The sequence below is a fragment of the Lampris incognitus genome, chromosome 4 (assembly GCF_029633865.1).
Source record: "Lampris incognitus isolate fLamInc1 chromosome 4, fLamInc1.hap2, whole genome shotgun sequence".
NCBI lineage: Eukaryota > Metazoa > Chordata > Actinopteri > Lampriformes > Lampridae > Lampris > Lampris incognitus.
Genome location: NC_079214.1, coordinates 28,725,586 through 28,834,367, shown reverse-complemented (window position 1 = coordinate 28,834,367; position 108,782 = coordinate 28,725,586). Strand labels below are relative to the sequence as shown.

At 41.9% G+C, this 108,782-nt stretch overlaps 2 protein-coding genes across 2 annotated transcripts; both read right to left on the bottom strand.

Annotated features, from left to right (window-relative positions):
• Nucleotides 1-14,569: 14,569 nt before the first annotated feature.
• smyd2a (SET and MYND domain containing 2a) lies at nucleotides 14,570-35,057 on the bottom strand. The gene is made up of 12 exons (XM_056278656.1): nucleotides 34,775-35,057; nucleotides 32,775-32,838; nucleotides 30,030-30,140; nucleotides 28,951-29,011; nucleotides 26,934-27,061; nucleotides 22,550-22,617; nucleotides 21,917-22,019; nucleotides 21,535-21,645; nucleotides 17,656-17,779; nucleotides 17,219-17,393; nucleotides 16,495-16,603; nucleotides 14,570-16,060 (listed from the first exon to the last, which is right to left on the bottom strand). Exons 1-12 carry the CDS (start codon nucleotides 34,945-34,947, stop codon nucleotides 15,977-15,979), a joined length of 1,311 nt encoding a protein of 436 aa, XP_056134631.1. The 5' UTR covers nucleotides 34,948-35,057; the 3' UTR covers nucleotides 14,570-15,976.
• A 7,408-nt stretch (nucleotides 35,058-42,465) lies between these two features.
• Nucleotides 42,466-104,675, bottom strand: galnt2 (UDP-N-acetyl-alpha-D-galactosamine:polypeptide N-acetylgalactosaminyltransferase 2). Its single transcript, XM_056278803.1, has 16 exons — nucleotides 104,448-104,675; nucleotides 59,325-59,409; nucleotides 52,586-52,739; nucleotides 51,712-51,810; nucleotides 51,446-51,513; nucleotides 50,790-50,855; nucleotides 50,182-50,303; nucleotides 47,393-47,480; nucleotides 47,123-47,210; nucleotides 46,878-46,981; nucleotides 45,653-45,779; nucleotides 44,753-44,845; nucleotides 44,312-44,395; nucleotides 43,988-44,114; nucleotides 43,073-43,192; nucleotides 42,466-42,878 (listed from the first exon to the last, which is right to left on the bottom strand). Exons 1-16 carry the CDS (start codon nucleotides 104,541-104,543, stop codon nucleotides 42,726-42,728), a joined length of 1,674 nt encoding a protein of 557 aa, XP_056134778.1. The 5' UTR covers nucleotides 104,544-104,675; the 3' UTR covers nucleotides 42,466-42,725.
• Between the last annotated feature and the right edge of the window lie 4,107 nt (nucleotides 104,676-108,782).

Genomic DNA, 108,782 nt, shown 5'->3' with positions numbered 1-108,782 from the left:
AATCACCACGCCAAATTAATCTCCAGTCTTTTGTGCAACAGCTCCAGGCATGTTTCCTCTGTTTTCATTCCACTTGTCAGCTTTCCTAAAATAAATCTTCCAATTTATTTTGAAATGTTTTGAAATGTGACTATTATCGTGAACCCTTATGATCTGGGTAAACAAAAAACATTGCAACTGAAAATAAATGGAGTAATGTGTCCGTAAGACTTCCAGTACAGAAATCATATCCCTGAATTTAACATGTGATAGAGCAATGAAACAACACATCAGGGATGATCATGTAATGTTTATTATATGAGCCTTTTAAACTTTTAATTTAAAAAAAAAACAACACAGAAGCAACACAGTAGTGAACACACAACATTCGTGTAAGGTGGGAACAAATCAGTGATGGGCAGTATTTCAATTAAATGTATTTAAAATACATATTCAATTACTTAATATGTCATTTTATCCTCAAATAAGACCATTTTTATCCCCAGGTTTAAGCTGTAAAAAAAAAACAAAAAAAACAAAACTGTACAACGATTAGCCTAATCACAGTCTCTGGCTAAATGCAAGTGAATTACGTGACATGTCCTTTCGGGTCCAGCAACACACTCACTGTGAACTACTGCATTTTATTTGCGTACCTTGTTACCAGTAGCTTGAGGAAAGAAGCTGCTTTGGTGTTTGGTGCAAATTTCCCTAAGGCAAGCTTTCTGAATGACTCTAAAATGCAACAGAAGAAAAGAGCGATTGGCAAACACGTGCCCTATACATAGCCGCGGGGAAGTAGGGGTGCTGATGGTGCTGCAGCACCCCCTGGCGTGGAGCCCAAGAAAAATTGGGGGGGGGGGGGTCAAAAATAAATAAATAAAAATGTGAATATTGTATTTGAATTGTATCGAAATCGTTTCTGCCTTGGATTGATGCAGGCATGTATGACTGCAATCGTGAATATGTATGTACACATGGCTAAATGTGACTTCTTTCACATGTAAATGTATCCATTATTTATCTTATTATGCATGTGTTATTGTGGGTGGCTGGGGTGTTTGTGTAAAAGAAGAAAAATGGAAATAGTCTAAGTACATGCCTATTGTATTTTGCGCTTGTTAACATCTCCAAATAAAAAGATTATCCAAAAAAAAAAAAAAAAAAAAAAACATTCATTGGAAACATTAATGACTTGACTGTAAAAAGTAAGTGACCTAAGCCACAATGACAACAAGCAACAATTGTCTCATGACGGCATCTGTCAGTGTGACTCAGTCAGGTCAAGTGTCTGAACACCAGTCCAAATGGTGCAAAAATGCATTTCTGAATTTTTTTGGGAAGCCCAAAAAAGACAAAAAGAGATTGAGCCTCGAGGTAGTGGATCAAGCGGAGGAGGAAGCAGACTTGGAGCCTAAGCCGAGTAGGCCTACCAGCAGCAGCTGCAGCACCCCCGACGCGACCGCCACACCTGCCCCGTGCCCAGGAGCCATACTAATTCAAGCTAATGTCACGGCAGTACCAAGACAAAATGCTAGCGTTAACATGGTTTCAGTCGAGGCAATCACTCCACACCAAGCAATCAACTTCAGTTTTCCTGGAAGGCAGTTTGGAAAAGAGACGTTTTCTCATTCATTCAATGCAAACTGGTTCAACAAATGGAGGTGGCTGCATTATATTGAGGAAGGTGATTGCGTTGTCTGTTTTAGCTGTGTGAAAGCAGTGAAGAAATGTTTCATCAATGAAGATAGTGTAAGGTTTGACAGCAGTTTTGTCAAGGGAGGCTTCACAAACTGGCAGAAAACCATAGAAAAATTCAACGAGCTTGAAAAGTCTAAACTTCACAGTGATGCCATTCAAAAAAAAAATCACTGCTCTGCAAAACACCCCTTTTATCTGACGCTGTCTGCCGAACTCAAGACTCAACAAGGCATGTTTTGAAGCTGATGTTCAGGTCAGTGCTCTTCCTGGGAAAGAAGGGGGTGGCTTTTCGGGGTGATAGCACCCGTGATGGCATTTTGTATGAACTAATGCTTGAACGTACCTCCAACCTCCCAGGTGAGAGACATTGGATTGAGAGGAGAGATAACTAGCTCTCAGACACAATCCAGAATGAAGTCATTCAACAGTATACCTGCGCTATTCAACGTGAGATTGTATCCCGTGCCCGAAATAGTCCGTACTATGGACTCACAGCTGATGGTACCACCGACTCCAGTACAATAGAGCAGTTCTCATTGACGCTGCAGTATGTGGATGAGAAATTGGAGATTAACTCTGAATTCATTGGATTTTACAATGCCCCCGACAGCAGCGGAGAGACCCTGTTCAAGTGCATCAAAGATGTATTTCTCAGGCTGAACATCCCAATTGAGCGTCTCCATGGATATTGTTTTGATGGAGCTTCTAACATGTCAGGACTGTTTTCAGGTGTTCAGGCATGGCTAAAAGAAACATGCCCTGAGTCCCTCTTCGTCCACTGTGCCAAACATTCACTTGACCTAGTTCTTCAGGAGGCTGCGCGTGGGGTGGGTCTCATTGCTGATTCAATTAACTTTGTTCAGGGCATAGCTGTGGTAATCCGTGAATCAGCAAAAGCCAAGGAGCTCTATGAGTCCACGTTTGGCTGCAATGAGATAGTTACCATACTGGCCATATGTCCCACAAGATGGTGCATACAAACAGTAGCTATCAAACCTGTGTAGTGTCTACAGAGAAATCATCAAAACACTGGAGCAGCTTAAAAATGACAGAAGTGTGAGGGGAGAGACCAGAGCTAAGATCGGCAGTCTGCTCACGCATTGTAGGCTAAAATCTACAATGGCCTCCTCTGTTGTGAAGCAATATTCGAGCCGTGCGAGTCGGTGGCCAGGAGTTTGCAGCATACCAAAGCCAGCGCACTGGACACCCTTTGAGTGTGCCGAACTGCTTGGAAGGCGCATTGAGGCCCTTCGGGATGATACAGTGGTGGATAACATGCTAAAACAAACTGTAACCAACACAGGACTTAAAATGCCAGGTGAGCACAGGGTGACAAAAACCCCCGCCCGTTATCGACACACAGCAGAGCCAGAGGCAGACGCACAAGTTGCGCAATACTCATGGAGACGAGAGTTCTATGAAGCTGTGGACTTGGTCACAGCAGAAGTAAAGAGGAGATTTAATCAAGATGGTATGAAAACAGCAGCTCTCAGAGAAAAGGTGCTTATTAGGGCAGCCAACAAGGAACAAATCGTGGATATAGATTCCCTTCACCTTCCCTTGCACTTTGACAAAGCATGACTGGAGATCCAGCTGAAAATGATGGGAGATCTCTGCAGTGATTCTCCCAAGACAGTAAAAGACATCGCAACAACCAAGTCTAAACTCCATCCACAAACAAGGGCTCTTTTCAACGAAGTTGAAAACCTCATCAAACTCTGCCTAAGTCTCCCCATCTCGGCTGCTTCATCAGAGAGGACATTTTCCACTCTCTGCCGTCTGAAGACATGATTACGCATGCATGTTCATGGAGATATATTGGACAGTTTGGACATTGATGCCCTCATGAGGGACTTTATCAGCACCAACCAAGAAAGAAAAGCCATGTTTGGAGATCTGCATGCAGGCCGTCAGTAAGGCAAGACAATTATATATTTCTTGATTGGAGATTGTGGCTGATAGGTCTATGTGTATGGGTTAATTTTTATATGCTGTCGCGGTGCAGCCTGCAGTTGTGTTTGGAGATTGCATGTGGCTGATAGGCCCATGTGTTATTATATGTTGCCCGTGGAATTAGATACCACACAGGACACAATTACTTCCGGGGTTCTTGTAGCTTTAATTTTATTGTTTGAACCTTCGAATGCAGATCGTTTTACTGAGTGCATAAATTCCTGTGTCTTTCGAGCAAACAGCTCATAAATGTTCACAGATGTGGCAACTTTAACAGAAAAGATTTTAAAAGGAAAATGATAAATACAAAATACAAAATACGGTGCAAAATACGGCAGTGGACTATGTATGTTAAACAGGGTTTAACAAAGACATGTGGAACTTCCTGAAGATTGCGCAACTTCTCACTCTGTCAGTTACCTTTAAACAGAATTAAAATGCATATAAAACCTTTACATTTCCCTTACTACCCAAATACAATGGCATGGTGTGGCTTTATGCACGCCAACATTACCTTGTCATGCCTGCAATGGCGAACAGTGGTCGACGGCTCACGCCCAAAATCACCGAACATCCAGTAGCGTCTAAATCAAACCATCGTGTCAAATTACCAACATACAATATTGTTTGGAATAATGTTACAGGTATATTTCACAAGATATTTACACCTACTTACTACGGAGTCAGAGCACCGTCACACCGCAATCTTCAGGTGGTTCACGGAAGAAAAAAGAAAGAATACCCAAGATGCACTTGGATAACTTGCAGAAAGAGTACCCAAGATGCGCTTGGATAACTTGCACGGAGTTACAATAAAAGTCCGCAAAACTGCCACTTACTGGTCAAAACATGCATGACAACCAAAACTATAAAAATACACTCACAATCTGCTTCACAATTTAAATACATCAAATGACATTTTACATGGCTTGACAGTGTAACAATTACATATATTAACAGGTAAACTATACTAAATTTAAGAGGAAAATCATTTAACATATTTAACAGATTTACCACCCAGCCACAATAGGTTAATTTTTAAGCTATATGCAGCCGCGGCGCAGCCTGCAGTTGGAGATTGTGCTTTGGCAATAGACATACATATTGCGTGTGTTTATATGTTTGTTTTTTTATGCTGCCGCCGAGCAGTCTGCATTTGTGTAGTGATGTGCTTTTATGTGTCATGCATAAATAAGTGTTGATGTTCAGCATCACAGTCGGTGTACAAGCACTCCGTATAGAAAAGCAGCGCCCATAACAATAGGCCTGGTACCACCGTGTGTCTGTGTGTGAGAGAGAGAGTCTATTTGTCCCTCAGCAGTAACTAATCTCGCAGTCTAGTCATTTATCAACGTTTTACTTAAGTGTCTAGGCTATGCACAGTCATAACGTCAATCCTGACAAAATGCGACCACCCCCCTCTTTTTTTTCTCAGCCCCCCTACTCAAAATACATTCCCACAGCTATGGCTCTGTAACTTGCAAATATACTTACTAGCTAGTAATGTTAGCATACCAGTTAACGTCACAGACATTATTAGTCATCATATGGGATGCTTCATTGGCGAGATTAATTGTTAGCAACTTCTGTAACTCGGGAAAAAATTAATTTCTAGCATAGCTACAGGGAAATAGCTCACGCGACCCTCTATTATGTGAGTTGTTAGTGTTTTTTGAATACTGTTGGTTTTAAGTTGCAACTGGTAGGCCTAATCAATTTAATGGTATCTTTTTTTTTTTGGTGAAAAACAAGCTAACAACAAACAATACTGGGATTTCAGGTCACCATTTTTCATATTTTCTTTTCCCCACCCACCCCCTGCACCTCAACAAAAGCATACAATACAAAGAAAAAAATATATATATAAAAAGGGGAAGACACCGATAACCATTGTCTCCCCCCAACAGCTAACATGAAAATATCCTTCTCGTTCATACGAGGATATTGCGCTTTTAAAGAGGCTTGGAGTTAATGTCGGGACGACGGGGGGGGGGGGCACATCATGCAGAGCATCGCACAGACAATCAGTTTAGAATTGAGAAAAATTGAAGGCAGCTGAATTTTGGGGCGTGATGTTTGATGGATCAGAAGACATAACACAGGTGGAACAGGAAATTGTGTCTGTGTCTAGCTACGGAGAGTTTACGTCAGATTTCCTTGGATTAATTAATTTGGGTGTGAACCGAGCGGCATAGGACATAGCGAACGGACTGGAGCAACACTTCCATACTTGTGGTTTAGGGGAAGACGAAGTTGGTCTCGGTGGGTACAGACAGAGCAGATGTCAATGTTGAAGTTTACAATGGGGTCGTTCCCAAATAGCATCAGATGGTGGCGATCGGGGATTCCCTTATGTATATTCTGTGTACTGTCCACACCCTCGAGAACTGCACAAAGTCAGCTGATCACATTGTACCATACTGTGAGACATGTAATCGCTCTGTTGTCATGTTGCTGAGCTTTGATTTACAGAAAGGGGGCGCAAAAAGAACAGAACAGCTAAAGAAGATATGTGATGAGAATGGCATTGCCTTTGTGAAACTAGGAAAGATTCACAACATCAGATGGTCTTTATGGGGGCAAGAGACTCTGTTTAAAATATGGAGGCTATTACCTGCCATTCAGATTCAAGTGGCCACAAGTGATGACAGTGACCTAAAAAACATCTGCACAGAGCGTTTTCAGTGTTTCCTATCCAACATGCTTGACACTGGAAACATTTTACAGTTTATCTGCTTCAGGTTCCAGCAAGATAAATTGACTATTGGTGAATGCAAAGATGTGCTCATGGTAGCTGCTAGACAGCTGACATTATTGCTTGTCAGTGAAGGCAAGTACAGGAAAGAGACGGTTTCAAATGCTGATGCTGACAGGGACATGGCTGATGTATTGAGAGGTCTAATTCATGAGTTTGAAAGCAGATATGAATCCCTTAAGTCATGTGATTGATCCTTCAACTCGGCCTAAAGAAATGCAAGACCTCCACAGTTGTAGCAACACAACACTAACTAACATTCTCCAGCAATATGAGGCCAGCTTTTGACGGAGACTCCACTGTAAGAGAATGGATGTGTTTAAAGCAAGCAGGAAAATGTTTGGTAGCCTGCCTCCTCTGTGTATGACTTGGTCAACACAGTAAAGATAAGTAATCCAGATAGTTACTCCAACATTCATAAAGTCCTTCTGTTGTCCCTTACACTGCCTTTGAGCAGTGCTGCATGTGAGGGGATTTTTCGCATCTCAATATAGTAATAAAAAGCAAGTACAGATCCCGCCTGCCAGACTCTTGCCTCTCATCCCTGATGCACATCCACTTGTCTAAGATAACAGAGGCTTTCGACCCGAAGTCAGCTGTGGACTTATGGATGCAAACAGCTAATCACAGACTCAACCAGGGAGAAGGGAGTATGCCTACATCTTCACCTGCCATGTTTGAAAGAGGGGAAGACAGTGAAGAGAGCAGTCAGGAGGATAGTGATGACAACAGCTTGTAGGATAACTGTGTTTTATATATGTATGTACGTATTATATATATGTAATTTTTGTATGTTTTTTCTATTGTTTTTGTATTGTTTGTATTATCTTGCGTTGGGAAAAAAGTAGATGACTAATAAAAACAATTGATCACAAAGAGACACCAATCATAATACATAAAATACATAATAAATATACAGAATTGTCATTGGTAGAGCCTAAATGTGGTCTAAAATGAACATTTTCCTGCAACAAATTAATTCTAGCGTAATTTTGGAATGTCTACAGTTTTGTGACTTCAAAGTGGGGTCACGAGCCAAAAAAGGTTGGGAACCCCTGAGGTAGAGTTTGATTTCCTTAAGGAGTACTGCAGAGTCCTCAAGCCCATTCCTATTAACCACCTTCAAGGTCAGACCTCATGCTACTATGGTCAGCTCATACCTACCCTCTTTGTTGTTCAGGCATTACCTACATTACCTGCAAGCTTCAAACCTGCAGAACTGCTCGCATATCTTGCAAGCCACCATAGCTGGCTTTAAGAAAAAATTCAGTAGCTTCTTACAGCTGAAGACTGATGTCAATGAAGCCTTCCTGGCTACAGCAACCCACCCGTTGTTCAAGATAAGGTGGTTGCCTCCCAAACTAGCTGCAGAGAAGAAGAGGATACATCACCTCTTTCTGCACTCAGCTGAAGAGCTTAGCCTTGTGTCAGCAAGTGAGACTGCCTCATCAAACATCACTGAAGAGAATGAAGACGATTTCTTCATCTTCTCTGACCAGGGTACAGGTAAACTGCTCTCACTTCAGTGTCTTAATGTTAAACTGCAATTTCATGATTTAATAATCAAAAATTAATATTCATCAATTAAAAAATAAATGAGTATCTAGTTTCATGTCACGTTTTTAAATATTTTTGTGATATTAAAAAAATCATTGAATTTAATGTAAATTCATAACAACCTTGTTTCCCTGTTTGCCTCAACTGTTTCCAGTCCCAACAAAAGGAACTGAGAGGCAGTTGGGCAGAAAGATGTTGCCCAGCCACAGCAAAGCAGAGTTGGAGTCACTTCACTTTCTGAAGAACCCCAGAAAGGACCTGTCCTTGCTGGATTCATATCAACTGATCAAGCTACTCTTTGTGAGATTCAGCACCACTTAGCCATCATCGGCATCAGTTGAGCATCTCTTCTCCTTTGCAGGCATGGTTTACCACCCTCATAGAAGGCGACTAATAGCTGAACTAATGGAGAAATTAGTTATGCTGAAAAACAACTAAAACGGAAATGTAAAAAATAAATTGTCAGATATTAGTTGTGCTTTAAAACAACTAAAACAGAGATGGAAGGACTGCAGTGTTAGGGGGTATACAAAGGAGTATACTATTTTTAGGTTGTTGCTGGCATTGGGGGGAAGGGGGTGCTTCTCTTTCTCTTCTACTATTTTGTACTGTCTCATACTCTGCTGTATTGGTACTGATATATCTTTTGAACTCGTTCAATTGGTTGCTTGTAAAGTTGGGAGATCTCAGAAATTTACTTACTCCACTGCACTTATATTTATTGCTCTTGAAAAAGACATGTGCTAAATGCCCAGTCTTATTGTCTTCTGAAAGAACTAGTGCATCACTGTGACCTAATTGTTCAGTTCCCCCAGTTGCATTCTAATTGGTTGTTCACTCAGTCAGTCAATGGTCGCTTTGACTGACAAAAACCACCCAGGAAGCACCCCTCATGCCTCTTGCCTCCAAGATATCCTGATTAGCCACTTCAAATCTATGATATGGGGAAATTAGCAGAGCTCATCTTTTCAATGAAGACAGGAAGAAATGGAAATGGATGATCCGCTGTGGCGACCCCTAATGGGAGCAGCTAAAAGTAGTAGTAGATCTTTTCAATGTAAGGGGGTGAAGGTCAGACCCATATTGATGCTATTAAATGCCTAAAATGTGATACCAGTTTGTATAGAATGTATTTTTGCATTTTAAAATTACTTGTATTTTAATTAAATACATTTTCTCATACGAGTATTTTGTATTTTATTTTGATACATTTGATGAGCAAGTATTTGTAATAATATACTTTTGACGTATTTGTGCCCATCTCTGGAACCAACAAATGTGAGCCAGTGTAGTTAAATCGAAATCTCCAGTTTTAAAAATGACTTTTTTAAAGAAAAAAAAAGTAAACAGGTCCATGCAACTTTTTATCTATACGTTTCTCTATTGCAGCCAGATTCTAGGGTATAGTGCTTATACATAGAATATCATTTGCCATGAAACAATGGTGCAATTTTTCATGTTAATATGCAAGACATGAAGTATCACTTGTATGTATTCATTGTTTTATTTACTGATTGTTGCACTTTTGCAGGTTACTGGCAAATAGTCTTGTAAGAATTTGATGGCACATTGGCCCATCTTAGATGTGTCGGCCTACAACGCGTTTGTGGTATGGATAGAGGTAAATCCAGGCTGGAAGCAAGGAAAATCCTTCAAGAGGAGACTATTCCTAGAAGAGTTGGGGAAAGCCTTGGTGGCGCCAACACCTTCCTCAAACACCATCCTCTGCTGGATTGGTGAGAGATATACAAGGGCCAGAAAAGTCGAAAGGAAGAGGTGCAATCTGTATGCACCAAGGGATGTCAAAACGAGCTTTATGTGCCATAAATGCAGTGCATATATTTATTTGCAAGGCACATGCAACAACCACCACGTATTGTCCAACATGTGCATGAGAACACAAAAAATTTAACGACCATTGATTGATAGATTGTGAACATTTTAATGTTTTGTTATTGTTAGTAATGCTGTTATTGTTACTGTTCTTTAATGTGTTCAGACATTTATTTTGTAATATGGGTAAGTTTTCATGTGTAGTTTTGGGCCTATGTCAGTTCTTTGCTAATAAAATCACACCAGTCAATCTTGACCAAGAACACAACAGATTTTATTTTGTGCCACTATTTTCAAAACAAACGTCCTTGTTAAAATTTGATACAAAGTAGTCTGTGATAAATTACACAAAATGTTTCATCTAAGTATTTGTTATAGTCAAAATAATCCATACATTATGTTTTGTTTTTTTTTTATTCAAAAACGAGTTGTATCAGGGCAGGTCAATGAGGTCTACAGACCATAAATAGCAAATTGAAGTTCAAAACGTGTAATGTTCACAAGAACGTAAGTTGATAAATACTAAAACAACATTAGGTTTTATCATATGTACTATTATAGATTATAATCAGCTATAATGGGGCGGTCATTTTGGACCGGGAACACAAAATTAATTTAAATGAAACGAACACAACAGGAGGGCTAGATGAACTAATCAAGGTTAGCTGTGCCGCTGTTAACTGTTGGAATGCCGCTTTGCTATAAGGCACGGTTGAAATTTTCAAAACGTTACTTATTAAAATGTTAATGTAATATTATATAATGTTAGTATACTCGCTTTCTTAAGATAGCTGAAATCAAATGATGCTAGGAGGTTAATGCTAGCTTGGTTCTGCAGGCTACTTTAAAATTAAAACGGACAGGCTAAAGACGAGCCTTGACACTAAACGGTTATTAAATTGCAAGTCAGGCAGACATTGATTTCAGCCACAAACTTTGATGTGAGACGACACACAACACTAACATTCGGACATACACTTACTTTGGGCGCGACGACTCTCATACAATCACAAGCTGGTACGTCCGAATTGAAACTGAAAAATTCAAACTGAGCGGAATGAAAAAGAGGGCAATCCCATTGGTTTGCTGTCGTGACGTCACCATAATGCACCTGATTGGACAACTCATTTGGAGACTGGTTCATATCGTCCCGCGGGCTTCCGGAGGGAGTGTTGAAGGAAGGCGTGGATGTGTACATAGATACTCCGCAATGGCAAACTGAAAAAAAAACCTCTTTTGAGGCAACGGCTGAAAAAAATGGAGAACTTCAGATTTGAAATAATTATACAACTGTTTTAATCCAAATGGTTGTTTTATTTGCAATGAAATTGGGTAATGTTTTAAAAGTTGTATGACTGGGTGAAGAATCTGTCCGACAGATATCTCACCCAGGCGGAGAGGGAAAGACATCCTTGCTTAGGGGCTGAATTTTGCTGTCACGGCCGAGGCAGATCCCACTAGCGAAACTGATCACAGCCACGGAATCGGCGATCTGTAAAAACAACATCGCGGACCCGATTCACAGAGGATTTGGAAATGTTTGCAATCACATCATGTGTGACGAGGGAACGATCATGCCTGAACTGAGGCGCGTGGGGGGTGGTTACAAACATTCCCAAATCCTCTGTGAATAGTACACATGGCCATTGTAACTCTAGTTAATGGTCACGGCCATATATGAAACTGATAGTTGGTTTCGGGCAACACAGTACCGAAAGGCAACAATTTGTACACTCTTGAGTAAAATTAACACTCAGGAAGTTAAATGAACACTCAGGATTTTACTGTTGTTTATAAGGGTGGGGATACTTGCAATCAGTTGAGACTGAAGATGTCACTTAGATAAGTGATGAAACGTTTTGCTCAGTAAATGTTGTGTCCAGATGAACTAATTCAATTGTCTGTGATTTTCTTACCTGTATTATTGAGAATGCATAGACATATTTGCACACAGGTCTTATTGCCACTGTTTGTTTTATAAAAAAGAAAAATCAGTAGGGATGGTGTGAACATCCCACCTTCAAAAATACAAACAACTGTGGCCATAGGCCTATTTAACTATGAAAGCTTTTCTTATACATAGTGTGTGTGTGTGTGTGTGTATATATATATATATATTTAACTATGAAAGCTTTTCTTACACATAGTGTGTGTAAAAGTCCTTTGAAAGCTTTTGAACTTAGCTCTGGGCCCTAAGGGAATGGAAACAGGGATGGCAATTATACAAAGGGCTTGTTATTGTCAGTTTGTTTAATAACAGGGATATGGCATCCTTTGACCCCCCCCCCTCAAATGGACCCCGCTTACAGCCCCACACAATATGTCAAATCAGCCAAAGGACAACCTCTCTGGAAAGATGGCACCAGCATCACAATGCCATCATGCAACTGTTATTTTAAAGTGATTGTATAGATTATATAAACAGAATTAATTTAATGTAAAATGTGACTTATTAAACCAAGACCTCTAATTGTGGACACGGTTTTTGATGATAAGCAGGGAAATTATAGTGATTTTAATTGTGAATTATGCATGCAAACAGTCTATAGCCATCTTTATATCAGTTGCGATACATCCGGTGAATGTGTTCTGAAATCGAGTGCTGTACACTTGAACCTCTCATAGCCTTTGTAGCAAGTATACATCAAGTACAAAGATTTAGACTGTCATGGTGCTCACAAAAGAAAATCAGCAAAATTTGTGTTTAAACATTTTACTTCTGGGGCCTTTGCCTTTTAGGCTACATTTTAAAATGGGTGGAAAGAAAATTTGAACATACAGTGACAGTTTTTGTATTCATGATCTTCCCCACATCCGTCTTTTTTGTTTGTTTTGAACAAAATTCTGATTAACTTTTGATAATCCCAGAAAGCCCAATATGTCAAATACACAAGACTTTGTAATGAATGAAAGCAGTCTACACAACAAACCAAGCATCATGTCAGCAGTTTATTGAGTTCCACCGACATGGTACAGGAAGAATCAGAGGCTCAGAATTTGTTTTGCATTCCATTGGAGTACCATTCATGCCTGATAACTGACACATTACCAGGCAACTACAAAAACAACCGACAACACTGAACAACGTATTAAATTCTGTTTTTAGGATGGATTTACAATGGATAAATACCTGGGTCTCAATATTTTTAACTCATGTGGCACAGAATTGATCTTTCATTGTCATTTAAATAGCAGGGAGAAAAATCCCATATCAAGGACCCCCATGCTCCCCATCTAATCAGAAATTAAAAAGATCAAATCTGTGCAATAAATGGTTCAGATATTTTTTAGTTCATGTAAATCAGCCTAAAATCTTCCCTTTCACTGTGACTTTTCTCTGCTAAAGAAATCTTGCACAAGATGAATGTTATCAAAGTTTTTTTTGGTGACCTGGAGAAAGCTTTGGGGTAGGCACCCACCAGATGCATTTTTGCAGGCAACATTGTGAGCTGGTCATCATAGTGTTGCTGTTTGGGCACAAGCTATTAATGAAAACTGCTTGTTTTCAGAGCTCAGCAGCCCACTAGCTCATGCTATACTTGAAAGTGCATCAATAGTAAATAAAAAAGAGAGAAGAAAAGCATTGAAAAAGAAAACAGCATTGGGTACAGCAGTAACGTCAGCTCCTTGGTCAGAGGCATGGTGAAAAGAAAGAAGGCCAGCTGGCCGGCTCACAAGAGGGGGATCAATCTATATGATGAATGACATCATTTAACATCAAAATAATTTAAAATAAATAACCAAAAATGATGATTGAAAGTTAACAGTAACTTGTGCCATTGTAAAAATGCCTTTTTACAGTACACATTTGAAACTTAACACATTTTCTCCAGATCTCTACTCCACTTTCTAAACAAGGAAACAATGGAAAAAAAATAATTTGGACAACCTGGGGGCAGCATGCTTCAAACCACTGCACCATAAACATCGGACTCGAGTCAAATCTACAAGAGTAAATGCAACAGGCAGCAGACTATTTATGGACCTGGCTTTCCAAAAGTACTTCAGTAGTAAGGGCCTTGATACAAAGGTAGCAGTTTGAGAAAATGTAAATGGGCACTTTAGCCATAATTTCTGGGGAAGAAAAAATGTCAATCATGCTTCCTTTCTGCCAAAGGAAACATTTACTCAATGGTTAATCATATAAATCATGGTCTTTTGATCATGTCAGTCAATTTGGCTTATAACAATGTAAAGACGATCTTATAAGGGAGAGAGGTAATGAAAGAAGCCTGCATTCTCTGACTCCAAGCAAATATCAAATCTGTCTTTCTTTTTAACTTTAAATAGAAAAACATGTGAGCGCACTCTCTTGACAAAGAGGCATCAAAAGCTACAATGTTTTGCCTTTTTTTCCTCACAGCAAAAGAACTCTGACCCTTTATCTCTGGTCAGGTCATAAAGCAAGTTATTTGTTAAAAGGATTTACAGCTTATTCCTTGTCAGTCAAACCTCGGATCCCTCTGGTCAAAAGCCATACTTGGGATGGGGGGTTAAAACCCGAAAACATGCAATCTCGCTTACAGTTCCCTAAAACAGGCAAAACGGAAATGTAAGATGAACAAAACAATCCAGTAGCATATTTATGATTAGGTAATTGCATTCTTCTCTCCTTTGCTACAGAGTGCATAATGCATGGTCATAGTAATTTGTTCAGTTTTAAGAACAGTTGATAAAACCAGAACTATTCCTAGACACTGGACATTTTCCACTGTAGGCATACAGTTGGTGTGCCTTCTTTAAATATCACTGCAAGATGCATTCACTGCAAATAAACAATAATGCCCTCCATAATATAACCATTGTAAGATGTTTAATTCTCAAAAACAGCTGGTATAGAATCTGAGGTTATAGGACAACAGCACTGGAGGAAGGTTATGGAGCTAAAATGGCTGCAATTAAAAAATGGCCAAACAAGTCTGTTTATGGGTTGGATTAGAACCACAGAACATGGTGAATGATTCTTGACTGAGCAGGAAATAAACACTGGCAAAAACACAACAGCTTGGAAAATGTCTTTATGCGTGCTCAATAATCCATGTAAGGAACTCACAGAAAGTTGAATCAGTTCATCTGGACATGTTTATTGAGAGAAACGTTTCATCACTTTTCAGTCCATTGAGACTGAAAAGATCACTTTTCAGTCTCAATGGACTGCAGGTATCCCCACCCTTATAAACAATACAGTGGCATCACGACCGCAACTGCGATCGGTTTAATGGTCATATCAAGTTGCATAAATCATTGGTTTCGGTTGTTATGCCAGTGTTGTTTAAAAGGGTGGGGATACCTGCAGTCAGTTAAAACTGAAGAAGTCACTTAGATGAGTGATAAAACATTACTCCCAATAAATGTTGTGTCCAGATGAACTGATTCAACTTTCTGTGAGCTTGGAAAATGGTTTTACATCTTTGCCATCAGTTGAAAGCCTTGTTACACCAAAAGTCAATTCTGCAGGAATTGGGGGAAGAAAATTGTTTGATCCCACTAAGGTTGGTGCATTTCTGAATCTGTATAAGATTTTGATTATCTTCACAGGCTGTAGTCATGGAATTTGCTGAGCACAAAAATGATCATATTTCCAATAAAGGGGGGGGGGGCAATAAAAAAAACAAAGCAAAACGGGTCAAAGAAGGTTGAATCGGTTCATCTGGATACAACATGATTCAACCTTCTTTGATTTCCTTACCTGGATTATTGAGCATGCATCAAGACAAGGCAAAATGGGGTGAAGACAGTCATGCAACAACAGAGATGTTGAAATCAGCCTTAGATTAGATTGGACAACCTTAGATTTTTACTTCTGCAGGACAACTTAGAAGCCTTTGAAATGATGACATCCGTTATAGTACAAAGGTAAACTCAAAACCTCTTTTTTTTTTATTAAAAAAAAAGACCCTCGTTCTTCTGTTTTTTAGCAAAGATCAGACAGGAAGTAGACAGCTGCAGATGAAAAATTACATCATCCTTATCACCATCTTGACCGTGATGAGGGTAGACAGTCAGAAATAGAATTGGAGCAAACAAAGAATACCTGACAAAATAAATATGGAGAAATGGAGGGGGACAACGATAGTTTAGAAAAAAAGAGGTATAAAGATGCATGCCGTGCAGTTGCAAGTTTTTCTTCTTTTGTTGCTTTGAGAGGCCCCTTATTCCAGTGCCTCTTTCTTCATTACTCCTCATTTCACTTATTCATTACTTTTGCTCCTCAATCTCCCGTTTGACCTCCTCAACATAATGGTGATCCTTCCCATGGGCAATCTCCATGATGGCCAGTGCCTGCAGAGGGAAAAGTTGTTATTTTTCCAATTCAAAGGCTCTTCACTCTTTCTTAGCAACCATTTTTCAGAATGCTATCGAATCAAATGGTGCCTGTCTAATAGCTTCAGATATCTAAATATGGGGACACAGCAATTTCGGGCGGCTGCTTGGTAATGAGGACCCGGTATCCACCACAAGACTTCAACAAGCCTTTTATCTGAACTCATATTCTTGAACTTATTAGCTGAGCTCTTTACATTATCACAATACACCTAAACTTGATTTGGCTAACTTGTTCTACAGATTGTAGGTTCAGCTTTCATAGTTAGCTGCAAGTTTACTTTACATGTTTAGAGCATCTTCCCTCCCCTTCTTTAGAGACCTCACTAGAATCCTTTCGAGCATTTAGCAGTTTTTTTTAATCCAACACAAATTTCTGTCGGCTGCCTTACCTTCTTCAGAGCCTTTACACCCTGTGTCTTCCTCTCCAGCCCTAAGTACAGTCGTCCCAGTTTCAGATACATGGATGCCACATTCAGAGAGTACGCTGGGTAGTGTACGCTGCAGAGGTAACCAAATAATTACTGATGGTGAATGAAGTCAGAAAAGGTATGACTGTGGCATGCATCAACAAAGACTGTATGGTTTGCAGTGATTCATTAGAAAACTACAGAGGAGATAAAATTGAGTGATTATATAAATGAAAACCCTCACTCTTACGAACTGCCTGTCTGTTCTATCTTATTTGCATGGCTGGATGGTTAGTCAACTGGCTGGTTGATATGGTTGTAATCCGACAGTTTACTGTGACTCTGTAACTGGCCAACCTTAACTGCACTGCTGCACTAGTGACTGAATTATTGATTTACCTCAGAGCCAAGTGACCATAGAATAACCACCACCTGGTCTGCCTATCTGCATGCCTTACAACTGATACGGCTGCATGATTTGTCTGTCTCATATGTTGTTTACAATTGGTTGACTATCAGTATTTTGGATCTTTTTTTAATCACTGTAAATTTAAAAGTGTCGCATCAGATTGTATTGCGCCTCACCAATTTACCCATACCCATCTGATTGCTATGCCCAACTGATTTGCCTGCTTCCTACTGAATATCTGACTCACTACCTGCTTAAACCTCTACCTATATTGTTACGCATGAAAGATCAACCTACCTGTATGGCTGAATGATTTTCTCTCCATAACGCATTGCTCCATCCCAATCCTGCATGTATAGGCAGACACCCATGGCCTGATACATCATGTGCAGCATGTAGACGTTGGTATCAGCAAAAATAGTTCCCATCTTCTCCTGGCTCAGTTCACAGATCTCCAGCAGCTCGCTGGGGGGTACTGAGAAGTCAAGAAATAATGACACAAAGGACTGAAGGGGGAGAAAAAGTGACGCAAAAGAGCAACAAAATGACTGGAGAGAGGGAAACAAGGTTGTGGGTTTGAGAGACGGGCAGATAAGAAAAACAATGATGGAGAAAGAATATTGAGGAAAGAAAGATAAGGGGAGCTCAAGATCTTGGAATATCAAGATCTTCCCACTCCGGCAGGAGAGCCGGGATGGAAAGACAGGGAGGAGAAGGAAGATTTGCAAGGATATTCTTGTAGTGCTTGGCTCTCCTGAACTCCTCAATGACATTCTTGGCATAATGGACCATGGATCTGATTTCCTCTGGCTCGGGTGGTGAACTAAGCTTCTTCCTAATTGCCATCTTAGCCTTGTCCTGAAGAGACAAAAAGGGAAAAAGACAGCAGGTAACATACTGTATACACAGCCAATATAAGATGCTTTGACGTTTACCACTATGTTGTAGAGGATGAATGTATAGTAAGCATTCCAAAAACAGCTGACATGTTCATTTCCATTGTAGTGTTAAATTTTCTTTGTGCACAATAAAAGTCAAACTTCTGCTAACTAGATTATGGTATGTGTTGCATGGCAGCACGAGCATGAGCATCCAATTAGGGGCATTAAAAACAATTGGGACTCTGGTGATTTGCAAGGTACAATTCTATATAGATTAGAATGGTGTACTTATATCCAAACAGTAAGGGCTGATAAACATTTACTGGAGTAAGAAATATCAATGCACTTTAGTATTGCAATTCTATCTTTCAAAATATCTTTATGCATGCTCAATAATCCAGGTAAGGAAATCACAGAAAGTTGAATCAGTTCATCTGGACACAACATTTATTGAGAGAACCGTTTCATCACTCATCTAAGTGACCTCTTCAGTCTCAACTGATTGCAGGTATCCCCACCCTTATAAACAGTACAGTGGCATAACTACCGAAAACAACAATCAGTTTCATATGCAAACTGCCGTGACCATTAACTAGAGTTACAATGACCATGTGTACTATTCACAGAGGATTGGGGAATAGCTGCAATCACAGCATTGTAAGAGGTAAATCTGTATTGTTTACCTAAATTACATAAACAGGATGTGCCATTACAGCCTACTGTTAGTATGATTAACTCAGTGACTGATAACATCTAAGTTTCTAGCATCTATTCTTAACCTGTTGGTAGACAGTAATGACCATCACATTCAGAACACTATGGATTTTGTGGATAAGGTGAGGAACATCATTATGAAGGGAGGATGAAACAATGGTCTCTTATGATGTTATGTCTCTCTTCATGTGCGTTCCTTTTGATGAAGCAGTGGAGGTGGTTCATCTGAAATTACAGGACGACCCCACCCTTAGCAATAGGACCACCCTTAACACTGACCAAGTGTGTTTGCTCCTGACGCTGTCTTCAGTCCACATACTTCACATACAGGGGGCAGTACTGTAGGCAGAGACATGGGTGTGCTATGGGTTCCCCAGTTTCACCTATAGTGGCCAACTTGTATATGGAGGAAGTGGAAAAGAGGGCTCTGATATCCTATCCAGGGACACCACCTAGCCGTTGTGTGTCCGTGAATGTTCTCATTCATCCAAGTCATGGTTATCCAAAGGAACTGAATCAAGTGCAACTGGACTTGGTATATATCCGTGAAGACGTTTTGCCTCTCATCCAAGAGGCGTTGGTTTCGATTTGTGGTTGACACCTGAGTTAAAATTAAATCTCAGGACGTACCACATTTCACTGTCCACATTAACTCGTTGGACAACCATATCAAGTTGACCAGGGAGGATGTGAAAAATGACAGGTTAGCCTTCTTAGACTGTGAAATGTCAATTGGTGATGGGGGACATTTTATTGTTGATATTTACTGTAAACCAACACATACTGATCAGTACTTAAGGTTTGACTCTCATCATCCACTGGAGTACAAACTAGGAGTCATCAGGATGCTGTACCACCGAGCTGACAATGTCCCCACCGACACAGTGGACGGAAAAGGGGAGAAATCCCACATTAAACAAGTCAAGTCGATTCTATTTGTATAGCCCAATATCACCAATTACAAATTTGCCTCAAGGGGCTTTACGGAAACACAACATCCTGTCTTTAGACCCTCGCATCAGATAAGGAACAACTCCCTTAAAAAAAGCTTTTAACAGGGAGAAAAAATAGCTAGAAACCTCATGGAGAGCAACACAGGAGGGATCTCTCTCTCACAAGATGGACAACGTGCAATGGATGTTGTGTTTACACAATTTACAGAATACAACATTGAAAGAGGATAACAGAATTATAATGGAATTATACAATTCAAAACAGGCCCTGGTTAAGTGTGGTAATCCTAACTGAGTGTTTGTCAAAGCCAGGAAGATACCCAAACAGTGCACCAGCCGATCGAACAAAGGAGGACAACAGCTGCCTAAGTGTACACCAGTGGTGATTCCGTATGTGCCAGTACTGGAACAGTTGAGATGTGTATTTTCCAAACACCGCATCTCAGTTGCTTCAAATCCCAAAACACAATGTGCCAGAAATTAGTCTACCCCAAGCATGGGGTCCCCCGGCACAAACAGAGCAATATAGTGTGCACTGTTAAGTGCCAGGAGGATTGCCGTGACTTGTACATTGGGGAAACTAAACAGACACTGGCAAAGACAATGGCACAACACAAACGAGCTAACGTATCAGGCCAGGACTCCTCAGTCTACACCCATCTAAAGGCCAGCGGTCACTCTTTCAAGGATGAGGATGTGCACATCCTTGATAGGGAGGAACACTGGTTTGAACGGGGAGTCAAAGAGGCCATCTATGTGAAGATGGAACAACCATCACTGAGCCGGGGGGGGGGGGGGCAAAGTCAAGTCAAGTCAATTTTATTTGTATAGCCCAACAAAAAATTTGCCTCTGTGGCTTTACAGCAACACAACATCCTGTCTTAAACCCTCTCATTGAATAAGGAACAACTCCCTAAAAAAAAAACCTTGAACAGGGAGAAAAAAATAGGAAGAAACCTAAGAGTAAGAGTTAAGAGTACATCTGTCACCATCTTAAAATGCTGTGATTGCAACTATTCCCCAATCCTCTGTGAACAGTACAAATGGCCATTGCAAAACTAGTTAATGGTTACCGCAAATTGAATATGAAACCGATTGTTGTTTTCAGTCGTTATGCCATTGTATTGTTTATAAGGGTGGGGATACCGCAATGGGATCAAACAATTTTCTTCCCTCAATTCCTGCAGAGTTGTCTTTTGGTGTAACAGGGCTTTCAACTGATGGCAACGATGTAAAACAATTTTCTAAGTTCACAGCAAGTTGAATCAGTTCATCTGGACAACCGAAACCAATTATTTCATATGCAAACTGGTATGACCATTAAACCAGTCGTTGGTTTCGGTTGTTATGCCACTGTATTGTACAAGTTATGCTTATTTCATAATTTAGTAATTGTCAACTATTTGCATCTACTTAGTTACATGAGCTTCGGTTCATACACACTAACGCCCAGTGTCTCAGTAAAAGAGTTTGAAGTGATGCGCAGAAGATGCTGGTCGGGGGTTTTTTCTGGGGGATTTTTTTCCCCATTTTTATCCCCCAACTGTACCCATCCAATTACCCAACTCTTATGAGCCATGCTGATCCCCCTCTCACCCCCTCTGACGATCTGGGGAGGGCTGCAGACTGCCACATGCATCCTCCAATACATGTGGAGTCACCAGCCACTTCTTAACACCTGACTGAGGAGTTTCGCCAGGGGGACGTAGCGCGTGGGAGGATCACGCTATTCCCCCCAGTTCCCCCTCCCCCCTGAACAGGCGCCCCGACCAACCAGAGGAGGCGCTAGTGCAGCGACCAGGACACATACCCACATCCAGCTTCCCACACACAGACATGGCCAATTGTGTCTGTAAGGATGCCCGACCAAGGTGGCAGTAACACGGGGTTTCAAACCTGCGTTCCTGTGTTAGTAAGCGACAGAATAGACCGCCACACCACCCGGATGCCTCGATGCTGATCGGTTTTAACCTGAATGAATTATATTACTGTTAAGTAAGTAAGGGAAACCTGTGCAAACTCCTAAGATGCTGTAGAATTTTTCACATACAGAAATCCAGCGTACCTTTGATTTGGTAGTGCATTCCTTACACTGGCAGGTGAAGAAGTAGGAGTCTACCAACCTCTCGTTCCTGTCCTCTGTTGGGTAAAGCAGGTCTATGTAGCTGTTAAAGATCTAAAAAGAGAGGCAGCAAGAGATGGGGGGAGGGAAGGCCGGTACAAGAGAGATTCAAGATGACAGCAAGACGGAGATCTATATAAACATTTGTAACATTTTCTGCTTGCGCCTAATGCTACAGTGCCCATCATGCTACAGTGCCCATCAACAGTGATTTTACATCCCTCCTAAAAACACTCTGTAACTATTTGAACCTCCTAAGAAGGCATGCCAAGTGGAAAAATACCCATTGTTTCTACACAGGTATTACAGTCAGGTATTTCCTTACCTCTTCTCCAGGGTTTATTTCTTGTACAGCCCTGACCTCGGCCACTGTGCCTTTATAGGTGACTATGACATTGGGACTACAGCTGTGGTTCATCAATGCTACGCTGCAGTACACGGAGGGAAGTTGGGAAGGAGATAAAAAAAAAAGACAGAATTCGCACAGTAAATTCAAGTAAGACATTACTGGAAACACGGCAACGTTTGTATCAATGTGACAGTATCTAAGAGTAAGAGAGAGAGTTGAAATTATGTTTAGCAGAAATAAGACAAAAGGAACAAACAGCTCAATAACTTAGTATACAACTGAACTGGTAATTTTGTTTCGAAATAGTAGTGGGCAAGAGAGAGAAAGGACAGAGAAGAGAGGGTGGTTGAGGGTGGAGGTATATAGTAAAAGTGTGGAAGGGAAGAGGGGTAAGAGAACAAGAAGAAACAAGTAATCTTTTTTATCCCAAAACATTGGCATAAAACACTGTTTTTGTCATTTCAGTCAATTAAAACAAATTGAGATAATCCCAATATAACTAGATAGATGTTGCGAGTTGTCCACATTTGTGTGTTTTGAGTCTTCATACAACACTAATAGTACAGATATTTTATTGACGATACTGATGTCATCGCACTGGCTTCTTACTCTGGAAAAACAGCTGATCCCAGATGGGAGAGTTCCTCATCCTCTATGGTAAAGCCATTGCAGTTGACCTGGACACAGACAGAAAGGGATTGAGAGCGAAGGAGAGAGAGAATGGAGCAACATATGGGGAGAGATAAAGAGATGTAGAGAAAGGTAAGAATGGAGCCAGGGGGTTATGAGTAAAATCAAACATCAATTATATATGGTAATGTGACTTGAACTGCTGCTTTTACTGCCCCTGCCCCCATTTTACTTCCCCTCACCTACCATAAGGTCAAGTCAAGTCAATTTTATTTGTATAGCCCGATATCACCAATTACAAATTTGCCTCAGTGGGCTTTACAGCAACACAAAATCCGGTCTTTAGACCCTCTCATCAGATAAGGAATAAGTCCCTAAAAAAACCTTTAACAGGGAGAAAACCTCAGGGAGAGCAACAGAGGAGGGATCTCTCTCCCAAGATGGACAACATGCAATGGATGTTTGTGTTTACACAATTTACAGAATACAACATTGAAAGAGGATAAACAGAATTATAATGGAATTATACAATTTATGAGGAATATCATCTGCAGGATGCCAAGCCATGTTCAGATGCCACCAGAACAGCCCAGGACCCAAGCCACGTGACCAGCATCACCGTGTAAAAAAAAAAAAGTCTAAATATAATCATATACACACCACCTGTACCAATAGTCCCACTCATCAGATAGAGATGGTCAGAGTCAAATCCACCCATCCATCGACTGACCCACTCCTTTGTTTCCCCTACATTTTCTTCTATGAATTGGGTAATCAAGGAACAAATAAACTTGTCATTCACAATCATGGCTCAGATCGCAGCCCAATGGATCTATGTACAGGAGATTGAAATGTGAGCCAGTGACAGCAGACCCGAGAGGGAGAAAAGGCCACAATGTTTACAGACAAGATCAGACTAAATACAATTTAATTCTACATAGTTTGACAGACATGCTCCACTGGGTCTGTAGAAAGACTTTGGTTTCCACACATGTGCTACTGTGTGTAAATGCTGACAAGTGCAGGACAGCTGGGGAGCCAGAGAAAGAGACAGTGAGAGAGGTTGATAGAGAATGAGAGTAACAAAGATGTGTGCAAACATATGCGGGGTATGCAAATTAAATTGTGTGTATGTGTTGTATAAATGCAAACATGCATACGTATAAACACCTATTTCTGAACATGTGTGTGTATGTGCTGCGACACAGCAAAATGCCCCTCTAAGTTCTTGTAAGCTAAGAAAAATGGAACAGCTTGTCTCGGTGCAGGGCCAAGCTCAGCCCCACTCATTTGCTGCTAACCAATCACAGGTCACAAACAGACCACACCCTATCCCTAATCCTTCCAGAAATAGCAGTATTCCATCCAAGAACTAAAACTATCCCAAACAAAATACCACAGAAGTTAAATAAAATAAAAAGATAAAATAAAGCATAAATGTGGTATGTGTCTTCCTCAAGCTCGGGTCCTCTACCAGAGGCCTGGGAGTTTCAGGGTTCTGCAGTATCTTATCTGCTTATCTGTTCCTAGGACTGCACTGGACAGAGACCTCAGACGTTGTCCCTGGAATTTGCTGGAGCCACTCTCCAAGTTTGGGGGTCACAGCCTGTAGTGCTCCTATTACCACTGGGACTACTGTGGATTTCACCGTCCACATCCGATCTAGTTCCTCCTTCAGCCCTTGGTATTTCTCTAGCTTTTCATGCTCTTGCTTCCTGATGTTGCCATCACTCGGGATTGCTACATCGATCACTACTGCTGTCTTCTGTTTCTTGTTGCCCACCACAATGTCTGGTTGGTTAGCCAGCACCTGCTTGTCAGTCTGGAACTTGAAGTCCCACAGGATCTTAGCTCTGTCATTCTAAACCATCATTGGTGGGTCTCCCATTTTGTCTTGGGGACTTCCAGTCTGTATTCAATACAGATGTTCCTGTACACTATCCCAACCACTTGGTTATGTCTTTCAGTGCACGCTTTCCCAGCTAGCATCTTACACCCCGCTACTAGGTGCTGGACTGTCTCAGGGGCATCTTTGCACAGCCCACAAGCAATTTCTTTTATGAAAACTAATAGTGTTTTAACAGTTTCCAGTCTGGATTTAGAGCACTTCATAGTACCAAGACAGCTCTAGTTAAGGTCACTAATGATCTACTGCTAACTGCAGACAGAGGTGGCTGCTCGGTTTTAGTTCTTTCAGACTAAAGAGCTGCCTTTCACACAGTCGATCACAACATCCTCTTACATCGCTTAGAGACTTGAGTTGGCATCAAGGGCTCGGCTCTTAGCTTATGACGCTCTCACCTCACCAACAGAACTCTTTTTGTTGTTCTGGGGGATTCTACTTCCTTGATGGCTTAGTTGAGTTGTGGTGTCCCTCAAGGCTCAGTTCTTGGGCCCCTTCTCTTTTCTATATACATGCTGCCCCTTGGACAGGTCATCAAAAATCGCAATGTGCTATACCATTTTTATGCTGACGACACTCAGTTATACATGCCACTAAAACCCATAGACCCTAGCACCCTAGCAAATCTCACAACTTGCCTCTCAGGCATTAAATCATGTCCGAAAGTTTCTTCAAATTTAATGATAGTAAGTTTGAGGTCATTCTGTTCTGTCCCCCAAATTTCATCAGCCCTTTTGTTAGTAATCTTGGTGATCTGTCAGATACTCTTAAGCAGGTTGCTATGAATCTTGGGAGTAATATTCGATGCTAACCTCAGTTTTGATAATCAAGTCAAACATGTTGTTCAAGTCAAGCTCTCTCCAGCTCAAGCTAATCTCCAAAATAGGTCATTTTTATCAATTGCCGATCTGCAAAAAGTTGTACATGCTTCTTTTTTTTAATCTATTCTCGGCTTGACTATTGTAATGCACTTTATTCTGGTATCAGCAAGGGCTCCCTCCACTGTCTGCAGTTGGTACAAAATGCTGCTGCTCGGCTCATTACCGGCACAAAGAGGCATAACCATATCACTCCTGTGCTTGCCTCCCTACTCTGGCTCCCTGTTAGATTTCGAATTGATTTTAAATTTCTATTGCTCACTTTTAAGGCTTTAAATGGTCTTGCTCCTACATACATTTCTGATTCATTGACCTGGTATACACCCTCTCAACCATTAAGATCTGCAGATGGAGCTCTGCTGATTACTCCTAGGTCTCGCTTTGTTACAAAGGGTGACTGAGCTTCTGCTGTTAGAGCCCCCACACTATGGAACTCTCTCCCTGTCTAACTAAGACAAACCAAATCTAGCTTCTTTTAAATCTCGTCTCAAAACTTTTCTTATTATGAAAGCTTTTACAAATGTTTGATATTTGTTTTTACTTATCTATTCATACCGTTTCATTTTTACTCTTCTTATTTGGTCTTACTCTTATTTTTGCCTTGTCTGGTTTTATTTCTTTGTAAAGCACTTTGTAACATTGTTTTAGAAAAGTGCTATAAAGTTATTAATTATTATTATTATTACTCAACACTCACCATAAACCCCCTACAACAGCAATAATAATAATCTTATACAAACGACACCAACCGTTTAATGCTTCTTTGGACAGTGATCTCTACAACTGTGATGTCTCGTATATATTGTATAACACTGTAGCACAACACCATTTTTGAGGTCTTGCTGTCCTTGTGCCATGTGCCAGCATGCACTCGGTTATCAAAGGTGATTGATACATCTTCACCAGTGTCGCCCAATTGTGAAATTTTTTCCCAATAATTGCAAGGGAATTTATTTGGTGATTACCTTTTGATTTTGGGCTATACAAATAAACTTGACTTGGTGAATTAAGCTATTCTGATAGTAAGGGTCTCAGCAGAACTTATTTTTATTCTCAGGGTTCTTGGTGCAACACAAAGAGTTTTTTGGAGCCCCAAGCTAATCAACAGCCCACTCTCCTGGAACTGAAACACATGTGCCCCCATTAGCCTGGAATCAAATCCTGCTAATATTTTCTCTCCCTCATCCTCTGCACTTTCAATCTGTCTAAATACAAAAAACTATAAAAAAGACGAGTCCCCACTTTGTGTTTAAAATAGGATTCAAATGGTCCAACATGGATTAGTTAATTAGTTTTATTGATGCAAAGAGCTGAGCAACAGCGTGGATCTCAATAATGTTTCTATAGCCGAAGGCCCATCGAGAACCTTCATTTGCTAATAGTTAAACAATGGGGTTCAGTACTTCCACTGCGAAGCCTTCAAGCTTTTCTGTGGTTCTACAAAATCATGTTACAGGTGTTGCCAGGGGTCCTGACAACATTGCTGAGCTTCTAAGAAACCCTCAGTGGTTTTTACAGAGAACCTTTACTACTTCTCACTGAATATTCAATTCTTGCACAGCAAAGCATAAACCAGTTTTACCTGTGCAAAGAGCTCAGTGAGAGTTTGGTCATCGGGGAGGTCTATGATGTGTTTGGAATAGAAATGATGCAGTGCCGCTATGTCTCCTTGATTCATCTCTTCTTTCTCACTGTCCAACTTATCCAGGTCTGACAAAGGGAAGAGGACAGAAGACCAAGATAGGGGAAAGAGAGATTGAGGCAGAAAGAATAAAGAATACAAAGTGACACAGCGAGAGAGAAAAGAGAGGGATATAGGGGGACAGAGGTAAAACAAAGAGAGGAGAAAAAAATGTAATTTTGGTGACACCAAGAGAGTGGGGGGTGGGGCAAAGGACATGGACAAAAAAAAAGGCAACAAGATACAGTCAAGGGTAGCAAGACGACCCCATGGTTAGTCAGACCACCGCTTGACCAGAAGGTTACAGTATCAGTCCCCATCAATAGCCAAACTATACAGTATACACAGATGAAGTGTCCTTAAGGAGGCAAGTTACCTCCTACCTATTCACCTATCTATTCATTCTACATAAGCACATCAGTTAAACAATGAAAATGTAAAAATTTTATGGAAAGAAGCAATGGATAGGAATTCCACCATTCTCTCTTTTCAAAACAAAATGGATGGGCAGCAATAAAGGCATCGGGATAATGTATTGAGGTAATGTCAATACAGCTAACAATCAATTTTAGTAGTGTACTGAAACATAAATCTAAAACATTATACCCACAATGGGGCTTGAATTTCAGGGAGAGAAATCGCCAATTAAAATGTAAAATGTTAAATTATCCCTTTAAGATAATGCAAACAATATGATGGCAAACAATCATTAAATGACAGTTTTAAAGCTGAGAAGATGATCTTTGTTACTGAAATGACAAGAGACCCAGGTGAGCATCCAAAATGACATTGATGGTCTCTCTTTTAAAAGATGATTTGAGGAGCCACATCAGTGAGGCCATGCTTCATGAGTACCTACAGTATGAGCAGTAATGACATCAGCAAATGTTACGTTTTTCTGGTTATGGGGTATGGGAATGGAAGGGAAATTCCAAAGAACAAAATTTCAAGTAAAAAGACATGAGTGACCATAATTGGGGCCTGACATAATAGATTTGACCTAAAATAACTGTGACACTTTTAGCATGTCATACTGATGCATATCTACTTTGTTTCCAACCTACCCTTTGGCACAGGGTTAGGTAAGTCAGTGTAAGTGTTAAGTACGACACTGGTATAGGTATAGGCCACATGTCAGTGTCAGTCATACAAACACACACTTGGAGGCATAGACCTGCCAGGGTGGGCAGCAGCTAGCTACTAGTTCTTGCTGTGTGCATGTGAGAAAAAGTTGTGAAGGGTTAATTCTGCATCATTTTCATATTCATAGGTCTGAGCTTGCAAGAACAGTTAAGAGTATGAGATAAGACCATATGAAGCTTCAACAACTTTAAAGTGTAATACTGATTTTTTGTTTAATGAGTTCTTGAATTAATATATGGTTGTACGATGGAGAAGATCGGTAGCAGCTTCCCTCTGTGTATCCAGAACTAAATATAGGACACCCGAGATGAAAATGCCATTCATATTCCTATTCCACAACAATGAACTGGACAAGGATGGGTTTTTTTTTTGGTTTTTTTTTTTGGTTTTTTTACCCCACTGAGGCCAGTGTAAAAAGGAGATTTACATTTCAAGATATTCACACCTGGGAGCCACTTAGTGCAACTAGTCCTCTACTGATGCCAAATGACAAGCTCCAGTGGAGTAACTGCAAGTTCTGGTTGCTAATTGCATAAGGGTATGTTGGAAGCAGATGCTGCAGGAGAGTGCATAAAATTACAGAACCCTCGGACTGTGAATTTAAAGCCTTGTGGCCCTCTAACATCGTAGAGTTAAAGTGAATGATAAGGACATAGCCAGGCCTCCAGTCTACAGCAGAAGTTATTAATATACACACTGTTACTCTTGCAGGGACACATGCCAAGTAGGGGGATGAGACACACACAAACACACATAGACAGACACACAGACTTACGTGATTCAAACTCTGTGAGCAGCAGCAGTCTTTCTGAAGGGGTGCGCTCTGTTGTGACTCTCTGCAACACAACAGACATGTTATGGACAAGTACACAGACACCTTCAAATTCTGTCAAAATTATAATGTATCAAAACAATAGACTCATTTGCACTTTTATAGCTATCTTTTAAGTAGTAGTAGCAGTAAGAAAACGATCAAATCCTTCAAGCTGTGCACCTATATTCTGTGTATCTAATGCTCATACAGTGACTGAGAAGAACGATGGCATTGCCTTTAGGAAATGCAATGTTCAAGGTAAAAGCACTGGGAAAAAATGTACCTAACAAACAGTTTTGGGGTTTTTTTTACATCAAGTTTAAAAAAGTGCAATCCAAGCACAGAAATTGAACTTGTTGCCAAGTAACCACTCCATTCTAGTGTATTAATCCCAAGTGAGAGCTTTAAAATCCTCTGGCTGGCTCAGGAGGGCAACACCTTAAGTTGCTTTGTTTGCTTTAACAAAAACACTTTCATTTCCCTCTATCGGATGGTATACAGTGTAAAGTTACAGGGAAACATGAGAGTGAAAGGGAGGGGTCAACACATGGCAGAGTGTTTTACTTAGGTCCAGTTAAAGCATTTTTTTCCCATTTCATATGCACACACACACACACACACACACACACACACACACACACACACACACACACACACACACACACACACACACACACACACACACACACACACACACACACACACACACACACACACACACACACACACAGAGCAAGCATCTTGTCCCGTTTAGCTGACACCCTTACATTTTCAGAGTTGTAGTTCCATTGTGTTTGAGACCAATGCATGTGTGTAACTTTATATAGTCTGGAAGGGGGTTGAACATCAGCTCAAAGTCAGGATGACTGACGAGAATTAACATGTTTTTCTAAATGAGATACTGTGAATCTAATCTTTTTGTTACCATTTCTCACAACTACTTCTCAGTGGCCTTCACATTTTTTTTTTTGTATGTTGTCAAAGCAAGTAGAAACATCTTTAGTGCCAGTTGTTTTTATTACTATAAAAAGCATTCTTACTTGTCTCATAATGATTCTTGCCACCAGTCTGACGGTCTCTGATGGACACCAGTTTTCCCCATAGGCACACATCGCTGAACATTCCAACTTGTGCATGGGCCAGTCACCTTTCTATATACAGACACAGAAATAGAAATAGAAAAGGAGTGATGAAGTTTATTTTCTTTAAGCAGGATTATTATACTAAACAAACCCCCCCCCCAAAAAAACAGTCAAGCCTGAAAAATACAAGGATGGATAGAGATATTAGTTGAGTGAAAATATCGGTAAAGCAATTTTATCATCCTCAAATGCCTTAATCACATTAAGTTGAATCAGTTCATCCGGACACATTTACTGACAGAAACATTTCATCACTCATCTAAGTGACCTCTTCAGTTTCAACTGAGTGCAGGTATCCCCACCCTTATAAACAATACAGTGCCATAATGACAGAAAACAACAATCAGTTTCATATGCAAATTGTCTTGACCATTAACTAGAGTTACAATGGCAATGTGTACTATTCACAGTGGATTGGAGAATGGATACAATCACAGCATTGTAAGACGGTAACAGATGTACCCCCGGTACAGTGATGGTCGTTCCATCTTCACACAGATGACCTCTTTGACTCCCCGTTCAAACCAGCGTTCCTCCCTATCAAGGATGTGCACATCCTCATCCTTGAAAGAGTGGCCACTGACCTGTAGATGGGTGTAGACTGAGGAGTCCTGGCCTGATGTGTTATCTTTTCTGTGTTGTACCATCCTCTTGGCCAGCGTCTGTTTAGTTTCTCCAATGTACAAGTCACGGCAACCCTCCTGGCACTTAAAAGTGTACACTATATTGCTCTGTTTATGCCGGGGAACCCGATCCTTGGGATGGAGCAATTTCTGGCGCAGCATGTTTCAGGGTTTGAAAGCGACTGAGACGCAATGTTGGGAAAATACTCAACTGTTCTGAAACTACTGCCACATACGGAATCACCACTGGTTTCTGCTTAGGCAGCTGTTGTCCTTCTCCTCTCTTTGATCAGCTGGTGCACTGTTTGGGCATCTTCCTGGCTTTGACAAACACCCAGTTAGGATAACCACACTTAACTAGGTCTTGTTTAATGTGGGATTTCTCCCCTTCCCCGGCCACTTTGTCGGTGGGGACATTGTCAGCTCGGTGGTACAGCATCCTGATGACTCCTACTTTGTACTCCAGTGGATGATGAGAGTCAAACCTTAAGTACTGATCAGTATATGTTGGTTTACTGTAAACATCAACAATAAAATGCCCCCCATCACCAATTGCAATTTCACAATATAAAAAGGCTAACCTGCCAGTTTTCACATCCTCCCTGGTGAACTTGATGTGGTTGTCCAACGACTTAATGTGGTCGGTGAAATGTGGTACATCCTGAGATTTAATTTTAACCCAGGTGTTGTCCACAAATCTGAAATGGCTAGGTGGATGGTGTCCCTGGATAGGATATCAGAGCCCTCTTATCAACTTCCTCCATATACAGGTTGGCCACTATAGGTGAAACTGGGGAACCCATAGCCCACCCATGCTTCTGCCTATAGTACTGCCCCCTGTATGTGAAGTATGTGGACTGAAGACAGCGTCAGGAACAGACACACTTGGTCAGTGTTAAGGGTGTTCCTATCGCTAAGGGTGGGGTCGTACTGTAATTTCATACGGACCTTCTCCACTGCTTCATCAACAGGAATGCACATGAAGAGAGACATAATGTCATAAGAGACCATTGTTTCATCCCCCTCCATAATGATGTTCCTCACCTTATCCACAAAATCCATAGTGTTCTAACCTGATGTTCATTACTGCCTATCAATGAGTTAAGAATATATGCTAGAAACTTAGATGTCATCAGTCACTGAGTTAATGATACTAACAGTAGGCTGTAATGGCACATCCTGTTTATGTAACTTATGTAAACAATACAGACTTACATCTTACAATGCTGTGATTGCAGCTATTCCCCAATCCTCTGTGAATAGTACACATGGTCATTGTAACTCTAGTTAATGGTGATGGCAATTTGCATATGAAACTGATCGTTGTTTTCGGTAGTTATGCAACTGTACTGTTTATAAGGGTGGGGATACCTGCAGTCACTTGAGACTGAAGAGGTCACTTAGATGAGTGATGAAACGGTTCTCTCAATAAACGTTGTGTCCAGATGAACTCATTCAACTTTCTGTGATTTTCTTACTTGGATTATTATTGAGCATGCATAAAGACATAAATGCCTTAAGTTATTATGAATATTCATATTTTATGGGCTTATACTTAGCCTAAAGCGTATTTATTACTTAAATTATTGACAACTGTATACAGTTAATGTCCGTGTAACTCATGTACATTTCTAAAATACACACTAATTCCCAATTTTACTGCAGTGCCCCATATGGGCTACACACTACACACAAAAGGAGGAAAAAACTAATTAATCAAAGCAGCAGATGCCTCAGCTTTCTCTTCCCTGTTTTATGGATGTTGCCTGCGACCCTGCTGTACTTACTTGCAATGTTTGGTCCAAAGAACCAAAGGAAGATTGGCAGGAAGATTGAAATAGGCTCTCAAACTACTCAAAAGCAAAGATGCCAGAAAGAACAATGTTTTGGTACCACCTGCATGTACAGGTGAATACACAAATGCACGTACATGCAGAAAACACAAATAACAGATGTATACACATACACCAAGACAGATGCATAATTACACATGCAGAAAAAAGAGATGTTGCACTCTCACCTGACAGTCGATATTGCAGTAGAAGGCCTGCTTACATTTGCCACACTTAGAAAGACCATCTTTTCTGCAGGGAGACAAAACATTAGTCCATGACAATTACACTATGCAGGGTAACAATCAACATTAGGTTAGAAAGTTAATTGCACACTGATTACTTCCTTAATTTCTATACATTATTTTATCCAGCACCTGTCCTAGTCATGCTTGGATGTGCGCTTTGCTTTTTTTTTGGCATTGTAAAATCAACATTAGTATGAATAGGATTCAAACCCACTACTTTATATAAAGCCTAAATGAGCCATCCCTCCTGTAAATGTTTTTCAGTTTGTAGATCCGAGTCTTGATTTAAAATGTGTAACTTTTTGTTTTAATTATTTTTAAGCAATTGTGTTTCATCTCTGCTATTTACTCATCTTTGTAGCTTTTTCCAATCTTCAGGCTTCTTAGGAGAAAAGTTTAATCTTTAGGTGTCTAAAGAGAGACACAGAAATCCTGCTAAACTCCTGCCAGAGGGTTTTTTGTTTTTGTTTTTTGCAGCCCCCACATCTATGATTTCAATTTCAAACTCCATACAGCTCTACAAATTTTTGCTACAATGTTCATGCAACTAGGGTCACTCTTTACAAAACTGATAACTGATACATCACCCAGATGCCTGATTGAATTAGAGAAGAAGTAAGACTGTGGTGAAACAAATAGTCCAAAATTGTTTCTTACTGTCAAGGGCTGAATATACATACACTCACACAGGGACCCCTGGCCTTCTCAGCTGCCGAGCCGCCCTCTTTTCACACACATGTCCATCTATAATTAGCACCTTAACCTTTCATTGCTCTTACTAGCACAACCATAGGGTGGATAGGACTGGTGTGTGTGTGACACAGAGAGAGAGTGGGAGAGAGAGAGAGAAGATAGAAGGTGGTAATAATAATAATCATCATCATCATCATTACATTTATATAGCGCTTTTCTAGACACCCAAAGCACTTCACAGTGAAGGGGGTAACTCACTTCAACCACCACCAATGTGTAGCATCCACCTGGGTGATGCACTGCAGCCATTTTGCGCCAGAATGCTCACCACACATCAGCTTGATGTGGAGAGGGAGGAATCATTGAGCCAATTACACAGGGGGATGATGATGTGGCCAGATGGCGAGAGCCAGGTTGGGAATTTTGCCTGGACACTTGGGAGCCCCCTACTCTCTGCAATAAGTGCCATGGGATCTTTAATGACCACAGTGAGTCAGGACCTCGGTTTAACATCTCATCCGAAGGTAGAAACACTTTATTAGCAGGGTACATTTTTACACAGACCCAGAATTTGTCCTCTGCATTTAACCCAGCCTAACTATTAGGAGCAGTGGGCAGTTATTTCTCCAGCGCCCGGGGACCAGCTCCAGATCTAGAGCCAGTACCTTGGTCAACGGCAATGACAGGAGTCTATCCCTAACATGCATGACTTCTGGTTTGGGAGGAAATCTACATGAATATGGGTATAACATGCAAACTCCACACAGGAAGGACCTGATGGCCCCTGGTGGATTTGGTAAAAAAGAACAAAATGGACAGAAATTATTCATGAAGCTGTGATTCAAAGTTAACTTACCCTTGTTGTATGTTAATGCGCATCATATCACAATGAAACGAGGAATTACGCTTGTTAGACAAATCTTAGATCATCCCTTAATGAACTACCAAGCGTCTGGTTGTTTTTCAAACCTTGCACCAATTTATTCCTTGTCGAAAATGATGACGACTAGATGGTCAGTTCATCTGACACTGTACCACTTCAAATCCATGCAGCAGTTTCGTACAGGTGAGGCATCTCACTGCATTGACCCATTTATCCCATAAACTGGGTAAGTACCAAACGTTTTCAGTTGGAACTACCAAGATAATAAGGTTGTTCACTGTTAAGGTAAAGAATTATTTCTCTCACTGCACCGATCACAAGACTAAGGCCACAGACGTTTAGACATATTATAAAGTAGCGTTACCTGGTGAAGCAATTTTCACAGTGTGCTCCTCTCTCGTTCACTGTCAACACGTAGGAGTAGGCAGGGCAGGCGAACACCAGTTCTCCCACAGCAAAGTGCTTGACAGCGCGAAGCCCTCTCCCTTTATCGGGGCTAAGGAACCTCTCAGTCCCTTCTATACCTTCGTTTTTCATTATTTATTTGAGTCTTTGTGTTTTTAACTGGGTAGCTGCTCACCACCACCTCCACGTACACGCTAAATACACGAGTCAGCTTCTGCACTATTTCTTCTTCGCAGATTTCTGCTTTTGTCTTGTTCGTGTCTACTCGTTTTTTTTCTGGATACGACAGTTCGCTCTACCGAGTCGTACTGACCTCTACTGGATAATAAAGTAACAGAGTGGAGCGTTCGCTACAAATGCGGGGTTACCAAACATCAAGAGGGTTAAAAAAAACCAGTATAAAATGTCTGAAAAACTGTGATGAGCCTTTTTGTCAGAGCAAATGTATTTTCAATTGCTGCCTTTTTGAGTCTACTGTATCATTTTTTTCCAAGTTGTAGATTATCTTTGTATTGTTGCCCAAAACTTAACAAAAACTTTCAGGACAACAGAAACTGAGATGGGATATTTAAAAGAAATATAGTATTGTATTGTGTCACAATACAATATGCTTTTATTATCAATTTTGCACACGTTTTCTTTGCATAGTTATAATGGTCAAACGTTCATCAGTTTGGTGTTAAATATTTTTACTCCATTCTTGGACATTTTCCAGATGTGCATGAACAAAACAGTGCTTTGTGAAATTTGAAAAAGATAGTTCATTTACAAGAGAATACCGTTTGATATTAAGTTGCATGCTGCAAGTCTCATTCACTAAAAGACATTTAGCAAAAATCACTCTTGTAGGAGCCTTCCCATCTGGTGAACACACTGAATATCAAAACCAAAAGAATCAACGATTACATTACTCTGCTTCTTTTTCTTTCTTTCTTTCTTTAACAGTTAAGCAGATGACCAGAGTATTACATCTTAGATTTGAGTGTGATTGGAGAGCCATAATTAATTTTTAGCAGCAGCATCTGGGATACATTCTGCATTTATAAAGTGTGACAGCGAATAACCTTTTAAGAACTTTGAGTCCATCATAACTCAGAATAGTTTTATTCCAACATTCATTACAACAGCACCCTCAAAACACATGTACGGTTCAAGCCAAGCTACAATAATATCACTTCCTGCATTAAAGGCCAGAGACTACATTTCACTTTTAGGCCAAATGGTTTATGTAAGGGGTGCCAATTATGAATAGGAAATTCACTACAAAAGTACTATTTGCATTCCCATTAGTTCAGGTTAAAAGGCACAAGACTATGACAATTTAGTTGAGAAAGCTGGATAATGATCCCAAGAGGGTTTTTTTTTTGTTGCAAGGTTTCCAAGATAGTGCTTCAGGCTTGTGATAATGTCAGTGCATGTCGGCATGTTTTGTGTATGCATGAGTATTCAGCTTATACCTGCACAATCAGCCACTGAAGAGGCCAAAAAGACTTCACACAATTTACTTTATATATAAATGCATTTATTTAAGTTAATCATTTGTCCTCATTCAAAGTTGAATTTCTGTTGTATCTATAAAACAGAACAGTTGGAAGCGCTGTACAGTCAGACAAAACTAGGAACTGCGGCTGAGTACATTGTGTAAATATGTACATACTGTACACACACTGTCGTAGGTTTATACAAACATATACACTTTTACAATGTGTTAAGCCCCCATAACACACCACCCACATCCTAATTTTAATAGCATTGTCATAGTTGTGCCACATTCCTCAATGACTACCCGTGAACACATATTCCATCAATATTGGATCATTTGAATCACTAATTTATAGTTTGTTGCCCATTATTTCTGGTGATGGCTCTTACATATTATGTGCATATAGCTGAAGTGGGGACAGGGTAAACCCCTTGGCTGTTGTGCCTCTACTCACATGTTAACCATTATGCAAGGAGGCATCCTTTGCTGCAAGAGTGAGATTAGGGTTCAAAGAATCCTGAGCCCCATGTCTTAACAAGGGCTTTTCACCTGCCAGAGAGGCCATCCTGTCACGCTTATCCACAGGAGGTGATTTTGAGGCAGGTTGAGAGGGAATGCCTTTTTTTTCCACAAGCCCAAATCATGATATAACAAATCCCCTTTAAGGAAAACACAGAGAACACATTGCTTATCCCCATAACTAGCCACCTTGTTGTATTCAAAAATATGGGCCCCTATTATCTCCCACCAAAACACAGTGAATAAGGATGAATCCTAGTGGCTCAGGGATGAAGTTACTCTCAATCATGGGCACGTTTATTTTCTCCCTTCTTTACCCTGTTTAGATAGCGGTCTGCAGATTTGGCATCATTTGGCTTCTCTTTGTCCCCCCAGTCCTCACAGTGTATTAGACATCCAGAGTTTGCTCTGCCTCTTCCTCTCTGTTGTAACGGGCTAGATGGCAGACATTTAGGTTAGGATACGTTTTTTTTTCTTTTTAACTGTGTCAGGTGACAACTTATAATGACATCAAACTAGGACACTACGGACTTTAAAGTACGGCCCAGGTCCACTGTAAAACTGAAAGCACATTAGCATGTTATGAACAATTTCCATCCTCCATCCTGTACGTTGTGGGAATGAGACCAGGATGAGTGAGGAGGGGGCAATTTTATTATGGTTACACATAACCAATGGTAACAGACATGGATAGCGCTAGCCTGTAATATTTCACAAATCCCAAACAAATCCAAATAAACCGTAATTTGCAGTTTCTAATAAGATTGTCCCTTCCTTATTTGTTATCCTTGAGCCAACACAGGAAATAACTTTGGCACATTGTGCAAGAGACGTAAACATTTCATCATCAGATTACAATGTGGTGCTGGACTACAGTGAGAAACTTAATTATTACTGTTTTTCTTTGCTCCATATCTCGTAAAAATAATGAAAAATAAAACTGCAAAATTTTCATCCTTACAAGAATAAGACTAATTTGAAAAGAAAGGGGCTTTAAAAGAATATATGAATCACTTTTGCAGACAGTATTGCCATGGTTAGTCATGCGTGGTCTGGTGATTATGCATATGCTGCCATTGGATGCTTTTCACATGGTTTAGCAAGGGCAGGGCCAAATCACCACTCATAACCTTGGACTGAAAGAAATACAGTACAATTTCAAACAATAACTCTGTTGGCAAATAAACTCTGCTGGCAATAAGTTGAACAAATGATTCACTGACTGTACAATGTTTGGTTTAAACTGACTCTACTTAGTACTTGGTATTCCTATGTTGAAATTAGCAACACAGCCCTATTTGGCCCCATGGTGGATACCAACCAAATAGCAGTACGCCTTGGGAAAACCTTACTGGTCCGACAGGTTAATAAATATGCCAGCGCTAACCCCGTTTGTCCCCATGGTGGAAACTAGGCTAATAAGGCAATAACCAAAGTTCCCCAGCTGCTGTCAATCACAAACCTCAGGCTTTCTGGTAAAACACAAGATGTGAAGCATGGGAAAGGAAAGCGACAGTACAAAAACAGTTTCACAGACACCAGAACCAGAAATCCAAAGAGAGAGAGATCCAAAAGTACATTTGGCACCAAGCACTTGGTCCCTCATGTGTCTTTTTCCTATTTCTTGTTGCATGGTGTTTCTTGATCTGTCATTTGATAGGGAAGATGTCGCACACACACCACTAAAAAAAACAGTTACATGTCCCACTTATTAACACTGACGATGGGCCAGATGCTTGATGATAGTCTCTCCCTGGTTTGGGGTCACTGAATACACCATAGACAAATGCATCCAAACATCAACATCTGTGGACATAGCGAGGGAGGCATTTGAAAAATGCTGCATGCATGTGGGTAGCACAACAGGATAGATAAAGGAAAAAAAAAGAAGAATTTGAAACCAGGAGACTACGATGTACACGCAACTGGCTCATTTACAAGTCTGGTCATATTTTTCTAGCTTAACAGATGGGGATAAAATGAGGCATGCATTTAGATTTGGAACAAAATGCGCTCTGGAATTAATCCTGGCACCAGGGAGAAAATAGTTTGGCTGAGCTGGATTGTGGAATGACCGCTAAGTATGGGCTCCTATGGGTCAAGACAGCTACACTGGACCAGTGAAATACTCTGAGCATCTGTTGTAAGTGGTGCCGGATTGGGTGAAGTCTGCACAATCGGTTGTGTTCGTTAGGTTCTCCGGTGTGAAACAAAGCCAAATCTTCCTAAGGAGTATCTGAAGAGACTGCAGAGTGTTAGGACTAATGAGGACAATTCACTTCAATGTCCCACTCAATTCATTAACCATGAGAGGGAAGTCAAATAGAAATTATGACAACATACTGAAAAAGCTTAGGAATAATTAGACTTTTTTTTTTTTTTTTAGAAAAAGATTTCTCCCGACTAAAACTTTAATGGTTAGCTGTCCTCCCAAACTGATTGAGAACAAAGTGAGCCAACCCCGTAAACCTGGTTCAGACTGGATACTGGTCATCATGGCCAAATAAAAGGGGGAAACACAGAGAGGGATATGGGCACGTCTCTCCCCAACCTGACACCGATGGGCCCTGTGCCTGGCAACATGACAGTCAAACCCGGAAACCCATCAAGTCACAGGACAGCCATTTTTACCAGAGGTGCAAATTCAGCCAAGCTTTCCAATTCCACTACTTACAGTTGGTTGTATTGACAAAAATAGGTTAAGATTAGGCATGATGTAAATAAAAACAAATACAAATGATGGAAAATGACAGAAAACAGGAAATGATGGAAAAAGAGACATTTAGGTAAGAGACATTTAGGTATAACGTACAACAAACATGGCAGTCTTTGTCAGATAGAAAGTTCAGTAAAAAAAATTTCTTTTTTATCAATAATGAATGTTGTGTGTTTTGTGTGTTTTTGTGTGAGAGAAACAGTGAAATAAACAGAGAAATAAAGAGAATACGTTTCAAGAACACTTATGGCTACAGCCTCTTTATGGAATAACCAAAAGTCAAAACCAAACAGGACTTTCTTTGTTATGCATGTTTTCAACGGTTGATTTTCTTGGTTGATTATTTAGTTGCCTAGAAGCTGCCAAATGATGTCATTCCAAGTACAATCATTACAAATTTCCCAAAACACCCCACAATAAATCAAAGGTAATCTATAATTAAATCCCTAGGAGTAGTATAGTAGGCAGAGACTAGTGGTGTATTGGATTCATATAAAAAGTGTTAAGACTTTGGCCTTTAAATCAGATTTAAGTACAAGTACTTGGTTACAGTAAATGTAGCAAATACACAGAAACTGTAATTTATGACATTCTAATGATGCTGAAATTATTCATCTCATTACATTATTGAAAAAAAAAACATCAGGGCCCCCAAATATTCCATGTCATAATTTTTTTTTTCAGTAGATGTTTAACACTGAGTGCATACAGAAAAGCTTTAAGGGTTTATTTTCCAAGGACAAAAAAAAAGAAAGAAAAAAAAAGAGTATTGGTTCCCCTCTAGAAGAGAATGATTTTGTATGGACAGTATAAAACCTTGTTTCTCCAAACCTTCGGAACAGAACGGTCTACCAAACAGACATAATGAGACAAATACATTGATGCAGTTACACTATTGTGCATTATAGTTGTGGACTTGCTTTGTGATGCATGCAGATAAATGTACTTCACTGCAAATTTAACTGTGCAGAACATTTTGAGAAAAAATGTGCATGCACATGTAATATACCACAAGTAAACTTTGGTCTGTACTTTCAATGCAAAATGCTTTTTGGAATATTTCTATTTGATCGCACAACCTCTGTTTCAGTGGTATAATAAACAAGGTTTTACTCTGTCAAACATCTAAAGATTCTGATGGTGAATCACAACACCAAATTTTCCCATGAGTGCTTCATTATCGAAGAGCCAAAAAGAATTTGTCAGTAACCCATGAAATAATGCTCCCAGACATTGAATTAAAAATGTTTATCTAACAATTAGGGTGGCCAAGTCCTGCTAACAATTATGTGCCATGTTTTCTAAACTTCATTTGAAAGATTTTTCCACACCATCAATGAATAATGGGGGGGGGGGGAGCCCGATCGGCAAGCATCTTCCTGCAAGTATCCAAGACATTCTGCTGAATGGTGCATCATCCATCCATCTGCCCTTGCACTCTGGGAAACCACTAGGGCTGTTTATTATAAATATTCTACAGCAGCCTGCCATAGTTCTGCAAAACTGACTCATAACTCACTGCCAAGTATCCAAATCTACTGCAGTTACTTTTATTTTTCTTTTTTTTAAATAGTTTGGCATCTTCCCAAGGTGAGGTTACAAATGCTATAGCCAGCCATTTTGAGTCAGCTGTTAGTTTTAGAGAGGCAACTACAACATGGCATTCTGGGTACAATCCAACAATAGGTTCTCCATAATCGCCCACCACGTCCATGACAATTCAAACATGATTGTTAGACTGTAAGCTTCCTATCAAGGCAATCCAGTTAAAAGGTAAGGAAATCATTTGTACAGAAAACGAATAATTGTATACTCAAATCACTCTCAAGAGAAGAGCCAGAGATTTACAGGAGGGTGTGTGAAGAAAATGTAATTTCTATTCGGTCACTTGATTACTTTACAGTATAGTAGGAGCACAAAATACCCTCCTGACAGCTGTATGGAAAAGAAAAGCAATATAATTTTTAGACTTAAGTTATTTCCCCAGTGATGTAAAAAAAAAAACTTGATTAATAACTGATTTTGTGTGTGTATGTTCCTTTAAAAGACAGAATGGTGGAGAAGTGAAGATACCATAGCAGCCAGTGCTACAGTCTCAAGAAAAACAGCCAATCCACTCGCTGGGCCTGAAGACACTTTCTGGTTACTGGAATTCCACTTCCTGGTTACCGGAATTTCACTTTCTGGTTGAATCTGTAATAAACCCAACACCCCCAGACAGGAAGCTCTTTCTCTCTACCCCTCCATCCACCAGAGACAGAGGACCCACAGACACACACTGTATGAAAAACTGTATGGAGAAAAAAAATCCACAAAACAAAAAATTTCTCTCCCTCTCTCTCATCCGTGTCAGTAAAGCATGAGCATGTCATGGATGAATGAATGAGAGGCAAAGCTCAGTGCATAGAGTCTGTTCACTCCCTTCATGCAAGCAGAACCAAACTACAACAAAATGTCAATCAAACTAGAGCCTAACCTCACCATAACCACAACCTAAATAAAAAAAACCTCTTCTGTCTGTCTGCTGTCACAGCCACTGGCTCAGTGGGGAATATTGTGTTTTTACATTCCAAACAATGAGAGAGCACCAGAGAGAAGTTACGACACCAGCAATGACAACAAAGAACATCCTTTTCTCCCCATTTTTTTGGAGAAAAAGAAAAGTTGTCTTGAAACTCGATCAAGAATCAACATTAAGAAATAGAAATAGAAGAAAACAAAATAATTAAAGTAAAAATGTTCTATTCCATTTCACCAGCGATGAAAACAAAAAATAAGGGGGGGGAATCACTCATCCATCACTCACATCGGCATCTATTGATGAAAATACTGAGGTATGTGGTTTGGATGGAAAGTATCTTCATTGCCATCATAATCATCATCATCAATGTGATCATCACCATCCCCATTCATCCTCAAATAGTTTCCCGTTTCCTCCAATAAGGTCTAAAAGCCCCTCCCCTTGGAGGCGTGGCTCTTGGGAGAGGGGGTAAAAGAACAGCGTGAAAAAACCTGCCCCATTAAGCAGGAGGAGGAAACAAATGAAGAAGAGGAAGAAGAGAAGGAGGAAGAAGGATGTCTTTCCTTTTATCCATTCGTCCATTGTTTCCTGTGTTTGTATCCATCTTTCTGTCTTCCCATCTGTGTCCTTGTCTCTCTTCATCTTTGTGTGTGTATCTGGAGCATCCTCGATCATTGCAAATTGAGGGTGAACTTCCACTGTTGGTTGAGGCTGGGGCTGCAAACCTCCACGGTGAGCCCCCCCATCCTGGCACTGCGGCTGTCCAGACATAGGTTACTACCCACGTGACGAAGCTTCGAGTTGGACTCAATCTGCTCCCATTTCTAGATACATATACAAGTATAATATATGAATACACATGTATACACAGGAGAGAGAGCAATAGTGCAAAAGCATAATCCTATAAAACATTCTCAACAAGTTGGGGGAAAAAAATCCATGTCTGACCAGTGAGCCACCTCTCAGATGAGGATTTGTGTCTTTGTGAGTGTGCATGTGCAAGTCTCTTCCCTCTTACCTGTCTGCTATCATTCTCTCTACAGCCCTGTAATTTGATAAGGGAGCCAGCCGTTCTGTCTACTACAGTAAGACACAGGTCCATGTGTTTAACAGATTTATCCTTGGTCAGGGCCCACTCCTACAGGAGAATATAATTATGCACATATTAGTTTACACACACACACACACACACACACACACACACACACACACACACACACACACGTCTGCCCACATGAATACACACTCACCCATAAACATAAATAAAGATGCGAATCCACACACCTCAATTTAGACGTGTTCCTTCTAAAGTGTAGTTTTGCAGCCAGCATCGTGGCTAACCCGGCACAAAATGTGGCCTTGCTGGCGCTATACATGCTATAAACCTGCCCATGAGTACTGTGTTATCTTTTTTGTCAACACAAGGACTAAATTAGTTTTTGAATATAAAATCAAGTCAAAATCAAATCAAAGTTCTATCAGACAGTAACCGTTAAAATGAGCAACCACCAATTCAAATCTGATTTGGATATTCTGAAGTAGCTTAAATAGTCTTAAATACAGCAATTAAATGGAAAGCTGCAGGATTCCAGCATTGGGCCCTATCAAACTGTACCCGCACAGATTGTTCACTTTTGTTGTATACAAAAGCAAAGCTAAAGCACACAATTAAGCTCAAATCAACTTTAACCATATAGCCCTTTAAAAACAAAAAACTTGACATCACAAGCAAAACGACAATGTGAGGATGATCAACGGTTCAAGAGATGACCAGGTGTGGTTGAAGAAAGTGTATTCACCAGCTGTATTCTCCTTTATTGCACCCCCAGGATTGTCAATACCTCTCACCACACACGCCACCACTTGCCACCCAGGTGACTCTAGAGCAAAGATCTGATTGGCTGACCTGTGTGTGTCGTCGAGGTAACACTACCTGGTTGCCTCCAGCATTGTGGCATTCATAGACGCCCACCACCCCGTCAGCGAAATGACCAAGGGTGTCTAGACAGTTTCCTCCTTGCTGCAAGGCTCCAAATGCTATATCCTGATGGTCTGGGACCCTAAACACACACACACACACACACACACACGCACACACACACACACACACACACACACACACACACACACACACACACACACACACACACACAGATTAAGTTATGGCTGTGAAAAATAGCAGGTTTATAATTGACTTTTAATTCCTATCTCAAATTTCATTCCATTACTTGATATGTAAAATCATGGTTTTTCTTACCGTAGTTCAGGGTAAACATTCTCTAAGTACCATTTAAATGGCTTACAGTGGAGTCTCTTCTTCATCTCCAAGCGGCTCTGGATGCTAAGAGACAGAGATGAATAGAGAGGAAATTACAGCTGCCAGCAGAACCTCCCCTTGACAGAAATAGTTGAAATGTAGCCCCACATGACCCTTACTTGAAGCAAGGAAGAGAACCACACAGGCATATCCAAGGGCACATCCTTTACAGCAGATAACTGCTCTTTAGGTTGGGATGGAGATGGATATTGAGGGTGCCTCTCTTTGTCTAGGATGTTAGTAAACCATGCCTAACTTGGTACGAAGTGAGAGTTCATGCAGCAGAGAGGGTCGTACAACGCAGATGGGTGCAAAAATTCAAAAATAAAACATGAGAGGGCCTGTAACTGGTATGTAGAGTCAATTCATAAAGGTACTTACTTGCCGTAGGGGACGTTTCTGGCTGAGGGGACAGCAGCATAATAGAAGTTTTTAAATTCATCCATCCACACCTCGGCTGCTCTCCTTGTATTCCTAAGAAGGGAGTGGAGGGAAGGAGAGGGATGAGGAAAGATGAGGAAAGAAAGAGGAACAGAGAGAGATGCAGAGAGTGAGGGGAAAGGGAGAGCAAGAGAGATAATTTGATGTATGAAACAGAGTGTTCCATGGCTGCAGTTCTCAGACAGACAAGTCATTTCTTTTGCAGACACATTGCATTTGTTTTGCGTTATTTTCATTTAGGTGAGCACACACACATTTGAGAGCTTCCTGCAGTGGCTGAAAAAAACTCGCCTTGCAGCACAGGCACTGCAGGAAACACATACACTCATGCACACACTTGATGTGCGTGCGCGTGCACGCGCATGTGCACACACACGCGCACACACACACACACACACACACACACACACATACACACACACACACGCACAGTAACCTTTTTGCCCTCAACTTTTAATTCCACTTAGAACCACAGGAGGGAAAGCTTCAGCTTGAGAGAAAAAAGGCTGCGCCTCTGTGAAACAATCTTCCCTATCTTTTTTTTCCCCTCACCATGCTCATTAGTACTGTTGTTCCCATTTTTATTATGTCTCAACTCATACTGGAAGTCATGCTCTCTGGATTCTTGAATTCTAACTTGTTTAAGGAGGGGACATTGCTTTTGTCAGGACAATGACGGGATTACAGAAATTCTTTCATCAGCTCGCTGTTGTGCAACAGATTTGTAAGAGTTTCATCCAAGAATGCTTAGTATTTTTAAGTTTATTTCAGCATTTAAACACATGCTAGGTTTAGAAAGCTGCCCGTGTGTTGTGTGTGTGTGTGTGTTGTGTGCATTACCTGGCAAATACAGTCCCGCTGCCCCCAGGAAAGGTATATGGGTGTTGCTTTCTGAAGACATGGCCGACTCTACTGCAAGGGATGATCTCTAGACTGCCACCACACTGCCACACACGAAATGAGATCTCTGGAGCACACACACAAAACACCATATAAATACATATACACCCTTCTCAAAACTTTACATACTGTATTAACCAACCAATGAATCCTGCCACTGTCTGACAAAACCAACAGTCATTTCAAGAGGACTACCCATAAACCACACTAGACTCTTGATAGTCTTGAAATTTCATGTTTTCTCTCTACATTTTATAAATTTCTTGATCTCTGCAAAAACTCAGTTTTAACTGCGCTCTACTTTCTCAGAGACAAGATACCAAGTCCAGTTGCACTTGATTCAACTCCTTTGGATAACCATGACCTGGATGAATGAGAACATTCACAGTCACTTTCTCAGAGGTAATATGGAGTCCATTGTTAGCTAAACGAGTACAAGTATCTGAGATTAAACTTAGCTTTGAATCATCATACTGCTCCCACAGTGTCTCAAGACAGGCTCGGATAACAACCAGCAGTTGTTTACTGCTAGCAGTTGCCTCACAGACTTTAATAAAAAAATCAATACAAAAAAAAGCTGCTATCAATCTACTACGCCGGATTCACTGTGTTCTGCTCATCCAGGGTTCAATTCAATTCATACTTCACTTCATCAATATTGCATCCACAATTTCTCCTTATTAGATCAGCTGTACTGGAGAATCCCCTGCTGTCCTCCGTTTTAAGCAGAGAATGTACTTTTAAAAGCTTCAGACATGAGTCAGCCAATCAGAACTGAGGACCAGGATCTGTTCCGTAAGTTTCTTTCTAGCCAGATGAATGCTGGGCCCAGCATCCATCAAAATGCTAATGGATCCCCCTAATTTTATCATGTTCTTTAATATAATCTAGTGATCTGGTCACGGTGCCAAGCACATTCTTTGTACTTAATTTTCCTTGCCTAATCTCACAAGAGAGAAGACATACTACAAGTCAGAAGGAATTTCTGATATCTGAGCAAAAACAACCATGTGTACAACCCTTTCAAGTAAGCACGCTGCAACCTGCTTACTTTAAAAAAATAACTTGTATGGAAATATTATACATGTATAGAATATATAATAATCCTATATACTTTATTCTGTTTCAACGGTGTTCAGATTTATTTCATTATAGTTCAGCTTACCCAGGTTTTCTCCACCCCATACGTCCATCATCATGTCATACTTTCCCAGCAGCTCAAAGTACTCCTTATCCATCACGAACAGACCACCCGCTATCATAGGAGTCCTGCAGAGAGAGATGGAGAGAGAGGGAACCAGAGGGTGAGCAAAGGGAAAAGTATTAGCACATGTGTCTACACATCTGTATGAATGAATGTTTGTGTGTGCAATTTTGAAATTAATGTTTGTGTGTGTGTGTGTGTCTCACTTGATAGGAGCAATAGGGTTTCCTTGTCTTGCCCTCCTCTGCTCCAGGGTCATGTAGTCCCATTTAAACACCAGGTTCCAGTCAAAACCTTAAGACAGATAAAAAAAACATGCACACGTGCCCACAAACACACACAAGCACAAACATGGACCAAAGTTACACAGCTGATTATTGTAACTTTCATTAAGTGTAAGAATTATAGAGGACTACGTATATGAACGTATGTTTGTGTGTGCAAGTGTGTTTTTGCTTGTGTGTGTAGCACCTTACCTCCCTTTAGATCCGCTGAAGCTCCGACATACTGGAAGTTGTCCATGTTGATGACATCGATAATCGGAGAAACTACCCTTGTCTTATCCTGTGAGGTTGGTGGCATCGGGGACAGTCACAGAGGGAAAAAAAGAAATGTCACTTTTTTTGGTCCAGGATCAAATCAGCTTAATATCACGTTGCTTTAAAAGAACGGGACTTGTTAAAACATAATACTATATTTCTGCTCTTGTCATACAGGTACGGATAAACAGCATTGCAAACTATTTTCAATCCTCATCTGTGGTACAAGACCAAAATCAAAACACATCTGCTTGTGTCACATGTCCTAGCTAAGTTACTGATCATTAGCAGTGCATTTACTGGTATTTCTTTCTTTTTTTTCTTTTTTTTGTGGATCCCCCCCCCCTTTTCCTCCTCAATTGCATCTGGCCAGTTATCCCACTCTTCCAAGCCGTCCACTCTGCCGATCCGGGGAGGGCTGCAGACTACCACATGACTCCTCCGATACATGTAGAGTTGCCAGTCGCTTCTTTTCACTTGACAGTGAGGAGTTTCACCAGGGGAATATAGCACGTGGGAGGATCACACCATTTCCCCCAGTCCCCCCCCCCCGAACAGGCGCCCCGACCGACCAGAGGAGGTGCTAGTGCAGCGACCAGGACACATACCCACATCTGGCTTCCCACCCGCAGACACGGCCAATTGTGTCTGTAAGGACGCCCGACCAAGCCGGAGACAACACGGGGATTTGAACTGGCGATCCCTGTGTTGGTAGGCAGCAGAATAGACCACCACACCATCCAGACACCTCATTTACTGGTATTTCGTTGACAATGCATCATTTGATTTACAAGAAAAAAACAGACTGGTTTCTTTGAACCAAAGCTTTGCCATCAGGTAGCAAAGCCGCTGTTTGTAACTGGTTTAGAGTCAGCATAAGGATTGTTACTGGTAGGACTAAAAGTACAACATTAAAAGAACATCACACACAATCCTGCTGGCCTAACGGGACACCCAGATGTAAACAGAGTTGCAGTCGTATTGTGGTAAAGAGCTACATTTCTTTAACTTTTTATGACCAACTTGGGCGTCTGGGTGGCGTTGTGGTCTATTCCGTTGCCTACCAACACGGGGATCACCGGTTCGAATCCTCGCGTTACCTCCGGCTTGGTCGGGTGCCCCTACAGACACAATTGGCCTTGTCTGCAGGTGAGAAGCTGGATGTGGGTATGTGGGAGGGGGAACTGGGGGGAATAGTGTGATCCTACCACACGCTATGTCCCCCTGGCGAAACGCCTCACTGTCAGGTGAAAAGAAGCAGCTGGCGACTCCACATGTATCAGAGGAGGCATGTGGTAGTCTGCAGTCCTCCCCGGATCAGCAGAGGGGGTGGAGCAGTGACCGGGACAGCTCGGAAAATAGGGTAATTGGCCAAGTACAATTGGGGAGAGGAGGGGGGAAAAACAACTTTTTATGACCCACTTATGGTACCCAGCAAAGAAGGGATCCATTCAGAAACACTATTTATTTATTTATTCATTTGTTTATTTATTTACTCCTGGGACAGATGGGCCCCATAGAAGATGTGAGTCTATGTGTGCATGTCTGTGTTTAAAAAAAAAGTTTAAAAAAAAGTGCAATAACTCATTAGCTATTGACATCTTCTGTAACATTAAGACATCACATGTGGTCATAAACCAATTAAGGCATACCTCCGAGTTCAGAAACAGTCACGTAAACACCTTTTTCTCATTATCTTTATCAGGGTAAGGTTAAAATCTGAGAAAACTTAATTGCCTACATTCTTGCTCAATCTTGATTTAATCTTGATTTATTGGTGGACGTATACATCTTGTTCGGGCTTGTTCTGACTTTTTGAAAAAACTTCATGTGAAAGGTCACCAGGCGCAGTCAACTAGTTTGTTTTTTTTTAATGAAAAAAGTGAAAATGGCTAACAGCTAAGTCCTTTTGATAATGTATCAAGAATGAAAAAAAATAAAAAAGATAGGCGGAGAAAATGAATATGCTTGCTTGGACTGCCACAAGTAGGCAGAGACAATTACGAGGAAGGACATGTCTTGGAAGAGGACATCATTATGTTGGTAGTAAAAGATAAACCACAGACAGATAAATAAAATCTGATTAAAAGTGGATTATGGTAACAGTTTTTGGGAAATTGTGTTATTTAAAACAATGGAAACACTTTAATCAAAATATTGCCTTAAATTACTCCCGGTGTACATGCAAACATACACATGGACCAAAAAGTTTTGTCCGTGACATCCACACACACAAATCAAAAGCAGTCTTAACAAGGTGCCATTTCTGAATGTTGTGCCAGCTTGAGACAAGTGTTCAAACAATTAAATCCTTTTCATTTTCCTTTTCTATGCAGTGTGAGCAGTGCCTGGTGAAGCAACAGGGCCGACTAAAGAAACCGATTCAAAACAGTAACATTTACCCTTACTTCTTAAGCTTTTTACCAATAATGATTTAAAAGTCTTTGGAGGAAGAAGGCAAACAGTGCGCTTTCTCAGTTGCAGGAGATGTGCCCATCGGGGTACTGTGGCTGTCAGTGTCATGATCTTCATCAATGTGTCACAACAACCAAGCTGCTCTAACAATGCTCTTTTTCTTTCCTCTTTCCTGTCACCTTTATTTGTTTCTAGCTCTTACAATTCCCTCTTTTCATTCCTTACTTTCTGTAAATGCATGTACATGTTCCAGTAATGCATGCAAGCCTGTGTTTGTGTGTGCACGTGTGTGCGTGCATGCATGTGTGTACCTCGGCAACTCTTTCCAGCAGTGGCTCTAGCCAGTGGTCATTGCATTCGCAGTGAGAGTCGAGGAAGGTGAGAACTGAAGCTGTGGCAGCGTCTGCACCTCGCACCCTGGACCGCATCAGGCCTGACAAAAACAAGCCGGTTACAATATTATCAGCAACTTTTACTTTAGATAGCAAAAAGGACCGACAGAAACAGGCAGCTGGGCAGACTTAATGAGCTTCTTACTGCCAAAAGGACTATTCCTGCATTTCAATGTGATTTTTTTTTTTTTTGCCTGGGAGTTATCCAAAATCCAGCTGAAAGTGGAGCGAATGTTGTTTTTTTTTTTTTTCTTGGGAATAAAGCCATTTACAAAATTTACAAGCTGCTGATGCTTAACTAACAGGAACCATAGGGGAATTCAGTGTTGCAGAACTCATGACCAAATCCTTTGAAACTGTCATCAACAAATGCCAGTTTTGCACAAAATTGGGATATTTGCACTAAATTTGCCCATGACGAAAGATGTGTGAAAGATACGTTGATTTATCACATGAGGGCATGACGAACCCCGGAACTGCTTTTGCTTGAAGGTGTTTAAACTTTTTTTCCCTGTTTCTCTTCTTACCCTCTCTCCGGTCATTTCTCAGCACTCGCACCTTCTCTATTTTCCCCAGCAGGGCTCCATCCTCAGCTAGTGTACCAAGAGACACACACACACACATGCATACACACACATAAATAAATATTATACAAGGTACATAATCTTGATGCAATGGGCATTTTCCTGGTGGCCTACGTCTTTAGAGAAACACCTGTAGTCATAACGCAACACAGTTAATGTTGGTATTTTTGTAATTACAAAATAATTGGGAGCTCATATTATTATTGCTCCCATGCCGAATGAATGAACATGCAAAATGTGCATCCAACCTGCAAATCACTGTTCAGTCACAGTGTAAAAGAGTTGGTGTCACTGTCAAGCTGTGTAATGTTCCTCACTGGTATCGAATTGTAAGATAAATATAGCGTGAAGAAAGCAAAGGTGTTTCCAAACTTTGGGAGTAATATGCAATATGATGAAAGCAATTCATAATAATGCAGGACAATGACCCCATCAACAATTTTAAATTGTACCAACTTTAGTGTTAAAACCTCATCACTGTGACAGGTCTAGGACTACATAACCCATCTCATTTACACACATTTATATTTAGATGGTTTCACAAAATGATGGCTTCTTACAGGTGCATGTTTTCAGGGGATTGTGATTACATTACTTACGGTTGTCACTGTAGTCATCAACCAGAATAATCTCTTTGACTAAGTGTGTGGGGCTTTTCTTCAGGACACTGAACAGAGAGATTGGGGGGGGGGGGGGGGGGAGAAGCAGAAAACCACAAAATCAGAGCAACTATAGATTTAGTAGACACATTTAGAGTTGGGATATCTTTATAAATACCATGCGACTGTCTGCCACGTATTAAAAATGCAATGTGGATTTGGTACATAGGTACATAGAGTACACGGTAACCCTTATGTTTTCCTACCTAACCACTGTCCGAAGTAGAGCAGAGCGGGCTTCATTGTGGAAGGTGATGACCACACTGGAGGCTGGCAAATCTGACTTCCAATGTTTATGCCTGCAACTACACACACACACACACACACACACACACACACACACACACACACACACACAAACACACACACTCGTTAGAAATATAAAACAAAGACAAATACAAAATACAAATACAAAAATATATTGTCACAGAGACAGATGAGACAAACAGACATTCTAGATACACACATACACACACTCTCGTGCACAGAAAGGTTCAACACCGGTCTAAGCTGTGAGCTGGAGTCTTTCACTAAACAGATTTGTGCATATATGAACACAGCAAATTGGATTGAGTATGCAGTGACATCAAGATACGCACACTTAAACACAGGAAGGAGAAACAGGGGCAAACAGTATCATCGGATTTGGACACTTGCACAGTCACAGCTTTGCCAGTTCATTACGGTGGGGTGTGTGCGCATGTGATATCTGTGTGTGTGTGTGTGGGGGGGGGGTCTGTAATGTTGTGCTTTAAAGGACTGGAATCTAGTCCTTCAGCCCGCTAGTCAACATAGTCAGATCGTCAGAAAGACACACCACACTATACCACAAAAATACCATGACAATGCAGAGGAGAGCTAGTTTACTTGCTTGGGAGTATTAGGTTTGTTTGTGCATGTGTGTGTGTGTGTGTGTGTGTGTGTGTGTGTGTGTGTGTGTGTGTGTGTGTGTGTGTGTGTGTGTGTGTGTGTGTGTGTGAGAGAGTGGGTATGTTATCAACATGTACTCATGCTCATTCAGAGCATGGGTACATGTTAATTATGTTTGTGGGTCTGTTATGAGTTTAATATTCTACTTACTGGTCATGTCTTGTATCAGGTACTGCTCTGTCCATACGGAGTTTGTCACTCTCTACTTGGTTAAACTTGTTCCTGGCATAGGGGTCCTGGCCTGGTCGGACCACAGTGGCACCAACATACAGGTCCTGGTCATAGTCCTGCCAGCGCACCTTACCTGTAGACACACACACACACACACACACACACACACACACACACACACACACACACACACACACACACACACACACACACACACACACACACACACACAGTTATGACAAAAATATAACTTGGCTTGAAAACGTTTTCATCCAGGTCAATGTTCTTCAAGTTTTCTTACTTGCAGAACTTTCTTACTATTTCATTACTATTGGTTTTCCTGACAATTTAAACACATTTAAATTGTAGCCCAGAAATTATTAATAGTAACATAGTATAAGATAATGGCTAATGGCAATGTGATATTTAACCACTGGTCTGATGCAAAAATGCAAAAAGGAAGCATGACTGACATGGACCATTTTGTGATACACGAAGGATTTTTTTCTCCTTATCGCTTACGTTGGTGTGTCGACATTCTAGAATAAATCTTGCAATGCACCTGGACACATCCTCAGTGATGTAACCTGGGATCCTCGGGTGTTTCGAGTCTTTCAACAATCAGACACCCTGATCATCTCCGGCAACCCGGCCGGAGATGATCCAAGTTCCAGCTTGTGTCCAGGTAGTACTACCTAACCTATGGATCACCTCTCCTGATCCACAGCCACCTTGAGGCCACTTCAGCTGCCTTGGTGACCAACTTGATGGCCCACTGTTTGCTGGCCCCTGTGATGCCTAGCATGTTATAGACCCTGAAGAGGGACCAGCCAGCAAACCCTCTGCATCCCACCTCGATGGGCTCACACCTCACACGCCACCTGTTATTGCTGCTCTACTCCACCAGCTCAGCATACTTCGCCCTCTTCTTCTCGTTGGCCTCCTCAATGTGATCCGTCCACAGGAAGGTGAGTTCCAAGAGGACAACCTGCTTGGAGGCCTCTGAGTCAGTCAGGTGCCTGGCAACAATGCTGAAGAATATCTAGCCTTTATCACTGAGCAGTGAGATGGCTCTGAGCCGATCGATGTTCTTTGATTCCCTCTCCTTCGGAATCCACAGCCCTTCTGCACTCTTCTACTTCTGAGCAAACTTGCACTTCCTCCAGATCACTTTCAGGATCCTCCAGAGCCTGTGAAGTAGCCTTTGGCAGTTCTTGTAAACCTTGTAGGGCACCCCACTCAGTCCTGGGGCTGAGCTTGTTCTTGCCTTTTTGACCACCTCCTGGATCTCCTTCCAGCTGGGCTCCTTCATATCCAAGTCCAGGGTTGGTGCAGGTGGATTTATCGAGGACTTACAGTGGCCCAGATCCAGCTCCCTGTTTGAGTCACTGAAGGTGTCTCTGAGGTGGCTGTCAATCCCAGCTGTGGAACAGATGAGCTGGCCACTGCACTCCTGCCCCAGCAGCTGTTTTGTAAACCTGAAAGGGTTTGCTAGAAAGGTAGCCTGCTTCCTGGCCCTCTCCTTCCTACACCTTCGATGCCACTAAGCCCACCTCAAGTTCATGAGCTTCTTATGAAGAATGCTGTGCAGCTCTGCGAGAGCTCCACTCCCCTACACGCTCACCTCCTTGAACTGCTACCTCAGGCACTTAAGCTCTTGTCTGAGCTGGTGGATATTGGTAGCTCTGTTGGTCATGGTGTACAATGACTTCACTGCTTTCTTCTCCAATCCAAATCGCTTAGCTGCTAGGCTGACGATAATGGTGGTCATGGGCTAGAGGTATCGTTCAGCTTCCCCTTGGCAGTTGTTTCCAAGATGGCGTTTGTATCTTCATCAAACTGGAGCCACTCATTCTCCTTGCTAGCTTGGGACCACCTGATGCGCCGACGTTCTGATGGTCTGCGTGGGGCTTAGGTTTGCATCACTTGGAGGTTCTGGGCACTGTGGTGTGACTCTGGGCCTGGCTCCTCCTGCATCTCACCAGGACTAAAGATTTTAAAAAAAAAACAGTAGAGATACAAAAAAAACCCACCTACTCTTGTCTGAACATCCAACTAATTGAACTTTTTTTTTGTTACTTGGGAATTAAGAGGGCAATTGAAGACCTGGCACTTATAAAGGCGGTTGTGTCTGAGCAGATGGTCCAGTCAGAAATGGCACCATTACTGCCAAGGTTAGGGGTTTGATTCCACTGGGTCCATCCACACTGTCATGTGATGCAATCATTTTGTTGTAAAGTGCTTTATGCCGTGGTGCTAGAGAGGCGTGGTAGAAATGCAGTCACCGATTCTCAGTCACAAACACATCTAAAATTACACTCCTGTGTCAAAGCAAGGATGTTGAGTTTAATAAGTCCTGACCAATATATGCTCAAAAAACAACATGGCCAATGATAGAAAATGCCGAATTAGACACGCTATGAAACCATACACATATAACACAATGTTTTGCTCGATTATGGAGCAGAGAAAGTTCAACACAGAAAGTTGTCATGTTTGATTTCATAGTTTGTCACTGACTGCCAAGACATGCGCATGAAAACAATGTGTAACTAATTAGCTGGCAGCAGCTGCTGGGCTAATGCGTTACATTAAACATTTGGCAGTGAAAGATTACATTATTTTTTATCATGGGTGGATGTCTGTATGAGAGAGAGAACGAAAGAGAGACAGTGAGAGAGAGAGACAGACTGACAGACAGGCAGAGGGGGAGAAAGTAAAAGAGCCCTAGTACATGCATTCATTTTCTCCAAGTGTGTGTGTGTGTGTGTGTGTGTGTGTGTGTGTGTGTGTGTGTGTGTGTGTGTGATGCTAATTACGTAGAGCTTGCAATGCATGACTGTAATATTGTCTCCGGGACACCACTGAATGTGTGTCTGTCGATGATGCCCTTGCTGATATCAGTAGCAGTCAGTAATTAATCAGAATCTGTGAAATTAACGTTTCAACTTCACTGCTCTGTAGCTTAGTCTCTCAGGCTTCAGCACAAATAAACATGCATGCATGTACACATATAATCACTCAGTTTTATGCAGTTGGTCGAATGGGTGTATGTGTGCACGCGCTTGCATGCATGTATGTGTGTGTTTACTCAAGTACAGGGGGACAAGAAATTATTTTTCTTATCAGGGAAATAAAATAAATGGAGAATGAAAATGACTACAATTATTTGCAGCCAAATAAACAGGGCAGAACCAAGCATGACATTTGCCAGGCTTATATAACCCCTCAACCTTAATGGGAAAATTTTATTACAGACTTTCTTTTAAACCATCTCTTCCCCAGTCTATAGATGATGAATCAGTTGAACCATATCAAATGTCTTCTCTTCCCATATGACCACTAATTGGTAGCCTGTAGGTAAACCCACCTTGTAGCAGATGGTTGTGTGTTGTTATGAGAGTTGTGTGTCAAAGACGGACAGCTGTGGGCATCCGGGTAGCATAGCAGTCTATTCCGTTGCCTACCAACATTGGGCTCGCTGGTTCGAATCCGTGTTACCTCCGGCTTGGTCGGGCATCCCTACAGATACAACTGGCCATGTCTGTGGATGGGAAGCCAGATGTGGGTATGTGTCTTGGTTGCTGAACTAGCGCCTCCTCTGGTGAGTGTGATTCTCTCACGTGCTATATCCCCCTGGTGAAACACCTCACGGTCAGGTGAAAAGAAGCGGCTGGTGATTTCACATGTGTCAGAGGAGACATGTGGTAGTCTGCAGCCCTCCCCGGATCGGCAGAGGGCGTGGAGCATCGACTGCGGCGGCTCAGAAGAGGGGTAATTGGCCAGATACAATTGGGAAGAAAGGGGGGGGGGGATCCAAAAAAAAAAAGAGACGGACAGTTGTATAGTCTAAGATCTATTCTGCACACAGCAATGGGACTGTGCGGATAGTTGTCTTTTTGTGGCATGTCACTTGACTGACGACTTCCTTGTTCTCCTTCAACCTCCATTACCTGTGAACTATTTTCGCTCTTGATGACACTGATGACACGATGTGCCAAAACTCTCAGTAAATCTGTAAACTCTAAATAAGGCTGTCACGGTTTCTGATAGAAATAAGTTAACTAGTTTTAACACTAAGCTCTAGCAAGCTCTATTAAGCTCTTAAGAGTTTAATTGTTAATTAGAATCAATTCAAGAACTGTCATCCCAATCAAATAGAAGCTATGGTGAGTAGCAACAAAACAGGATCAATTTACTTTTAGTTGCTGTAGAGGAGAGCTGTGGGAGTCTAGGAGTGACATAAGACATGCACATTTTGTTTCTCCAAACTGGACAATTTTACCAATCCCAAACAGTCCGGAGGTATCCAGTTATTGTAGAGCACACACAGTTATAAATGCATGCAAGTAGCGGGGATCGTAGAGTCATTTGTTCCCCTTTCATTTTCACATTTGGAGACTGCTACCACAGCAGATGAAACAGCAGCATATCTTCTTCCCTCTGTGTTGGCAAATCACTAAAATCAACAGAGGAACTTTGATGGTCTGATACGTAGCTACATAGACCCAAACATCAATAAGGGAATGAGATTCGGGAGAATTACCTGTATCAAAAACAAAAAAATGGGCTGCCGCTTAAAATCAGCCAGCTGGAGACAGTAACTCGCTGTGGCTGGCAGCCAGTATTTGTAAAAAGCATTGATCTTGACACTTGTCTATTTAACATTGTAAATGCAAATTTAACCGTCTGAATTGTCCTCACTCCCCTGGAAGGAGGCAGAAGAACAGTGAGCCCATTCCTAAATTAAGAGAAATGTCCCTTTACTTCTCTTAATGCTAAAATATGATCTCAGATAATCAATAGGCAGTTAATACACTTCTGTTCTCTGCTCCTTCTCATTAATTATACTTCTTCTATTCTATTTTTCTGCTCTTCTCACCCCTCATCCCCATTCATCCTCCCATCTCTCCTTTTTGTATCCTCTCCCTTCTTCACTATGTATATGTGCTGTGTGTGCGCGCGCGCAAATAACAACTAGAGAAACTTGATGTTTTATCTCCCATGGTTAAATTACTCCTCTTCAGGGTTTCAGTATGACTCGTCTTTAAGCACTAGAATCAGATATGTCAGTGTGCGTTAAAGTCATATCATCGTAGGGTTTGTGTTTCATCCAGGCCCAAGACAAACGCAGAAAGTGGAAAAAACTTTCAGGAACCAGTCAGTCCCTCTCATACTTTTACCTGGACTTCTCTCCTGAGCTTCAGATTCCTTTTCTCAGTGGCATAATTTTTCTGTTTGTCGACTCTCTGTGACAATGTACAAAGTCTTGTTAGGGACACAAAACTAACTGGGAATATAAAAACTCCTCACGGTACTCTGGAGAAATGGGCAGCTTCACAAGCTTAGTGGTTTCAGACTAGAAAATACTGTCAAGTATTATACAGTATTATACTACTGAATTAAGATGTTATGTTGGGTGAGTTTTGTCAGATTAGCGTATCCTAGAGCTCTTAAGCTCAAAATCAGGTCTTTTGATGTGAGAAAATAGTTTGGTATTCTTTCCATAAAGACGACTTGTGTACAGTTTGTTTCGCTCACTAGAAATGACACTAGATTTGTTAGTCTGCACAAGTGGTGAGATTCAGAGATTAATCAAACTCTAGATTAATTTGAGGAAAAATATATATTTGTACAAATAAACACTCACTCACTCACTCACACTCTCTCTCTCTCACACACACACACTTGCATGCTGGTTGGTTGTCCATCGCGCCCGATGATGACCATCTTCTTCTATTTGTGGGTCCTTTGAGGACTCAGATAGCAGAAGATACCTGCGCAGAGATGGTTTTTAAAGTGGCATGGGGGGTGCGCTTCTCCCAACGCCACATGACTTGATTGTAGAGGAGATGGTTCCGATGGCAAGGGGGATCCCTAGACGACCGGCACCTCCACACAACTGCAGGGGGCTGCCGGAAATCCAGTTTTTTGGAAACCGCCTCGAAGCGTGCCGCCACAGCTTGCTTTTCTGTTGGGGTAAGCTCCCTTAGCCTTATGTCTTCCAGACTCACCCACAAGGCAGCGGGGCAGTGGTTGATAGGTGCCAGGGTGTGTCCACCAGGGTGGGCCTGCACACCATATCTCTGGGGCCCACTGCTGCTCCGAGATCCCCTGCCAAGTTAGCCTGGGGCCGCAAGACCCCAGTTACCATGTGTGGCCACGGGGAGGCCTGGCAGGAGTCTTGGTGAAGGAGAGGCTATGTACTGGCAAGGGAAGGGTTACACGCTAGGATGCTTCCCTATTCGCCACAAAGGCTAGCCAGCGGCAGCAAGCTAAGGGCAGGAAGGACACAAGCGGGTTGGAAGAACACGTGCACCTTCCCTCCAACTACACACTGCTGCACTAGACGCATCACAACACTCTGTGTGTATGTACACACACACACACCACACACACACACACACACACTATATATATATATCTCAGAGAGGGAAAAAAATAATTGCAACTTCTTGTGGTGTACTACAATCAGTCTGTACACAGAGGAATGCTACAGCGAAGGTAGCACAATTTTCAATCATCCCCAACACACGCACACACCCAACAGAAATACATACAGACTACGATGCTAAGAAATACCTATCATGAATCAACTGGCTTTCCATCTCACGGTACCACCAGTGCTTTATGGGTAGTGAGGTTATGGAGAATGTTCCAACCAGATGGTAAGGTTACTGAATAGAAGTGTACGTCAGAGCAGTGAGAAGTTTACTACCTGGTGGTAGAGTCTCCAGACTGTGTGTCTTGTCCGAGCTATGAGCCTGATTTCTGCTTGATGAGTCACTTGAACCCCATTCATCCTGAAGAAAACAAAAATGTGGTCACAAACACATCAGGTTTATTTGTATAGCAATAAATTACAGTTTTGGTCTTAGTAGGCTTTACATTGACATTACATTATACAAAAACAGGTAAACAGAGAATGACTGCACAGCCCCCCTATCCTTAGACCCTCAAACAAACAACTACACAAATTATAACAGACAAAAAAAAGAAAAAAGAAAAAAGAGAACATATCGGAGGAACACCAAACAGGCTTGTCTGTTTGGAGGTCTTGTCTAAGGCACAAGGATCCTTTATATATTCAGTTACTCATTCACACCGTCATACAACATTTCAGCCCAACACAATAGTGGTACTATGTTGTATTAAGGGCTTGTAATTTTCTTAATCACAATATTTTCAAAACTTTTTGTCTGACTGACTGGGAAATTCAACCTAACCCAATCTGAGCAGCAGCTGGTTGAGCTACTGGGAAGTCAAGTCATTCAGGTTTGTGTGCCTGTTAAACCCCCTGGACGTCCAGGAAGATGTTTGCATTCGGCTGATGCTGCTGATTAGTGACAACCTGTCTTTCAGGAAATGGGAGAAACTCATTAAGACTTCCATTTTTATCTTCAGCTCATCCATTCAAGCATTTATTCATCCTGTCTATTCATTTTTTTCTTACAATTCATCCTTTGCTTATCATCCATTCTGTCGCTCAGGATGTATTTTTTTCACCTATCTATTCAAGCCATATATTTATACATCCATCCACCCATCCATCCATGCATCCCTTGTTAACAAAGAGTTCAATCAATGTATTCAGACACTAAATGATGATCATGCCCTCACCATTAGTACCAAGGGACAGACAGTCCATCTATTTGTCCCTCTATCTATCTGTCCATTTATCTATAATGATTGGATCAATATACCGAGGCTATTAGTGCCCTTCATTTCATGCCCAGGCGATCGCCTTGGAAGAAAAAAAAAAGACTCTAATGTCTAACTAGCTGTGGTTTGCAATGTTTAAACACTTCATTTCACCACTTGTCTAAATTCAGGATGTTCTATTGATCTGTTTTTGGGGTTCAATAACAAATCAATAAGGGAGAGTCAGAAGTTACTTCCTGTTCCAGGTAGTGCTGAGGTACTTTAAAGCGAATTCATGCTGACAGCATCGTTTGTCAGGAGGAAAAAATAATGCTCAAACATTTTTAGGACAGTTACTAGTAGGGCTGTACTATCCATTATCCAAACTGCTTATCCAGGGTCGCGGGGATGCTGGAGCCTATCCCAGCGGTCATTGGGCGGCAGGCGGGGAGACACCCTAGACAGGCCGCCAGGCCATCACAGGGCTGACACACACACATACACATTCACACCTAGGGACAATTTAGTATGACCAATTCACCTGACCTACATGTCTCTGGACTGTGGGAGGAAACCGGAGCACTCGGAGGAAACCCACGCAGACACAGAGAGAACATGCAAACTCCACACAGGACGTCCCGGGACGACTCCCAAGGGCTGTATCAAGCGTCTTTTTTTTTTTTTTTTTTTACATTCAACACTTCTATTGAGGTTTTCGAATGAAGCTTTGAATGTCTGGCATCATATTTTATGACATCGTCATAAAAGCCCTCAAAAAAATCCTTGAACAGAATCCTCAATTTGAATAAAGTGATTCATCGGATTAAATGAATTATAACTCAGTTTCATCAACATAAATACATGTAGGCTAATTCAATAAGGGCATAAAATAATGACAATTAATAATCGCATCCTTGGGCTTATAGCAACATAATGCTATGACAGAAATGGCATAAAATCAGCAATCGACAATTTCTCTGACATCTCTCTACAGTCGAGGTTGGTATGAAAGTGATGACATCTTGATGGAGTGCTGAGTGCCAAGTGAATGTAGATATCTGCAACTGTGCAGAAATACCCCATTGGTTTAAACCAGGGGTGCCCACTACATCGATCGCGATCAACCAGTAGATCGCGAAGGCAGTGCTGGTAGATCTCCATGACATTCCAAAAAAACTTTTTTTTTTCCAAGACATTAGCCTATCATCTGTCCTCCATTTGGCATTTGCCTTTTGATTGACGTAAAGGACGGCCAGTCTGCTGTTGCCTAAAACCAAAGATTCTAGAGCGGAACCTAAAACTTTGTTACATTAGGTTACCATAACAACCAGAGCCCTTCTCGAACGTACCTTGAAGTTCACATGCCCACAACGTGAGCTAACACAGAACTGCATCGAGCTAGCTAGTTCAACTCTCTAAAAAAAAATTCTACTAAAAAGTGAAACAAAACAAAAATGAGCGGGGGAGCCGGACCTAGCAAGAAACAAAAAACCTACCATTTCCATGTGGAATGGGAGGAGGACTTTTTTTTCACCATGTCTTATTCCAAATGCGTTTGTCTCATCTGTCAGTCTAGCATTGCTATCCCAAAAAAAGGAAATGTGGAGAGGCACTTTCGAACTGTTCATAAAAACTATGACAATGACTTCCCTCCGAAAAGCGAGCTGAGAAAGAGAAAGGTGAAGGAACTAAAATCGCAGTTAATCGCCCAGCAGTCACTTTTCACGCAGCCGAATTCAAAGGCAAAGGCAGCCACCGAAGCATCTTTACGGGTGAGTCACTCCATCATTAAGCATAAGAAGGCCTTCCAAGATGGAGAGATGATGAAAGAGGCCTTCCTTGAGGCAGCAGATTCGTTGTTTCGGGACTTTAAAAACAAATCAGAAATAATATCTTCAATCAAAGCTCTCCAGTTATCAAGAAATTCTGTCACAAGGCGCTGTGAAGTGATGGGCGATGATTTGACACAGCAGCTTTGGAGGGACATCGTGGACTGCGAGTGTTTCTCACTACAATTGGACAAGTCTACGGACATAAGTGATACGGCCCAATTGTGCATTTTCATTCGGATGGTGTTTCAAGATATGACCGCAAAAGAGGAGCTGTTAACAATACTACCCATGAAGGAACACACGCGGGGAGAGGACATTTTTCCGCTCTTCAAAAACTTTGTGGATAAAATCCAGCTCCCAGTGTGTAAACTGGTGTCAATCACCATGGATGGTGTGCCTGCTATGGTGGGCCGCTCCAATGGATTTATTGCCAAGTGCAGGGAGGACGATGCTTTCCCGGACTTCCTTAATTACCACTGCATAATACACCAACAAGCATTATGCGCAAAAATGCTAAACATGAAAGAGATCATGGATGTGGCAACCAAAATCGCCTGTTCTATTCGAGCGAGGTCTCTTCAAAGACGGTTGTTTCGTACACATTTGGAAGAGGCCGACTGTAACTACTCTGACCTCTTGCTACACACTGACGTGAGATGGCTTAGTAAAAGGAGATTCTTGCAGAGATTTCGTGAGCTCTGTCTGGAGATTAAGGAGTTTCTCCTTATTACTAAACATGCGGAACACAAGCAACTTAATATCAATCAGTGGCTACTAGACTTGGCGTTTTTAACTGATTTAACCAACATGTTGAACGAGCTTAATTTAGAGCTGCAAGGAAAAGACAAAAGCGTGGTAAACATGATCAGCTCAGTTAACGCTTTCAAACGGAAAATGCAACTTCTGTCCTCAAAGTTGCAGCGCCGTGATTTGGGAAACTTCTGAAACCTCGCAGCAGAGCTGGAGAAGCAAGGGAGAGCGTGTGCGCAACTTGACAGTGCACGCTACACAGAGCAGATTGAAAATGTCCGGTCAGACTTTGACAAACGGTTTCAAGACTTTGCTTTGCTTGAGCCAATCGCTACATTTATGTGCTACCCATTTGGGGAAGATACGGAGGTGGATTCCCTCACCTCAAAAATGGCAACACTGTTTCACCTGAACTCGTCTGCAGTGGAGGATGAGATGCTGACAGTACAGGCTGACATTCAGCTTTAGTCCAGGGCGCATGGAGAGTTTTGGAACTTACTTACAGAGGACAAGTACACAAACATGAGGAAATGCCCAACCTCCTTGACGGCATTATTCGGCTCTACTTATTTGTGTGAGTCAGCCTTTTCTCACATGAAGATTATCAAGTCCAAATACCATTCCACCATGACAGATGATCATTTGGAGGCCTGCTTGAGGCTGGCTACCAGCAGCTACTGTCCGAACTATGCAACCCTGTCTGACTCCCTCCAGTGCAGGTCATCCTCAGAGTAGAGAGGTAGAGATCACAAATCTATTTACCACAGCTGTAAAGGTTCATGCAGTGATGCAATTTCAACATAGTGTAGTAGCAAATGCTTGGTATGATTATTGCCTGTGTAAGGTTCACTAAAAATGCAAATCCATTGCAATACTGTATATGTAACACAACATGTATATAAATACACACACTGCATATAAATGTTCATATAAATGTTCATATATATGTAAAACATGTATTGAGTATTTTTATTATTATTTTTAATATGAGTAGATCATTTTGACCTGGTCATTTTAAAAGTAGCTCACGAGTCAAAAAATTGTGGGCACCCCTGGTTTAAACAGAGTGAATTTACACTTCTACTACTACTACTTTCGGCTGCTCCCATTAGGGGTCGCCACAGCAGATCATCCGTTTCCATTTCTGCCTGTCCTCTGCATCTTCCTCTGTCACACCAGCCACCTCTTATTTGGCCTTCCTCTTTTCCTCTTCCCTAGCAGCTCCATATTCAGCATCCTTCCCCCAATATACCCACCATCTCTCCTCCACACATGTCCACACCATCTCAAACTTGCCTCTCTTTCTTTGTCTCCAAACCGTCCAACCTGAGCCGTCTCTCTAATATACTTGTTCCTAACCCTGTCCTTCTTCGTCACTCCCAATGAAAATCTTAGCATCTTCAACTCTGCCACCTCCAGCTCCGCCTCCTGTCTTTTCATCAGTGCCACTGTCTCCAGACCATATAACATAGCTGGTCTCATAACCATCTTGTAAACATTCCCTTTAACTCTTGCAGGTACCCTACAGTCGCAAATCAGTCCGGACACTCTTCTCCACGCACTCCAACCTGCCTGCTCACTCTTCTTCACCTCTCTTCTGCACTCCCCATTACTTTGGACAGTTGACCCCAAGTAATTAAACTCATATGCCTTCGTCACCTCTACGCCTTGCATCCTCACCATTCCGCTGTCCTCCCTCTCATTCACTCTCGCTACAGATCACATAGGTATTCCGTCTTGCTCCTACTGACTTTCATTCCTCTTCTCTCCAGTGCATACCTCCACCTCTCCAGGCTCTCCTCAACCTGCACCCTACTCTCACTACAGATTACAATGTCATCCGCAAACATCATCCACGGAGACTCCTGCCTGATCTCTTCCGTCAACCTGTCCATCACCACTGCAAACAAGAAAGGGCTCAGAGCCGATCCTTGATGTAATCCCACATCCAGCTTGAATCCATCTGTCATTCCAACCGCACATAGCACCACTGTCACACTTCCCTCATGCATATCCTGCACCACTCCTACATATACACTACCGTTCAAAAGTTTGGGATCACCCAAACAATTTCGTGTTTTCCATGAAAAGTCACACTTATTCACCACCATATGTTGTGAAATGAATAGAAAATAGAGTCAAGACATTGACAAGGTTAGAAATAATGATTTGTATTTGAAATAAGATTTTTTTTACATCAAACTTTGCTTTCGTCAAAGAATCCTCCATTTGCAGCAATTACAGCATTGCAGACCTTTGGCATTCTAGCTGTTAATTTGTTGAGGTAATCTGGAGAAATTGCACCCCACGCTTCCAGAAGCAGCTCCCACAAGTTGGATTGGTTGGATGGGCACTTCTTTGAGCAGATTGAGTTTCTGGAGCATCACATTTGTGGGGTCAATTAAACGCTCAAAATGGCCAGAAAAAGAGAACTTTCATCTGAAACTCGACAGTCTATTCTTGTTCTTAGAAATGAAGGCTATTCCATGCGAGAAATTGCTAAGAAATTGAAGATTTCCTACACCGGTGTGTACTACTCCCTTCAGAGGACAGCACAAACAGGCTCTAACAGGTACTATTTAATGAAGATGCCAGTTGGGGACCTGTGAGGCGTCTGTTTCTCAAACTAGAGACTCTAATGTACTTATCTTCTTGCTCAGTTGTGCAACGCGGCCTCCCACTTCTTTTTCTACTCTGGTTAGAGCCTGTTTGTGCTGTCCTCTGAAGGGAGTAGTACACACCGGTGTAGGAAATCTTCAATTTCTTAGCAATTTCTCGCATGGAATAGCCTTCATTTCTAAGAACAAGAATAGACTGTCGAGTTTCAGATGAAAGTTCTCTTTTTCTGGCCATTTTGAGCATTTAATTGACCCCACAAATGTGATGCTCCAGAAACTCAATCTGCTCAAAGAAGTGCCCATCCAACCAATCCAACTTGTGGGAGCTGCTTCTGGAAGCGTGGGGTGCAATTTCTCCAGATTACCTCAACAAATTAACAGCTAGAATGCCAAAGGTCTGCAATGCTGTAATTGCTGCAAATGGAGGATTCTTTGACGAAAGCAAAGTTTGATGTAAAAAAAATCTTATTTCAAATACAAATCATTATTTCTAACCTTGTTAATGTCTTGACTCTATTTTCTATTCATTTCACAACATATGGTGGTGAATAAGTGTGACTTTTCATGGAAAACACAAAATTGTTTGGGTGATCCCAAACTTTTGAACGGTAGTGTACCTCTCTGCAACTCCCGACTTCCTCATATTCCTACACTTGCTCTCTCGGCACCCTGTCATATGCTTTCTCTAAATCCACAAAGACAAAATGTAACTCCTTCTGGCCTTCTCCACACTTCTCTATATTTTAGAGTGAATCAACGTGCAAAAGAAAAAAGGAAAAAAAAGAAAGAAAAAAGAAAGCTGCGCGGCATTTGAATGTTGATTTAGAATTAGAATGTCAACATTATGAATGAGGTGTCGAAGTATTCCATGTTGCACAATTATCGCCAAAATGATAATTGCAATTATTTTGATCAATATTGAGATCCCAATTATTTATCCCGATTAGTTATTGATCTTTGGGATCAAACATTTTTATTGCACTTTCACATTTAAATAAACAGATCACAGCTTTCACCTTCATGTTGTGCTACATTCCTGCTAATGTACAAATCTTTCTATCAAAATAAGACTGGTCCTTATACACCTAAATTCAGTGCAACTTTTAGAGACAATCCATCGATTATCCAAGCCGCTTATCCCAATTGCAGTCACAGGATGCTGGAGCCTATCCCAGCAGTCACTGGGCAGCAAGCGGGAAGACACTCTGGACAGGCCGCCAGGCCATCACAGGGCCCACACACACACACACACACACACACACACACACACACACACACACACACCTAGGGACAATTTAGTGTGTCCAAGTCACCTGATCTACATTTCTTTGGACTGTGGGAGGAAACCGGAGCACCCGGAGGAAACCCACGCAGACATGGGGAGCACATGCAAACTCCACACAGAGGATGACCCGGGATGACCCCAAGGTTGGACAACCCTGGGGTTCGAACCCAGGTCCTTCTTGCTGTGAGGTAACTGCGCTACCCTCTGCACCACCGTGCCGCCCTCCTAGAGACAAAATATAAATAAAATTGTACCCAAAATATAGGCTAAATCAGTTGCCCACTGGGGACCGGGGTTCGTACCCCGGTCTCGTCAGATCCGACTATGGCCGGATTCAACGAAGCAGCAATAGGCAACGCTGTCTTCGGGAGGGGGGCGGAGTCGGCTTGTGTTCGTCACATGTATGCGTCTCTGTGTGTGTCGGAAAAAGCAGTGGTTCGGCCTGGACTCGCCTTGTCACGGAAGTGGGGAGGCGTCTCCTTCGAGACGGCCAGCCCGAGAGATGCAGTTGACCAACGCATGCAGTAGGAGGGTGGGTGTTTGAACTAAAAAATAGGGATCGATTGGCCACTAAATTGGGAGAAAAAGGGAATAATCAAATAAATGTATTAAAAAATATACGCTAAATTAAAATAAATACGCCACCACAGCATGTAACCAAATGAAAACAATTCAGGCCCATGCAGAAAAGACAGTAACGTAGTGTTATGTTCCGTTATGGTGACGCGCTGCACAGGGTCGCTGTTATAGAAGTCTGAGTTGACTTTGGACACGCACGGGGATTCACTGAGGTAACGTTAGCGACGTCATTCTTGGCCTTCATCAGACTCCAGTTTGTGGTGTTTTTTTCAGGTGGTTGAACAGGTTAGTTGTGCTGCTTTGCAGCGCAGACGCAATTCTAAAGCATTCCTTGCATATGGTTTGTTCTTGGTTAACATCACTTGCCCTATATCCGAAATACTGCCAAGCAACGGATGATGATCCCTTTCGAGGACTAGTTTTTCGCCTTCTGCTCCAGACATTTGATTTTCGTTTTGCCCGTCTGCTCTCTGTTGCGTATGACTCCTCTACGCTGGACTGCAGCTGCAGGCGGCGCGCTTGAAGAGAACAGCTGTGATTGGTCAGGCAGTTTAGTTTAGGAAGCGCTTGATTTGATATGCAGCGGAGCGTTCCACGAGCGGAGCACGCATTTACAAACGTCAATATCGCATTCGATCGTGTTCATTTAATTGTGGCAAGCCAAAATCGTGATCGACATTAATATTCGATTAATTGTGCTGCCCTGACAATTATATTTGCCATCAAGACAGCAGCTGTTATTTTCAAAAATCACATTCAACGTCACATAAATCATATTTCCATTAAAGCAATCCTGTCTATGTTGTTGAGAGCAAGTAATTCGGTTCTTCAGCTACATTAATTTTTCTGGTCATTAGACCAGATGTCTAATCAAGACAGGCTATGTGTCAACTCACTCCACAAAGGAAATACAGAATAGCTTCACTGGGATTCGTAAATGGGGGTTTAAGGTGTGTTTCTACCATGTTTACTTGTGCTGCTGTGTAAATGGTGGGGACAGCTGGACACACACACACACACACACACACACACACACACACACACACACACACACACACACACACACACACAAGCAACAAGACAAATGGCTAGACAGGAAGCGGTGAGAGGCAGGCAGGAAGTGTTAGACAAGTTTCCCACTATTGGGTAACAGAGAGAGAGAGAGAGAGAGAGAGAGAGAGAGAGCGAGAGAAGGCCTTTTGGTAACTGACCCCTAACCTCCAACAAGCACAATGGTCATATTGGTCAGTCGCCCACCCAAAACTGTCAGCTGACTGACAGTTTTCATTCATGCCTGACTGCACCCCACACCACCCAATCAGTCCCCCTGTAACAGAAACAGTGTTCTGGAAAATTCTGCTCCCCAGACGAGAGGGCCCCTCCAACATCATCATTTAGGATGATTCCATGTTTATAATGAGTTAAACGATACAGTGTAATCTGGAAATAAGATGTTGGTTTACAACGTGACAACAAGTTCAGGGGTTTTCTCGAGGCAGATTTGTGTTCATTCTAATCTTCACGCCTCATCTAGAAAGGGAATTACTTGTCTTTCCACGGTAGCCTTTGGAAACTCAGCTGTCATGACTCTACTTTTGATAGTGCAATTTAACACGAATTTCCGCAGCCTTAAAAAAGTTGTGAAATCTTATTTTTTTCAATGATGGTTAAATGAGACTGCAAGTGTGAGGATGTGTTCGTACACACTCTGTGTGCACACCCACACCAAGTGCTCGTGTCCTTGCACATGCAGCAGAAAAACACTTGACTTCTGATATCAGCGATGGCCTCCCTCCTGATGGCAACTGTGTACAACCGTCCAATGAAAAGTATTGACACACAAGTTCGGGGAAAAGGAAGAAAAAAATCAATAACCTCATTCATGCACTCTATTCCTATTTTCTGACAGGCAAAGAGGCTTTGCTTTTAACAGGCGGAAATCATTTTATTGGCAATAAAGAAGGACCGAAGAAATGGAAAAAAAGGATGAATACAAAAGGAAATTACAAGGAGAGCCATTTCAGAGGGACTCGTAGAGGAGAGACACTCAGATCGTTCCAGGATCATCTGTATGACTGCTGTACTGTCTACCTCTTGAACACACAGCCCAGTGATTTATGGGAGGTATAGTCAGCCATAAACACCATTGGGACACAAAAGCATAGGAGATAATGATAACAACACAGTATCTCGGAGTCTTAGATTTATAATTTAAAAAACAGTTTAGAAATACAACTCATCCATGAAGGTTACATGACATGAAATATGTTCTGAGAAGATTTTGGAAAACTATTCCTGTAACCCTCCTTCCGCTTTATTTAGGCTACTTTTTAATCTCCTGTTTGCACACTGTAAACGGGTCCCATTATTCCCTAAATTCCCTTGCTTATTTATACATAAAAATATTGTTTCTATAATCTTGTGGTATATGTGTTATGTGCTCCAAATGAGGCAATCCAGCAAGACAAATTCCTTGTGTCAACTGACTCAGGCAGCATGACGGGATTTACATCCTCATTTCATGAATGGCCTTAAAACCGTTTTTGAAGAAAGCCTCCCACTGCATCTTCTTCCTCTACAGACAAACACAAGGCACACACACACACACACACACACACACACACACACACACACACACACACATCTAAGGTTCAGGGGCCAGGCTCCGTGGTTCACAATGAATCAACAGTCACAGATGACCTTTGACCTCAAACTGATTCAGTTCAAAGACGAGAGCCAGAACCGTCAGATGATAAGCGAGCAAAGTTTTAAATTTTGATGACTGCCAAGCTGTTGCTAGCATGGTGCAACCATGTTAAGGGGGCATCTGCTTTTGGAATTGTCAGCAAGTTAAACAGAAACTAAACCTACGTAACCAGGCTACAGACCACTCAGCCAAACAAACCCAAACAGAAAGACTTTCAGTGTCTCTCCGTGTTCTGAATGGATGATCTCTGACCTGACCCCTCGCCAGACCGGAAAGCATTCATCATTCACAACTGAATGATGCTTATACAAGTTTACTCAAACACAAGGAGAGATCGCTAAAACAAAATTTAATCTCCCTTAACCTTTTTTTTTACAATTTGAACTTGCAGTAAGTAGTACCTCCGCCCACTTCCCCCTCTCGTCATTCTATCTTACTGATGTTTTTAGTTTCTCCCTGATTGTTGTCTTCTCCAGCTTCTCTTTTTCCTGCTTTCCCTCCTCCCCTCTGCCTCCCTCCATCTCCGTCTATTTCCATCCCCTTTTCTCCTTTCTGCTGAGTCAGTCTGGCAGCTGCTTAGTCAGAGTGCTATTTGACATGCATAAAGGCAAACGTCATACTGTACACGCATGATTTTCAACCCGATAAAAAACACATGCACACACACACACACACACACACACACACACGCACATCTAAATAGCACATTGAAATGCAGGAATGGTCCTTTTGGCAGTAAGAAGCTCATTAAGTCTGCCCGACTGCCTGTTTCTGTCAGTCCTTTTTGCTATCTAGAGTAAAAGTTGCTGATAGTATTGTAACTGGCTTGTTTTTGTCAGGCCTGATGCGTTCCAGGGTGCGAGGTGCAGACGCTGCCACGGCTTCAGTTCTCACCTTCATCGACTCTCACTGCGAATGCAATGACCACTGGCTAGAGCCACTGCTGGAAAGAGTTGCCGAGGTGTACACACACACACACACACACACACACACACACACACACACACGTACACACACAGAATGGCGAGCAGATTGAGATCCAACAAGAGAACAGCTGGACCTTGAATGGATGGTAATCAAGACATGGGGCAAATGTTTGGTATGTCTCCTTTTTTTTGTTTGTTTTTTTTTTTTTTTAAGAACATTTTTAGTTGGTCTTTTTTTGCTTTAAATTATCTCAGAGATCCTTTTTACAAGAATTTGGACTTCTTAATCACTTTTCATTTTGTTTCGACGTGTTTTGTCTCGTGCATGATTTGCCGCTCTAGGAGTATTTTTCCCTGCTGCTGACAGTTTGTTTTCCTGGACTGAGCCACCTAACAAGTCTCTGGGGTTTATGTATGTCCCTGTGGCAGGCATACCAATGCTTTGTTGTTGATTTATGTAGGGCAGCATCCAAACAGTATTATTACACAGTACAATTAAGAATTTATTTTCCTTCAGGATTCCCTCTCTTTCTTTGGCATTTTTCCTGCAACAGCAGCGTGCAGTGGAGGATGACAGGGAAACGGGACAGAGAGAAGGTACCTCCTGCCATATCTAATGACCAAGACTCAACAGATTCATGGGGAAGATATGGTATATTCTTTGCTCCCCCACTGGAAAACGTTAGGTGTCAATGAAACTAACAAAGGATGAGCAAAGCAGCAGTCTTTCCTCTGCCATGTGAAGGACACAATCCGTTCACAAAAGAGCTCATACACCTGCTTCTTTGGTATTAGGATGGGTTTAATCCCCCACCAGATCAACAAAGTGTGTGTGTGTGTGTGCGCGCACCAGCATAAATTTGTGTATGTTTATTTGTGTGTGCACATGTCTGCGTTGTGCACAGAGTTTGCACACAGTGTGACAGTTTCAGTGAATGCATATATCATGTTTATTTGCAGACTGTGTGCATATGTGTGTGTGTGTGTGTGTGTGTGTGTGTGTGTGTGTGTGTGTGTGTGTGTGTGTGTGTGAGAGAGCGAGAGACAGAGATTGTGACAGAGATAAGGAGAGACATCAAGTCCTGGCCCAGCCTCTTATAGTCAGTGAATAATCCGCAGTAATCTGATCACATCTACATCCACTGATAGATTATCACAACCAAGAGCCAAGAGTTCACCGACGCACCACAAACATACATAGACACACACTGAGAGGCTCATCTATCTGGCCCATCATAGAAGCTTGCATATGAGTGCGAACACAGGCTTTTAAATGACACACATGCATGTGCAACAATATGTAAGATAAATGTGCAGTCACGCATAACAACACAAATTCACAACTTGCATTCACAACATACACACAATGGTAATATAGATTAGATTACATTAGATTGTTTTAACCAAGGCCGGTGGAATTTGTTTTCGGTACACATTAAACTCTGCAGCACAATACATACATGGACAACAAGACACTACATATCACGAACAATACACAATAGCAGAAATAAACATATCATGCATAACAAATAGGTGAATGGTGGTATTTATGCCAATGGTGTGTGAGGAGGGGACTATAAGGAGGAATTCAGAGTCCTGATGGCTAGGGGAAAAAACTATTTGTGAAGCATTTAGTTTTAGTGGACAGTGACCTGTAGCGCCTCCCTGAGGGAAGGAGCTGGAAGAGGTGATGAGCAGGATGTGAGGGGTCGGAGATTATCTTCTTTGCTCGCTTTACAGTCTGGTTAGTATGTAGAGATTCAACTGAGGGGAGTGGGTTGCCTATGAATTTGGATGCCTTGTTGACAATCCGCTGCAGTTTTTTCCATGTTTGACTGTCCATGCCGCCGTACCATACTGTAATAGAAGATGTTATGATGGACTCGATAATGGCTGAGTAAAACAGAACGAGCAGTTGATGTTTGATCCGGTATTTTTTAAGCTGCCTAAGAAAGTAAAGTCATTGTTGAGCTTTTGCAATGATGTGTTCAGTGTTAGTTTTCCACTTCAGGTTATTGCTGATGTTCCAAGGAATTTAAAAGAGTCTGTGGTGATGGGATCTCCGTTCATTTGTATGGGTGTTTTGAGATTTGGAATGCATCGGAAGTCAATAATGAGTTCTTGGGTTTTGGCTGTATTAAGCAGAAGGTTTTTGTTTGCACACCAAGTGACAATTTGGTCTACTTCAGTGCGGTACTGGGTTTCATCATTGTTAGAGATGAGGCCTACAATGGTTGTGTCGTCTGCGTGTTTTATTATTTTCACAGAGCTATCCGTGGATGTAAAGTGGATGGTGTAAAGTGAGAAGAGCCAGGGGTGAGAATGCTGCCCTATGCATGCAGTGTTACAATGCTCAGCATGGGACAGAAAAGAAAAGCCAAAGGGGAGCATGTCTAGCCATAACCCACTGTTACAAAGCACTTGGAGACCTATGATTGATTTGAGCTTGTCATTACTGAAAAGTATGCCCAAAGACATATGAGATTTACTCTCTTTAAAAATGACCAAAAGACAGTAAATAACCTGTTTAAAGGTCAATGCAAGCATTTTAAAAATGGTTACCTTAAAATTAGTTTACAAAATCTTTAATAGAACAATCCTTGATGCTTTTCACCCTCTTCTGCTGTCAGAACAGACTTGATTCATCAGAGCAGGACTGGACAAAATGGGGAAAAGCATGCCATGGGGCTGCAGGCTCTGGTTCAGAGCCTTCCGTTTGGATTCATCTCATCAGGCCACTAAAAGGAACGAGCAGGTCTTCCTAATGTGTTGTACTCTTGGTGTCATGGATGCCATTTACAGACAAATAAATCCAAACACCTTAAAATACCCTTAGAGCCATGCAATTTAAGCTATCCAGCCTATGTTGATTCCTTTGGGGGGAAGAATGAACCGATACCATGCCTGCAATAAAACATTAAGACCAATTACAGCTGGAAAGCCACTGAGAGTTGAAGAGTGTCGTCATATTCAACCAGCTATCACAGCTCTTTGAAAGAAAAAAGAAAGAAGGGGTGGGGCAAAGCCCACTGTTCAGACTGCATTTCAACTTTCCTATCCTGCCTCAAAGATGACCTAACTCTTGTGGCTAACCCATCACAAAAACAAAAAAAAGACTGTTAACCATCTCCTGAATTACAGGAATGAATCATCTGCTGCCTCCATGGTAAAATGAGAAGAACACAGGATGGGAGCAGCAGAAAAAATTATTCATACATGGCCATAAAATCAATTAACAAGTTAAAACAAAAAAACAATAATAACTCCCAACCCTGCTACCACTGCTGATCTTTCTTGTGGTGGTAATTCACAAGTAAAACGTAAGGAGTTTGACTTGGGAAATTCCGAATATGTCATAATACTGAAAAAGTCGGGCTTGTATATACGTAGATGTGGACAATTGTTGGTGGCCAGTCACTAAAACTTACGCCAAGTTGCACATGTAGGCAAGCGAGTTGGGAAATAATTAATGTTTGCTTGACACACCAGGAGCGCAGCATATTAGAAAGCTGATGATAGAGAAGTGAATGCCTCCCCTCCCCTCACATGCAGCAACTCTTCCTCCACTATTATTCTCCCCATTTCATCTCATATCTTCCCAGGGAGACAGAATTGGGGGGTATCCTACAAGCACAGCGCAAATCGATGACGACTAACTGCGAGAGACAGAGCAAACACTCTGGTGTTCACTGTGGCTGTGTTAACAATATCCTCAACTCAGACTCCCTGTGGCGATTTTGTCCTCTGTGGCAACTGCTCGAGAGTTGTTTATCCAGGAGAAGAAAGACTCTCAAAAGCAGCAAAAAAAAAAAAAAAACTACACCCCTCCACCCCACTCCGTAAATCACAGCTTCGTGTCCTTCGGGCAACAGGCACCCACACAGGCATGCACACGCACACAGCCAATGTGAGTCTTCAGGCATTTGTTCAACATAAAAGGATGAAAGGAACCAAGGGAGCTTGTTGCAGAAAACAAGTTTTAAAACAGCCACAATGTCACCACACACAGGGCCAGGAGAAAGACAAAAGATGGGGGGAGGAAGGGATGAGGGGGGAGAGGGAGAGGTGGTATACGAGGTGAGAGAGGGAGGAAAAGAGAAAGGATGAGGAGGAAGGGGAGGGTAGGAATGGAGAATGAAAAAGTGTAAGGAGAGCGGGTGAAGCATTTGTGATTGCTTTGTTTTGCCTCCCACTCGAGTTATTCACGGCCACAGAGGTGAACGCTGGGAATTCAACAAACTATAGTGACATGTTTTGGCTCTGTGTCAGCGAAAAGTGGAATATAACTGTCAGGTGAAATGAATGACTGCTCCTCCACCTCTCTCCCCCCTTCTTTCTTTCCTCCATTTTTACCTCGTTTTCCCATCATTTGCTGCATCATCCGCCCATTCCCTCCTGCTGCATCTCCTCTCCCTCTCCGCTCTCCCTTTGTCCACCTACGACGGCCTGAGGCTTCTTCTCTTCTTCGCCTCTCTTCATTGGGGGCAGGTTTTCCACTTATCCAATGGTTCTTGACACCAAGGAGAGTACCTTCACTCATGAAAACATGCTGTATTTTACCCATTGCCCTCAAAGAGTTGCATCAATGTGCTCATTGACTTTAGACACATGGCAATGAGATCCCCTCATAAGGAAGGCCTTTGAGAGGCCGGTCTTGTGAGAAGTACCACCAGGGTCAGGGAAAGCTATCAATTTTCCAATTAATTGCTCGTTTCATTTGAATGATCCATTATGGATTCTTAAAATCCCAAGATCAATCTTTTAATCTCTTAAAATCCCAAGATCAATCTTTTAATCTCAACCTTTTTTTCAGTGGATGTGTGAGGGTATTTGCTGAACGTAATTTCAAGTTTATTTGTCACATAAGAAAGTTGACACTTGTTTTCGTAATGAGATAGTTGTTTTGTCAATCATTAAGTTTTTGTCAATAAAAAGTAATTTATCAATGTTACGTTGCCAATGTCATAAAAATGCAGTTTGTATTCTGTTCAAAGCCTGATATATTAGGAAACTGTAAGGTGTCATCTGCTTTTCCACAGTCACTGAAGTACTGGACCCCAACGGCTGTTATGATTGGACGGCAAATCATTCTCAGGAGCTGGAAGACGTCTGGAGAGCCTTCTCCTTTTCAGAACCGGGTGACTGAATTAGGATAAGTAGCTGCATATAAAAGCCTGTCATATAGCTAGCATGCAGGATGGGACAGAAAAATATCCCCTCAAGTGGAGCATGTATATTTCTTTTATAAAAGCACCGGTGTAAAGACGAAGGTGGAAGCACGTTGTTTTTGATTCCTATGTAAGAGGTATGCTTTTGTATATTGTCTTTTGATTGTATTATTATTCTATTTATTTATTTATTTTTTACATTCTTATGTAAGCCGCTCTATATGCAGGCTGGCCCCTTGCTTTTCTGGGTTGTTGGCGAGGGGTGGGGATAAGGAGTTGAGTTGGTTTGAAATAGAACGTATCATATGTCATCTGTTGTAAGACCATTGTTTGCACTGTAAAATAACAATTGCAAATCATACAAAAATGTAAAAAGTAATTGAATTTAATGCCTTGGTCCACACTTACTGTCGAACATTATTTCTAGCATGCCACATGTCTTACAGATGTCTCTAGTTTCTCTTGCACCAAGTTTCTGCTGAACAGCAAACTTGTTTGACCAAATTACATCTTTTAACAACAACCGCAGCCGCTGGCCCTTTCTGAATTCTGCTGACAACCCATCAGATCCTGGTCAACCTCAGCTTGAGAAGGCATTTGCATGCTCTCTCATGCTTACCTCAGTTTGTATGCGCTTAAATTAACTTTCTATCCTGATGCACTGTGGTGTCATAACAGTGTTGGTCATTATGTTTTTGTTAAATAAAAACGAATTCAAGTTAATTTAATGCTGTGGGCCCTAGTGTTAATGTCAAACATCAACCGTTCTGCATCAAGTTAAAGGCTTCCCTGTGCAGTTAGCAGCAATAGTTCTCTGATAAGCTTTTTCATATCTAAGCAATACTGGTATTGTAATCGAAATATCCCCGACTGAATCAATATCGAATCAAATCGAAATAAAATTGGAATCAAAACTGAATTGGGAAATCGGTGCCAATTCCCAGCACTACATGCGTCATCACTGATGGGAGAAACTCCCTGACTTCCGACTTTGCATAATATGCCAACATAGGCACCAATGAGTCCAACATATGTAGATAACCTATGAAATGTGTCCCGTCATCCTGTTTAGCCAATGATTGTAACACCATCTGGACTGGCTCTCTCTTCTTGAGGACAAGCTCCGAGGAAAGCGTGTGGTGTAACCCCGTGGTATTCTGACTTACACACCCTCACCTGAAGGAAGGGACAGTATGATCAAAACACACACACAAAAAAAAAGAGGCCTGGTGCTATCCTCCAAAAGGCTCAAGCCTCCAACCATCCTATAACCATCTCACTTTTGCGCGCAAACAGGGTGTTGCAATGTAATTTATCATGATAGGTTATTGTGACGGATGGGGTTGTAAAAATTCCACCAGTCTACTTTTTACCCGTCATAGCTGTTTTCATGCTTACTGATATTATAGTCTGTGTTGCATTTGTGCATGCGTTGTTTAAAATGCTTAATGCCAGCACTACAATTACTCGAGCTGTGCTTATTGAAAATGTTTAAAGTTATGGAAAGATTATAAAAAAATATATAAGAAAAGCCAGGGGGGCATCCGGCAGTGTAGCGGTCTATTCCGTTGCCTACCAACACCGTGATCACCAGTTCGAATCCTTGCGTTACCTCCGGCTTGGTCGGGCACCCCTACAGACACAATTGGACGTGTCTGCGGGTGGGAAGCTGGATGTAGGCGTGTCCTGGTCGCTGCACTAGCGCCTCCTCTGGTTGGTTGGGGCACCTGTTCGGAGGGAAGGGGGGACTGGGGGGAATAGCGTGATCCTCCCACACGCTACATCCCCCTGGCGAAACTCCTCACTGTCAGGTGAAAAGAACCGGCTGGCGACTCCACATGTATCAGAGGAGGCACGTGGTAGTCTGCAGCCCTCCCAGGATCAGCAGAGGGGGTAGAGCAGCAACCGGGGCAGCTCGGAAGAGTGGGATAATTGGCCAAGTGCAACTGGGGAGAAAAAGGGTGGAACCCCCCCCCTCCCAAAAAAAGACAATGTATTCATACTGGAACCTCATGTGTATCAAGAATGAATACTGCGTATGCTTTTTAAAATCGAGGAGCCTACTTTACACAGACAGCAACGTAACTGTCTACCACGTACGCTACATTCTGATTAGGCTTTAGCAAAGATGATTAGTTATATAGCCTTTTGAATCATAAATATACATTTCACCATGTGATATTCTCGTAACTCTGCACCAGTGCATCTACACTGTAACTGACAGGAATACAAATTTTAACAAAAAGCCAACAAACCAATTACTTGTGTTGATTTTGCCAAAATAACAGATGACATTTGAGATTATCTGTCAATGCTAATAAAATTCAGAGAATGACAGAAAATTCTCATTTAATGCAACCCCTGCTGGTCGAATCATCCTTCTTTTCCAGTTTAGCAAACAATATGAATTTCAGATTCCATCCTCAATTGATTTTGGATGACCAATAAACACTTTCGCAAAACTATTTTTTCTACAACGTCAACAACATTTCAAAGCTCTAGCCCACTCCAACAAAGCTGTCCATGCCTTTATCTCCCCCCAGATGGACCACTGCAACTTAACCTTCACTGAGATCCCTGACAGGGGTCTCCAAAGACCTCAGTCCATTTACAACAGTGTTGCCACACCTATCATGGCTTCTCTGCACTGGCACCGTCTCCTCCCAGAACTGAATTTCAATCAAACTTTCCAGCGTTTCCAGAGAAATAACCCCCCCCCACACACACACACACACACACACACACACACACACACACACACACCGACCTGCAAGTCTACCCAAGAACCCATCAGACTAGACTCTGCAAAGCCTAACACCATTATCATTTCCAGGTTTTAGTCACCACTTTCTCCCTTTTTATTGCGCTTTACTTCCTTTTACTGACCTTTTCTATTGTCATCGCCGAGATTTTTTAAAAGTGCTTGAAAAAAAAGGCTCAATAAGTTCAACCCCTTAGTCATAGGATCTCTGATAACAACCTAATCCTCTTAAAAACCTGGTAGCCAACCTCAAACAGAGTAAGAATCCACTGACACCTGTCACCCTTCCAGGAAAACATGTGGAGGTAGTACAGTCTTGTTAAATCCACACTGACATAATGGACAGGTCTAAAAATATAGACTGACTCCACAAAAGGTCAAAAACCTTTGCTCAAGTCATGCCCCATCCTCTACTATTTTATAGTGCCGAGATCACCGTCTTTTCCCATTGTGGGCCGGGCATGATGCAGCAAGGCAAAGGATACCAGCAGTTTCAACAAACTGGTGAACAAGGCTACCTCTGTCACATGGACGGGCCCCAGCAACCTGGAAGTGGTGGAGGGTAAGATGAAATCTAAATTTAACTCTGGTGGGTGGCAGTGAAATACTGGGCAAACTCTCCCATCCTCTGAACTGGTGATGCTTTTAGAGCATTTTTAGTCTCTGAGGTGTACAAAGAAGAGTTTTCAAGTGTTCCCTTATCTAGACTGCCATCTGGCAACAAAACCCTTCCTGCCATGATGGCCTCAGCCTCAGCCTCACCCAACTAACTGGTGGTGTGCTGAGGCCTGCTAACACTAAAACATACATGTCTCTTTGCATAACCTTCTCCATATTTCACTACAGTTCTGTGCACACGTACTCTCATCTCATCCACATATAAGTAAATACATATATTCACCAATCTCTCAGTTAACAAAGTAGAAATTCCTTTCAGTGCAAAGAGGATGATGTATCTTCAATCTCCAAAATGTTAATGTTGTGTTGCTGCCCGAGACCTAATGTTTCCAGCTGCTATGATGAAACTTCTCCTCGGGAATGAAAAAAAAAAGTTTATTTTAATCCTCCTCCCCCTTTTCTCTTTTCCTCTACTCCTTTCCATTGCGCCTCCTTTCTCAAACCCGTAATTCCACAACGCTCGTCTCTCACCAGCAACGTAATGTTAGGGGGGGAAAAAACAAGTCACAGCAACAAAGTAGTCCGGCATGAAATCTTGTGGCAAACATGCGTCCATGTCCTGCACAAAAGTGACTTTCTCCCTTGTGGTCCTGTATCGCTCAATGCTTGGAGCACGTCGCTGACACCAAACAAGGTCTGGTTCAATTTCCACAGGGACCACCCATGCTAAATATGAATGCTACCATGGTACAGTAAGGCACTTGGGTATACCAAAATGCACACTCTATGTAATGTGTTCAGGGTAGCAAACATTTTTCCCAGACTAAAGGCCTTTGCGCACCAAGTCTGAATTTCCATTAAAGGCCTTGTGTGCAAAGCCGGCATAGGAGCCCACAGGATGGAATCTAGCAGAGGATAGAGGGTATAAGGAAACAAGGAGATGAGAAGGGTAGGAGGCAAAGAAGGACGCAAGGGGATTTCAGTGGTTTTAACTCTCGTCTCAATAGGGCTTAGCTTAATGAGCATGGAAATGCATAGCAAGAAAAATAAACAAAATAAAAACGCCTCTTCATCTGCCACATACATACACACAACAAACAAATTGCAAGTTCAGGGCAATTTTCCATGCATTTCTCGCAGCAGTGTGTGCGTGTGTGTGTGTGTGTGTGTGTGTGTGTGTGTGTGTGTGTGTGTGTGTGTATCTCTCCATTCACAGCCACTCTAATGTATCTGGTTTGTATACAGGAAAGGCAGTGGAACAACCTGCTATGAACACTGCCATTGTTATCCGGATGCTGTTGTACTTCGCAAGTCAGAAAAAAACAAGGAGATTAGAATCCGGCAGGAACTAGCGCTTACCAATGCTATATCATATTATAATACCATTATATAATATACATATATAGATAAAAAGTATGTTTCTCATCATTGACACTTATTTTCTTTGTATCATTTTTTTTGTTTGCGTTCCAAAATACAATCAGAAAACACTGGTTCACACATTTTCCTGGTATTGTTAAATTTTCAGGCAATCTATTAGGTGTAAAACTCAGAAAATCATATATTTATTTATTGGATTGGGTACAGCAAAAAAAAAAATCAAATATGGGAGACAGACCATGAAAAGGTTAGTGTGCGTCGCATCATAAAAACAGAAATGATGGGATGCATGACATCCCAAATCCCAAGACCGCTGCCTCCACTAACAGCAGCACATTTTAATTATATCTGCTAATATTCTAATTTTGCTGCATATTTTGGCTGCAGTGTAAAAGCTTGATCCCACTTGCCTAAGTTAGATCCAGTATAGAGTCTATAGAACATTCTTATTTTGGTCAATTGTCATTCAGAAGCTGAAGCGGGATTCGCTATTTGTTTATATGGCAGGAGAACAATGGCGGGATGCTTGAGAACAAAGTTCAAATGTATTAATCAGGAGTAGCTGTAGGATTAGTTGGAATCAGGCACAGATAGTGACAGCTCTCCGTGCCTATTGTAAACCCATCTGCGTATGCCTATTGTAAACCCATCTGTGTGTGTGTGTGTGTGTGTGTGTGTGTGTGTGTGGGTGTGTGTGTAGGTGTGTGTGTGGATGTGCATGCATGTGTAAATATGTGTGTGTGTCTACATCAGTAGTATAATGTTGTCTATAGCATAATGTGGACTGAAGTCTGAATGACTCACACACACACACACACACACACACACACACACACACACACACACACACACACACACACTTGAAATTTAGCAAAATAAATTGATTTTACACAGTTCCGGTGTGTCTTTGTCAAATGCCTGGCTGAAGCGTCTCACACACAAACACACAAAATATCACTTGATGTGAATGTTTTTGATGAACAAAACAACGGCTGCCACCCACTGTCAAACTAGAGAGGGCAGAGAGAGAATGTGGGCCAGGGGACTAAAAGAAGAAGGAATTCCTGACAAAAGGCAAAAGAGAAAATAAGACAAGTGAGGCTGAAAGAGGGGTTGGTGTGATCTACATCTCTTCATCTGAGGTTAATTGTGTAGCTACAAGAAACATAAAAACATTACCCTCCTGTTGCTCACAACTGCTCTCATAACGTGACTAAAATCTCATGTTACAATTAAAATGTCACAATCTCATTTAGCAGACGCTTTTATCCAAAGCCACATACATCTGAGAGTTAACACAGCACAAGCAGGGATCTAGTCAGGAGACAACAACGCAAGTTAAGTGCCAGAAAACCAGGTTCAAGTCCGACAGGACATAGGTGTCAACAGGCAGTGCACAAAGGCAATGTTCCCTTAACTAACCAACGTTTTGTAAATTAAGGTTAAATGAATGAATTCTGTCTTTCCACCTCTGTATGTTTGCTTTGTATCCCCTCTCATTCTGTTTATCCACCTCGAGTAGGTCTAGCGAGGTGTGACACACAGGAAGAAGTATTGAGAACAGAACAGAACAGAACACATCTAAGGTAGTTCACAAAGGCTCAGCTGTAAAAGCTGTGAGCGCGCACGCCCACGCCCACACACACACACACACACACACACACACACACACACACACACACACACACACACACACACACACACACACACACACACACACTGGCAGGCTAAAGCAGGCTTTAATAAGATGTGAAGGAAGGCAAAAGAACTTTTCAGTGGATAAATGCACCCCAATGAGCCTTTCTACTTTAGAGAGATCATTAGTAAGAAACAAAGAGCCAGCCTATTCGGAATAACAACCATTTTCATCAAACCACATTTAGGAGGGTTTCATGCCCATTTGTGTGACTGTACGTGTGTGCAAGTGTAGATGAAGCGGTGTTTGACCCGCTAGTCTTTCAACTCCTCCCTCTCCACTTTGCATGGGACTCTCGTCTGCACTGAACAAACTGTGACAAATCACACCGGGGTGTGTGTGTGTTTGTGTGTGCGCGCGCGTGTACATGGGAGAGACACTCAGGGGTCCTGAAATAGTTCAATGAAGTGAATGTGTATGGCATCCCTTGTCCTGAAACTCCACCTGCATCCGAGACAGACATATACACACATGCATGCACAAACTTGGTCGTTGGGCAAATCATATTGATTTCATCCAGTCCCACGGTATTGGGTCAAGAGCCTCGGCTGCAAGGGCTTCCAACGTACTGAATCATCTGCTGCTTTCCGCTCACATTTTGGAATAACACTTCTCACAAACAGATGAGCACGTCACAGTCATCTCCCAATGGGGGTAGTGGGCCAAAAGTATGGCAAAAATCTAATCGGCAGAAATCTTTTCGAAAAATCTGTTGACATCTCTCCTTCTATTCAAATTGAGACGCCCGCCGCAGTCTGAGCAAACCAAACTGTCAGGCAAATGCATGCATATCCGGCAAGATTTATTACTTTGTGATGTAATTACGTACCCTTGAACCGAACCACCACCTTCATCTTCTTATTCATCTTCACCTGTATGCAACTGCATGTGTTGTCAGATGGATTTGTAGCAGACGCTATCATCATTCTCAAGCCAATCGTTCATCCCTCTATGAGAAGATTCAGTTCTTTTTTCTTTTTTTTTCCAGTTTTGTCACCTTTCAACTTAATTGTGCAGTTGAGTTAGTAATGGGTGATATGGAAAATATCATTGTCATGATAATCATGAACTTTACACGATATATCAATAGGTATCATGACGTCTGCTTACTTATGCAAAAACACCATGTTTAAGAATTCAACCGACTTGAATGATATTTAAATTGTTTGATAAAGTACAATATAAAAACCAAAACTAGTTTTCAAATAAATACACCCTCAAATACTTCACACCTCATTTTGTGATAAGTTCTAGCTGACAGATTCTCGTCATCATTAATTAAGACAACAAAACTGTGCATCATGATGGGATAATATCAGATATCTATCCCGATACAATACCACGAAAGACCACACACAGAAATACTTCATTTTTACCCAGCCTAAAGTTTAGTCTACTTAACTAAAGTGTGGCGTACAGGACCATGTGCTCCTGTTGTTGCAGTAATGGTCACAGCAGCAGGTTTTTTTTTCCATATCAAACCAAGAAGGGATTTGTTGTTGCCTATGGTTTGACATTGATGATTTCATGAGAAAATCCTACAGGTAAGACGTTTGGGCTCAGCCTGCGGCTATAATTCAGACCAACAGACAGACGGAGCAAATGATCCTGTATCTGTCTGTCTGTTAACGTACGAGGCAGGTAGATATTATACATACTGCTCAGGTTTGAGGTGTCTCTTACAACTGTTGCTGTCGTACTACAGCTCCTACCTAGTAACAACACACACACGCGCACACACACACACACACACACACACATAAATCTTTATATCTGGAAGGATGGTGGAAGATGAATCACAGACGGAGCCATTTCTCTGTTTGTCTGGAAAAAAGATTTCAGAAGAGAACGAGGGAGAATATGCTCGGTTCAGAGCTGGTGACAGGGGTGGTAAGAAGATTTGGGAGGGAGAGAGGAAACGAGGAGGAGCAGTTTTAAATCTAACGCTTTATGTGCAGCGGTTTAATGATCTAGGTTCCCGCAAGCCCCATCCAGAGCCCATTATGAAACCAAAAATGTCAACAGTCTGAATGCGTGTCTGAAAACAATTCCTGAACAATTCTGGCCATTCAAGGTTTTCATCTGATAACAACAAATTATTCAGCTTTGTAAAAGCCCCTTACTGCCTTGCTGGTAGGTTGCGGGAGTTTGGAAATAAGTTAAATAAGTGACTCGATATACTGCATTCAAATTCAATTCTAGCAATAAGTGACAATTATGCAGGGCAAAATGAAAAATGGGATATAAAAAAAAGAGAGAGAAGGGAGGGAGAAGGTAAGGGCAAGATGAAAGAAGAAAACAGTGTGAACGAGAGGAGAGAGGGGACAGTGCTGAATCATCCCAGTGTGTCAGCAGAGGAAAAAGTAGGTCAAAGTGGGACGGGTAGAGGAGAGCAGGAGGGGGTGCGGGCGGAGGGAGGGGATGTCTAAATCCCAACTCAAGTTGTCAAAACTCTGTCACTAAGCCCTTGCTTTCCTTCCCTCCCGCCTTTCCTTCCTTGATGCTTTCTACCCCGTCACCCTCCCCATAATTGCAAAAGATCAGGCCCTCGAACACAACAGTCGCTTGTCTGCGATTATTCTCATCATTAATGGTCCATTTGATTACAGCTTTAGCTGCAGGCTAGAGAAAAACAGTTATCTGCTCATTGAAGAGTGCATTCATTAGCTCATTTGCCATTGTAAAATTGTCATGACATGTGTAATTCAAATACACTACAACGTGGAAAAAAAAAGTAATTTCTAACATTTTCAAGAGAATATAACGGTACAGAAAAAGCCCCATACATGCAAATACTGGTAATGTTGGCCTGAAGTGGTTTGGATTTCTTATTGCAAAAAAATGTTAGAATTGCAAACCTTACTGACTACTGAATGACCCAAGTAGATGCGGGCCCTTCCCCTCAAACTAGTTCAAAGTCACAAAAAAAGACCCCAGCATCTATGTCTATCTCCTAAACAACACAAATAAATCACGTTATGTACATTACATGATGCAAGCAATTTTGATGTGCTCCTTTTCACTCTGAAAACACAGTCTGTTTGTAAGATGGCCATAAGAGGCAAGTTTAATTCCCTCTATAGTGAGATCATCAATGTTAGGTTAATGATAGCCACTTTTGCAATCTCAATACAGCATGTTGCCTCATACCACAGGGGTGAGTGAGTGAGAGAGTCGAGTGAGAGAGAGTCAGAAAGAGTGTAGAGACAGTTTGGTTCGAACAGTAACAAACCATGTAAATATTTTATCCCATACAAGGGAAAAAACTGCAGGCCACAGCGGGAAAGGCGTGTGTATCTCTGAACCCAGTAAATGTATGTCATTGTACGCTGTGTGTGTGTGTATTGTCTTGTGGTTGCTGATTTGTTCATGTGGGCTTTTCTGCATAAAAGGGAACATGAGATATGTCTGTGTTTGTCTTTAATGCACAGGTGTCTTGTAGTAATTACACGTAGAGAGCAGTAAGTTACAGAAAAATGCGATACATATGCCTTCTGTAACATCATGCACGTAGCAAAATACCAACTCAGTTCATATTTTTAAATAATTCACTGCCAAACATGCTTCACGGACTAGGTTACATATATAGGCTGCATGTTAAACCTTCAATGACAGCTAATTATACAGTCAGACTGGTCACTGGGTCTCCCAACTTCTTTTTGGCACACAGGAAAAATTTATTTTCGTGCCATGTGACCCAGGCTCATTATAACAAATTACTACTCTTCCTGGAAAAAGGCATGCAATGCATTGCGGGTTTTCATCCATAGTTTTCAGAAACAAAACGAGAGATTAGAAATGTTCATCCTCCTACTCCTGTATAACCACATAACACACGTTCAGCTGGCAAATCTATTGTGTGACCAACTCATTTGTAAGATGGTTTTATCTATTGTTCGCTCAGACTTTCATGATCCAAAAAAAGAAAGAAAAAGGTGTCCCTCTCACCATTCTTCAACACATGACCTGTATCAGAGAAAACATTTAAAAAAAAAAAGTTTTTAAAAACCTGTCAAACCACAATACATGTGCCTCTCGTGCCACCATCGGGACCGATTGTGTGATCAGTCCTGATTGTGTTGTGGTATTTTACATGGCTGCATTTATCCAGATTCTTTTTCAGTCATTTAAGGCTTGTTGATGCTCGCCACATAACATACCTGAACACCAATCCCTGCGTATTAAGTTTATGGCTCCAGAACGGACTTATATACACCTGGGTCAATCATTCACAGACTAGCTGGGACAGAGGACCCATCATGTGTTCTGCAGCAAGAATATAATGGGACAGAAATGAGTGTGATGGAGGGGACAGAGAGAAGAGAGGGAGAAACAAGGGAGAAAGAATGTAGGAGGTAAAAGGTCAGAGAGAGATCAGAGAGAATGAAGGATCTGAGAATGAGACAGAGAAAGATACAGACAGAGACAGACAGACAGAGACAGTGAGAGAAAGAGACAGACAGAGAGAGGGAGAGCAAGACAGACAGACAGACAGTGAGAGAGAGAGAGGGGGTTGTCTGGACAAACAACTTTTTACAGCCATCAGTCCCATGTAATTTATCACCACATAGAGAGAGTCATACAACCACAGAGGGCTACAGATAGGTGTACTTACGACACTCAAAAAACAAGGATCTAAAATTGTGCCTCAAGTCCCCAGCAGTAGTGAGCTGCTCCTATGGTGCTCCGTTCGGCTGCAAGCAGACTTGGCCTCATTTCCAGCATTACGTTAGACTACTACACACAGCAGGGGAGCAGTTAAACAAGCTATTCCAAAACAGCCCAGGCTAAGGTGTTAGATAGCAAGCTATTCTTAGGCTTCCTAATGAGGTCTGACATAACCACATCTGCTATACCCCCATTGAGCTGCAGGCCAGATAAATCAAACCAACCTTTTAAGGCAGAAACTCACAGAAGACATAGAAATGGAGCTTTAGATTGCTATGCTGTTAGTCTCTCTAGTCTGCTATCTGAAGCTATTGGTTCGGGATCACCTGGATTTGATGTCTGGTCCGTTTCCAGCAGACGCCGACATGATGAATATAATAGGATTTCACAACTGGGCTCCTGGATGAGAGACAACCTTTGTTGCCTACCTTGAAAAGAAAACCGACTTCAAAACCGAAAGAAAGCAGGCAAAACGGAACAAAGGCAGCAAAAGAGAAATGGTGGCTATTTGAAAGAAATAAAGGGAGGGAGCAATGGAAAAAGGAAAAAGATATAGAAAGATACTCAAAAATTGAGACAGAAACAGACAAAAAAGAAAAAAAGACTCAACAGGAGGGAAAGATTGAGAAGGAAGGACAAGTAGAGAACAAGAAGAAAAAAAGGCCCAGTAAGCAGAAAATGACTCAGAGAAAAAGGAAAATGAGGAAGACAGTGGGTCGTGAGTATGTTACCATATGGCCTGTTGCAGGGAAACTGGAGACCTTAATGACATCACAGAGCCCATGAAATATGGCCTGAGTCACATGAACATATGTAACCATTAACTACACACACGTGTGCACAGAGTGATACACAAATTTTCACTTCTCTCTTTTGTGCGTACACACATGCGTGCACGCGCACACACACACACACAATAAAATGACATATCACATCTGACTGCCATGCAAACATGGACAGGTGATTCTCAATATATAACTATGTAACTGAGGCCAAGTGAGGAACTAAGTATCTCTTAGAGCAAAACACACACACACACACACACACACACACACACACACACAGGGTCAAATGACACAAAAAGGAGATTAGATTATGATTTAAAATGCCTCACAACAAATTTATTTTTTCAAGTATTCAGAACTTTTTAAATGAATAATTAATTTGTGTTTTCACAAATTGTAGTTGATTCTTGGTAGCTTAAATTAGCATATAAGGCCCATGATTCAACCCTTGACCTTTTACTGCACTGTATGTCTTTGAACCCTTTTCACCCACATATGTCAAAATTCCTTTTCAAAGTTCAGAAGGTTAAAAAGGTGAAAAAATATAAAACATAACATAAAATAACTTGTGATAATAAGACTGTGGCGGCACGGTGGCACAGTGGTTTGCCCGGTCGCCTCACAGCAAGAAGGTACAAGCCCCGAGGTAGTCCAACCTTGGGGGTCGTCCCAGGTCATCCTCTGTATGGAGTTTGATGTTCTCCCCATCTGCGTGGGTTTTCTTCATGTGCTCCAGTTTCCTCCCACAGTCCAAAGGCATGTGGGTCAGGTGAATTGGCCATACTAAATTGTCCCTAGGTGCGAATGTGTCGGCCCTGTGATAGCCTGGCAGCCTGTCCAGGGTGTCTCCCTGCCTGCCACCCAATGACTGCTGGGATAAGCTCCAGCATCCCGCAACCCTGAGCAGGATAAGCGGTTTGGATAATGGATGGATGGATGGAATAACAGACCTTTATGATAGAATGGATTACATTGTGGAGACGCTTCATTTCATTACAGAAGTACCCAATTCTTACCAAAACAAATAGTGTCACGTTATTTGACCTTTTGCTAACATCAACGAAATGTCTGTTGTTCAATAATATATGTGCCATACATTATATACAGTTGCCTTAAAAAAACCCAAGCACTTTCTTTGGTGCCGAGATGTATTATTCAGTCAAAAAGTGGCAGTTTACGGTTTGAAAGTATTAGATAATTCATTAGATTATCTCAACCCTGTGTGATAGTCTGGCGGGCAGCCTGTCCAGGTTGTCTCCCCGCCTGCCGCCCAATGACTGCTGGGATAGGCTCCAGCATCCCCGCGGCCCTGAGAGCAGGATAAGCGGTTGGGAAAATGGACGGATGGATGAATTACTGCTACTTACAGATGCGTTTGCTATAATACATTTATTTCCTCCTAGTGTTTCTAAAAAAAAGCCTCTCAATAGTCTTAGATGAACTTCTGACATGTCCATGTATTTGGTTTGTAGTTGTCCTCGTATTCAAGTTAATTTATCTTTCCCGACATGTAAAGTAGCTCCTTCCTGAGAGCTCGAGCCCATCCGGCCTGTTAGAAAACATTCAGATTCAATTCCCCAGAGAACAGGTAAAAAGAAAAAGCGGTGAAGCGGCAATCAGTTGCTACTTGCATGGTTGTTTATGCAAATTAAGTATGCAAATCACTCACGGTTTTAATTAGCCTTAATGGTTGCTGTGATTCTAAAATCAACTGTCCACTCTAAACAAAAATAGCCGTTGTTGACATTCTCGTTTGAAAGCATGTGTGCATGCTGTATGCGGCCGCCTCTTTATCACCCAACAGCTGGCCGGCACAGACAGGCGGTTCTACCACGATACATCACTAGAGGAAAGAAGCATTTTTTGCAATAATGGCTGCTTCGCTGATAAGATTAGAAACAGTGGTTCCTTTCTGCTCAGCTCTACCTCCAACACACACAGGAACTACATGAAATGTCCATTATGGACCGCAAATTATTCTTGGCATCCTCCGGGCAAGTGTATAAATTATACTCAGTTTGCTCTGAGAGGACCCGGGGGTGAAGGATGGAGACAGGTCCCATTTTTGTTTTTGATTCTGATGAATTATTTGGGGTAAATACCTTTAAGACAGACTGTTTAGATGCTAGTTGATAATGTATTTTCATATTAGTATGCGTTTCACGTGTTTACTTTGAGTAACACCATGTCTGTAACACGATCCATGGTCACATGAATTAGTTTTCATGTTTGTCCTCCAGTTACCCTTAGAAAGTGTTTACTAACAGGTTTGGTATTCCTCATTGAAACTAATGTGTATCTGAAACTAAAAGGATTTGCTAACAAAGCAGTGAATCATCATCAGGAGCAGCATGGCTCAGGAAGGCGAGTGCGCCGTCTGGTAATTGGAAGGTTGCTGGTTCGATCCCTCCAGACAGCGTGTTGAAGTGTCCTTGTGCAAGACACTGAGCCCCTAACTGCTCCTGATGAGCAGGTTGGCGCCTTGCATGGTAGCCTCCACCATCAGTGTATGAATGGGTGAATGTGAGGCAGCCACTTTAAAACACTGAGTGGTCAATAGACTAGAAAAGCACTATATAAATGCAGTCCATTTACCACTACCATCATCATCATCATCATCATCATCATCATCACTGTTGCACGTCCTACAACTTAAACTTCAGAAGTTGCAATGATGTAATCCTCTGGAGCCTTTCACTAGGTTTATATGAAAATAGATGTCAACTTTAACACCATAAAACAAGAATGCCAGCTATTTGGATGTCAACCCGGCCCAAGGTTGCTGTCACCACAGAATTATGTTATAACTAGAAGAACCCCGCTACAATGTAGCAGTTTGGTTATCCACCCGTCTAAATCTCCCTCCTCTTCATCCTGCCAGCTAACTGCCTTCCCCCTGCCCCTAAACGCCCCCCACTCCAAGTCCCTCCCCCCAAATGCTCAGAATCATCTGAAATGCCGAGAAAAGTGGTTTCCCCCCCCACTCCAACTCCCTCCCCCCAAATGCTCAGAATCATCTGAAATGCCGAGAAAAGTGGTTTTTAGCCATTTTTAGAAAATGCATATATTTTGCATAATTATGCATAATTATGCATACTTATTTTAATTTTCTGCTATTTTTCTGGTCCTCTCTGGAACAATACCTACCACCTCCAAAAAAATTAAGATCATAAGTGCATTTTTGCAAAAAAAATGCATATTTTGCATAATGCCAAAACATGTCCCAGAAAAAAATTTTTATATAGGTGAAAAAATCAAAGATGCTCAGAATCATCTGAAATGCCGAGAAAAGTGGTTTTTAGCCATTTTTAGAAAAATGCATTTATGCATAATTATGCATAATTTCAATTTTCTGGGATTTCCCCCTTACTCTCTGAGACAATACCTACCACCTCCAAAAAGAATTAGGATCATAAATGCTTTAGTTTTTGGTCCCGCTATCTACACTAACTAACACACACACACGAACACCACACACACACACATTCCGAAAACATGAGTAGATAGTCTATTCTCAGTTTCTTCAATACACATTTCAATGCGGACGGCTCCAAATCAGGACACTGGGTGGTTTATGGGTGATGATTAGAATAAGGCTCCCCCCCCTCCTCTGTATTCCAACACTGTGTGGTAAAGTTGGACATAATGATGCCTATAAACATAACCACTTGCATGATCACAAACATAAAAATGCAGACACATTATGGGGAACACACACAAACACAGAGCGTGACATTTGATGACGTTTCTAAAAAAGAGACAGGCGTTGGGGTTCGAGCCAGCAGTATGAGAGGGCGTGTGGTTTAAGACAGACTCAAGTGCACACACAGAAATGCTCTCTAATTACACAATAATTCCATTCATTACGCTATGGAGCCTTTATATATACACACTGCACAAGAACTAGGCCAAATGGTTATAGTCTGCAATGTGTAACCTATAGGGAGTGATAGGGTCTTCTACATTAGCCAAGTCAGTCAGCCAACATAGAAGTTAATGAGGCAACTCGCTTGTAAGACAGCCAACCGAAGTACCAGTCAGTCACCTAGCAAACCTGTCTGTCTTTAAAATTCATCTCTGTTTAAAACACTCACATAGAAACCAAGAGGTGTGATGAGTAAGCAACCCAGCTTCCTGAAACCCATTTCAACAGCAGCTTTTCTTACTGGTAGGTATGATGCATTACAGAACATAGATCTTACTTGCTAGTATTGGCCAACAACACTGCAAACATTTTCACGGACTTTGGCATTGTGTGTGTGTGTGTGTGTGTGTGTGTGTGTGTGTGTTCTGAGTTTCTAACTTTAAGAACGACTAATCAAAGAGCCATTCAATGTACAGGCGATCTCAAGAGTTAAAACCATTTTTCTTTCATAAATCGTTCAGCCTTAATTTCCCTGACACTCCCCACTGTGGCTGGGCAAAGAAGCAGAAATACTATAAAAATCATCCTTTGAAAAACAAGTGAATTTATTTCCATCTGTCTGTACCAGACAAACAGGGTTGTTAATGGATTCAGATTAAAGTCAATGATATGTTTGAGACAAGTTATTTCTATGCAAAATTTAAAATTGCAAAGGAAAAAAAACTGGATTGAGGCACCAAATGGCCACTCACTCCCCCAAACCCCCAAACATATACTACTGCTACGTTACATCTGTTTTAGTTTTATTGACTTACGTCTTGTGTTTTTGTGAAACTCCATCTTTTATTTTCTTGTCTGTTTCTGATGACAGTCTAGTTAAGCAACAGGCACACAGAGACTTTATTCTCACTGAAATGGACCTGGGGAATATATACATCTATTTTCTTTTCTTTTCTTCTTTTTTTTAACTTTTTCAAAAATTGCTAATTTCCCTCAAAGTTACAATCCTGATGGTCACTTTAATTTGACTGATAGACACCTATGGTGATACAGGCAACCGCAGTATTATTCTGCGACTTTTTGAAATGAAACAGTCACCATTACGTCAGCACCTTCCCCAAACCAAAAGAATTAAATATCTACATTTGGGCTGCTAGGCTGAAAACATAAAACACTATTCTAGAATTATGTCTTTATGCATGCTCAATAATCCAGGTAAGGAAATCACAGATGGCAAACAAGCATTGATAGCAGCTCTGATATACCAGAAATAGACATTTTAAAAAAAGGATATTTGTTTGCATGTACATCTTTAGTATTGTAACATTAACATCAATGTAACTTTCCAGCCAAGCAGTGGCCGCTGCAACATAACAGCTAGCTGAGCCTGAGGCTGAGCAATATATCAATATTATATCGATATTGTGATGAGACTAGATATCATCTGGGATTTTGGATATCGTCATATGGCATAAGTGTTGTCTTTTCCTGGTTTTAAAGGCTGCATGATGTAATTTTCTGAACTTACCAGACTGTACTAGCTGTTTTATTATTTACCTTTATCCACTTAGTTATTATACAGGCATTACTGATGATTATTTATCAAAAGTCTGATTGTGTAAATGTTTTGTGAAAGCACCAATAGTCATCCCCACAATATTGATATTGAGGTATTTGGTCCAAAAGTATCGTGATATTTAATTTTGTCCATATCGCCCACCCCTAGCTTAGTTTATTGCATCACGTGCTCCCCCCCCCCGCCATTACCATAGACACATTATCCAAAAATCAGAGACCAATGAATTGTGGTGTGCCACGTAGATTAAAACTCAAAATGGTGACTGAATTCTTTCTTCCCTCTTCAATGTAGTGATTTTAATATCTTTGCCATACTCAAAGATAGGGCAAAAAAAAAAAAACCTGGTAAGACGCCCTGTCCCCATCAGCACTATAGCAGACAGACCTATTTGAATAGCCTGGACTGATAACAGCCACTCTGATTTCTATTGTGCACCGTGTGGCAGAGCTACGCTGACAATACAAAGGTTAGCAAAGATCTCTGGCAGCAACAACGTAATGTCCTGGAGAAATTAGCCTTACTGCATGGCGGGTCGGTTTTCTGTCTCAATGAATTTACTAACCACTGTTCTGCCGATGAGATTATAGCGTATAGATTATGACTAATTTATGACTTGATTGATTATGACTAATGACTATTGCAAACTGTTCTCTTCTCTCACGTCTTTTGTCTCTCTCTGAATGATGTCTTCTCCTTTTTCTGTGTGTGAATGGTGTCATGTGAGTCTCCTTTGTTTGCACGAGCAGTCGGTTCTCCGCCCAGGTCTCTGTGGTGATGGTGGTCACCACTTGGACACTGCCTGCCATTCCCTTCATCACATTTTCTTTTTGTAAATCCACAAATATTTCTTTATTTATTAATTACATGATGATGCGGGTCACATGGCTTGGGTCCTGGACTGTTCCGGTGGCGTCTGGACACTGCTTGGCATCCTGCGCATCATATTCTTCATAATTTTTGTAAGTCCATTATAATTCTGTTTCTCCTCTTTCAATGTTGTATTGTGTAAATTGTGTAAACACAACATCCATTGCACATTGTCTGTCTTAGGAGAGAGATCCCTCCTCTGTTACTCTCCCTGAGGTTTCTTCCTATTTTTTCTCCCTGTTAAAGGGTTTTTTTAGGGAGTTGTTCCTTATCCGATGAGAGGGTTTGAGGACAGGATGTTGTGTTGCTTTTAAGCCCACTGAGGCAAATTTGTAATTTGTGATATTGGGCTATACAAATAAAATTGATTTGATTTGATACTTTGCCACTAAAACCTATGAAGAAATGTAAGAATAGAAGAATAGAATACAATTTGTCATTTGTACATACATACGATGAAATTCCAGCCATTATCCATCCATTATCTTAACCGCTTACCCTGCTCTCAGGGTCACGGGGATGCTGGAGCCTATTCCAGCAGCCATTGGGTGGCAGGCAGTGAGACACCCTGGCCGCCAGGCCATCACAGGGTCCCCACACACACACACACACACACACACACACACACACACACACACACACACACACAGGGACAATATAGTATGGCCGATTCACCTGACTTACATGTCTTTGGACTGTGGGAGGAAACTGGAGCCCCCGGAGGAAACCCACGCAGACACGGGAGAACACACCAACTCGACACAGAGAATGACCTGGGATGACCCACCAAGGTTGAACTACCCCAGGGCTCAAACCCAGGACCTTCTTGCTGTGAGGCGACGGCGCTAACCACTGCGCCACCGTGCCGCTCACATTGAAATTTGTTCTTTGCATTTAACCCATCCCATTGTATAAGAGCAGTGGGCAGCTGCAGCACCTGGGGGATCAACTCCAGTTCTTTTTTCCACTGTCTTGGTCAGGGACACAGACAGGAGTATTAACCCTAACATGCATGTCTTTTTGATGGTGGGAAGAAATCGGCACACCCAGAGGAAACCCACACAGACACGGGGAGAACATGCAATCTCCACACAGAAAGGACGTGGGACGGCCTGGGGTTTGAACCCAGGACCTTCTTGCTGTGAGGCAACAGTGCTAACCACTGGGCCACTGTGCCGACATGTAGTACCTATAAACATAGAATACTTTTGACAAGGGTGAATTTTGATTTTCTAAAAGTCTCACTTTGGTTGGCGAGTCACTGCTTAACAATGTTTGCTGTAGATTTCAGAAAACTGACATCTTTGGTTAGTTACAAAAGTTAACCAAAATCAAATTAAAAACAAGTCTGCCTGACCACCACTCAGTCCAAAGTGTCTAACTAGATGGTCAGGATTTGTTTAGTTCTTGGCATCAGCTTGTGTTCATCACGGAAACAAGGTCATGGATGATTTTTTTTTTTTGGTCATAATATCTTTCAAAGAAAATGAATACAGGTTCCAGAAGAAAAGAGAGCAGAAGGGCTCGTGGGTCTTTAGGCGTGGTCACAAACCTCTCTGAAGGCCTCAGGTTTGCTGAAATGGGTCACGCTTCAAGAGATCACTAGCAAGCCTCCTTAAATCCATACAATGTTAATGCCTTTTTAGACTTTCTGGTACTTTTCTAAGACAACAGCGTGCCTTCAGTTCTTTCGGAAGAGGCTTGCTTTTTACAGTCCTACTCAAGAAAAGGAGAGTAACAGTGGTTTAAGCTTGTTTTTTTTCTGTATTTCTTGATTTTTTTGAATTAAGAGTCTTGCTCTCTGGTCCCATGGACAGGTAATTTCCTCAGCACTGCTATCAATGCTTGTTTCACAGTTGAAAATACGCATCTGAAAATTTTCAGTTTAAAATATGCTCATCCACACACAGTCTTGCATGCAGACACCTATTTAAGAAACCTTTTCATGTCAAAACACACATCCAGTTTAAGGCAGTTCTCCTGTTGCTTTCTTAGACAACATGCTGTTATATTTAAAGTGAGGGATTCTGCCAAGGGTTGATGAAGGCATGGGCCTCATCAACTAGTGTGTGTGTGTGTGTGTGTGTGTGTGTGTGTGTGTGTGTGTGTGTGTGTGTGTGTATGTTATATTCCGCTCATTTGTTGAGCACTTTTATCAACACCATTGATGGTTTCTGGAAATGCTATATATATATATATATATATATATATACACACACACACACACACACACACACACACACATGACAGAGAGAGAGCGAGGGGGGTTAGGAATGGATAAAAAAAAACAGATGGAGAAAAGGGAACGGAAACACAAATAAGAGCTGTCTTGACAATGTGCAGGATGTACTGTAACCATCTTTCTATTACCCTGAAGGTAATGGGAAGAAAAAGATGAAGAAAAACAAAAAGATAAAATCATCAAACAAAGAAAAAAAATGCTTTTTAAATGAAAAGATACCTCCATAGTGATATCAGATAGCCATTATCATCTAGCGACTCTCTTATGTCTACCAACCTTTCAGCTGGATAAATACACAAATATGCTGCTTTCCAGCTAAATGTAAACCATCAGTTTATCAATAGAGTACTGTCAATAATTGCCTACAGGGTGGAGAGATCCGACCCAACACTTCCTGACTAATGTGAAAGCCTGTTGAAGAGCTCAACTGCTAGACTCTTTCTCTATACTAGCATCTCTCCTCTCTCCATTTTTCTCTACCATCTCCTTTCCATTTTCTCTTTTCTCTAATTCCTCTTTCTTCTCTCAACTTGCCCTCGTCTTTCCTCTCTGTTAGCATTCGGTAAACTAAACATAGTTATATGGGCCAGTGGTAGCCTGAAGTTCAAGGTAACCCGAGGAAAACGTGAGATCGAGGGTCACTGGTTCAATCCTCCAATGCAGAGGGGAGAACATAGGTAGAGGAGGTTGAGAAGGTTATGTTCTCGCTTTCTTCAACAACTCATTTTGGGTTGCCCTGAAGCAAGGCACTTACACCACCATGCACTGGTGAAGCTGTTGCAGACTTGTGCCATGGGCTAATCTTAGCTGTGCGGAAGTAAAAACTCGTGGGTTTGTTTTAGGGTCCGCACAATATATATCGTTTCAGCATCATCATCGCGATGTGCACGTGCACAATATAGTAACATCGCAGGACGCGCAATGTGAAGTAAAGCAAATTAACTCAAACACCTCATGTTGCAACTTTTTGCTGCTTGATACAAGAGGAAAACTCACATGGTTCTTGTTTTCCATGACTAATTGACAACAGATGTCTGTCTGATATAACATTATTTACTGCGTATTTTGGAGCATTTATTTCTAACCAATATCAGGATGCATATTTGTCTGCTGTTGGTCCTTCTCTGTCTGCTGTGTGCCAGGCATGCACACGCTCTCACAGTGGGATGGCTACATATTTACACAGTGCTCTTCAAGAAAAACCAAAATATCTAAAATTCAGCTTGGTCATGCGTGTGTGCATACCATGCCTGCGTGCGTGCATGTGTGTCCGCAACTAATCTCGCATACTAATGGGCCTGTCAGTCTAATAATTTTTGTGCACAGTTGTGACTGTATGACCAAGAACCTCTCATGGTTGCAGTGACTCAAAACCTTTGAAAAACCTGTTTTATACCGCAATTGAGTGATAACTCCTCCGCTGGTTTTTCACCTAAGTCTGAGTACCAGAGAAGGGGAGATAAGCAGATAGTGTCTCCGTATTTTCCCTTCTCCCGGTAGGCGAAAAGAGGGGTGGTTTTTCACCAAGTCTGAACACCGGAAAAGGGGAGATATGCCTGGCGGAGATCTGCACTCTACTGAGTGCACTCTTCTAGTTATTTTTTATTGTCGATGTAGATGCACTCCCCTACAAAATCACCTCAATCATTCTAGAACGATTAATTCTTTCCAAATAGAGCTATTCAAGTCCATCCATCCATCCATTATCCAAACTGCTTATCCTGCTCAGGGTCGCCAGAGCCTATCCCAGCAGTCATTGGGCGGCAGGCAGGGGCTAGTCAAGTCATCTGGGGAAAATTTCTGTATTTTTTCATATCGCATGATATAGCACAGAAAAAAAAAATTGCAATGTGAGTTTTTTCCAATATCACGCAGCCCTAGGATATTTACATGCAGACAAAAAATCTTGTAAACTGATAAATGCATTACTCTGACTTTAGATAGTCATGTAAATGCCTGCATCTGATATCTTTGTTGGGGTAAGGTCAAATTCAGAGTAATTATAACCTGATAAAGACACCCAGATTGTAGCTCAATTTTTCTGATTTACTGTTGCATCTCTTATTCCACTTACTTTCAGCTTTTCTAAAGTACGCATGGGAAAAGGCCACCAGTCACAGTGAGCACATATTTGCACAGTGCAAACACAAAACTGGTATTAGCCCAGTTAGCTGGCTTACAGCCATCTCCAGCAATGGATGGTGATGGCAAATTGGGAATGTCTACTTCATGTTCCTCTGCAATAATGTGTAAAGAACAGAAAAAGTATGCAATAACTGATTGCTTATCAAAAGAATCAAGGTATAGGCCTACCTGGGTATTAGATAAATCACATCATTTCAAACCATGTGAACACTTACATCAAATTATTACCTTGAATGATTGAGTCCCAGTAATCTGGGTGCTCATTTGCATAAGGAAATATTCAGTGTGAAGCAGATTCTTGCTGAAAAAGTGTTTTCGGTTAATCTACACTGAGGAAAAGGTAAAATTTCTTCAGAACTTCTACTGGATACCCTAAAGAGTAGGGGGATCTGTCGATGAGTGTAATTCCTTCACACCTGCATTTAATAATCCCTCAGAAAAAGCATAATCAACACTTCAATCAAAAGATGCAGTACTCTGATTAACAGAACATTTTCATTCTTCCAGGTATTCAGTTTTTACTTCTATCTAAATTTGCTTTGCCTGGCCACAATAATTCTCCCTAACAACTGGACTTGCATATTGCAATATAATAGTCAAATAATCAAATATAATAATCAGATAATCAAGATGCACTGGAAAGAAGAAGAAGAAGAAGAAAGTGGCTTTACCGGGAAAACTGTAAACTAAGTCTAAGTTGGCTACAGAGCTGCAGATGTCTTGTGAGCTGATGACAACTGTAGTTGGAAATCATTTGGTCCCTCCAGTCCAATAAAGATTATAATTTTCTTTCTCCTCTGCCGTGTGTGTGTGTTTCTCTCTCTCTCTCTCTCTCTCTCTCTCTCTCTCTCTCTCTCTCTCTCTCTCTCTCTCTCTCTCTCTCATACACACGCACACACACACACACACACACACACACACATTCTCTTTATTTTCAACATAGGACCTAACATCTTGGATGAGTTACCTACATCCATCAGTAACACCAAAAAGCAGTTTGGCATCACATAGTCAGGATTACATAATAGTGTGTGTGTGTGTGTGTGTGTGTGTGTGTGTGTGTGTGTGTGTGTGTGTGTGTGTGTGTGTGTGTGTGTGTGTGTGTGTGTGTGTGCCCGCATGTACACAGTCATAGCATTTGAGTATGTGTGTGTGCGCATGTGTCCATGTTTAAAGAGTGTCTATGTAATCCATAATGTGTGATGAGTATGTGTCTTGTGTTCTGTATGTTTATAAGACTGTGAATGTATGCACCCATGCATGTGTGGCAGTGACTTCACGCCTGTGTGTTTCAGTTATTTGTGTGTACTGACAGTGATGTAGTGCCTCGTGCAGAAAACAAGCTACTATTGGCATCTGTTTTGAGTTGAGGGGACACACTACACCAAACACATGCTGCACACCAACAGGCCAGAAAGCACACATATTGTTTTAAATTCATGATGCAATTTTAACTATGGTCAAAACTGGCGTGAAGTGCAACTGGCTCATTTTTCTAACATTTTATCAGTTTTGAACAGCAAAAGTATTCCAAGATAGGGCTGCCAACAGTAAGCGACTGATAGATACATTGATAAAGCCTCAGTCTGAGACATGCAGCGATGGGTCAAGGATTCAAGCCCAGGACTGCAGATAGCCATACCCTCCTCTCGAGAAGAGTCCCTCTCCTGACTCAAATTCAGATATATTTGACCGTCTCCCCTTGTTTCATCATCTGTGCACTCAGGTTAGCAGAAGTCTAGTATCGGTCTCACTTGTTAGACTGCAGTATTGCTCTCAAGCTAACTGGAATTCACTCAAAACATATGCAATCAACGACACCATTCTCGTCCAGGGGACCGCTAACCTGCCCTTTATGAACTGTGTACACCATGTATATAGGCAGGCATGTTCGTCTGTGTGTACATCCACTGTTTGTGTGTTTTTGTGCAGATGTATACGAGAGCCAGAGTCACAACATCAAACGCCCCTTATCCCTCTGAGCTACTTTGCCTCCCCGTCTTTGACACTGATTACTGCCTGGCTAAATCAAATTACAGTCTGTAGCTTTGATCCTTGGATGCCTGAGAACAGCTTTGCTAATGAAATCAATGTTGGTTGGGTTTGCCCCACAGTTCTGTGCCACCTACAGTCACTGCTACCCGTATCGACACTTTCCATCCCCCTATCGCACCGCTGACTGGCAAGAAAAGACAGATTAGATGTGAAGCTATCTCTCCAAGAGCAAGCAGCAGCATCGCCAAAGATCTGAACAACAAGGAAGACATTCTTGGGGCATCCTACAGGTCCATCCATCCATGCAATGGTTAATTGTACTAACAACTATGACTGCTTCATGTCTCTCCATGTAATTCTATTGTATACTGCTCAATAAAGAAAAAAAGGGAAAAGGGAGGATATGCAGCAAAAGCTGGATAGAGCTCATTACTTTTGTCCCTACCATCCTGTCTTTCTGTTCAATGTTTCCTGTCAGACCTCACTTTGCATTGTATGATAATAAAAGGGAGCTCATTCAGATGTCACAAGTGGCTGTACAGTGGCTCTCCACAATTTGAACTCGTATCCCCTACCTAAAAAGCGATTTTTACCTGCATCCACACATAGTCCTAGTGGGTGGAAACACAGACAGGTGACATGACATGATATAACTTGAATTTCTTACATTTCCATTATTTTTTGTGATATTTAATGACAACCACAATACTGACAAGATATTCTGTCAGATAAGTTGGCACAGTTTGAACTCACCTTTCACTATCAGTGTCTCAGTGTCTTAGGGTAAGGATAGAAACTAGGCCCACATGGCCTGAGACAAGTGTCGGTTTGTCCGGAACTTCTTTGTACACTTTTTATTGTACTACTGGAGGTCACAAAAGCACTGACATTTAACCAATTCAGATCTCTTATCTGAGGGAAGATAGAAGCAATCTTAAAAAAAAAGGTCCATTAATGATTTCCTAAAGGCATATTGTGACATTTCTGTATTCTACTTCCAAACCAACAAAGGCTGTTACGCATAGAGAAAAATAAAAGAAAGGCAACATTTATTTCCAATTAGGACACTGTGAGGGACTGAAATGTTATGCAGGCTTTTTTTTTTAATGAAAATGAAGTCTCATCTGAGAAACAGTAGAAGCAGAGAGACCTGGGGCCTCATTCATCAATCGTCCTTACGTACAAATTTATTCCTACACACCCATGGAATATTTTAGCCCTGAACTTTGTCTCAGAGACCAGTATAGAACCTGGCTAACCCTTGAATTTAGACACCAATGGGCTAACACTGATGTCTTTGCAAGCCTAGGCGACAGCTCATTGCAAGAGGCAGACAGTAGATGTTAGGGGGAAGGAATTACAAATAACCATCAGGCTTTGCTGCTGCCTGTCAGACAAACTTGTGAGCTAAAAAAAATTTTTTCCATGGGTATGTAAGAACGGCCGATTGATGAATGAGGCCCATTGTTCCAAATGGTTACTTTGAGCCTGTAACGGAGGAAACACCATTTGGCATATCTAAAGAGCCATGATGTCGTGACTGCATATCTTAGAAGAAGCCAGTTTTATTATGTCTTCCGGCAGAGACAACACTCTGGACTTTTTCAAAAGCAGGCATTCGAAATAGCCCCAATGAAGCCCATTGTGCTGGCAAGCACAGAAATGGTAGGGTTGAAACGTTCCCTTTAACTATACAGTAATTGCAAGCTTAAATTATATTTACAAGAACAGAATAGCAGGATGTAAAGATAGATTAACGGCACAGGGGGAAGCGAGTTTTTTAAGCAGAAAGGTACTTCCAGATGAAAACACTTGTAAAATGGTCACTGTTTAGGATTTTGCAACGGGGACAAATTCTGTGCATTACATTTTCATTATGCTAAAGGTTACACTTCTGTCTGCTAATGAGAAATAAGTACTGCTTAAAAAAGAGCACACAACCACCATTTGTAATGTTTTCTTAAGAGCTGGAAACCACAACCACGTCTGGTAGCAGACAGGTATAGAAGAATGGGGCGTCTCAGTCCTGAATGTCTCCCAACGACCGCAGCACTGTGTGGCGACTGCATCACGGAACCAGCAGTGGAGTTCTCGGATTGATGACCAGGCACTTTAGAAACCTCATCACGGTTTTTCGATTGGTTTCAAGCACCCGAAGTATCACGAAACATTCATTCTCTGCTAAGGAACATGCAGCAAAGCCCCTGTTCCAGTGAAAGCATGTAAACCGGCGAGGCACACGTTTTTCTGTGACATCAGTGAGAACTTAATGAACACACTGTCTTTGCTACTTATGAACTTGTGACTTTTAGTGAAAAAAGGGGAAAAATAATCAATTGCTTACCAAAATTAACCAAACTGTAATGACATGAACCTGGTGTCAAAAGTCGCCCCCCCCTAACACCCCCCCACTTATATTACAGCATATGACGATGCCACACACAGTGAACACAAGCGCACACACACGTGTGAACAGAGCTATCACGCTAATGGAAAAATAAAAGCCCTGCTCTGGTTGACTGGAGCAATGCAAACACAGAGATAAGAGAGATGGAGACAGGTGGAGAGCTCACAGGGTGTTCCCGTACATACACACGGATGTGGAGAGCTCATACAGGCGGTGCTCAACGCAAACACACCCACCAACACACAACAGCTCATAAAATACTCTGTGGTAGGCCATGGCAGCAAGGATGTTCTTCGGATAGACCCAGGCGCTAATTTGTCTTCCTCTACATCATGTTCTCTAGTATGATTTAGACTGTGAGTTTGTACAGTCGTGGGATCCGGGCCCTCCACATATGCATTCAAACTGAACAGTAAAGATTATTATGGACTCCTGTAACTTTGAAGCCGGCATAAGGTGATTAATGTGCCAAATGCGCCGCAGTGGGAGCCTAATTAGGCCCATTAACTGGCATTTAAACCAAAAGAATAATCCCGGCCACTAAAAATAGTTTTCCAATAAGGGTACACATGGTGGCCTGAAAATTGATTTGAGTTGAAAAGCTGGGGGGGAGCCCAGCGGAAGACAATTAAAACTGGCAATCTCTTCGCTGAACAACCTCCCACGTCAAAAGGCGGAATCTGAACGGATTGAAGTGTAAAATCAAACTTAGAAACTTCAACAAGCTCCTATCTGTGAGAGAAAACCAGTTAAAACGCTCATTTTCCTATCTCAGAGCAGCTGGCGATGACGTGCGCTGGGGGGGGGCGCCGCCTCCGGGCCCCGTGAACCAGGCCGGCCGGGCTAAGGATAAGTGTACATGATTTGATTTCTAAATCATGTATTTGGCTTCGCTGCAACCAAAGGGGCGCCTGTGACAAAGTGCGTCCAAAAAAAGAGAGGAGGGGGGGGGGGTCCTGCCAAGTGTTGCGTGCGCTCCCACTGCTTTGCTTTACGTACAGGAAGACCAGCAGCAGCCACAGCGGGGGGTTCGGTGTATGAAAACCGGCCAGCGCTGCTTCTCTGCTCACCCATGTCCCGATATATCTACACAATGTATGCCCGGCCACCGAATAGTAGTGGTAGGCCTTTCATTATATGCCTTATAGCACCGCTGTGGACCTTAATCCGACCAAATGCACTCGGAAATTGTCACATTTGCTTGTCGCTGTTGCATGGGAGGGGGAAACTATCGGTTTGCGGTAGACAAACTGGGATGCACCGTATGCACACTGGAACCAGAGGAGAGCCATAACAAGGAGTGAGAGAGCGAGAGAAAAAATCCTACCTTTCGACTCAACGCTGTCCCCGAATAGAAGTAGTAGGCTATTCCCAGTACCCATAGCACTGCAAAACACAGCAATATCCTCGATTTCCTTCGCATCGCTATCCGCTTTCCTTCCCCGTCCGTGGGTTTATTCCTCCTTGCGGCTTCGCCCGTCTAGATGTTGCTAGCGTCGCTGGACGTCGTGCGGGTCAGACGCTCGGGCGTGCGCAGGCGACAGGAGGGCTTCGTCAATCGGCGGCGAGGAGGCGAGAAGGCGGCGGTGTAGAGAGCAGGAAGCAGCGAGCCAACATCGGCGGGGTGAGAGGGGAAAGGCTAGCCGGTTCTAATCCAATCAAACAACGGCTGACACCGACACAGAGGTTGGGCCGGAGCTGGCAGCGAGTCGTGCAGTGCCGTGCCGTGCAGAGTCGGATTTACAGTGCCGCGTGTGTGTGTGATCCGGGGTCTCATGAACTGGGATAGTAAAAAAAATGTTGTAATGTATTTTCTTTTCTTTTCTTTTCTTTTCTTTTCTTTTTGTGGCAGAGCGGAAATTTGAGGCCACGCAACGTGGACGTGATTTGAGAGCGCCTCTTCGGCGGCGTGTGTAATGTTGATTTGAACCGACGCTAGGGGAGCCGTGGGTCCGAAGCACAGATACGGAGTTAAAGCTGCAGGACTTTTTTTTCCCTCGCCACTAAATCGACAATTTAATTATGATGCGTCTGTTTGACCCATTTAATCAAATGAGACCATCAGCGAGGAGATTAGATATCCATTGCTGTATGACTACAAACGCTTGTTTCCGGGGGGTCGAAATCTGACGAAACGATTTGCGGAACACAGGTGACAGCCTCGGGTTAGAGGCGTCACCTCATCGCAGTGCATTTTACAAACACCTGTTCTCCCCAAACACAACTGCGTTACGCACCCTTTTCTTCAAATCAAATGCACGTGTTTCCAAGGAGGTGAACGTGGATTTTTGCGAAGTCAGCCTTCGGAGAAACACTACCACTTTAGTCCACAAAGTCATAAAAAAATCCCAAACTCCTCAGAGTAGCTTTAAATACCGAAATATTACATTTATCGTGGTTATCTCATCAGGCATGGTCACTTAAGCTCTCACTGAGCACACCTATAAACTGCAATTCATTGTAGCAACTGTATTGTAAGGGATGTGTTCTAAATTTTAAGAAGAAATTTGATGCCAGCCACAAGTATCACTGGCCCTTCTTTGGCCATCCCATTCAACATTTTCTGCTGGTGCAGAAATGAACATTTCACCCCGTCTTTTTCTCATACATGGTAGGACCATATGATAGACAGGATGAAACATGTGGTCCTACCAAGTGAATTAGTATCAGGGTTTGGGTTATGGTTGGTGAAAATTTGTGCAACAATAGGACATTTTGACAGGGCAGGACAAATCACCAGCACCCACATTTCCCAGTCACATTACTGTCTGTCCTGTGATTAGCAGCCATTATCTGAGCCTGAGGCAGTCCTCTATTTGTCCCTGAGAACCTGATAGTACTCACACCAATACAACAGTCCCAATCTCTCTGTGAACTGAACAGAGCTTAAGGGAATATAACTGAGAACATAAAACAGTACAGAGAAGAAAAGCACAGAACTATCTATCTATCTATCTATCTATCTCTCTCTCTCTCTCTCTCTCTCTCTCTCTCTCTCTCTCTCTCTCTCTCTCTCTCTCTCTCTCTCTATATATATATATATATATATCCGGAAAGTATTCACACCCCTTCACTTTCCCCACATTTTGTTATGTTACAGCCTTATTCCAAAATGTATTAAATTCCTTTTTTCTCATCAATCTACACACAATACTCCATAATGACAAAGTGAAAAAGGTTTTGTAGAAATTTTTGCCAATTTATTAAAAATAAAAACTGAAATATTGCATGTACATAAGTATTCACACCCTTTGCTATGACACTCAAAATTGAACTCAAGTTCATCCTGTTTCCACTGATCATCCTTGAGATGTTTCTACATCTTGATTGGAGTCCACCTGTAGTAAATTCAATGGATTGGACATGATTTGGAAAGGCACACACCTGTCTATATAAGGTCCCACTGATGACAGTGCATGTCAGAGCAGAAACCAAGCCATGAAGTCAAAGGAATTGTCTGTGGACCTCCGAGACAGGATTGTATCGAGGCACAGATCTGGGGAAGGGTACAAAAAAAATTCTACATCTTTGAACTCTTTGGCCTGAATGCCAAATGTCACGTCTGGAGGAAACAGGGCATCTCTCATCACCTTGCTAATACTATCCCTACAGTGAAGCATGGTGGTGGCAGCATCATGCTGCGGGGATGTTTTTCAGCAGCAGGAACTGGGAGACTAGTCAGGATCGAGGGAAAGATGAATGGAGCAAAGTACAGAGAGATCCTTGATGAAAACCTGCTCCAGAGCGCTCAGGACCTCAGACTGGGGCGAAGGTTTACCTTTCAACACGACAACGACCCTAAGCACACAGCCAAGACAACGAAGGAGTGGCTTCGGGACAAGTCTGTGAATGTCCTTGAGTGGCCCAGCCAGAGCCCAGACTTGAACCCCATGGAACATCTCTGGAAAGACCTGAAAATAGCTGTGCAGCGACGCTCCCCATCTAACCTTACAGAGCTCGAGAGGATCTGCAGAGAAGAACGGGAGAAATACCCCAAATATTGGTGTGCCAAGCTTGTAGCTTCATACCCAAGAAGACTTGAGGCTGTAATTGCTGCCAAGGGTGCCTCAACCAAGTACTGAGTAAAGGGTGTGAATACTTATGTACATGCAATATTTCAGTTTTTTATTTTTAATGAATTTGCAAAAATTTCCACAAAACCTTTTTCACTTTGTCATTATGGGGTATTGTATGTAGATTGCTGAAAAAAAGAAGAATTTAATCCATTTTGGAATGAGGCTGTAACATAACAAAATGTGGGGAAAGTGAAGGGATGTGAATACTTTCTGGATGCACTGTATATATATATATATATATATATATATATATATATATATATATATATATATATATATATATATATATATATATATATCCGGACTAAGAGCAATTCCCAAAAAAAACCCAATGAATTTACACCAGCAGAGTTACAGCACCTTGCCCGTAAAAGGGAAACCGGGGCCCCCTCCTGGAGCCAGACCTGGGAGGGGAGCTCGCCGGCGAGTGTCTGGTGGCTGGGCCTTGGCCCATGGGGCCCAGTCGGGCCCAGCGCAAAAAAACAACATTTAGCCACCACCCCGTGGACCCACCACACGTGGGGATGAGCATTGGGGTAGGGTGCAGTGCAGGACAGGTGGCAGGCAAAGGTGGGTACCGCGGCATGCCAACTTCTGGCATCACAGATTGGTCCTTGGGATGTAGAATGTCACCTCTCTGGCAGGGAAGGAGCCTGAGCTGGTGCGGGAGGTGGAGCGGTACCAACTCTCCACACATAACATGGGCTCTGGTACTAAACACCAGGAGAGGGGCTGGACTTATTACTTTTCCAGAGTTGGCCAAGCTGACAGGCGCCGGGCGGGTGTGGGGATACCCACAAGTCCCCGGTTGAGCGCCACCATGTTGGAGTTGTCCCCGGGGAATGAGAGGGTTGCCTCTATACGAATGCGAGTCGCTTGGGGAAAGGCTCTGACTGTTGTGTGTGCTTATGCACCGAATAGCAGTTCGGAGTATCCGGCCTTCTTGGAGTCTCTGGATGGTGTCCTGGATAGGGCTCTGCTTCGGGACTCTATAGTTCTGCTGGAGGACTTCAATGCTCACGTGGGCAATGATGGAGAAACCTGGAGGGGCATGATTGGGAGGAACGGCCTCCCCAATCTGAACCCGAGCGGTGCCTTGTTATTGGACTTGTGTGCAAGTCATGGATTGGCAATAACAAACACCATGTTCGAACATAAGGTAGTTCATAAGTGTACTTGGTACCAGAACACCTTAGGCCGAAGATCGATGATAGACTTTGTGGTTGTATCATCAGATCTGTTTTGGACACTCGGGTGAAGAGAGGAGCAGAGCTGTCAACTGATCACCACCTGGTGGTGAGTTGAATCAGATGGCGGGGAAGCCTGCCGGACAGACCTGGCAAACCCAAACGTGTAGTGAGGGTGAACTGGGAACGTCTGACGGAGGCCCCTGTCCATGAGGTCTTCAACTCCCACCTCCGGAAGAAGTTCTCATGTATCCTGAGGGAGGCTGGGGACATTAAATCTGGGTGGGCCATGTTCAAAGCCTCTATTGTAGATGCGGCAGGCAGGAGTTGTGGTCAAAAGGTCATCAGTGCCTGTCGAGGCAAATGGACACCAGTGGTGAGGGATGCCGTCAGGCTGAA

Bases quoted from the DNA above. Each gene is read 5' to 3' on its own strand.
- smyd2a (XM_056278656.1), bottom strand. From the start codon at position 34,947: ATGAAAAACGAAGGTATAGAAGGGACTGAGAGGTTCCTTAGCCCCGAT. The intron at 27,062-28,950 runs GTAAGTCTGTGT...TCCCTTTGTCAG, and splicing joins GCTCACAGAGTTTGAATCAC to ACCTGGATAAGTTGGACAGT. The intron at 16,061-16,494 runs GTAAGGCAGCCG...TTCCCTCTGCAG, and splicing joins GTGTAAAGGCTCTGAAGAAG to GCACTGGCCATCATGGAGAT.
- galnt2 (XM_056278803.1), bottom strand. From the start codon at position 104,543: ATGCGAAGGAAATCGAGGATATTGCTGTGTTTTGCAGTGCTATGGGTA. The intron at 47,481-50,181 runs GTACACACATGC...CCAACCTCACAG, and splicing joins TGCTGGAAAGAGTTGCCGAG to GATAAGACAAGGGTAGTTTC. The intron at 44,115-44,311 runs GTAAGAAAAACC...GTGTGTGTTTAG, and splicing joins AATGTTTACCCTGAACTACG to GGTCCCAGACCATCAGGATA.